The sequence below is a fragment of the Dama dama genome, chromosome 11, assembly GCF_033118175.1.
Source record: "Dama dama isolate Ldn47 chromosome 11, ASM3311817v1, whole genome shotgun sequence".
In the NCBI taxonomy this organism is placed as follows: domain Eukaryota; kingdom Metazoa; phylum Chordata; class Mammalia; order Artiodactyla; family Cervidae; genus Dama; species Dama dama.
The window spans coordinates 88,978,083-89,122,261 of NC_083691.1; the positions used below are offsets into that span (position 1 = coordinate 88,978,083).

The 144,179-nt window shown below is 44.6% G+C and overlaps 1 protein-coding gene across 3 annotated transcripts; it reads right to left on the reverse strand.

The window, feature by feature from the left end:
* Positions 1-6,308: 6,308 nt before the first annotated feature.
* Positions 6,309-116,086, reverse strand: TGFA (transforming growth factor alpha). 3 transcript variants are annotated; one of them, XM_061155660.1, is made up of 6 exons: positions 115,965-116,086; positions 80,936-80,989; positions 26,346-26,466; positions 13,870-14,019; positions 12,607-12,716; positions 6,309-10,769 (listed from the first exon to the last, which is right to left on the reverse strand). In XM_061155660.1, the coding sequence occupies exons 1-6, from the start codon at positions 116,002-116,004 to the stop codon at positions 10,762-10,764; spliced, it is 483 nt and encodes a 160-aa protein (XP_061011643.1). In that variant the 5' UTR covers positions 116,005-116,086; the 3' UTR covers positions 6,309-10,761. The 3 variants fall into 3 exon arrangements, with proteins under 3 accessions (XP_061011643.1, XP_061011642.1, XP_061011641.1); XM_061155659.1 differs by lacking the exon at positions 6,309-10,769 and having other exon boundaries at positions 11,027-12,716; positions 26,346-26,463; XM_061155658.1 differs by lacking the exon at positions 6,309-10,769 and having other exon boundaries at positions 11,027-12,716.
* Positions 116,087-144,179: the final 28,093 nt, after the last annotated feature.

A 144,179-nucleotide genomic window follows, 5' to 3' on the forward strand; every position in this document is an offset into this window, starting at 1 on the left:
TCAGATTCAAAAATGGGCAGGAGATTTGAATAGATATTTTTTCCAAAGAAGACATGCAAACAGCCAATAGGTACACAAAAAAAATGCTCAACATCACTAATCATCAGGGAAATGCAAATAAAAAAATTTTTTTTTTCTAAAAAAATTAAGAGCAGAACACCCACATATTTTAGCAATCCCATTTCTTGGTATATAACTAAAGAAAATGAAATTTGGTTCTCTTTCTTGTGCATTGCAGCATTATTCACAATAGCCAAGCTATGGAGACAACCCAAGTGTCCACCAATGAATGAATGAATAAAGATGTACCCTGTACACACAAGGGAATATTGTTCAGCCGTGAGAAAGAAGGGAATCCTGCCATTTGTGACAACATGGATGAGCCTTGAGAGCATTATGCTAAGTGAAATAAGTCAGAGAAAGACAAATACTGTATGCCCTCACTTATATGTGGAATCTAAAAAAGCTAAATTCAGAGAAACAGAGCAGAGTAGGGCTGCCCAGGGCTTGGGGTGGAGTTGGGGAGAAGGGGGAGAAGTTTGTCAAAGAATACAAACTCACAGTTGCAAGATGAATGAGTTCTGGGGATACAATGTACAGCATTGTGACTAGAGTTAAAAATACTGTGTTACATACGTGAAACTTGCTAAGAGATTAGATATTGAAGGTCTTCAGTGCACACACAAAAACGGTATCCATGTGAGGGAGAGGAAGTGTTAATTTCTCTACTGTGGTAATCATTTTGCAATAGATATGTGTATCAAATCATTGCATTGTGCACCTTAAACTTAAACAATGTCATATGTCATTTCTATCTCTATAAACCTGGGGGGAAAATACTCCTGTCAGATTCACCTGGATTGTGACAAAGTTCATGGTAAGATACTGGTCAGAAAATGTATTTTTGCCTAGAATCAAAGCTCTTACGGTAGATAGGAAGCCAGAGACCCAAGACCTATCTGACCTGTGAGATGTCTAACGGTAGCACAGCGTCCATCACCAGGTCTGGATAACCTAGCCCCACAGGACCCAGTGAGCCCACATGACATTGGTCTCCTGCCTCCAGAGACAGACATTGGCCCAACTAAAGCCCTGTATATCTGAGGATCTTTCTTAACAAAAAGTTATTGCATCACCTTGCTTGAGCCATCAGGCTAAATGCTCAGGCTACAAAGATGTATAGGAAAGAGACTGTTGACCTTGAGAAGCTCATGACCTGGGACACAAGATGATCCTGGGCACAGGACAACTTGTGGAGAATTTGATAACAAACAGTGGTAGTGAAATGAGATGACTGTCTTAACATGTATTAACATGTACAAAGTATTCTGGGTGCATAGGGAAGGCGCTGCATGGGGGCTTCAAGAAGGCTCCAGAGAGAAAGTGAGGTGTGAGCTTGTTCTTGAAGGACCACAAGTTTGATCAGGCCAAGAAGCAGAAAAAGCCATTCCTAGCTAAGAGAACCGCGAATGAAGAGAGGTGCGAAGGGGCCTGGCAGACAAGCGAACAGCTTGAGAGTGAAGGCTGCAAATGGATGGTGACCTGCAGACAGATTTCGTTGGGGCCCCAGGGTGGTTTATGAATTTGAGCAATATTTCGAAATGGAAATATTTCATGAAAAAGTCCAGATTTTCTGCTTCTTTTGAAAAAAAAAAAAAAAATAGAAAAGCAGACCACCTTGCTGGATACTCATCATGGGCGGGAACTGCGACGATCGCCCCCTTCAGAAGAGGCCTGTGCACCCCCAGTTTATCCCAATGTCCACCTCCCACGCCAGGTTCAATCTACTCATGGACATTTATGCTCCCACCCAGCAGTTGCCCTAGTTCAGATTAACAGCGTCAATCCTGGTGGCATTTGAATTTTTAGCCTCTGGTTAAGCACTCCTAGAAATGACAGAGCAAGAGGTGGAGGTTGAGGGGACCAAGATTGGCAGAATTAAAACTAGAAACTGTGAGGAATCATTACCACTCAAAGCTGAAGGGACAAGGGGAGGAAGCTGTGTAAATGAAGCGTGATGAGAGCTGGGAGGAGGAAGGGCCTTGGGAGCCCCAGGGCTTGGGGTGCAATTATGGGAAGCACAGCGCTGGAACTGGAAGGGTGGTGGTTTAGACACTCGTGTCCGACTCTGTGACCCCACGGGCTGTAGCCCACCAGGCTCCTCTGTCCATAGGATTTCCCAGGCAAGAATACCGGAGTGAGCTGCCATTTCCTTCACCAGGGGATCTTCCCAACCCAGGGATTAAAACCAGGTCTCCTGGATTGCAGACAGATTCTTTACCAACTGAGCCTCTAGGGAAGCCCTGGAAGGAAGCGGGGGATAAAATACCTCAGTCTCAGATAAGCAATAAGAATATATTATACAACACAAGGAAATGTGGCCATTATTTTGTAGGAATTATTTTATGTTTTTTTTTTTTTTTTTTTTTGATGCGGACCTTTTAAAGGCTTTATTGAATTTGTTACAATATTGTTTCTGTTTTGTATTTCGGTTTTTGGGTTGGTTTTTTTTGTTGTTGTGAGGCCTGTGGGATCTTAGCTCCCTGAGCAGGGATTGAACCCACACCCCTCCGTGTTGGAAGGCAAACTCTCAACCACCGGACCACTGGGGAATTCCCTGATAGTCAGTTCAGTCGCTCAGTCATGTCCGACTCTTTGTGACCCTATGGACTGCAGCATGCCAGATTTCCCTGACCATCGCCAAGTCCTGGAGCTTGCTCAAACTCATGTCCATCGAGCTGGTGACGCCATCCAACCGTCTCATCCTCTGGTGAACCCTTCTCATCCCGCCTTCAATCTTTTCCAGCATCAGGGTCTTTTCCAAGAGTCAGTTGTTCACATCAGGTGGCAAAAGTATTGGAGTTTCAGCTTCAACATCAGTCCTTCCAGTGAACACCCAGGACTGATCTCCTTTAGGATGGACTGGTTGGATCTCCTTGCAGTCCAAGGGACTCTCAAGAGCCTTCTCCAACACCACAGTTCAAAAGCATCAATTTTTCAGCGCTCAGCTTTTTTTACAGTCCAACTCTCACAATTCGTACATGACTACTGGAAAAACCATGGCTTTGACTAGACGGACCTTTGTTGGCAAAGTAATGTCTCTGCTTTTTAATATGCTATCTAGGTTAAATGGAATATGATCTATAAAAAATATTAACTCACTATGCTATACACCTGAAACGAGTGTAATATTGTAAATCAACTATAGGCAAATTTAATAAAACAGATAAGAATTGCACCGTAAAAACAAATAACCTTGATCTCTCCTTCAGAGCCTCCCACAAGCTGAACTAGAAGCCAGAGGGCAAGAGAACCCAACAGAGGCTGTCCACAGCTGGGCACAGAGCCATGAGGGGTGGAGAGTGGCTCTGGGAAGGCGCCAGTATATCTAGGCACATCTAGGGATGGAGAAGTCAGGAAAGGCCCTCTCCTGTGATCCCTGCATAGGGACCCTCCTAAATATGGTTAAGCCACAGACTCTGAAGCCAGCAGGCAGAAGGGAAGGGGGCTGGACAGAGCCTGAGCTGCCCCTCCATCACCAAGAAGCTCCAGGAGGCTACAAGACCCACAGCAAAACAGGGGGAAGACAGAGGCTTAGGTCTGGGTTCCCAAATCCTATTCTAGAAGGGTGCCATGGTAGGTGAAGGTTTGGAGTGCTGGGATAACACAGGGACTCTTGGGCTGGAGATGGTGGTCAGGATGCTGGAGGGAGATGGCCCCCAGAGGTCTTCTGGCTCACGTGGTACCTCACCAGGGCACCCCCTATGTCCCTGCTGGCCACCCAGTCTCTGCTTGATCACTTAGGTGTTAGGGAGCACAGTAGTCCAGGGGATGGCTCTGACCATGAGAAAGACCCGCTGCTGAGCTGAAGTCAACCTCTTTGCCTCTGGCCCGGCAACTTGAGGGCACATTGAACACCTTCCTACATCCAAGAACAGTCTTCCTCACTCCTTTGGGTCCTTAACCACCTCTCAAGGTGGTGACCTGCGACCACGACCCTCTGAATGTGGCCCCTTTCGCCATCGGCTCTCTGGAAATATTTTTCATACACCACCCCCCCCCCCACCGCCCCCATGCTTGCTTTTACCTTGAATTGAATGTCTCTAGAGAATGGAGGAGGTGGCCTCCCTTGAGCTGGACAGTTTATCAATGGCATTAGTTTTATTTCAAGAATCAGGCTGAACAAGTGGGTGTTTATAAGTTTTGTCTCAACAGCTCCCCGAGCAAAACAGGCAGGGACAGGAGGCTCAGAAAGACTCAACACCACCCCAGGTGACACAGCCCAGAAGCGGGGCTGCAACCACGCCCAGGTCTGCGCCTCCAGGCCTCCTTCCGCCACAGGGCCCCAGGGCCCCTGGGCTCTCTCTGAGGGGCTTCTTGTACAGAGGCAGGGGGAAGCCACGCTGCAGGGCTGGGGCCGCACTGTTTGCTGTCTTCTGCCGGGACAAGGTTTAAATGATGCCAGCTTGTCACAGCACAGTCCTTCTGGAATGGCACATTTCCAGACCTGGGGAGAGTGCTTCCCTGGAATACGCAGGGCAGTTAGGCTCAGGAGTGGAGCGCTTCTCCTGCCCAGTTCTCAGCCCCACTCCCCTGACCCTGAGAGGGGCTCCAGTGGTGGGCTTGGACTTGCCCTAGAGGACGTCACGGCAGCGGGGGCTCCTCCTGTCCTGTGGCACTTTGTACAACTGCATCTCAGGGCCTGAAGCTTCCGTGAGGTAAACGTGCCTTGGGGAGAGGTTTTGCTTTTTTTTCCTTTCTTCGCCCCAATCTCCTTTTTATTTTCTGGATAAATGTCACCGTATTTTAATCTCATGTCTGAAATCTGGCTCTTGAAAAGCCATCGTCCAGGCTCGCATAACCTCAAGCACCCCGCAGTACTCCTCAGGGGCCCCAGTTCCCACAGGTGTTCTCTCCCTTCCTTGCTTTAGATTGTCTCACTTGAAAGGAGGGCCCAGCCTCCATGTTTCCCCAGGGCTAACATCTGCTGGATATTAAGGGATTCTTAAGCATGGACTAGGGTGGCAAGCCCTGGGAGGATGTCTCAGCTCTGGGCATCAACCCTCTCTTACACCATATGCTCCCTGGGGCATGGTGTATTCCAGAGGTCAGTAGGGATAGGATTAGAATCATGGGGAGAGATTTTAAAAGATGGTCAAGCTCCACCCCCACAGATTCTAGGATTCAACTGATCTGGGGAGAGAGATGCTAGCCTAGTAGAACAGGCACTGCTAGACCCAAGGTTGTGTGACCATGGGCATGTCATTTCCTGTTTCTGAGGATAAAAGGCAGAGGCATAAGGCTCAAGACCTGGGAAGTGATTCCTGGGGAGAGTAAATTAGAAGTTGGAGTTTCAGGAGACGAGGAAAGAGAGTTGGGGTTAGAATTCCAGGCCGCTGCTGGACAGGGAGCTCCAAGCTAGAGTGCAGGCAAGGCTAGGCCACACTTCAGCACCCAAAACTGGCCAGGCAGGAGTCAGGGCACAGAGCAACCAGGCAAAGCAGAGGTCTGAAGTATGGGCCAACGGCACCCACACATCACTTGGACAAATGACGGAAGGTCTGGTTGATTCCAAGTTCAAGAGGGCTTTCTCCTGGGATAGGTCCTTCCCCACCACCCTAGATAGTCCAGTGGACCAGACACCAGAAATGGAAGAGGGAACCTTGGCAGGAAGGCTTGGAAGTTAAGGAGAAGAAAGGGGTCAACTAGAAAATCCAGTGGTTTAGAAATCGGGCCTGGAGATGTCCCTGAAGACTGATTAGGCTCATGAGGGGGACACCGAGTTCAGATAGAGGTCTGTCCCTCCCTCTCCTCAGAGGTGGGTAGAGGCTCTGCTGAGGGACAGATACCACACAGGACACTCAGAACAAGGAGTTGCCTGGGTGGCTGTCTTCCTGTGAGACCAATGCCAAGACCTTCGAGGCCTGGACAACGGGCTCCACACGCACCTCCTTCACTACAAAGAGCTGGATTTGCCTTGCAACCTAGCTCTCGCTTCTCACAGCAACGGTTTCACTCTCCCTTGCTTCTCCACCTTGCACACCAGTGGTCCATGCATGGGTTAGAAGGGCAGAGGCTTGTATGGGAATTTAAGTGCACTGAAGCTTATAAGAACTGGGTTGACAGTTTTAGAACAAGTCCTTACAGTTAGAAAGTGAGCAGAGGGGAGTGGGGGTGGGTGTGAGCAGTGGTGTGGAAGGAGATGGGGAGGCCTGTTTTTTTCTTCAACTAGGCTGAGAAGAGCCAAATAAATGTGAGCCTTACCTCAAGGCTGTACTACCTGATGGCCATTAACCTTGAATGCTAAGGGGTAAATTGTGTTGTTTCACTTCCCCTGAATATCCTCTAGAAAACCTTTCCTAAAAACTCTGGGCCCACATGAATTTGCCCTTCCTGGAATCCTATAGCACCGTGGTTCTCAAAACTCGAGTACATATCAGAATCATCTGGAAGGTAGAGAGGGCATGACATCTTGAGAGTTTAATAGGTCAGGGGTGGGCCCTGAAAATTTGCCTTACTTAGAAGCTCCCAGGTGATGCAATGGTGCTGGTCTGGGGATCACATGTGCAGAATTACAGCTATTAACACACAAACTCCTCTACATTACAATTTCAGGCTTTATTTGTATTTTGTCTGGAATGAGTCTGGAATTATTTTCTGAACGTCAATTGATCTCGGGCAGATTCTGATTCCTTGGGGCAGGGATTGTCTGTTTCATCTTCCACACTAGTTAGCGTATTGTTGGACATACTGTAAATGAAGTATATATTGAGAACAACTTCAGAGAATTTGGTTTTTACAAGCATATAGGGATCAACTAAAGTTAATTTTAGGATTCCCACATTTTGCAAAAGAGCATCCATTTTTTTTCGCACCATTCACATTTGCAGAGAAAAATCTTAATGTACTTCAGCCATCTCCCAACCTCATGAAAGAAAAGCTTCAGTCTTAATTTAGGAAAAAAAAAGTTCATTCCTTCATCCTTCCAAACAAGGTACAGTACAACTGACAACAATACACATTACTGAAAAACACAACTGCATTTTATATTGCTCACTACTCTTTAAATAAGTATAATTCAGATATTAAAGAAAAGAACTGCTAATCACATTAATGCATTACAGAAATCAAAATTAACTTACCACACAAAATAAATTAAAACATTAAATATTAACCTTTTCAGTGCAACATATACAGAAGTCAGAGTAACAAGTTCTAAAAAAAAAAAAAGCATCAGGTTTGTTATAATAAGATAATGAAAAGTTGAACATTTCAGTATTATTACACTAGGAAGAGGCGTTGTATTCAGTACCGTGTGTGTTTACCATGAGACCTTTTAGAAAGCCTGATAAAATCAGGGGCTAGAGAACAGGTCTTCTATTAGAACATTAAGAACAAACATATGTCTTCCTCTTGTTTTTGTGATGTCCTCCTTGGTCCTGGGCTTTTGAATCACCTCCCTGCCCCCTCCTCAGCTGAGCAGGTTGGGAGAAATCAAAGCCCAGATCCCACTATGGGATCAGGGTCTCCTGAGCAGTGTTGGAGCATTTTTGAACTGTTCCTGTCAAGATGGCCTGGAAGAGCAGCCAGCGGTCCACATGCAAGGAAGCAGCCTGGACCCGGTGGAAGAGCAGCCAGTGGTATATGTGCTCTGAAGCAGCCTGGACCCGGGAAACCTGAAGATGCGGACACTTGCTCCACCTGCATAGACCAGGCTCCCAAAAATCTCTGGAGGTACACCTCCTCCCTCACCAATGTGGGTGGGGGTGATGTCAATTCTACCATCTTCTTTCATGGGAAAATAGACTCTGGGGACATTCTGCCCCTCTCCTCTGCTGGCACACAATGGCAAGCTCAAGTCTTGCTTGTTTACCACATGTGTTCAAATGTGTCTTCCAGATCAGGATTGGCTGCCGTATATCCTTCCATCTAGAAGAAGACATTTCCTGCCAGCATGCTTAAAGAAGTCACAGCCTGTCCAGCAGTGGGAGAATCCAGGCTCCACTGAAGATTTGGAAGCAGTCTCTCCCTTCCCCCGCCCCTTTTAAATTGGGGTTTTGCATTTCTCCTGAGACAGATATTGGAAACAGCTGTGTTCCCCATCCCCCGGTGTGCAGCTGCTCACCAGGTCAGATCTTGGGAACAAGTCCCTAATCATAATGAACTTGGCTTTGTAAAAAGCAAAAAACACAGGGAACCTACAGAGTTGGAATAGAAGATGATTTTTAACCTGAAAAGGGGGCACTTTTATATCTAACCAAAGAAGTACCAATGCCACAAATGGCATAGGAATCCAATGCTTAGTGGCCATTCTGATTTCTAAGAGAAAACTCACTGAAGAAGCAAGGTTCTCACATCCTGGACATGGACAAAGGTCCACCCGGGCATGCCTTGATCCCAGCCTCCGCCTGCAACTCTCCCAGGATGGCACATATTTGAGCCTGAGCGCTGCAAGGCTGTACCAGCACTGGAAGGGGTGAGGGGCACCAGCAGCTGTGACTGGAGCATTCACAGACCCTAAGTGTCAAGTCCCCACAGGAAATCACGAAGGTTCTTGGTTCTCACCTCCTCACCCTTCTGCAAAGGCTCTCAGGTGCCTACAGACTGGACGCTGATCCTTCCATCCAGTAGGCGGAGAAAACCCCACAAGACAGTCTCAATATCAGTTCTTGCTCTTTAAAGGCAACCAGACCTCAAACAGTCTCTAAAAGACTGAGGAAAGGTTGTTCTAAAGTAAAAATGTGATTTCAAGTTAAAAACCAGTGATGCCACTCCACTTTCATTAGTCTCTCTACACCGGAATCAGACTCTCAGGAGAGCCTGATGAAAAAAGGGAGGGCAAACTGGGGTCCACAAACCAGTGTCAATTGCATCGTTTCTCCAGGGGTGAAGCCCCAGCGCTCAGATCCACTGCTGTAGGACCTGTGTAAGGAATGCAAACTTAAGCATAGATTCTCTCATGACTAGACCCCAAGAGCTATGTCAGTTACACTGCTGGCGAACAGATCCCATTTCTAATCTCGGTGCTTTGGGTACAGCGTCATTCAATACAAGTGCCAGAATTGCGACAGAGGTCATATAATTTCCTCAACAGAGAAAATGCATTGAAATAGATGTACTGGGCAGAAGAATTCCAGGAGGACAAAATGACCTGGGAGGAACTTCAAGCTCACTTGACATATTTTAAAAGTCCCTTTCATGAAGTGAGGAGCTAGAGGCACTGAAGGGTTAATAGGTAGTGATCTCCCGTTTTTCAAATATTAGTGAATAAGAGTTCCCTCGCATAAGGAGTTTACAAATTATTTCATTGTTTCCCTGTTTCCAAATTTTCATAACAATTCCTAGGGATGAGCTCCACCATGAAGTTGGAGTGAACCGGGGTTTCCCACAAGCAGGCCCATTGGGTTGGAAAGTACCCAGGAGAACAATTTCTCCTTCTCTGAGGGAAAAGCAAGACTCACATGATGGAGGCAGCTTCTTAAGAGTTTTTGTTTTAAAACAAAAAACAAAAACCTAGCATCCTGAATGGAAAAGAAAAATAAAATCACTGGAATATTTCTCCTAATGCTTAAAAATAAACAGGAAAGTTCAATTTGTCCTATTCAAAATAAAGTAACAAATCAACCAAGTAACAACATGGAAAATAAGTGACCGGTCCCCTTTCATGGGTGCAACCCCAGATGCCTGTTGCTCTCTGCTAAAGCTCTATGTCTAAACAGATTCTCGGACGGCCCACCAGAAGGTTAATAGGTTTAATAAGAGCGGTGTAGTCACTGTTGTGTTTCCTCCTTGTAGATACACACACAGACTCTCTTCCTCTTCCTCAATAAGGTGCCAGGTCTCCACTGTAAGATCTGCTAATTTTTCAGCAGGAATGTATCCTGGGGCATTTACCAGTTTTGTGTATTAAATGGCATGACCTCTGAACCCCAAGCTTTGCTCCCATCAGTAACTCCTCCTTGCTTCCATCTCCACCCATCCTGGTGCTCTCCCCCTGCCCACCAAGTTTTAGCTGTCCCAAAGAGACCAGACATTTCTAATCAGTCTAGTTTTTTGGCCAGCAATACATGGATCATTGAAGTAGATGTCTGAAAGGCTTTTATGCTTTTTACACCGACTTAAGAGATTAAAATAAAATCATCATCCATCTAATAAATAAATTATCTCTGAGGATGGTGACAGCTCAGGAAGGTCTTCAGCATCATATGTCCATGGAAGACACTGGGCTGGTTGAGGGTTTCATGACAGAGGACTGGTATGGCTCCTCCTCCACTGGTGTCTTCATGTAGCAAAAAGCAGTGACGCTTTTTTTCACCATTTTCCCCAATAAGCAGATAAGAAAAAAACTGTAACAATTATAGGAACTCCAGTGTCGGGCACGATGGAGACTTATGGGGAGACAGGTCTGGTATCCGTAACTGGCAGAACACACCTACACACACCTGGATGCAGATGACGAAGCACATAGGTCATTAGGTAAATAGGAGGTCCACCCCATGCCATTCATTTCTGACCAGTCTTTAAACTGTGGTCCACCGATTTCTTCTCCAGGTCACATCGGATAACCCCAAGCAGACAGAGTTCTGGACAGAATTTTGAAGGAAGGCCCACATAAGACAAAAAGCCTGCACAGGCGATGGCAGGCGGAGAAGGAACGGCCTGCTGACCCACGCCTGGCAGCCCTGGCTGTGCCGAACTCAAAAAGTCCTTTTTCCCTCTGGCTGCTGCAGGCCACCTGGCAGAACTCCTCCTCTGGGCTCTTCAGACCACTGGAAGGAAGGAAAAACAGGTTAAGCTCTGCAGGCCACACTCCAGCCAAGCTGGGAAAACTGGCATGGGGCAGAAACTTGGGGATGCACCAGCCCAAGTCACTAGATTCTCTTGGGCAGTCAAGTCCACATTCTGCTGGTTCGACCACAGGGGCAGTAGCTCCTGAATCTGTGCTTTCAGCACCAAAGGAAAGAAGCAAACAGGGACACACACCGTGTGAAGGCCTTCATTCAACTGGAGGTGATTCAGCCCCGTCTGCAGCCAGCTCCCTCAGCAGCAGCGGCTTAGTGGGCAGCTCATGAGCTAGTCAAGGGCTCTGGCAGCAGAATGGCTTCCTCTAAGGCCGTTGTTTCTCAGTGGTTGGGCCCTGAGGGTATCCTCTGTGCCTGTCACGGGGAAGCAGGGTGCACCCAGTCCCCAGCAGCTCCAGAATCCAGTCCAGCCTGGACATCTTCCTGCACTGGTCTCTCCCGGGTCCCCTGGAGGTGGAGCATACCCATTATCTTAAGAAGAGGGGGCTTTAGCCTTGGTGGCCATCTCTGCAAGGTCAGACCCATTGCTGGGTTCAAAGCCAACATTCTCTCAAAATGTAGGTAAAGAAGTGACATTAACAAGAAATTTACTCCACCCTAAATGACTCTGCCAAGGTGCAGACTGAGGGTACAAAAATACTATCAATTTTCTTAAAAAGTCATACACAGTTTTTTTCTGTTGGTGTTAAAAGACAAAACAAAAATGTTTATCTTCATCAGCTCAATGCATGGTCCCCTGAGGGAGCGGAGGAAATGGGAGTGGGGACTTCAGAGGCCCTGGGTCTCATCCTAGCTCCCCCAGGGACTCAGACCTTCCACACAGGTCTTTGGCAGACTCAGTTTACCCACACCCTCCTCAAGACTACTGAGAGGATCAATGAATTCGCACCTTCCTAAATCAAAACAACCGCTCACATACAATTACTTTGGCTCTTGAAATGAAGATCAAGTAAATGGTGGTCCCTTGCCTTCAGTTCCCTCCAGGTCAGATCACCAGGAGGCCGAAGGAACACAGCAGGTACTTTTCTCCCTGACCACTCCACCTTGAGCTGACTGTTTAGTAGAGAAGCGACCCTCAGGTGGATGAGGCTGGGGTGATCGTCTCTTGACGAACCACTTCCTAAAAAGGAACGCTAAGTTTATGACAGTCTTTTTGGTCAAACAAGCATTGCAGAAACTCATTCATGTGTGACTTTTCAGAGCCTGTCTGGATTAATTTGCTATTTGACTCCAGGAGCCCGGAGCTAGGGATGCTTGGAGAAGGCTCTGGAGATGTGAGTCTGGCATCCTAGCCAGATGTCCAATCTTTTTCATGGATGTTGGAAAAAGTATTCATGGAACAATGGCAAGCTGAATGAAGATCACAGGATTCTAAGAGTTCAGAGTCCTTCAAGTCCTTCTAAAAGCCGCATCTCTCATTTCATTGATGGGAAAGGGAAGATGATTTCTCAAGAGAAAGAGAAAGAATGTCTGTTGTGTGTCTCCAGTCTGTGATACACCAGGTTCTTTATCTCAGTACTTATTTAATTTGCACGACATCTTTTTAATGAGAAAACCAAGGCTCAGAGACATTAAGTTACTTGTTAAAGGTCACATGGTCACAGGTAAGGATAACAGAGCTACCTTCTGAGGGAAAGACACATTGGAATAAACTGAATCTGACTTGGTAGGATAAATGTCCTCTTCTTTTTCTCCCTTCTTTCTGCTTCACCCTCCAAGAACTTCTGCCCTGACTTGGAGAAGGTAGACCTTTTCTCTACCCAACAGTGTCTCCCGAGTACCTCCCTTGAGGCAGCCTCCTCACCTGTTTCTGAGTGGCAGCAAGCAGTCCGTCCCTTCAGGAGGGCGCTGGGCTTCTCATGCCGGCAGACGAGCGCCCGGCACCACTCGCAGTGTTTCCGGACCTCGCAGCAGCTGCAAAGGTGCAGAGAACACGGGCTGGGTAGGAGCCCGGCAGGAGTGCCCAGCTGGTGCAGCGTCTGCTGGAGGGGCCTGCCGGGCAGCTCCGGGCTCTAACCCATCCTTCCCCTGGAGCTTCCAGAGGGACAATCACAGCACAGGGCTGAGGGCTTTGCAAGGAGGTGGCATTTGGGGCCACTCACGGAAGGATCTGTTGGCCACCCCCAAAGACCGGCTCTGCGTGGCTGCTCCTCTCTGGGTTGGCCAAACGGGCTCCAGTCGACAGAGGGGACCGGTCACTCCCCACCCCCACCTGCACCCCGGCGGCCCAGCTGTTTGCTCCATAAAGCAGCAGTTGGGTCACTTAGAACCACTGTCAGGACTGGGCCAAAACAGCCGCTTCAGGCTGGCAGGGCTGTGAAGGCTCAGGACGGGGGTCATCCATCAGGAGCAGCCAGCAAGCAGTAAAGCAGGGACTGTGGGCAGACGGCATGGACCCACGGAAGGAATGAAAGAACGAGCCAAGCAACTCCATGGCTTCAGATCTTTTTCTGCAGACTAACACTCTCTGGTCGTGGCAAACCCATCCTCTCAGTGCACCTGCTACCCATATTTCCAGGGAATATCGGGCCAGTATTCTGGCCCAATACTGGAAATACAACCCTCGGGTCTCTCCCTTTGCAGAGCAGTCCAATTGGGAGATACAGACAAGCAAATGAGGCTAAGAACACCCAAAAAGGGGTTCAGGAAGGCTTCCTGGAAGATGCCAGGCAGCAACTGAGGTCTGGAGGAAGGGAAGAGGGAGTAACAGCAACGGTGGCTTTAGGATTTGCAGAGAGGAAGTGTGACTGTTAACTGCACACAGGAGGCTCGGAGCCTTTTCCAATTCCCTCTGGAACCCCTGCACACCCCCATCACAACGGTGAAGGCTCCAAGCCTTTGGCTCTGCTTCCAGTCAGAGCTCTGCTCTGACCCATTTGCTGGAGATCTCCTGGGCTATGTGCCCTTCATACCACTCAGCTTTCACCAAAATCCCTCTTCGCTTTGCTAACACCAATCAGACATCACAGCAGTAAACTGCCGAGGTCCTGCTATCTGGGAGCGCTGCAGATGGCCCCGGGGAGGCAGGCAGGTGGGGGACCCGGGCTCAGGGGCAGTGAAGACTTACTGTATCAGCACACACGTGATGATGAGGACAGCCAGGGCCACGATGGAGACCACCACCAAGGCAGTGATGGCCTGCTTCTTCTGGCTGGCAGCCACCACGGCCAGGAGGTCTGCGTGTTCACAGCGTGCACCGACGTACCCAGAGTGGCAGCTGAGGAAGACAGGGACATTAGCGCCCTCTCCGGGCAGAGGTCTCATTCGCCTCACTCCCCAGGAGGACTGGACTGGAGAGACCCAAGCCCTACAAGAAAGCCCAAAGGGGCCCCGCCAGCCTTGGCTACTGGAGGCAAAGGTGTCGGTAAAATCGCTCCGACTCCCCCGCATAGGTTTCTCTTGCTTGGAGAATGAGGTAACTCATCAGCTTATCATCTGCGGAGGCAAGGTGCTACTGAAGCACTTTGTTATCATGGTTACTATGCCAGATCCTGGGGGAGTGAGGAAGGCAGCAAATGTGTCTAGGACGTGAAGCTCATTTTGGCAGTTCATAGAAACCCAGGTTATTTTTAAACTAAATGTGTGTATTCAGAATTCCCAGTGATGAGAGAAAGAAAACACGCTAAACCAGCAGGAGACAAAGACTGTGGCTTGATTTTTATCTTCTTTGTCAGGGTTCATTAGTCCTGCAAGCATTTACCAGGCGATCCAGCGCACAGGGGCACGTACTGGGGTAGAACCAGCAGCACTGTCTGTTAACTGTAGGACCTGAAAAGCCCCAGGGGTCTTACATTTGTGGTTCCCTTAAACCTGGGCTTCCAGAATCCAGATGCCAGGAGTCACAGGATAAATACAGGGTATTTTCCTGGAGCATAGCTTTTGCTCATTGTTAACAAAAGTTTAATCATTTTAATGTTGAAAGAACAGGTACTGTATGGGCTTACGATTAAGGCAAACAGGAGATGTTGTAAAAATGGCTGCTTAGGACCACAGCCTGGGATACTGGAGCACACAGCTTCGGTCTCTAAGGCTGCTTAATGGAAAAGTTTCCCACTGGTGCTCTTTATTCCAAAGCTCAATTGTTATGTACCTCATTTAAAGGCATTTTTAGTTTGAATTCAGGTACTTGCTTTCAGTTAAAGATTAATTTACATTTGACCCATGTTTTCTCATTTAGTCTTTGCACAGAAAAGTCAAGTCATTTGCTTGTGACCACCATGCCAGGGAGGCTCAGGAGGTAACGAATCTGCCTGCAGTGTGGGAGAGCCTGGTTCAATCCCTGGGTCAGAGAGAAGATCTCCTGGAGAAGGGAATGGCCACTCACTCCAGTATTCTTGCCTGGAGAATTCCTTGGACAGAGGACCCTAGTGGGCTACATAGGGTTGCAAAGAGCCAGACTCTGCCAAGGAAGAATGCCAACACATTCCCAGATCTGTGGACCCCAGGGTCTGGGTTCTGGCTCACTCAGCAAGCTGCTGCCCCTGTATACTATCTGGGATTGGGATAAAAACACTGCAGATTAAGCTCTTGATCTTGAAACAGTAAAGGAGATTTGAGGTTTTAGGTCCAACAATGCAGGGTTCTCCACAGACCTGAGAGAGCAGGCTCTGGGGAGGAGAAAGATGTGGGAGTTCTGGCAAGAAGACTTTGCTTGAGAAAGGATATGGACCACAGAAGTGTGAATAAGAGCACAGACTCTCAGAGGCTCAGGCTAGGAGGGAGATGACCAGGGCATTATGAAACAGGGGCAATTTTTTTTTTTTTTTTGGTTGGTTTTAATAACAGGATCACGTGAGGGCCAAAGTCAGGAAACAGCTCACCCTGTAAGCGGGGGAGAAAACAAAGGCACTGGTCCCTTCCCACCAGGAGAAAGTTAAAGTGTGGACTGAACTTGAGACTGAGAGGTGATAAACAGCAGGCACAGGTGATGCACAAGCTGTGAGTGTCTACAGAGAATCTTGCAAAGGATGCCCCCTCCAGCCATTCTGAGTTTTCACTCTGCACCCTGATGGCTCTCACCTGGGTTGTGGGCTTCCTCCTCCTTTCATTTAGCATCCAGCACCCCACATCTGCAGGACCCTAATCTACCCCCTCTACTTTATCTTCTGTCACTTAGATTTCAGCCAACCCATCAGTCCCCCACCCCCCAGTGTCAACTAAACTAGTGCCAGCACACAGACACTCAGGACACACCTGTCTGTGAATGAACGAGTGAGTGAATGAATGATTATCTCCCCTTGTCCATCTCAGCTCCTGCCACCTTCTCTGCCTGCGACATGATTCCTCACTTGATTCCTCAAACTCCATCTCAAAGACCACATTCTCCAAGAAGATATAATTTGAAGACTCACTCATTCATTCATCCATCCATCCATTTTCCAAAGCTCTTTCCATGGATCTTTCTAACCCTAAAGGCCCTTAGGACTATGCCAACCTCTGTGACTGCCCTTCCTGCCAGCTTCACTGGAGGCCAGCCTCTAGGCTCCTGCAGGAAAGACCGAGCTCTACAAAATTTCTGGTGAACCACTGAACAGAAGAGGGTTGGGGAGCCTGGGCTTTGTTAGATGTCTAACCGGGAATTGTGGCCAAGTCAATGAGACTTCTCTGTAGTTGGGTGTTGGTGTTGCTTCCTCCTAGAGAGGCGAGTGTGATGACGATTTGCACAGCCATTCATGAAAGGTCCAGGCTGTAGGAGAGGCAATTTCACCCACCTTAAACTCCTCTAACCCACAGGCCCTGGGAGAGAAGGATTCAAACATCTCCTCAACTGCCTCAACTGCTTGGTTCTGGAAATGCTATGAACCAACAAATCAATGCTGGGGGCTCTAAGAAATCCTATTTAAATAAAAGAGTGGGAGCCTAGTGCTAATTACAACATTAGCTTATTAAAGGCTATGCTAAACTCCTACATGAATCATCTCTGTTAATTCCAGTAATAACAACTGCATGTGAGGTCTGGGCTGCTATTTACCTTGTTTTACAGATGGGGAAAGAGGATGGGGAGTGGATTCTAGAGCTTAAAAACTAAGGATCTCAACTGTGAAGGAGACCTTTCTGGTGTAATGCAAATTGATTTGGAAGATACTCTTGGATATTGATTCTATGGCAAACTCACAAACCACATAGCAAAAGGGAAGATGGGCTGCTGACTGCCCTGTAAAGAGGTCTTCCTGCTGGGGGTATAGCAAATTGCAAAGATGCCCCCAAACAATGCCATCTTAACTCACCAGGAAAGACAACCTCCAGACTGAGTCACACTTTGCTGACTTTCTTGTTCTTCCTAACATGTGAGTGCTGGGCCCTTCACAACCAGCCTTGCCTCAGAACTGCTCCAGTGGAGGTCCGAGCCCATTAGGAATGTCTTCATGCCAAAAAGAATGCCTTTTTGTCCCCTTAGGGTCACAGCTGCAAACACTCAAACCCCAGTCTCATTGAAATAGGGTGCTCAGTGTGTTTCTGAATGAAACCTTCCCTGGTGAGGCACGAGAGTTACATGAGCTGTTGCCAAATACTGGGTTGGCAAAAAAGTTCATTTGAGTTTTTCTGTAAGACCTGTTGGCCAACCCAGTACATGAGACTCTAGGTCACAGCCTAGGTGGGCTCTTAGAGCAGCGAGTCTTAGCACCAAGCAGCCCCACTGCACTGGGAGGCAGAATAGCCTGTGGTCTAGATACTCGAGCTTTTCCCAGGACCTCCCAGATCAAAGCCTCTCTGAAAATGGAGCCTGGGGTCTTAAAGAAACGGCTGAAGGGATTCCGATGAAGCCAAAGTTGAAAGCCACCATGAAGGCTGACCAGTGAAATCAACTCTAGCTGCACATTGGAATGACCTGGGGAGCTTGGAAAAAAAAAAAAATCCTTGATGTCCAGGCCACACCCCAGACCAACTAAGTCAGAGTCCCTGGGAGTAAGGACTGGCATCAGTATTTTTAAAGCTCCCAGACGATTCCAACGGGCAGCCAGGGTTAGACTTTCTAAAGCAATTTAGACTTGCTGATTTGGGGATGGATAGAGGTCCTTTTTTTCCCCCACCACTCATCTGTAATATAGGCAGGCTTCTCAGTTGCTCTTTACTTGTGGGGGGGGGGGGGGGGCGGGGCGTGGGGGCAAGAAAAGGTTTGGTGACAAACATTTTTAAAAAATTTCCCAAGCTTCTACTAATATTAGACTTAATTATGCCAATTATTTTAGCATAAGTCACACAATGAGAGGAAGCATCACCTCACCTGGTCACAAATGACTCACGCTTGACTCAGCTGCTGTCTCAACCTCAGGTAGGCACCAGATACCACCTGGCTGCACATCAGAATCACCTGGGAAGCTTTGGAAAATGCCAAGGCCAAGGCCACACCCTTGGAGATGCCCCTGACCAAGTGGTCTGGGCACCCAAGTGACTCTAATGTGTGGCCAGGCCTGAGAACCACTGAGACAGAACGGTCATTTAAGTTGTAGACTCGAGAGCAACAGTCCAAAGTGTGCCCCTTTCCCCTCTCCCCGCTATTCCTATCTCTCTCTGGGCATTTCCCCAAGGTGGGAGCTGTACAATGGGCCTTCTCATTCAGGTGCAGGAGAAATCTGAGATGTGGCACCTCTGTTTAAGAAAGGAATCTGAATAAAATAGGAATTATTCTGTCACCACGGGGAATGGCAAATGTGTAAGCCTGAACTTTTTTTTTTATACCATTTGACCATTCAATTTCATCTGTTGAGAATGGGTACTGTCAGACACAAGGAATGCTGAGTTTGTCTTCATAATTCTGAAAATGAGCCTCTGGAATCATATGCAAGCTGTTTTCCCCAAATAAGAACCAGAAAGAAAGTAGTGCCCAAAGAAGGGGCAAAGGGCAGCACAGGAGGGGCAAGGCTCCTGTCTGAGCGGAGAAGCCATGATGGTTGAAGATGAGGGGCCATGTGCGCCAACCAGGGGGTCCCTGGGACCTTCTCTTCTGTGTGCTGATCCAGCCTGGAGGTGGCTGTGGTGCTTTCTTAGGAGCAAACGACAAAAATTAAATGATGAACGACATGCCTCTCTTTCTCCTCTGCTCAGGGCTTTCAGACCTTCTAGCCCTGTCCAGTTGCCCAGTTTTTCCCGCTAAATCCCCTCTGCACCTGGCTCACGGTGCCTTTTAAAATTTTAAAGAAATGGTGATAACGCATGTAGAGCTCTGCCCTTATAATTTTTTTCTTCTTAAGGAAAATGTCCTCTAATTAGAAAAATAATGTTTCTAAGTAAATTGTAAAGTACATAAATTATAATAGAGTGGAGAGAAAAAGAAAGTCCACATTACTCCACATCTGACTGACAAGTACTTCTTCTATATAGTTTTCTTAACATAGTTAAAATTTTTTAAAAATATTATTTTGTATCAATTTTTCATTTGACATCTCTTCACCATTTTACTATGTCATTAGAAACATGTAGGAGTTGTTTGGAATGGTTGTAAAGTAGTTTATACAGGGTTTGCTTCACTGAACCCTTACCATTTAGACTGCATCCAATTTTGATTTCATAAATAATGCCAATGGATTATGTTTGTGTACACACTTTGCTTGCATTTGAGATTACTTCCTCAGGATAGGATCCCGTAAGTGGGCACAGCATGGTATAGACTTGGAGCCAAGCTGTCATGGGTTTGAATCCCATTCCCCACTTAATGCCTGTGTGACCTTGAGCAAGTTACTTAACCTCTCTGTGCCACTGATTCTGTGTTAGTAAAACAGAGTAACAAAACTTCCCTCACAGAGTTATGAGCATTAAATGAGTTAATGTCTTGGGAAGTGCCTGACACAAAGGAAGGGCTGCATGAGTGCTAAAAATGTAAATAAAAGAATGAGAGCATTTTAAAGGCTCTTGAGAGACATTGTCTTCATAAACAACGATGTACTCTCTGATTGGAGGCTAGTGTTCTGAATTTTAATCAAGGCTTTTGGCAGTGACCCTAAGATAAAGTCTTTAATATGGGGGCCAAGGACCAAATTGACCAACAGTTAGAGACTAAGGTTTTAGAAAAATATTTATACCAACTTGCCTTAACCGTGGAGAAAATCCACAGGGCTGTGGTGGGAGTGGGGACACTGAGCCTCCGGACACTTGTATTGGGTTTACCCATTCTTGGCCTTGGGGTTTCCCTGGTGGCTCAGCTGGTAAAGGGTCCACCTTCAATGCAGGAGACCCCGGTTTGATTACTGGGTTAGGAAGATCCCCTGGAGAAGGGATAGGCTACCCACTCCAGTATTCATGGGCTTCCCTGGTGTCTCCGACGGTAAAGAATCCACCTGCAATGTGGGAGACCTGGGTTCCATCCCTGGGTTGGGACGATCCCCTGGAGGAGGGCATGGCAACCCACTCCAGTGTTCTTGCCTGGAGAATCCCTATGGACAGAGGAGCCTGGAGGGCTACAGTCCAACGGTCGCAAACAGTTGGACACGACTGAGTGACTAAGCACACATTCTTGGCCTCAAGAACAAGATTTGCCATGACCTATAACCTCTCTGCTTGGGGCACTTGAGGAGGAGCGTTCTGGAGGGGTAGGGGCTTCCTCATGGCACATGGTCTACTTGACTTTCACTGTTCCTTCAGCAGGACCTGAATCCTTCAGCTGTGGTCACGGTTAACAACGTACTGATCACAATGGTGACGGTGGTGATGAAGGCCACTCTTATACTCTGCTGGGAACTGGGCTTGGATGTTCTTCAATGCTCTAATAGCACCTTCTGTAGTAATTCAATAGATGAGTGGATGAAGACGTGGCACATATATACAACAGAATACTACTCAGGCACAACAAAGAAGTAAATAAGTCATTTTTGCAGGAACATGGATGCAACTAGAGATTATCATACTAAGTGAAGTCAGTCAGAAGGAGAAAAGGCAAATACCATATGATATCCCTTATATGTGGAATCTAAAATACAGCACACAAATGAATTTATCTACAAAACAGAAACAGACTCAGAGACAGAACAGACTTGTCCGTTGCCAAGGATCAATGGGTGGGAGAGGGAGGGACTGGGAGTTTGGGGTTAGCAGATGCAAACTATTACACAAAGAAGAGACAAACAACAAGTCCTACTGTATAGCACAGGGAGCTCTATTCAATATCCTGGGATAAACCATAATAGAAAAGAATATAGAAAGAATATATATATGTATAACTGCTACTCTGCCGTATAGCAGAAATTAACACAATACTATAAGCCAACTATACTTCAATAAACAATAAATTTAAAAATAACTTTCTATGACGATGCAAATAGTGTCTGTATGTGTGGCATCTAATATAGTAGCCGCTCGCTGCCCAGAGGTACTAAGTATTTAAAATGTGGCTAGCGAGACTGAAAAATGAAATTTTAATTAAATAAGTTAAACAGCCTCACATGGCTAGTGGCTCCTATCTTGGACAGCAAAAGCTCTATATGCATTAGGGTCACTGGGGCCTCATTACAATCCTGAGAAATACTCATCTCCCCATTTTATACACAAAGAAACTGAGGCTTAATGGTGCTAAGTCACTTGGGTCCGTCTGACCTTGAAATTTATGCCTTTAACTGCTGTGTGTTCCTGCCTGGTGTGTGACCCTCAGTATCTGCCTCCGGTGAGGGCAGAGAGAAGGCGGGCACTTCCTCAAGATCTGGGGTTGGGTGATGTCCTAACTTCTCCCCCTAACCCCACCACCTACTGGTTGTTGAGGTGATAGATCTACATGAAGTGGCTTAAGCACCAGCAGGAAAACCACCCCCAATCCTGGTCTCTGGGGAGGCATGTTCTCGGTTACACGGGCAGTCTGCGGGCTTACTGAAGGCGGTCACCCCTCTCGGGGTGTTTGACTGTTCAGCTCCCAGTAGAAGGCACTGTGCCAGAGCCAGGTGGAATATTTTCCTTGGCCGACAGCAATGCGCTTTCACACTTTGCTGTGGGAAAGTCAGGGAGTTCAGTCACCGAGGGGCATTTTGGACTGTGAGACACTTCAGCGAATCGCCACTGGCTGCCAACACTGGAACCCTGAAAACCTGTCACCTGGGTGGCTTCCTTCAACTGTTTTCCTTTGTTTGAAGGTTCCTGCAAGCGGCAGACCAACGGTTTGCAGAATTTGCCTCAGGGGAAAAAAATGGTGCTTGAGTCCTAACCTTGCATTTCTCTGGTTTTACTAACTGCCTTTGGAAATTCTTTGCCTATTTGTTTTCTAAAGTGGTTGGTGCCTAGCAGGGATTTATTAAAGAGAGACCAAAAAATACAATCTAGGGTTCATGTGAAGCATAAATATTTCAGGATGATATTCACTACCTTTGGCAATTTCTGACTAGTTATTTAACTTTTTTTATTTCATATTTTAGTGTGAGATGTCATTTTAACTCTGGAGACCCAAAGACTATTGCTATTATGGAAAACAAAGCTTAAGAGCCAACAGTATTATAGAAAGAACTCCCTCTTTTCAGACTATAATCTTCGGCCCCTGTGGGTTTGCCTTGTAAGTCCATGACTGACATGCCCTTAACCTCAAGGTTTGCGAGTTTTACTAAGGATGAGTGTGTCAGCTCCCCCAGAGCTAGGGCGGTTCTTAAGAGCAGGAACAGCAGGCTTTGCTTTCTCTGCACAGACTCAGAATTTCTGATCTAGTGGCAATGAGTGAATTAGAACATTCTTCTAAGTAATGAAAGTACAAAAGGGTATAAGGTATGGTCCTGCCCTCACCGAGCTGACAGGCTCATGTGGCGACAGAAATGATCAAAGCTAGCTGTCGTGAGCAGAAAAGAAGGGCGATAGGATGACGGACCAGCGGCAGCTTCAGTGTCAGGGAGCAGTAGGCAGACGTGGAAACTGGGGAACTGGGGAGGGCAGGCTGTGCTCCAGAGAAGCTGGGTGTCTGCTTGGAGTTGTAAACCTGACTTCCAAAATGCAAGCAGTTAATTAAAACCACCAAAGAATAATTCAGATTCACCTACCGCTGCATGAAACATGTCTGTGCGCTGAATACCGCCCCTAGGCCGCCAAGACCCAGTGGGGAAACTGAGGTAAAGAGGAGGCAAAGTCTTGCATGGCCACGCCTCCCCAGAGATGTTCAGCTTCCCCATCCTGCAAAAGTGGATTCTATAGACTCTGCCCTTGACCCACAGGAAGGAATCCTTGAGAGTCTGTGCTCAGGGCAACAAGGTAGGGAATGACCCTGACGTTCCCCTGGAGGAAGGTTTGCCTGCAGAGGGACAGTGCCAATACCTTTTCTGGAAACAAAAACAGCTTTTTGCAGTGAACTCTGTGAGGCTGCGGCAGAAAGAGCGCCCTCTGGGGCAGCAGAACAGAACATGGGTTTGGGGGCTGGAACTGATGGGACTGAATCCCAGCTCCACTGTATACGGGCTCTGGGACTCTGGGCAAGTCGCCTAACTTCTCTGAGCTTAAGTGTTCTGATTTACACAATAAGGGCAAGAATCTCTACTTGAGAGGAAGGACGAGAGAACGGCATGAGTCACTGTGTGTGGAGCTGGGGCTGGCACACAGTTACAGTTTTTACCCAGAGCTTACTATTATCATTTACAGTAATAGTTACAGTGTGAGTGGGGAGAGAGACGGCCAGTTGTCCAGACAACCAACATTAATGGCGTGTAAATGTGATGGACAGTGATCTCCGTGAGCCAAAAGCAGAGCTTGGCACCCAGACTGAGGAGAACGAGAGAGCCACCCACGTCCCACTCTTCCCACCAGCCAAGGGGGCTCAGACACAGGTAGGGTTATTGCTCTGGGTCTCTGCTGACCCCGGCTCAAGGCTGCCAGCTCTCAACATTTAGAACAGCCCCTGATCTGGTGGAAACACTAACCTTCTGACACAATTTTAGTCAGAACTGTCCTCTCTCTCCAAAGAAGGCCCTCTCATCGCATAGCCGGGGGTAGCCTGAGGTCTTGGCATGAGAGGTGACTGGAAGGGAGAAGACCCCCCACCTGCTGCACTGGAGGCTTCCTGAGATCTGGGCTAAAGAGCCACACTTCCTTCAGGGCCAGTGTTTTTCCACAGTGATCAGGCAAGTCACGAAAACAGTCCCATCAGTCCCCAAGGCTCCCGTGTGTGTTTTCATAAGAGTGGTAGTCGTGATGAGAGTGATTCTTGTCATCAGCGTGCTTTGAATGTATGGGGTGGGCGGGAGGGCTCTTGGCTCTACAGATGTGACCTGGGGCCTTACCCAGTTCTCCTGGAGGAAGGTGGCCAGTGTGCCCCCCAGGTGAGGCCCAGAGGCACCCCAAGGGGCCACCGCACAGGCTTACACAGCTGCGCCTCAGGAAAAGGGGAGTCCTGCCCACCACTGCTTACTGCGGCGGGCTCTCCCGGCCCCCTGGGCTACTCCTCTGACACCCTTCAGCACTGTGGGTAAGAAAGCAGCTTTAGGAGCCGGACCAGCCGGGTCTGAATGTGCGCTCCCCTCTGTGATCAGGGCTCAACCTCTCCATGCCCTGGGGTCATCATGAGGATTACACGAGTTAACATGTGGATCGTGCTTAGAACAGTGACTGGCATGAAGCAAAGCTCAATAAACGTTGGCTTTTTATTAACATTTAGTATTATTTACCAGTACCAGTGGCTTCCCAGATGGCGCTGGTGGTAAAGAACCCACCTGCCAAGGCCAGAGACGTGTGTTCGACCCCCCCCCGGTTGGGAAGATCCGCTGATGGAGGGCATGGCAAGCTACTCCAGTATTCTTGCCTGGAGAATCCCCATGGACAGAGGAGCCTGGCAGGCTATGGTCCATACGGTCACAAAGAGTTGGACATGACTGAAGTGACTTAGCACACACACACTGGTACTATTAGGTTGGATCATATGAAATTGCTGACTTCCATTTCCCACCTATAAAAATGGCATCTTCGTAGAGATGGATGGTTCTTAAAGGGGGTGGAGGACAATTCTGCCTCCTCCACATATCTCCCCACCCCAGGGCACATTTGGCAATGGCTGGAGACATTTTTGATTGCCATGACTGTTGGGGGGAAATGGTGCTACTGGCACCTGGGGGGGTAGAGACCAGGGATGCTAACATCCTTCAGCCACACAGGTGTGCCCACACAACAAAGGGTTACCCAGCCCCAAATGCCCACAGTGCCAAGGCTGAGTACAGGGCCAACTTACAGTATTCCACCATGCACAGGTTAACTTTCTTAAAACATCTCTTTCCCAAACTGATGGCTTCCACTGGCTAGAGAATAAAGGCTAACTTCCAACAGGCTCTGGCCTCCAATTCACCTGCAGATTTGTCTCCTCCCTGCTGTGGCCTCACTGACCCATAACAGTATAGTACAGCTAATAAAATAAGCCGGAAGTGCACGCAAAGGGTGGGGGTGCATGAGTGTCCAGGCCTTGAGTAACTTCTCTGCTTTCCCTATTAGCCTAAGTCCAACACCTGCTCTAGAAGGCTTTACTTATGTGCCTTTCTTGCCCAGTCGGGCTGACCATTGCAATCACTGGTGGCTTTTAACCAAGGTGACTCCAGGGTCCCATTCCTAGAGATTCTGATTCAGTGGGTGTGGGCTCAGCTATATTTTAAGAAGCAACCCTCCCTGCACCCCACCCCCCGCCACCTCATGCTGGGCCTGCTATGAACATCTTTATTCCCAAGTTGTTCTGTCCTGTTGCCAATCAGGCACACCAACCCTTTGTGTGCCCTTCTGGCTTATTTTATTAGCTGTGAGGTAAAGATGCCGGAGGGCACAGACCTCACCTCAGAGCTACTGGCCACTCAAAGGGATCCAACCCAGTGTCTTGCTCTCCAAAACTTCTAAGTAGTGAATTAAACTTGAATCCAAGATTAGGAGTTTGGGATTAACAGATGTATAGTACTATATATAAAACGGGTAAATAATAGGGACCTACTGTATAGCACAGGGAACAATATTCAATATCTTATAACAACCTATAATGGAAAAGAATTTCAAGAAGAATACATGCATTATATGTATAAGTGTATAACTGAATTGCTTTGCTACACACCTGATACTAATACAACACTGTAAATCAACTATGCAGATGCGCTCAGTCATATCCAACTCTTTTGCAGCCCCATGGACCGTAGCCCACCAGGCTCCTTTGTCCATGGGATTTTTCAGGCGAGCATGCTAGAGTGGGTTGCCATTTCCTCCTTCAGGGGATCTTCCCCACCCAGAAATGGAACCCTCATCTCTGGTGTCTCCTGCGTTAGCAGGCAGGTTCTTTACTGCAGAACCACCTGGGAAGCCCAAATCAACTATACTTCAATTAAAAAAGGAAAAACCTCACTTGAATCCAGGAAGTTTTAGACTTTATGGAACCCAGGAGCCACCTGAGATGCTTGTTAAAAATGCAGACACCCAGGCTCCACGTCCTAGGATTCCTGCCTCAGTGGCTCTGGGCTGGGATCAGCAGGGTTGAAGCAGGAGTCCCTCAGCCCACTGTTCTGGTTCCCCATTGTGTTTGGCTCCAGGGCGCTCAGGCAGCCCTGGCATGGCTTGTGGAGGTAAATACTGTTTTAAGTGGTGGCTGGGACGCCTGCAGCCCCAGCACCGCAGAACCACAGGGACACTTACACACACGCGGGCTTCTCCTCCTGCACCAGAAACCTGCAGGTTCCATGGAAGCAGAACTGACGGTGGGAATCTGGGCAGTCGTTAAAATGGGACACCACCGCTGCAGCCACGGGCGGGTCTGCTGGGAGAGAGAAGACACTTGGCTCAGATTCAAGGCACAGCAAGACATCCCACAGGTCCCCGCCCCCCAGGAGAAGGGGCCCGGACGGCTGGGCTTTCTGGTCCCTCCCAGCTTCTCCTCCTAATGGCCAGTCCAGAACCTGCTTGTGAGCCTGCCAGGGGGCTTCACTTACTTATTAGCTTTGTAGGAAACAAAACAGTCTCCCCAAAAGCCTCAGTGTAATTCAGAGATATCACAGCAATTTTACTATTTAAAGCCTACTCCCCAAGAACGACCTAATTTTACTTTTACAAAATAACAGAGATCATTTTTTCAAAAGACAGCCTCCATAAAAATCTGTTTTAAAGGCAGGAAACTGAAGAAAGGTACAAAAGAGTACTATTTAACCATTCAGTTGATGCTGAGGAAGAATTATGATGCGAAAAGATGTTCGTGATATATAACTGTAAGAGAAGGAGTGCATTTCCAATGCATTCCAGTGCATTTCCAGTGCATTTCTACAGACAAAGGTCTGTAGAGTATGACTCTATGTAAACAAACAGAAATTTAGACCTGAAGAAGTCTGGGAAGGATGACAGAAACACGGTGGCAGGGTCTCTCTGGGGTGGTGGGATTAGCTGTGATCACGCCACGAAGATGACTTAGTGCATACACGTCCTCCTGGGCGTGGCACAGGCAGGACTGGGAAAGCCAGGGTGGTGGTGGGGAGAGTCCACTCAGAGCTCTGTGGCTCTCAGGAGCTTGGGGCATCATCAGACCTCTCAGGCTACTCAGAAGCACTCTAAGGAACCACGCGTCATCTACTGACCAGCCCAGAGGGATTTATTAGACTCCAATAGCCCTGCTTTGTCCAAATAACCACGCGTCATCTACTGACCAGCCCAGAGGGATTTATTAGACTCCAATAGCCCTGCTTTGTCCAAATAACCCTTCAGACACAGTAGGCAGCTATTTCAAGATGGCATGATAGATGTTTTTGTTGCATCTTTCAAAAGATTCTCTTATATTTGTGTTTGGCCATTTAGGGAGTGGGTCGTTCTCGTATATTTTTTGGAGGGAAAAACACATGTGCCTGGAGCTCTTGCTTTTTTGAGTGAATTAAACTCCAATTTCATATTGTAAGATTTTCAACCATCATGAAATAGTAAACTCATGTTGCTATCTATTTATGATTTGCTTCTAGAAGTATCACAATTTTGGAAAACTCATAATTCCAATGGAAAAAAAACAGAGCCTAAAAAGTACAGCTTTGATGCTTTTGAATTATGGTGCTGAAGGAGACGTTTGAGAATCTCTTGGACTACAAGGAGAATAAACCAGTCAATCCGAAAGAAAATCAACCCTGAATATCCATTGGAAGGACTGATGCTGAAGCTCCAATACTTTGGCCACCTGATGTGAAGAGCTGATTCAATGGAAAAGAGCCTGATGCTGGGAAAGATGGAAGGCAAAAGGAAAAGGGGGAGGCTGACGATGAGATGGTTAGATAGCATCACCAACTCAATGGACATGAGTTTGAGCAAACTCCAGGAGACAGTGAAGGGCAGGTAAGCCTTGTGTGCTGCAGTCCACGAGGTCACGAAGAGTTGGACATGACTTAGCGACTGAACAAGAAAAAATACAGCAGAATCCTTGATGCAGAGAGCCCTTAGAGGCCATGACCTTGGGCTGAGGAGGCAGAAAGACAAGGATGAGGGTTCTGCCTCTGCTGCCTGGATGCCGTTCTGAGCTTCCACCTGGGAGGCGGCAAGTCCTCTGCCTCGTGGTGGCTCTGAGGTTGAGCGAGGCCAAGCCTAGTAAGTACTATGCTCACTGTCAGCTCTTCTGTTATCAGCACCCACAATCCCATGATGCTAATGAGTCCCATATGTGACCAGACCACTCTCCTGTATAATCTCCTCCTCTCCCCCTAAGTTCACTGCAGTGCAACTAAAATCCAGGGGTGCCTTTCAGTCACTGAAGATAGCGACTTTCACGTGTGAAGACCAGCAGAGAAGCCCAAAGCCAGGTGAAGGCGGCAACCCAGGGCAGTTGGCCAGCCCTGTTCCTGCCTGCAGCACGTCCCTGCCCAGCAGTCGCCTCCAGGACACGGGGGCTGACTACAGTTATCTGCGAGTCCTGGGCCCAGGTGGTTCAGGAGTGGCTTGGCCACTTGCTGACAGCAGACACTGGGATGATAAGTTGAGGCTGAAAGGGTCTGCTGTAGGTCACATAACCAGCATTTCTGTGCTCACTAAACTCATCAAGGGGCAAACATGGAGAGACGAAGGGACTGGGGACCAGTGGATCTAATTTGATTAGATGTCGAAAAAGGCTTTTGATAAGCTCTATGAAAGGCCTTTTAGACAACCCCCTCCAAGTGGCTACTGCGAGTCCCTTGTCAGGGTTCACAGCCAGGCTCCTTCACATGTGATCTGTGGGCCGACAGCTTCACATCACTGCAGCCTGTCAGAAAGCCAAGTTCCTGGGCCTCACCCTAGATTAGGATCCTTGGGGTGGGGTCTAGGAATTTGTGTGACAAGCTGCCCAGCCCAAGTGACTTTTTTTTTCAAAAAGTCAGGTTTATTGAGACAGAATTGACATTCAGTACCTTTTGCCCTCCAGGTGATTCTGATGGGCACTCATCACCAGAACCAAGCTAGCATCACAGGAAACAAAGGAGAGAGACAAAGGCCTCTCAGAAAAGTAAAACAGCAGGGTTCCTAAAAGGGACGCTTGGAGCAGATCATCTTCCAGCTCTCCAAGCTCCTTTGTGATACGAAAGCCTACAATCCGCTGACGGTCCTGGTGGTGAAGTGTCAGGTCAATAGAAACATATTAAAAGGAACACTCGGAATCTGTCTTTGGGAACACTACTCCCCAGAGCTGATGGGGCGGGAGGAGACTCAGTGTCGCAATCTTGTATTTATGGATATTTTGCCTCATCTCATAAATGACTTGAGGCTTAATAAAAACAGGTACCATAGAAAGGAGATGCAAGTGGGAAAGATGTGTGTGTGTGTGTGTGTGTGAGAGAGAGAGAGAGATGGAGAGGGAAGGAGGGGAAACTGGGTGGGAAGGGGAGGAAGGAGAGAAGATACACAGAAGGGAGACAGCAAAGGAGAGACAGATGGAGAGAGGGGCAGAGGAGGGAAGTGGGGGAAAGAGGAAGGACAGAGAGACAGAGACAGACAGGCAGTGAGAATGGGAAGGACAGAGCAGACAAAGGAGTACAAGGGCAGGGGTCTAAAAGAACCAAGAAGTCAGGTATCAGATTACACATGAAGACACATCAGAGAGTCCTGAACGCGTGCCTCCATGCCTCCAGGCCATCTAAGCAAGGATGCACACAGTCCATTAGATAGAAATGCACCCATTCTGCATACGCAGGACAGGCTCAGCTTTGCCCAAGTCTATGGTCAGAGAGCAACTTCTGCAGCTGCTTTCGAAGGGGACTTCAAGTGTTATGGTGGACTACATCTTCCAGGAAGACAGCACAGAGACACTTGCCAATGTCACTGTCTGCTGTTCAATAGCTAAGAACCAAAGAGCCCAGGCCATGGGGAAACTCCCTGCCCTCGTCACAGTGATGAAGGCGAACACCTGCTGGTCTGCTCTCTGCAGTCAGAGAGCAGCGTGAGGTGGGGAGTCTGATGCTTAGAAGGTAGCCTCCCGGTCCTCCACAATCCCACTGTTCTGACTCAACCCCCAGTGCTGAGGGGACCGAGGGATGCAAGGTGATGATCATGATCACTAAAATATTGTTTCTTTTAACCCCCCTTTTCCTGATTACAAAAGTGATACATCACTGTAGAAACCTTTTGTAAGTGCCGATGTAAAATAAAAAACATTTGTGAGAATAAAACTCATCTTTAATCCACCACTTCGGGAGAACTGGGCTTGCCTGGTGGTGTAGTTGTTAAAGAATCTGCCTGCAATGCAGGAGACCCTGGTTCGATTCCTGGGTCGGGAAGATCCCCTGAAGAAGGAAATGGCAACCAACTCCATTATTCTTGCCTGGAGAATCCCATTGACAGAGGAGCCTGGTGGGCTACAGTCCCATTGTCTGTGCGCCTGCACACACACACACACACACACACACAGACATAGTCATGAAAAGTTTTTATTTCTATTCTGTCACATGAGCTTGTGTGACATCCCAAACATTTTAAGAGCAAGCATTTAGTTCAAGGTCTGCATTGGGTGCCATCCTGGTGCCTAACCCCGAGCAGCTCAATGTGTACAGTGAGAGTGGTTCCTGTTTCCAATAGCATGTCCAATGGCTCTGGGGCAGGGGGAGGCGGTGACCTGTGCTGGGGAAATGGATGGGGAGGAGGGGACCAGACATGGTCCGAGGCTGGGCCACCTCCTGGCCCTCTGCACTTGCAGCAGCCTCAGGGGGAAGCACTGGCTAAGCCTCCTGGGCTGAGGAACCTAAAAGCCCTGTGAAGCTCCCTACAGGTCAGGGTGGGATTTTATTCTTGTTTTGGGGCTTTTATAGGTATTTGCCTCAGGTACACCACTAGAATCTGCAGTGAAAACCCCAACATTGCAGTATGGTATGCTCACAGACAAGACCTGTCCTACTGATGCTAACACAAGCTCCAGGGATGCTCTGGAGAAAAGGGGCTCTGGGCGCAGCTGGGAGGAGAGAAGATGGCTTCACTTTCTGAGTGTGCCTTACATGCCGGTTGCTGGCCTTATAGCCAGGCAGGGCGGGCGGTCACATCAGGTGGAGGATTTGCTGGTAACTTACATAACTATGAGGGGCATCCCTGATAGCTCAGCTGGTAAAGAATCTGCCTGCAATGCAGGAGACCCTGGTTTGATTCCTGGGTCAGGAAGATCCACTGGAGAAGGGATAGGCTACCCACTCCAGGATTCTTGGGCTTCCCTTGTGGCTCAGCTGGTAAAGAAACTGCCTGCAATGTGGGAGACCTGGGTTAGATCCCTGGGTTGAGAAGATCCCCTGGAGAAGGGAATGGCTACCCACTCCAGTATTCTGGCCTGGAGAGTTCCATGGTCCATGGGGTAGCAGAGTCGGACACGACTGAGCGACTTTCATTTTCATACATAACTATGAGCCATACAAGGAAACACCCCAACTCCCAGCATCTTCCCAGAGAAGGAGTCTTTCAGCCTGCCTCTGTCCCTCTGTTTCCCTCCCCCCTCTTCTCTCTCCTTATTTTTGCTCTACCCTCCTCTACTTTCTCCCTCTTAGTTTTTCTTTCTCTTTCTGAAAACTAAAGGAAATATCAAAGTGAAGGAAGGAAAGGTCTACACACTTAAAATAGAAAAACCCCACCTCACTTGGAAAAGAAAGGTAAGGCCAACAGAAACTCCAAGGAGGCCCTGGGGGTCCAGGCAGGGAGGAGTGAGTAGGCTGCCCCCTCCCTTGGGCTCCAGACCCTGCCCTCTTCTCCTCCAGGCCCTGGGTCTGATGCGTACGTGAGCTGATTAGAAAATCAAATGCTCTGGTTTGCGGAACAGACCTCATACCAAGGCCATCTGCAGTTGGAGTTTCGAAGCCGTTCAGTTCCTGTTGCTCTGAAATTTATGAGAGGCCTCCCCAGCGTGTTAACCAAATGCATATCTCGCAGATACTGCTGTTCTCTCGCGAAGCTATGAAAACTTTGCCTGGAGACCACAGATCCACTAATAGGGCCTGGAACTCCTGCCCTACTCACAGGAGGAAGGTCTGGAATAGCAATCTAGGGGGTGTGGAAACCGCGGATTCAACTCAAGCAGGGGTCTCTGCAGTCAGAAGGGTCGGAGGCAGCCGTCTGAACACCGCCTTCTAACACCCCTGTTCCCCTGGGGGTTGGGGGGAGGGCATCCACACCGCTGAGGACCATCACCCCCTTGAAAACCAGCCCTAATTGGACTTTCTGCAGGGCTGATCCCTGGAAGCCAACTCCTCAACTCTCTTCTCCAGACATCAGCAGTTGCAAACACATTTGCCTGTTGTGAAGCTTACATCATTTATAGCCATTTCATTACTTCCTCAAATATGGCTAACTTTCTGACAGTTTAAGAATGACACCTGTTTTTTTAGTAGGAATTTTCAGACAGGTTTTTCACCTGGGGCTGAGTATGTTCTCTTCAGACACTCAAGTGGGAAAGCCAACTAATGCTTCTGGAATGTCTAGGAGAAAAGGCAATAGATGAATTTTATGAAGATGGGAGCTGGTCAGCAGCCCCTGTGAAGTTAGGGGAGCGGATGGAGCTGAGTGCATCTGAGATCAGCTCGCTGGTGCTCCCAGGGCCAAGGCCAGAGGCACAAACTCCTCTGGTCTCAGTGCTGGGGTGGAGAAGGCTCGCTTTAGGCTGCCAGTGAGCCCATTTTACAGGGATGGAACTCCGGGCTTACATGAGCCAACGCATGAACCTGCAGAATTAGCCGGCGTGTGAGGGGAAGGCTGGTACAGAGGCTTACACCTGGGCGGCAGAAGTGCTAAGCCAGGGCTTAGAGAAAAGGGTGGTGCAGAGCACAGGCACCTCCCCAGATAGAGACTGGTGAGCAGGGACCCTGGTTCCCCTGGGCACTAGGGGGGTGAGAAAAAGAACTATCACGAATTTTAGAAGTGATCCTGACGAGGAAGAGCATTGTCAGTAGTGAGTGTGGTAACGTTTCTGACCTTTACCACAGAGAGAAACATACCATCAAGGAAGGCAATCAGTGAGGTCATTTCCTGGGCCAGTGTGAGGGGCAGATGAGTCAGCAGAGTACAGGGGAGTAATCTCAGTTACATTCACAGGAGTAGGAAAATACATCTCACTCCTAAGGGCTACTAGTCAATCGAGGGGAGCTCAATTCTACTGAATTTGGGCTGTGTGTGGTGGTGGTGTGATATAAGCACCCAACTCATTCACCAACCAAGGACAGCGAATACTTTAAAAAGGACAGATACAAAGCAGTCTGAAAGCAGTCTGGCTTCACAGTCCCATCATTTAAGGGGCAATGATCATTTGTCATGGTTAAGCAAGGAGCGAAAAGTGACTCTAAGAAGGCCGGCCACGCCTCCTGCCATCCCACTGATGTGGTGGGGGGAGGGGAGCACCATTTTTGTCGCTGCCACCCCCACCCCAAGACTCTCAATTTTCTGAGAGCAAATCTTACACATCAAAGATAATATACTTTTCCTATTACATGATCCCCAAATACAGATTTACTCCGTTTTAAGCAGTTTTTTCCAACACTGGCTAGTTTTGACCCTAGTTGATCTTCCCCTTCCCCTGGTCTTACTCTGACTTTTAGACCCTGCCCACCGCTCTGCCCCCACTTAAGAGCATGGAGACCATACTATCTCCTTACACCTTAAATAAACCACCTGTGGGGTAAACATCGCCATTCCCTAATTTTCAGATGAGGAAACGGAACTAAAGCTTAGGTAACCTTGCCAACGCAGCTAGAAAGTACTAGAACTAGACTTTTATCTCGGTTCTCTTTGATTTTAAGAGAGTCAAGAGCTGTAGAAGATTAGAACACGATCCAAGTCCAGGAAGACAGATGCTGGGAAGGCACATAAGCAAACTCAATCAGACTCTGCAAGTCACGTGGCTGTGAGGAAGGGGAACACTTAGCTTCTTAGGCAGTTAGGAAACTAGATGACTTTCTAGTAATCAGAAGGGGGCACTTTTACGAGAAGCAAGAGTAGGTATTACTTTATCTGGGGGAGGAGTGGGGGACAGTACATGTGAAACTTATTATTCCCATGAGGGAGCAGTGACTGCAAAACATAGATGCAAAAGAGATTTCTGTCCACAGATGATGGTTAATTGAGGAGTAGTTGCAAAGAGGGTGGGGGCTGGCCCACAGGATAGTACCAAGGGTCTCACAAAGCCCGCCCTCCCCAGAGCCAACCTCTGGGCTACATGATGCTCATGTCCAAGAAATCGGGAGCTTCTGGCTCAGAGCAGGGCTAAACTGGACTCTGAGTTGCTTCTGCAGCTTTAAACAAGATCTGGGGCAGGGGAGGAACCTAAGGAAGCATCCAAGCTGATTTAATTCCCTCTGAGCATTTCTCTCTTTAGGATAACACTCAAGGGGAATCAGATGTGATGGAACCAAATTCAAACAAATGTATCAGTAAAGAAACAGACAACATATTTCCTACCAAGATATTGGCTTTAAATAACACAACACCTGTGTGTGTGAGAGAGAGAGGCGGGGGGAGTGGAGGGGAGAGACAGACAAAAAAACAGATACATATTCAGAGAGAAATCACTCACTGGGAGTATTTGACACCAATGGGGTTCATTCTGCTTGTGGTTATTTCTAAGGTAAAGGCAGAACTTGCATTACTTTTGGTACCTTTTTCTAATTCAACAGAAGAGAATCAGATAACATGAATATAAAAACAATTTGCTAGGTTCATGTCCCATCTAAGGCAGGGCTCCCCAACCTCCAGCAGCTAACCTCAGCTCATCTAATGAACTGGTATAATAATAATAGAGATAAACTAAACAATAAATGTAATAGCTTGAATCATCCCCAAACCACAGCCCCCCACCTCCTAATCTCAGTCCATGAAAAAGCTGTCTTCCACAAAACCGGTCCCTGGTGCCAAAAAGGTTGGGGACTGATCTAAAGTACCTGGGTTTATGATGTAAAATGATTCCGAAAAAGGGACATGTAGATAAAAAAGATTTTTGACCATTGTCCTTATGTAAAGTATAGAGATGAGGTCCAGTGTATATGAGGTTGGTTGCCTTGGGATAGAAGCCCAGATAATGTATTTATGAGCCAAGAGGAAGGTAGCATATAACTGAATGGGTGCTGGCAAATTGGTAGATAGAGTTGTAAGAGTCTGGAGAAGTTCTTTTCTGATGGCTTAAATTTTCTGAGTGAAATAGGAAGCAAGTTCATCTAATGTTTCCCAGTAAGTTTGGTGTTTGCAGCAATTTTTTTTTTTTTTAACCAATACTCTCCTTAAAATTAAAGCACAGTTCTATTCCTAAAAAACAAAGTACCTGGTCTTAAATTTTTTAACCCAATATGGATTTTCTGAAGTTGGACTGTGGTGATGCTAATAATGATGATTACTGTTATTATTTATAGTAGTTATAGTAGTAGTTGTCCCTCGGACAGCAAAGAAATCAAACCAGTCAATCCTAAAGGAAATCAACCCTGAATATTCACTGGAAGGACTGATGCTGAAGTTGAAGCTCCAACACTTTGGCCACCTGATGTGACGAGCCAACTCATTGGAAAAGACCCTGATGCTGGGAAAGACTAAAGGCAGGAGAAGGAGACAACAGTGGATGAGATGGTTGGATGGCATCACCGACTCAATGGACATGAATGAGCAAACTCCGGGAGACGGTGAGGGACAGGGAAGCCTGGTGTGCTGCAGTCCATGGGGTTGCAGAGTCAGACATGACTGGGTGACTGAACAACAATACCAGTAATACACTGTCTACTAAATGCAAGCACAATACCCAGCATTTTATACAGAGAATTCTGTTTAATCCCCACCAAAGTCCTGTGAGGTGCTCATTACTACCCCAGTCTACAGATGAGGAAAGTAAAGCCAAGGGAGGTTAAGGATGTTCAATGTTGCTAAGTTAGCCAATGGTAGAGCTGAAACCAGAACTCATGGGTTGGCAGAATCTAAAGCCCCTGAGGGTGTGTCACTTCAGAGAGGGTGTGTGTGTGTGAGAGAGAGAGAAAGGGAGAAAAAAGAGGGAGAGACAGAGGGAAAGGGTTGGGGAGAGGGAGAAAGAGCCAAAGAGTGAGGTGAGGGTTAAACCCTCATGGGCACCTTCTGCAGTTAAGACAACTCTTTCATTTGAAGATAAACTAATTAGGAATTACCATGAAATTCTCAGGGCTATTTTAGAATTAAAAGAGCTAAAAGTCCCAAGGCAAAATGGTTTTAATTAGCAAAGAGGCTTTAGGAATCTAAAATAAAATTTCAGTGACATCATGTGACGTGTGGGCTACTCATCTGAAGATGTGCAGCATTATGAATTTCAACTTGGCCTCTAACATGTGTCCAGCATCCACCAGTAATACCACCTCCTCCCCTAAAGTGCATGTGGAAGGGAGAGAGAGGCATGCGTGCGATGCCCCCAAGTAGCCCCCAAACTGCATTTTAAGTCCATGAGTTGGAAAAAGAAGGGAAATGCACAGGGCATGGAAGATCACCCATCCCCAATCAGCTCTTCTTTCTCCTCCAGACCCTGCTCTCCAGCCCCCTGATTGCTTCTTCTCTACCTCGGCTTTCGTGATTTCAAGCAAAAAACCAAACTAAGAAAATTGCCCATCATGATTTTGCTTTGAAGACTGAAAGTCAAACCTCCCATCTCTGTTACAATTTAATAATTTGATTTCAAAGAGACAGATCTTTCTTTCTTCTACATCTTCAAACCAGAAAGCCCCTTGTTCTAATTACATCCTCTTGGGTGTCAACCAGCATTTTGAAAAGATTTCATTTCAAACTTCCGTTTACAAAGTAAACAAGGATATCTACGTTTGGCTCTCACCAGCCAGCTCTGAATCCAGATGTGAACGGCTCTGGGAACCACAGCTGAGCCCCGCTAGACGGGGAATTCTCTTCTGACTTTGTTGAAGGAGCAGCCCCGTTGGAGCCTGGGGCTACCTGGGTTTGCAGGCTCTGTGTGTTTCTGTTCTCCTCTTTATTAATATCAAAATTGTTAGGTGAAGAGGTTGGCAGGAAACCCTCAATCCACCCTTAGGAAAAAAATGCTTCCTCTTGTTGAGTCTTTGAACCATAATCCCTTCAAACCCTCCACACTGAGTATATGTAAGCACTATTGGGATGACTGTTTTTCTAGAACATTCTATGCCCTCAGAACTTTTGACAGATGCCTTTTTCTTTTACAGTCTGCAGAAGCAGTCTGGGTAGATGAAGGACACTCCTCACTGTAAAGTGAGGAAACAGAAGTATCCAGAGACAAATTTAAGGCAAAGCTCAACAGCTTTAAAAACATAGATGTGATTTTTGTGGCTGGGACTTTGTCCCATGACAAATACGTGACTTGTCCTTTTCAACCTGGGTGTTATATTGATTTTTGGTTGCCCTTAGATAAGAGTCCTTTAATCAAGATTATATTCCAGAAGGAAAACCGTGAGATGCTGAGAGAGTGGTGGGATTATGGGCAATCTTTTTTTTTTTTTAATAATTTTTCAAATTTTATAAAGTGAACATTTAGAGTTTGAAAATAAACATTATTTAACATTAAAACTGCACAATATTAAAAAGGTAAAGTTTAAACAATTTTTATATAGATGACCAACCTTAGAAATTTAGATTTGAATCTGCATAGCATAAATCATGTCACTGCCTTGTGTTTTATCATTATAAAGGAAAAGGAGGAGGGAGACAGAAAATAAATGTTTAGAGAAGACAGATGATGCTCAGATGAAAGACGTTTAGTAAAAGCTGACCTCAGGCTTGGTCTCTTAGGCACATAAACCTTACATGCTTCCACTATCTACTCCACTTCCAACTCCTACACTCATGTCTTTTTTTTTTTTTTTTTAATTGAAAGAGTACAGTAGGGAAACCATTCTGTGAAGGAGGCAGGGAATGAGAAGGAAAAAATCTGCGGCAGAAACTCCCATGAGTTCCTCCAAACCTGTGTTACTTTCCTTCCTAGACACACAGACTACACTTCTGACTCCCTTGCAGGTAAGCGTGACCATGTTATGGCCAATGGATGTGAGCAGAAGTTATATGCACCACTTTGGTCCGTAGAAGCCTCTGCAGGGGGATCTCCATTTTTCTTTTTCCGGCTGTTGGCTAAATGTCCTTCCAGGGGCACAGAGCCTGGGTGTTTGGATAACTGCAAGGGAAGAAGTCTGAAGGGCCAGGCACACCTGCACAGACTTTGAAATAAGCAGGAAGTAAACAGCATTTAGGGCTTGTCTGTTGCAGCAGGGAGTGTAACTCAAGTGCTAAGCCTGAAGTATGGACAGTGTCTGGGGGTTAGTTAGTGAATTTCTGATGAGGGAAAAATCCTCTTAATAAATCACTTCCTTTTCTCCTTTTCTCCCATAGTCCTTTCTGGGAACCTCATCCAAATACCAATATATCTTACACTTAGAATCTCAAGTCCACCTGACTCTTATTGGAAGCCTCCAGTTTGAACCCTTTGCTCCTCACCTTAAGGTATGTCCTGTCCCCTCTCCAACTTACAAGGGTCAGATCAATGCTCACACAACTTTGCAGGATTGGTAATAGTCTTTTGGGAGCCAGGAAGGACCTGTCCTTGTAGAATGTTTATGAGACCAGCATTTGTAACTGAGCAAAGGCTATTTCTTCAAGTGGAAGTCTGAGAATATGACAAAATATAAAGCACTGCTGCCACAATTTACAGCAGGCAAGGTCCAGCTGTTCTGACTGAAATGACACAAATGATATGTGTCATTACTAGGTTATCAAATCTCTCTGGACAAAAAATCACCAAGGCAGGATAGCACTGTGTCTACTATACCTTCAGTCCTCCTGATACAGAAGGGGTGGTGCCCTACAATTTCTCCAAATTGCTACATCTTGTATCTCACCAGTCATAAAATCTTAAATCACCAGAAAAAATACATGACCATCTACATTAAAGGATCTCGATAATATCTTTTCAATATTACTGGGGGCTTTCCACATAGCCTTTAGTTTTACTGGTAGTATGTTTTATTTACTGGTAGTATTATAAAACAACTTTTATAACAGTCCCAGAAAGAGCTTTATAATTTGTTATTTAAACATGTTCATTGTAGAAATTTGAGAAAATCTAAAACTGCTAGGAAAATTAATTGCCATTGCTGAGAAATAACCACTACTTTCTAAAATATTTTATAAATGCTTATTTTTCTAGTAGTTTTCTTTTTTCTGTTGTTGCTGTCCTTTTGCATCAAGGACTATGTTTCTTTGACTTTTTAATGATCTAGAATATACATCTTCCCTTTTAATCTATTGATGGTCATCTTTAAATTAAAAATATTTTCCCTAATTATCAAAGTTAAGAATGAAACTAGACATTCTTTTAGATAAGAAATGTAGTGTACTTTTACTTCCCCCTTTCTCTCGTCCCCAGTTACCAGTTACTACAGTCTGATTTCATGTCCCTAATTATTTCTATATGTAACTTTAAGAATTAATTTTGACATCTGTAGTACAGTAACTAAATCAACAACCATTACTTGGACACACATCATCACTGCTTTTTCTACACCACATCGTTCCCATCTGGGGGCTTTTAATCCTGATACACATGCTATCTAGCCATAGAGGATATTTGAACATTTTTCAGGAAGAGCCTGTGAGGGTATGTCTACGTCGTGAAATATTACGTGTCAGAGAATATCTTTATGTTTTCTCACCCATGTTTATGACTTTGTATTTGAATGACACTTGGGTCACAATCTGTAGACCCTGAAAGGCCGCCTACCACTGACTTGTGGCTTGTAGTTGATGAGGGGCCTAAAGCTGGCTTCATTGTAGTATTCTTTCTAAGAAACCTGTTTTTTGTTTTCACCTGGATGCTTATGAGAGTTTTTCCTTTGTAACAAAAACTTGTTAAGTTAAACTGAAAGTTAATGCATTCATTCTTAAGGACATATCTTTTTCCGCTTGAGTGAGTGAAACTCGCTCAGTCATGTCTGACTCTTTGCAACCCCATGGACTACACAGTCCATGCAATTCTCCAGGCCAGAATACTCAAGTGGGTAGCCTTTCCCTTCTCCAGGGAATCTTCCCAACCCAGGGACCGAACCCATGTCTCCCGCATTGCAGGTGGATTCTTTACCAGCTGAGCCACAAGGGAAGCCCTAGAATACTGGAGTGGGTAGCCTATCCCTTCTCCAGTGGATCTTCCCGACCCAGGAATCAAACCAGGGTCTCCTGAATTGCAGGAAGATTCTTTACCAACTGAGCTATCAGGGAAAAAGTTCTCTGTAATTAATTCACCCATGACTGTGCCAACCTTAGTTTGCTCTTTTCTTTCTTCATTTGGAAATATTATTATCTGTATATTAGATCACTTATTTCTGTTTTTCACATTTTTCTCCTCAGTAATTTTATCTTTGTATCCCTGAGCTCCTAGTGCTGTTTCTCAGGTCATTTAAAAAAACCCAGTGATTTGATTTACTGTCATATCAACCTGTTGCTCATTGGTCCATTGTGGATTCAAAATTGGTTGCCATGTTTTTTCATCTCCTTGCAGTTGTGTTTTTTTATTTTTTACTAATAGCTCCCTGCTGTGGTTTCATAGATGCAATGTCAGCTTCAGTCTCAAAGACACAAATTAGAGGTAATTCAACCTCTTCTCCATGATAAACAGTCTCCTGCAGGTTCAATCCCTGGGGTCGGGAAGATCCCCTGGAAAAGGGAATGGCAACCCACTCCAGTATCCTTGCCTGGAAAATCCCATGGACAGAAATACCTGGCACGCTACAGTCCACAGGGTCACAGAGAGTCAGACACGACTGAAGTGACTTAGCGTAGCCCTAGCATAGAGACAGTTACTGAAATTCCTCAAGAATATTCTTCTCATATAATAAATCTTTTCACGTGGCCAGTAAAGTCTTGCGTCATCATCTTTACAGACAAAGACCTACCTTGTAGAGTATGATGGAGAGTTAAGATAGGTTCCATCAGAGAAAGATAGAAAAGATAAAGATAGAAAAGGCAAAGTTTAAATACTGGTATTAAATATCTGAGGAATCTGTTCAGTAGGAGGCAGAGCAAGTACAGCAGAGGGTTTTATCTTTGCGCCAGAAGTTTCTTCTTCTCTTGGTTGCTAGGCACCCATGCCATGCCAAGAGTAAGAGCTGACCAAGCTCATCATTCAGAGAGGCCCTGACTAGTGTCCTTTCTTGAGGTTTAGAGAGGATCCAGACAGACGGACCTCCCCTCAGCCCACTGCCACATGGCCAGCTCTCACCCACATACCCCAGTCTTCCAAGGTGCTGATTCTGCCCCTGAAATCCCCTCACCTCCTGGAGGGGGGCATGCTGCTCTGGGGCAGGATGGATCCCATCTGTACATTCACTGGCAGAAATTCTTCAGAGCTTCTAGTACTGCTGAAAATTTAGAAATAGTTTCATGTTCCATTGATCACTCATTTCAATGAGCGTCCAAGGGCAGATGGGAGGAAGGAGGAATGAAAGTGGTATGCTCAAGTCTCCCTTCCTGTAGGAAATGACATTTCTTACATTATGTGCACACAGGGTAACCAGTGTAACACTGCCTCACCACCCCCATCAACCGCTTAAGTTTTTCCAGGAAGCTATTTTTACCATGAGTGCATTCTCACTTCTCCCTATGGAATCCCCAGTGAAGTGTCAGCGAGTACTTTCCACAGGCTCAGAGTGGATTGGTTTCCCGCTGGTAGATGTCTGAGCCAGCCAGTACCCCCAGAACTGTGTCTTCACCCCTCTCTCCAAGGTCTGCTGGGATTCCCAAAGAGAAAAACTCAGTCCTGCCCCTTCCAAGATCTAAAGCCTCTGTCTCATAAAAAGTTGAGAATTCCTGGTTTAAACCCCACAGTTCAGTTCAGTTGCTCAGTTGTGTCCGACTCTTTGCAACCCCATGGACTGCAGCATGCCAGGCTTCCCTGTCCATCACCAACTCCTGGAGCTTGCTCAAACTCATGTCCATCAAGTCGGTGATGCCATCCAACCATCTCATCTTCTGCCGTCCCTTTCTCCTCCTGCTTTCAATCTTTCCCAGCATCAGGGTCTTTTCCAATGAGTCAGCTCTTCACATCAGGTGGCCAAAGTATTGGAGCTTCAGCTTCAGCATCAGTCCTTCCAATGAATATTCAGGACTCATTTCCTTTAGGATTGATTGGCTTGATATCCTTGCAGTCCAAGGGACTTTCAAGAGTCTTATCAATACCACAGTTCAAAAGCATTAAACCCCACAGACTAAGTGTAAACCAAGCACATCAGAACTCTGTTCTTAAAAGGAGAAATATTAGGGGATTCTAGAAACACCAAGGTCATTTTATCTGTGAATAGTTTTTCCAAGCCACATTGATTCAGAAACAAAGATCTTATATTTTGATGAAAGTTCCTTTCCACCAAAAGCAAAATAATAGAAATAAGGCTGTAAAGGGTCCCATGTCCCCAGATTCTCCCCTAGCCCAGAAATGAAATATTACAGAGATGGAGGTGCTCATATCTAAATTTCTGGCTAGCCCAGAGCCCATCCCTCCATATGGTGTCCCTGAGGAGGGGCATCCAGGTGTGCTTGACTCTTCTTATACACAGGTGCTCACTACCCTCTAAGGCAACTCCTTCTATTTGGGTCAGTTTATTGCAACAAGGTTCTGCCTCAAACCAAGTTGACTTATACCTCCCTGAAAACTCTCTGATTATCAGTTTGACTCTGCCCTTGGAAGCCACACAAAATGTCTCCCTCTTCCAGAAAACAGTCCTTTCATGTATTTGCAGTCAGCTTCCAAATCTGAGACTCTATGGTGATAACTCCCAGCAAAGCTGGCCTTCAAGATGGGTCCCAGTGATTCCCAGCTCCTGGTATCCATGGCCTTGTGAATTTGCCTCTCATACTATGTCAGGGGTGACCAATAGAATATGGATGGTATGTGACTTCAGAGGCTAGGTCACAAAGGCACCGTAACTTCTGCCTTGCTTTCTCTCTGATCATTTACCCTGGGGGAAGCTAGTTGCCAGGTCATCGGGACACTCAATGGAGAGGTCCACGTGGCAAGAAATGGAAGTCTTCACCCAAGAGTTATGTGAAGAAGCCATTATTCAGCCCCCAGTCAAGCTGCCAGATGACAGTTCAGCCCCAGTTGACATCTTGAAAGCAACCTCTATAAGAGACCCTGAACCAAAACCTCTCAGCTAAACTGCTTCATAATTCCTGAGCCCCAGAATCTGTGTGGGATAAATGTTTACTGATTAAGCTGCTAAACTTTGGGGTAATTTGTTACACAGCAATATATAACTAATCACTCCAATTCCTATAAATGCTCTTTAAGTGGGAAAGTCTGTAAACTTTTTACCTCAGGACAGATCCTGACTTTTTTTAGTGCCCTTCTTAAAACAGTCCTGCATGATAACAACAAAAACAACTATTACAAAAACCACTTTACCAAATGCTTTAGGTTTCCATGAATCATCTAAGTTAATTCTTACAAAAGCCCTGGGACATAGGTCTATGACTCTAACCATTTAAACTCAGAGGCCACAGGCCTGAAAAAGGTCAGTTTTCATTCCAATCCCAAAGAAAGGCAATGCCAAAGAATGTTCAAACTACTGTATTATTGCATTCATTTCACATGCTACCAAGGCAATGCTCAAAATCCTTCAAGTTAGGCTTCAACAGTACGTGAAATGAGAACTTCCAAAGTACAAACTGGATTTAGAAAAGATAGAGGAACCAGAGATTAAATTTCCAACAGCCTTTGGATCATACAGAAACCAAGGGAATTCCTGAAAAACTTTCTCACTGACTACACTAAAGCCTCTGACTGTGTGGATCACAACAAACTGCAAAACTTTTCAAGAGGTGAGAATACCCAGACCACCTTACCCTGCCTCCTGTGAAACATGTATGCAGGTCAAGAAGCAACAATTAGAACTGGACATGGAACGACGGACTGGGTTAAAATTGGCAAAGGAGTACGTCAAGGCTGTATATTGTCATTTGCTTGTTTAACTTAGGCAGAGTACATCATGCAAAATGCTGGACTGGAGGAATTATAAGCTGGAATCAAGATTTCCAGAAAAAATATCAATAACCTCAGATTTGCAGATGATACCACCCTAAAGGCAGAAAGCAAAGAGGAACTAAAGAGCCTTTTGATGAAAGTGAAAGAGAAAAGTGAAAAAGCTGGCTTAAAACTTAACATTAAAAAACTAAGATCATGGCATCCAGTCCCACCACTTTATGACAAATAGATGGGGGAAAAATGGAAACAGTGGCAGATTTTATTTTCTTGGGCTCCAAAATCACTGTAAATGGTAACTGCAGCCATGAAATGAAAAGACGCTTGCTCCTTGGAAGAAAAGCTATGATAAACCTAGACAGCGTATTAAAAAGCAGATACATCGCTTTGCCAACAAATGTCTGTATAGTCAAAGCTATGGTTTGACTATAGCCATGTATGGATGTGAGAGTTGGACCATAAAGAAGGCTGAGCACCAAAAAATTGATGCTTTTGAATTGTGGTGCTGAAGAAGACTCTTGAGAGTCCCTTGGACAGCGAGGAGATCAAACCAGTCAATCCTGAAGGAAATCAACCCTGAATATTCACAGGAAGGACTGATGCTAAAGCTCCAATATTTTGGCCCCCTGATGCAAAAAGCAGACTCATTAGAAAAGATTCTGATGCTGGAAAAGATTGAGAGTAAGAGGAGAAGGGGGCAACAGAAAATGAGATGGTTGGATGGCATCGCTGAATCAGTAGACATGAGTCTGAGCAAAATCCGGGAGACAGCAGAGAACAGGGAAGCCTGGCGTGCTGCAGTCCATGGGGTCACAAAGAGTTGGACATGACTTAGTGACTGAACAACAACAGTAACTACTTCTTAAAAATCTACTACTTAAAAATTCCCAACAGGGATGGAATGATTTTTCTACAAGTTCCCTTTGTATACTGAGATGTAATTCATTTGTAACCCTGAACATAAATTCATTTACGGCACTAGGTGGTCTTTTACTAGGATCCTCTCTAGACTATCTATTTCTTATTTGCGATGTTTGTTTTATCTTCTCTAGTTTGAAGAGCTCTCTCCTTGACAGAAAAGAGGAAAACAAAATTATAGTCAGTAGTAGTTTTTTCCTTGGTTCTGCACTAACCTCATTCCATCTGCCCCAAGGAATGGATGTATTCCTTCCTTTTTTACCTGTCTGCTCCCAAATAGAGCTTTAAAACCCCTTTTCTCACGTGGCCAATAGCCATGTGGGCAGGCCTCTATTTCTCATGCCTTTCAGTTTTCCTGACATTCTTGTAATCACCTGCCAGCACCCAGGGTAACACCTGCCACCCAGGAGGCATCAACGTGCTTGTTCATTCAACAAAGTGCCATTTGGTGCTGTTCTTTGTCATATCTCTTGGGACATGTCTTTCTTTTTATCTTCTCTGCACAACTTATTACACAACTTATTACAACTTATTATTATCTCCCTCAGCAGATACACTCAGGTCTTCTTTAAATGTTTATTCCTTGTCTTTCTCATGTACTCTTTGACTATGAACTCAGAATTATTATAAGCCTTCCAATCTCCCCAGGCCACATTCCTTTTTAGAATCCTAGTCATTGGATCACATTTGGTTTTTCTCTGAATTTTTGGAGACTCTGCTTTTCTGAAGCTGAACTATGCCTAGTGTTTCCTTCTTTCCTGTTGGAAACTTTGAATTGACACAGAGACACGTTAGCCTGTAATGCTTTCTGGTCAAGGTTGCATTCAAAGAAGCAGGTGTTTCTGTCTTCTCCAGCTTCTGAGTAATCCAACAGGTATGCAAAGAATTTTTCGGGTGTTCTATTTGTGGCATACTGAGATTTCCAGAAAATGTACCAATCTGACATTTGCTGTCAAACCACATTCTATCCCTATGACTACTTTGTAATCAGGATCCAAGCAGTATTAATTACTTGGATAAACCATGTATCTGTAAAATTGATCCATGATGATATTACTCTTGATATTCTTTAAAAAAAAAAAAAAAAAACAACTTGAATCAAACATCCATGCCTCTGTTAAGTTTATGGTCAACAATTTAGGGCTGACTGACAAATATTTCTCCACTTCCAAGCAGCACCCAGATTTTCTTTTCCATGATGGGTTTATACAGGTTTATGGAAACAGCCAGGCACCTACCCTCCCTTATGGAATTTGCGTCTTGAGAAGACACAGAGATAATGCAGGTAGAGTTCATGTAACACAACTGCAGTGTGTTGAATATAGTTCTGTCCTGCAATGCCTGGCTTCCTGAGGCATCTATTTCCAAGTATGATTCTCTAGCTTTCTTGCTGTTTTGTGGGCTTCCAACAAGGTTGCATTTGTTCATGGTTGCATTAGTTCAGCCAGAACTAATTGCTGCAACCAAAAAAACCTTAGTTGATATAATCCAGGACAAGGCATATTCTCCAATGACTTATTCCAATGACATTCTTTCCACCCAGTCTCTAATGCTCACAGCATCTTGGAATCACCCATTCAATTCACTGGACTCATCCATCTATTTGTGTTTCAGAAACATTTCCCTAATGAGCCCAAATGACATAAACTAGATTAAAATGTGAAGTTCAATTTATTCATTGCCCCCAAAGCAAACTCTAAGACTATAGTTACCCAAGATTTTAGGTATTATTTACATAGTGCTGTGTTCTGCATTATTCCTATCCTTTGTTAAGCTTTCCCTTTCTAAATTGATAAATATAACTTCATGGTCTCCTTTAATGTGTTGAGAAATTTAAAAATAAATACAATATTATAACTGAGAACTGAGAATCAACTCAAAGGGGCTCAGTGCAGCTTAATTTTCAAACTATACCTGCCACCCTCTCCAAAGCATCTGGCTTTATATTTTTATTTGAATCTTCATCTTTCTTACCCCAAAATTTCTGTTTAAGGACATACTGATTAGCTGGGGGCCTCTTTTGCCAAATGCTTGTTTATTTCCCTGTTTATACACGCTACAGTCCATCTCTTGACAAATCTATATAGGCTATGCTCATATAGATATATAAAGTCTATACAGGCAACGATCTCATTTTGGTGGTTGTGTTGGCCCTTCTCTATTGTGTCTCAGATGGATGGTCAAGAAAGACCAGATACCTATCAATTAGCTACACGAGGGTCAATACTGCACTCTGCAACAGGAAGTAACATTTCACATCTGCACTACCTTTCCTGGAATTGAGGACTCTCAGGGTCTTCTACTCTTCCAGGTGTCGAGGTGATAGTTGGTATTCAAAAGACAAACGCTCACATAATATGTCTCCATTAACCAACCTGTCCTGAATATATTTTTTCTCACCTTCCAAGTCAAGAAGTCATTGCTTTCTACTACCCACTGGAGTGCAGGTGTCCTTCATGCAGCTACTTGCAAGACACTTTTTGTGAATGGGGAAGGTCTATGTTTGCCTCTGGGCAACACAGCAGAAATGTCTTCTGTAGACCTAGATGGTGAAACCATGTACATTCTGATCTATTCCACAGTGACCTTTATGGGAAGGAGGGCCTGGGGAACAAGGGCAGGATATTTTACCTCCCCTGATCCTGGTTTGGGCAGCTCTAGGGAATACTCCTCCCAGTGCACTATAAGTCACTTACATGGTCTCTCAAGAAGATAGCTGAGCAAAGCCCACCCAGATTCTTACAAGTGTACCTCCTGCCCTTCTTTTTTCCCTGTTGTGATAACTTTTGAAATTTTCAAAAGCAACATATGTTCAAGGCAGAAAACTTGAGAGAATATAAAAAGTACAAAGAAAGGAAAAAAACTAAGTCACCTGTAAGCCTATCACTCATAAATAACCACCACTAGCCCATCACTCAGGGATAACCCATATCAGGACTTTGGAGGATATCTTTTGTCTTCATTCTGTGCCCCCATTCTGTCCCCAACAGGAATAAAACAATGCGCTCATGAACATTTCTCCAACCCAGTAATATTTTATTTCAAACTTTAAACTTTTTATTTTGTACTGGGGTATAGCCAATTACCAATGTTGTGGTAGTTTCAGGTGAACCACGAAGGGACTCAGCCATACATATATCCATTATCCACTATCCCTGAAACCCTCCTCCCATCCATGCTGGCACATAATATTGAGTAGACTTCCTTGTGCTATTCAATTGGTTCTTGTTGGTTATCCATTTTGAACATAGCAGTCCAACCCAGTAATATTATTGTACAGGGTAATCTTTAATGGCTGAATTCTTTGACTGACACATTTTCTTTAACCAGTCTCCTCTTGTTGGACATTCTGATAGCTTCCTAGTAACTCCCTCTTGTAAGTAATACAGAACTGAATATCCTTCTATACAGATCTTTGTTTGTGCACACTTATGATTATTTTCCTGGGAGCAAAACTAGCATGACAAAGGAGTTCTCATTTCTAAGACTTGAGACATACTGTCAAGCTGCATTCCAGGACATTTGTAACAACTTAGGCTCCTTAAGAAGGAGATGAATATTTCTATTCCTTCCCAACACTGAATATGATTTTCCCTTTCCCTCCTTGTCAATTTCATGGAGGCGTATTGGAATCTCTTATAAAAATTTGCATTTTCTTGATTTCTTAGGATGCAGAATGTTTTTCTCATATGATTAGTAGCATTTGTATTTCAACTTTGGTGAATAAGTTGCTTTTATCTTTCATCCATTTTTGTGCTGATATGTTCTTTCCTGTTTACTTGTAAAAGTTCCTTAAAATAATAGGAATAATAACTCAGTATCCTGTTATATACACATATTGCCAATAATCTGTGTTTTGTGTCTTCATCTTGTTAATGCAGAAATAACCTCAGCATTATGATTAGATGCCTTCCCTTTCTTAAGATTATAAAAATATTTACCTAAATTTCTTTCTACTGTTTCATTGTCTACATTTAATTCTAAACAACCTATCACTTATTTTATAGTATGTACTTTATTATTTTCTAAACAATTTTCCAAATGCCATTTATTGAATAGTTCATAATATCCCTATTGATCTGAAATGTTATCTCTATCATAACTATATTTATTTTTTGGTCTTTCTATTTAGTTCCACTGAGATTCCATTTCTATCAGTACCAAATCACTTTACTTATTGTAACAGTGTAATATGGCTTAATATGTGACAGTACAAATTTACCACTCTCTCTTGCCCCCATCACTCATTTTTAAAAAACAGATATTTTCATCTGTTTATTTATTCCAGTTGAACTTTAGAATCATTGACAAGTTCCCTTCCTAAAATATCCAAACCTTTCAGAGACTGACATTAGAAATCAGAGATAACTGACCCATTTAAATATGAAAATTGCCTAGTCACAAACATGCTGTGATTTTCCATTAATTCAAATCTCCTTCGTGCATCCTGCAATCAAATGCCAAGGAACTCTGCACTCAACAAGCATCGCTGTTGCGTAATGCCCTTGGCTCGGTGTGAACCATCCCTGATACGATGTGCAGAGGCCTCCAGCCTCACCGGCCCGCAGCAGCACTGTGCACAGAGGCTGGAAGGATGCAACACAAAACCCCGAGTCAGCAGCCTGGGTCCCAGTGGTGACTAGGACGCTCACTCGGCTTTGGCCAAGTCCCTCCCTTCCCCGGGTCTCAGTTTGTGTGTGCGTGCTAAGTCACTTCAGTTGTGTCCAACTCTGTGCAGCCCTATGGACTGTAGCCCGTCAGGCTCCTCTGTCCATGGGATTCTCCAGGCAAGAATACTGGAGTGGGCTGCCGTGCCCTCCTCCAGGGGATCTTTCCGACCAAGATCTTTCTGACCAAGAGATGCAACCGCACCTCTTGCATCTCCTGCATTGGCAGGCAAGTTCTTTACCACTTGGGAGGCCCAGGGGTCTCAGTTTACTACTCTGTAAAATTGCTTTCCAAGGTTCCTTTCATATTAAAATTCTGATTCTATCAAAAGTGAGATGGTGGATGAAGGAGCCCTTTGAGGAGGATGGACTCTCATAGAAATGTCTATTATTCATAGTAAGCTTAGGTGCTAAAGGAGTAAGAAATAAAGGATGATTATCTAAACACAGCTAGCTTATTCTGAGGAAGCTTGTTAGAGAAAAGTGAGCTTGAACACGGGATCTCCATAAGGGCACAGCAAATATGTGCAATCAGTCCCCCAGTGTGGAGCCGATGTGCAAACGTGTGGAGGCAAGAGGTCTGGGAAGCCGGCGGGGGAGGCAGAGTTGACCTGATCTGATGTGACCAGAGAGTGGGAACCACAGTGGACTGAGTTTTCATGCGTCTGTCACTTTTAGCTCAGTCCTGAGCAGCTGTTCTACAGAACTCACCCACTCTACAGAGAGGGCCTAGCCCAGAAAGTCCAGTCCAGTCCTAAGATTTCCTTGGTCCAAAGATGGCCAAAACATCCAGGTAAATTAATTTAGGGGTCTTGGCCTGAAATCAGACCTTTCTAGGCACTCAGAGGGCATAGGGAACACAGAACAAGATGGCCTTTCGTAGGAGACAGGATGGGGCCTGGAGACCGTTGGTGGGGCCCCAGCACAGGAGGCCAGGGCAGGAGCTGCCCCTCTAGCCCACACCGGGTCCCAGAGTGAGGCGCAGACAGGCCGCCCCCCAGAGCGCGGCTGGGCCCCGCGCCATGCTGCTTCACACGCCGGCCTCCCTGGGCAGGTGAGCTGCTCCCACCAGCTGCTGGGCAGGTGGGCGTTGGAATGCTGCTCAGAGGCACCCCGGCCTCACTCAACCTGGCATTTCACACACCCATTCCTTAGCCTCATTCTCAGCCCATTTCATTCCTCTTCCCACGCAGTGTTTACCAAGATCTCTCCTCCCCACAGACGAAGCACAAGACCAGGGTTCCCGGGGCTGCAGAGGGAATGTTCCCACAGCCGGGCGAGCCGCCAGAGTGCAGGACACAGGTCGCCACCCTGTCGACAGAGGCCCTCAGCCACCCACTCAGGGGAGATGGACCCCAATCTCCGCCTTGGGGTGACTCATGCTCTCACGGACACATCGTCAAGCAAGGTCTGAGAAAGAAGGGCTTTTCCTTTGGGGATTGCAAATAATAATTAAAAATCCTCAGAGGAAAAGGAAGATGAATTCTGGTAGCTTTGTTGTTTGTTCACATGGCAGGGGACAGCAGTCAGGGGACCAGCGAGAACCTGGGCAGCATGTCATCATGACTGTGTCTGCCATCCGGCATCTAGCTGTAGGTTCTCTTCATAGTCTGGGACCTCACTGCTCAGTGTGGTCCGCAGACCAGCAGCATTGGCACTGCCCAGGAGCTAGTCAGAATGCAGAGTGTCGGTCCCACCTGGAGCCACTGAAACAGAACCTGCATTTTAACCAGACTCCCCACCCCACCACATCCCCCACAGATGGAGGGTTGTATACACACTGCAGTTTGCTAAGTGCTGCTCTAGACCAGCACTTCTCAATCTTGGCCACACGCTGGAATCACCTTGCAAAAGTACCTATGCCTGGGTCTACCCCCAGAGATGACCATTTAATTGTTCTTGGGTGCTGCTGAGACCATGGGATTTTTTTAAGACTCTCCAAGTGGTTCTAATATGCAGTGACGGTTGAGAACCACTGGTCTCATATATATAAATAAATTAAAAGAAAAAAATTAAGAAATTCCTTTTGGAATTCCTGGACTATAAACAGAACCATAGAAATCTTTGCAAACAAGTAAACAAAATTCACTGAAAAGAAATTGGACATATAGCCACTGATGTGATGTGCCTTGCTATGTGGTGCCAATCAGTGATGTCCTTAAGCAGAGAAAAAAACAAAGTTAAATCCTACTTTTTGCCTCTCTCATCTTCTAATAAAATCAAATCTTCTTCATATAACAATTTCCAAATCATGGCAAGTGGGACTATTTTTGTGCTCCAGTCTTATTAAAACAATTTTATTTCTGTGTCACAAATTTTGGGTCTGATAACGCACTCTGCCCTACGGTCCCATAAGCACAGTGGAAGTTCTTGTGTTCACTTGCAGAATACAGAGTTTCCTTTTACTCACATACTCCTTTAATGTAGTTGGACATCAATCTTTCTAGCCTAGAAAGGAGGTTTTATTTCATTGCCAGGGAACAGAACTTCCAAAAAACACAAATGTCTTTCAGCATCATGTTGGGTAAATAATCAAGGGGGGATGAATTGGTCTCTCTCTGACTTCCTGCCTTATTTTGCTTTAAACTCATAGGTGAGCTATGAAAAGACATCTGCCCTTGCATTCCAGCCACCTAGGCAGCACATCAGCCTCAAAGCCAAGTCTCGGCTTACAGGGCTTCCTGCACTTCACACGTTTATCTGGCCCGGGAGCCAACACAACATGGTGCAGACATATCTGTGTACCAGTCAGAGCCTTTCCTTTCAATCCAAGCCATTCATAAAAGTGACTCAGGAAAATAAAAAGAGACTCCTGGCTTGGGTTTCTCCAATCATATCAGGTTTGCCATATGACATGACCATATTCAGTGGGAACCGACAGTGGAAAAAACGGTCAGTATTCAGTATGTCAAGCCCAGGGGCAACACAGAGTTCACCACCTACCCACCCAGCTTGAAGTTAACTCCTAAAGAAGGTACTGTTAGCTCCCACTCCCCATCAGAAACCCAGCATGTTCTCTGAGAGCTGGGCTGAGGACAAGGGCCGGAGCTGCTGGATGGGGCTTCTCCCAGGCTGTTCAGCCCCAGGTGTGCAGTGTCAGCTCTGGTGCTGGAATGGGGACCCCAGGACACACCCGTTTTGAGGCAGGGGACAATGAGGTGTCGGCAAGTTGGTCAGAAGCAGTGGCTTACGGTGTGTGGGGGAGCCAACAACCTTCCAGACCAAATCAAACTTTCCAGCGTGGCATAGTCCAAAAGTCACGCCACCATGCAGAGGAACACTGCTCTACTTAAGAGGGCCCACTTGCACTTCCGTGAGTCTCCCTGGCCTGTGGAATGACCTATAAGACAGCTGGTTTTTAAAGACATTCATTTCCTTCATCGTCTTGAGAATTCATAAGGAACATGTGTATACTGTGAGATGTCTCCCTTTCACCAGGCCCTGGCCAGCCAGACCTCCTTCCTGGAGACAGTGGCCTAACAGCGTTTTATGCACAGGACTGTTCTTTCCCAGAAGGGCTCTACTCTGACAAGTGAAAGGCTTTCTTTGCTCCCCTCTTGTCTCCCGAGTTGGACCATAAAGAAGGCTGAGTGCCGAAGAATTGATGCTTTTTAACTGTGGCACTGGAGAAGACTCTTGAGAGTCCCTTGGACTGCAAGGTCAAACCAGTCAATCCTAAAGGAAATCAGTCCTGAATATTCATTGGAAGAACTGAGGCTGAAACTGAAGCTCTAATGCTTTGGCCACCTGATGCGAAGAACTGACTCACTGGAAAAGACCCTGATGCTGGGAAAGACTGAGGGCAGAGGAGAAGGGGGTGACAGAAGATGAGATGGTTGGATGGCATCACTGACTCAATGAACATGAATCTGAGCAAACTCCATGAGATAGTGGAGGACAGGGAAGCCTGTTGTGCTGCAGTCCATGGGATCACAAAGAGCTGGACATGACTGAGCAACTGAACAACAATGTCCCCTGAGAAAAGGCTCATATTCAGCTTCCTTGCCATGTGGAAGATACCACGACTCTGTCTGTATCCTACCCTTAGGAACTCCTGGGGTGCCAGTCCACATCACCTGGGCTAAGAGCTTACACGGCCCAGGAAATGAGTTGCACAAAGGTAAATCTCCAGTGTCCTGGAGGTGACACCTCCAATTCTACATTTTTTTTTTTTTTAAAAACCAAATATTAACTGAGCTATTTATCCATGCAGAAAACTTACTACAGAAGAGAAAAACCTGGCCTACTTTCAAGGATCTTATGCTCGAGTGAGGTTACCACCCACACTCCCAATTTGTGCTGATATAAAGGAAACAAAAACAAAGGTATCTAGAGGGCTGAGAGGAAAGGAGGCAAGCCTACAGAAAAAACCTGGGCCTCAACTCAGTAAGGGATAGAAGGAAGGCAAGAAGAATGCCAGAGGTTCTCTCATACTGATGGAGCCTTCCACAGCCACCGTGGGCCTTGACAGGTACTCAAATGTGGCACTTCCTTCTCCACACCTGGCCAAGGTAGGGCTAAGGGGAGAGGACTCTAGAGCAGGAATTAATGAGTTCCATCTTGGACTGTGGTCAGTTGAGCATGGCTCTGGCATCTTCTTAGCTGAACTATACATCTGCTGAGGTCAGGCATAAATAAGGTAAGTGGATGCATGTGTAAGCCATCATCCCTATTTCTCACCCCCCACCAGACAAGCAGGTATTTTTCCCCATTTAATAGACAAGGAAACAGACTCAAGAGGTAAGTGACTCGCCCAAGGTTGCTCTGCTGGTTGGCACCAGAGCCATGACTGGTTAATCAAGCCCTGAATTTTTTCTTCCTTTCTCACTATGTGAGGCTGTTTTGTTCACCCTGGTGTTGGTTGATATCCCTTTTGATTATCCAACTGACTCTGTGTAAAGCAGGGGTTTTCCATATCCCCATGTTTAACTTCAAAACGTCAGCTCCATTTCACAATGTTTCCACACGTTGGGATAACAAGTTATAACGACAACCCCCTGGCATGCCTCTCAATCACCAATTGTGCTTCCAATGTGCTCTGAAAAACAAGGGTGTCTTTCATGTCATTCCCTGATAAACACAACTTTACTTTTGGTGTGAATGTGCCCAATGGCGATAAGATTAATTCATTCCCATTTTAAATGTAAAATTTAAATGTAAAATGTAGCACTGATTTCTTATAGGCACAAACTTCAATTTGAAAACACACTTTTATATTTATCTTTAACATAGTCAAACTCAAATGTTAATGGCTATTGATTGTGGTTCTTGTGCTTATATGCAAAGGAAATAATGCATGTGATAAAACCCCAAAATACCCATGTGGTGGTGGTGGTGGTGATAGTTGCTCAGTTGTGTCCAACTCTTTGTGACCCCATGGACTGTGGCCTGTCAAGCTCCTCTGTCCTTGGAATTCTCCAAGCAAGAATAGTGAAGCAGGTAGCCTTTCCCTTCTCCAGGGGATCTTCCTGACCCAGGGATAGAACCCAGGTCTCCTGCATTGCAGGCAGATTCTTTACCATCTGAGCCACCAGGGAAGCCCCAAAGGCCCACGTACCACATTATTAAACATGCATACACTCTGTGGTATCAAGTGACAACTCTCACTGCTAAAGTTTTGAACTGTTTTCTTCAGCAACATTTACTGTGCACCTTCTGGGAGCCAGAACGCAGACCCACTCTCCCTCCTGGGCAGGTCCCATGGGTCTGCTGGACAAGTAACTATGGACACTTGGGCTGCTCTTCAGCAGGGCCTTGATGTGACATTATAATCTCAAAATTCTCATTCTGTATGTGCAAATCTTTGCAGCAATTTGGAATAGGGGGTCTGAGTAGGAGAGATATAGGAAATCCTTCTAGAAAGATCTCAGATCATCATGGGAGAGTCCATCAGGTCTGCATGCCCAATCTTTGGCATTTTGCAATGGCCTCTGACCCACTTGACTCCTCAGCACTCACTGTGATATTCCAAGATCTGCATATGAGGATGCACCACACACCCAGGCACACACCCCAAAAAGGACAATGCTAATAGTGTAGCCAGCTTCCAAAACAAATCAACTGAAATCCACTCACTAGCCTCACCCAACTTATCAGTGTCAACACATTTGTTACCTAATGACGGTAAACAAATGCTGAAGGAGGACCAGAACTTTAGAGCAAGAAGTAAACCTTAAGGATGAAGAACCAGAGACCTAGAGAAGTGACTTCCCAAGTTTATGACCAGAATCTCCATCTCTGAACTCACCTGGGACCAGCTAATGTATAACTACGGCTCAAGTAAAAGTTTCCTCCTTTTCTAAATGTATTTGTTTTCTACTGCTGCTATGCCAAATTACCACAAACCATGTGGCTCTTAAAACAACACAAATTTATCATTTTATTCTTCTGCAGGTCAGAAGTCTGCAATGAGTCTTAACGGAGCTATGATCAGGGTGTCAATACGACTGGTTCCTTCTGAAGACTCTAAGGGGATCCGTTTCCTTACCTTTCCCAGCGTCTAGAGTCAGTCAGAACCAGACTTTGACTGGAGACAGCATCATTTCAATGTCCGCTTCCTTCATCTCCTCTCCTGCTCTAACTTGGGGCTCATACCTTCCTCTTACAGGGGTTCTTTCGATGACACTGGGTTTACCCAGGTAATCCAAGATAATCTCCCCATTTCAAGGCCCTTAATTTAGTTAATCTGCAAAGTCCCTTTTTCCATGCAAGGTCGAATATGCACAAGTTCTGGGGTTCAGGATGTGGACATCCTTGGGGGACCATTATTCAGCCTACCACACCTGACAAAAGAATTCTATCTTTCCAATAATCTATTGTCTGCAGAAAAATATTTGCAAGTTTGATGACCCTTTTAAAATGTAAAAATGGGTAGAGCAGGAGGAAAAGGAAACCTATACTTTTTGTTTTTACAATCACAATCTGAGAGCCAACACAGTTAGACATTCAATCAAATGACTATGTCCACATGTACGGTACTAATGTAAGCAAGTGTTCAACAGTTCAAAACTGTAAGTGAGAAATTTGGACCCTAATTCATAGTAACCTGAAAGATACAAGCCTGTAAAACTTCCATCAAAACAGAAAAATAAAACTCTAAACATAGGCCATCAAATGTATCACTGCCATTACTTGTATGCTTCATTGGCCCCTCAGATGGTGATCTAAGCACTAACTGTTCCGTATGGTCCAGCAATACAGACACAGGCTCTGCTCATCTGTCTCAAACAATCTGAAACCTTCTCCAGCACCTCTTACCACCTCGACATTTGGAGTTCTCCTGATAAATATCTTGCTGCAGTGAACATCATCATAGCTAGGTCACACAAATCAACTCACGTTATTTCCTTAGGATAAACTTTTAGAAGTGGTATTTCTGGATCAATGAGTAAGCAGGCCATTTTAAAGTTTTATGATGAGTATTGCCAAACTATTCTTGTGCAAGTGAGAGAACTTACACAGCCAACAGTACAAGTCTCCAACCTTATCTACTTTGTACACATTACTTATTTTTACCTTAGCTAATTTGATCAATGAAAATGTTATCTTGAGTTAATCTGCATTTCTTTGATTACTACCAAGACTGGATATCTTTTCTATGTTTATTGGCCATAGGTAATTATTATTTTGTGACTTCTCTATTCAAATAATTTGCTTGTGTTCTTATTGGTATATTAAAATTTCTGTTATTGGTTTATAAGAGTATTTTATGTATTAAAGACATGAGTCCTTCTTAGGATTCAAATATTGGTAAATATCCATGACTTTTCTTTATAATGTTCTTCCTATGAGATTCAGAAAATTACAATTTTTATATATCTATTTTACTATATGGTTTCAGTCCTCAATGCTCTGATTAGTTTTCCTTTTATATAAATTATATATTCACCTATATTAATATTTTTTAGATAAACTTTGTTTCCATTTAAAAATATCCCAATCAGCTAGAAGTTACTTTAGAATATCATTAAGTTTTCATATCCAACTTTGTTTCTTTTTCAGTGTTTATCCTAAGACCCCAGAATCATTTGTGACATCATCCTCTCTTTCCTTAGGGCTATGAAATGCCACTTTGCATCACATCAACCTGTTACATGTAATTGGCTCTCTTCTGGAGCTTTCCAGGCTGGCTCATGAATGTATTTATTCTTGTGCCAGGATCATAACATTTTAATTAGTGCAGCTTTATATTAATTGTTAACATTTGATGGTACAAATCCCTCTACCTTTTTAATCAACATTTTCTCATGCTTTATTCTTAAAGCTAAACTTTAGAATCGTTTACTCAAATTCCCTGTTCCCCATTCTGATCCTGTGTAAAGACTAACTAGGGCCTTCCCCTGGTGGCCCAGAGGATAGGAACCTGCCAATTCAGGGGACACAGGTTCGAACCCTGCCCTAGGAAACAGCCACATGCCTTTAGGCAGCTAAGCCCATGTGCCACAACTACTGAGCCCACGCCCTCCAGAGCCCTTGCTCTGCAACAAGAGAAGCCACTGCATGAGAAGCCCCTGCACCATGACCAGAGCAGCTCCTGCTTGCCGCAACCTGTGAGCAGCAATGAAGACCCAGAACAGCCAAAAAAAAAAAAAGCAAAACAAAACAGACTAACTAGGAATGCTTGGGTTTATAAAGTAATAACGAGCAGAGCTGACAGTTCATATCATTGTGCTCTGCTATGGAGACATGGTTCTCTTTAGTCAAATCAATTACCTCAAAATGAAAGCGCTGCGGTATTCTTCAGATTCTGAGCACATCTTTTAGAGTTTATTCCTACACAGTCTATAGTTTATGTTTTGTAGCTATTTTGAAAGTGACCTTCCTCAGTACACTTTTGATTGGATACTAGGAAACCACTGATTATTTCCCTTGCAGAGCTGTGTGCTATGCTCAGTCACTTTGGTCACATCCGATTATTTGCTACCCTATGGACTGTAGCCCTCCAGGCTCCTCTATCCACGGGATTCTCCAGACAAGAATACTGGAGTGGGTTCCCATGACCTCCTAAGGTGGATCCTCTTAATCCAGGAATTGAACCCGAATCTCCTGTGTCTCCTGCATTGCAAGCAGATTCTTGACCACTGAGCCACTGGGAAAACCTGTGATTATTTTCTTATTTCTAAAAACTAGACTTTAAGATGTGCATTACATCTCAAAAAAGACTCACCCATAATCCTCAGGCTCAGGTAAATGTCTATAACTCCCTCCAAAATATGTTTCTGCTGAAACATTTCCTTGTTGCCATCAGGTTCTTTTGCACAAAATGATGGGAAATGATCTATTTCAAAGACCATGGACAAGAAGTTTTGAGCTACAGGAATAAACAAAATACTTCCTATTCATAAACCCATGAAGGTACAGAATAAGGCAAAAGATTGAACCATAACGTCAGCAGGCAGGCAAACTGAGATCAAATCTCAGCTCTTTGTTACTAATTCTGATCTTGGGCATGCCCTAAAAACACTCTGGGGACTCTGGGCCTCAGGTTCCTCATGCATCAATAATGAGTGTTGTAAAGATTCAGTGGTGACGTAAAGGGCAGATTCATTCATTTCTTCATTCGCTCACTCATATAAATATCAAGTGCCTTTTATGTGCCAAGCAGGCTTCTCTGGTGGATCAGTCATAAAGAATCGACCTGCCAATGCAGGAAATGCAAGAGATGCGGGTTCCAACCCTGGGTTGGGAAGATTCCCTGGAGAAAGGTATGGCAACCTACTCCAGTATTCTTAACTGAAAAATCCCATGGACACAGGAGCCTGGCGGGCTACAGTCCATGGGGTCACAAAAGAGTCAGACACAGCTTGGCAACTAAACAAAAACGAATGCGCCAAGCATTGTGCTGGGCACGGGGAACCATTACTGATCTAGTCAGACAAGATCCCTGCCCTCAGGGAACTTAGGGAGACTGGGGGAGGCAGACAAAGGATAAGTAAATAAAAACATGAAATCATTACAGGCAGCAGTGAGTGTTATGAAGAAAAGGAACAGAGGTGTGATGGAGAGCTGCCATTGGAGGTCACCATCCAGGGAAGAGCGCGTGGAGAAGGGGAAGAAGATTTGAGACCCAAAGGACAGAGACAATAGCTATGGGAAAACTGTGGAAAGAGCACTGCAGGCAAAAGGAAGAGCAAGTGCAAAAGCCTAGCGATGAAGAAGGGTCTGACACATCTAAGAAAATGAAAGGAGGCCAGAGACTTGAAGCACAGGGATTAAGGAGGAAAGAGGTACGAGCTGCAGCTGGAGAGGGAGGTGGGGGACTGCTCCCCTGGATTTGGCAGCAGGGCCTCTCAGGGCAGGGGTGATCTGGGTCTCTTGCTGCTGCCATTGTCACTGCTGTTCTTGCAGCTGATGGTGACATGGGAGATGCTGCTTTGGGTTGCAGTTCAAACCGGAGCTCAAATAGTTACTCAACCATCTTCGTTTGCAAGAAAGCCTACCACGGAGATCTGACTGAAGGAGGCTCATTTTCAGATTGCGAGCATTTCTGTTTAATTCAGCGAATATCTGATGTCTATAGGAGACCTAACACCATGCACAAATCAAGGGAAAATACCAATGCACCTACCACATGGGAGACGCTGGAAATAAGGAGAAGCTGCACACACAGTCCCTGCCATCAAGGAGATGAGCCCTGGAGCTCTTTCCCTTTGGGCGTGTCTCACTCCAGCCCGGCTGACCTCAGAAAGAACTAAGGTGAAGAGAACATTCCAGCCGATGAGCAGGATGGAAGTGGGCTCCAACTTTTGGGAAGGTTGGGGTGGCCTACAATCTGATGCCTGGCATAAAATCTCCATTGCCAAGTTCCTCAGCTGTATTTGCTGGACCAGTAAGAATCATTTCAAAGGATCTGCTCACAGCTGTCTAGGCTGATGGATGTTTTCAATCCTTCTATAAAGCCAACAGTTCATATAAAAGCACAGATCTATATTTTCATAGGTGGTACGGCATTTATTTCCTGCAGAATGGATTCCTGAAGAATGGATGCTTTCAAACTGTGGTGCTGGAGAAGACTCTTGAGAGTCCCTTAGACTGCAAGGAGATCAAAATTATAAAGGAAATCAATCTTGAATATTCACTGGAAGGACTGATGCTGAAGCTGAAGCTCCAGTACTTTGGCCACCAGATACAAAGAGTGGACTCACTGGAAAAGAGCCTGATGCTGGGAAAGACTGAGAGCAGAAGGAGAAGAGGGCGAGAGAGGATGAGATGGCTGGATGGCATCACCGATTCAATGGACATGAACATGGGCAAACTCCAGGAGATGGTAAGGGACAAGGAAGGCTGGCGTGCTACAGTCCATGAGGTTGCAAAGAGTCAGACACAACTTGGCGACTGAACAAGAACCAAAGGTACTCTTGGCATTGTTCTGCTTTGGAAATTGTTAGACATGAGAGGAAAAATAATTAAAAACAGCTTATTCCAGCCTAAACTCTCAACTCTGTCAGTGGAAGAAAGCCAGTGTGGTACTTTTGAAACTAAAGAAAACTGACTTTGGAGGCCAATCCCAGGTTACAGAACAGTAGCATTTCAAGAGGTTGTTTGCAAACTCAGGATTTAACGTGAAACAAAATATATTCTAAAGAGTGGGTGAGAGTGCTAGACCCGTTGGCCTAACCAATAGCACATCTCATCTCTCTGAGTGCAGCTGAGTCAACCAGTCCTAATGATACAGCTATGGGACAAAGCCTTGGATTTGAATTTTCTGACAGTATAGATGTCTAATGTTGTTCAACTCATCAGAAAGCAGGGAAGGGGCCTCCCCAGGGCCAGGGTGCTTGCTGCATGCCCTGGCATGGGACTGGGGTGTCAGAGGGAAAGAGCTTTAGGGAGAGGTTGGAGATAGGGTTGTAGGAGATTAGAGGCATAAGGTACAGATTGAAGGGACAGTGAAGGGAGGGGCCTGGGAAAGGCAAAGGCACAATCCGCCTAGGCTAAGGGTTCTGGAACAGAGAGGGAGAAGAAAATAGAAGCGGGGAAGCATTTTTCCCCTCCTTTCTCTTCCTTTTATCATGAAGACAAGCAGAAGGGACCTTGCCGCCCCCAGGTTACTGACTGAAAAGGTGGCAGAGGCAAAGGTGTGGAGGATGCTTTCCTTCCCCTCTTGGCTTTGGGGGTGCAGGGGTCAGGGGACAAGGAGGGATAGAAACCACGTGTGCATGTAAGAATGTGCACGGCTCCAGCTTATAAAATGTCCACACCTGCCAGTGAATAAATATAGCTGATATTTGTTCAATACTGCAGCTGACAAATACTTTCACATTTGTTTGATCCTCACTGCTGCCGACAGGTATGCAAACCAAGGTTCAGTCTGCGCTAGAGTCAGGATCCAAAGGCCCTTGCTCTTTTTCCTGCATCTGTGGTTTTCTACTCTGGCCCCATAGGAGAATTCCCCAGGAAAGACTTAACAAATACTAATGCTTGGACCTCTCCCCCAGCCTCTACAAATTAGGATCCCTGAGGGTAGGGCCAGGGCACTGGTGTTTTTGAAACTCCCCGGGTTACTTTTAATGTGCAGCCAAAGTTGAAAAGTTCTGTCCTACCCAATGGCCCCCTAATGTTAGTGTGAATACAGACCAGTAAGGAGTTAAAACTGTGGATGACCTGGCACACACATTCTAGGCACACAGGCTTGGTCTCCTCACGCCCTTGTATAAGGTACAGCCATATGAATTACTTCAGGCAATGAAATGGTAGCACTGAAAACTGACCCATATCTGGGTGAGAACATTCAACTGGGGGCAACAGACGTTACATCCCACAGGAGGTTTAACCTGAACCACTCCTGGAGAGTCATCCAAGGGCCCACAATGGACTTCAAATTCATGAGAAAATTTTTCTATGAAGGTAACGACATTTTGTTACTGCAGCATGACTTAACTTCTCCTAACTGAACCTGCTAGTTAAGAGTGAAGCCTGGAAATATTAATTTTTATAAGCATCTGTCCGATTCTTATGTTAGCAGCCTGTAGCCTCCACTTTTAGAAGTGAACACAATGCTATGTTAATTTTCTGTGTTTCATGTCTTTATAGAGACGTTGGTGTTATAGAGAGCTAGTGTTCATTACTCATTCAACCTTTACTGTGCTCCCATTGTGCCAGGCATGGAGTAAAGCGTTCCTCTTGCACAGAGATGAACAAGACACAGTCCCTTAACTCTGCTCAATGTTCTGTGGCAGCCTGGATGGGAGGGGAGCTTGGGGGAGAATGGATACATGTATGACTGCGTCCCTTCTCTGTTCGCCTGAAACTATTATAAATTCTTAATTGGCTATACTCTGATATAAAATAAGAAGTTTTTAAAAAATACACAGTCCCTTGTGCTCAAGGAATTACCAGAAGAGAGGAGGCAGCAGGGGGAAAAAAACATTTCCCCCCAAACCCCAAATATTTCAAAACAAGGGAATGGAACAGAGGAAGGACAAATTAATTTTGTTCAAAGATGGTAGGGGAGCTCTAAAGGAAGAGCTGTAAGACCTATAACTTAAAGGACAAGTCACCATTCCCTAAGCAGATCACTGTCACAGGTTCAGGTACATGAGAAAGCATTGGATATGTGGACTGGAGCAAGGTATTGGGATGAGGTTGATGAGAGATGTTCTAAGGGGCTGGCTTTTAGGGGAAGATCCAGGATGGGAAGGAAGTGATGTGAACGGGAACAAATGTGCTGTAAGGCCTTGGGGCTGTGCCATTCAGTAGCAAGTATGGTGAGCCAATTAGGTGATTTGACATTTTCTTAAAAAAAAAAAAAAAAAATCTTCATTGCCACTTCATGGCAAATAGACGGAGAAACAAGGGAAACAGTGGCTGACTTTATTTTGGGGGGGTCCAAAATCAGTGCATATGGTGACTGCAGCCATGAAATTAAAAGACGCTTACTCCTTGGAAGGAAAGTTATGACCAACCTAGATAGCACGTTAAAAAGCAGAGACATTACTTTGCCAACAAAGGTCCGTCTAGTCAAGGCTATGTTTTTTCCAGTAGTCATGTTTAGATGTGAGAGTTGGACTCTAAAGGAAGCTGAGCACTGAATAATTGATGCTTTTGAACTGAGGTGTTGGAGAAGACTCTTGAGAGTCCCTTGCACTGCAAGGAGATCCAACCAGTCCATCCGAAAGGAAATCAGTCCTGAATGTTCATTGAAAGGACTGATGCTGAAACTGAAACTATAATACTTTGACCACCTGATGCAAAGAATTGACTCATTGGAAAAGACCCTGATGCTGGGAAAGACTGAATGCAGGAGGAGAAGGGGACCACAGAGGACGAGATGGTTGGATGGGATCACCGACTCGATGGACATGAGTTTGAGTAAACTCCAGGAGTTGGTGATGGACAGGGAGGCCTGGAATGCTGCAGTCCATGGGGTTGCAAAGAGTCAGACACGACTAAGAGACTGAACTAAAAAAAAAAAAAAAAATCACCTTTTGAAAAAAAAAACAGTGAAATTGATTTGAATATTTTATTTTACCCAATATAATCAAAGTAGCATCTTTTTAATAAATGACAAGTATTAACATGCAATTATAAGATAGTACATAAAAAGAATAAGTCTTCAAAATCTGGTGTTTACTATATATTTTAACACATCTCAACTTGGCTCCATAGCCACTGGCGGCTGTTGCATTGGACAGTGAAGTTCTCAATAACTGCCAGAGGCTTCTAAAGACATCCTCTCTTGAAAGGGGGATACACTGAGCATTGATCACTCATCCACTTAAAGGCAAACCATGAACTGAGCATGCTCCATAAGCCAGAGTTTTGATTACATAAGCCTTTGAAGACCAATACAAATACACTGATATTTAAAAATAATGACATTGTCAAAGCCTCTCCCCAAACAACATCCTGGCTCAGGGGATTATCTTTACTCACAAAGTTATACTACTTAAGCCAATTTTAAGAAAAAAGTCAACTTTCTGCAGTATTAACAGTAAAAACATACCTTTGAAGAATTCCGTTGACTTAATCAGTGTGAGTTTTTATCAGAGTGACAATTTGGATAGCTCTGTAGTACCAACACTCTTTGGGCTTCTCTGATGTCTCAGTGGGTAAAAAAATCTGCCTGCAGTGCAGGAGAAATGGGTTCGATCCCTGGGTTGGGAAGATCCTCTGGAGGAGGCATGGCAACCCATTCCAGTATTTCTGCCTGAAAAATCCCATGGACAGAGGAGCCTAGTGGGCTACAGTCCAGAGGGTGGCGAAGAGCCGGACACAACTAAGCACACAGCACACCAACACTCTTTACCAAGGTCGATCATTTTAATCAGAAATTGACCAGAAGGAAACAAGGCCAGCTCAGCTGACCTCCTGCCTCGTGCCCAGCGATTCCAAGCTGAGACAGCTGTCCATGGAGTAGAACAGATTATTCACAGAATTCACTCCTCTAAGGCACCTTCTTCAGTCCTTTAGGCAGAGGACAGTCTGCACCTGGCCCTTCCTGACACGGGTTTAATTATAATGCCGGTGGGCAGTCATTTAACTCAAAGGAGATTTGAAGCTTTACTCCTCACTTTTCCCAGTTAAAGGGCCCAGAGGGCAGGGACTATCCCTTGCCCATCTCTGATGCTCGGCACAGCTGTCTGTGGTAAACCCTCACAGTCAATCATAAGAATCTTTTTTTAAAAAAGATTAATAACAGGGGGACTTCCCTCGTGGCTCAGTGTTGAAGAATCCACCTGCCACTGCAGGAGACGTGGGTTCGATCCCTGGTGCGGGAAGATCCCACATGCCGTGGCGCAACCAAGCCCGTGGCTACAACTATTGACACTTTGCTCTAACGCCTGCGAGATGCAGCTATTGAAGCCTGAGTGCCTAGAGCCTACCTCTGCAACAAGAGAAGCCACTGCAATGGGAAGCCCACACACCATAATTAGAGAGTGGCCCCCACACACCAGAGCTAGAGAAAACCTCATGCAGCAACAAAGACCCAGCACAGCCAAAAACAATAAATAACGAAATCAATAATGAATCAATAAAAAACAATAAATAATGAAATCAAGAATTTTTAAAAATTAATAAAAGAAATAAAGTCTACTCAAATTGGGCTAAAGATCCTGTCAGTATCATATCTTCTTTCTCAAGGGTACCAAAGAACTTTTTTTAAATTTTGAAATATTATTTTCTTCCATGTTGTTACCTGGATGGTTAATCCTAAAAGTCATTTAATCCCAGTAGCTCTTATTCCTTAATTAGGAACCCTAACCCTAACCCTAACCCTCTCTGTTTAACCATCTAATTATTTCTCTATCTTTATACATTTCTAACCTGCGCTTCCACTCAGATTCTGAAATCATTAGAATCTAAAGAGGAATTGGGAGAAGGCAATGGCAACCCACTCCAGTCCTCTTGCCTGGAAAATCCCATGGACGGAGGAGCCTGGTAGGCTGCAGTCCATGGGGTCACGAAGAGTCAGACACAACTGAGCAACTTCACTTTCACTTTTCACTTTCATGCATTGGAGAAGGAAACGGCAACCCACTGCAGTGTTCTTGCCTGGAGAATCCCAGGGACGGCGGAGCCTGGTGGGCTGCCGTCTATGGGGTCGCAGAGTCGGACACGACTGAAGCGATTTAGCAGCAGCAGCAAAGAGGAATTAGGAGTGAATGCTTCTCTTAAAATCACTACAAATGGCCCCCATGTGGGATCACCAGCCTCTCCCTGAGGCCTTCACAAGAAGCAAGGGCAGCCCATTCTCACTTTATTTTAAACAACAGTGTCAAAGGCTGTCCATGTGAATCCCTCAGGCACGTAACTGAGCGTTTCCACCTCTTTGCTCCTGGGGTCTGTACCAGGCACTCTGAACAGGGAGCTGAGAACTTCACCTCACTTTTCAGCCCTCTTGTGCCTCAACTTCTTGTGGTGGTTCAGTTTCTTGAGCTTCTCTACGTCCCTCCTAAATCCCACAGCTCAGGATAGAGTACAATATACCACGCCTCCCATCACTGCCACTGAAGAGTCAGGTTGTGTTTCCTCTGCGCTGGGTACCACAATTCTAAAAGGAGAACTTCACTGAGGGGCATCCTCTAGTATCAGGTTCTATAGTACCACTTCCCAACAAGCCAAGGGGGGCTTCCTCTGACCTGTCCTCTGAGTTTCAAGGGCAAGCCCCTGGGCATGGAATTATGTCAGTTTCAGAAAAGGCAGAGGAACCAGAGATCAAATTGCCAACATCCGCGGGATCATCGAAAAAGCAAGAGAGTTCCAGAAAAACATCTATTTCTGCTTTATTGACTACGCCAAAGCCTTTGTGTGCATCACAATAAACTGTGGAAAATTCTGAAAGAGATGGGAATACCAGACCACCTCACCTGCCTCTTGAGAAATCTATATGCAGGTCAGAAAGCCAACAGTTAGAACTGGACATGGAACAACAGACTGGTTCCGAATACGAAAAGGAGTACGTCAAGGCTATATATTGTCACCCTGCTTATTTAACTTCTATGCATAGTACATCATGAGAAACGCTGGGCTGGAGGAAGCACAAGCTGGAATCAAGATTGCCAGGAGAAATATCAATAACCTCAGATATGCAGATGACACCACCCTTATGGCAGAAAGTGAAGAGGAACTAAAGAGCCTCTTGATGAAAGTGAAAGAGGAGAGTGAAAAACTTGGCTTAAAGCTCAACATTCAGAAAACTAAGATCATGGCATCCAGTCCCATCATTTCATGGCAAATAGATGGGGAAACAGTGGAAACAGTGGCTGACTTTATTTTTCTGGGCTCCAAAATCACTGTAGATGGTGATTGCAGCCATGAAATTAAAAGACGCTTACTCCTTGGAAGGAAAGTTATGACCAACCTAGACAGCATATTAAAAGGCAGAGACATTACTTTGCCAAGAAAGGTCCGTCTAGTCAAGGCTATGGTTTTTCCAGTGGTCATGTACGGATGTGAGAGTTGGACTATAAAGAAAGCTGAGCACAAAAGAATTGATGCTTTTGAACTGAGGTGTTGGAGAAGACTCTTGAGAGTCCCTTGGACTGCAAGGAGATCCAACCAGTCCATCCTAAAGGAGATCAGTCCTGGGTGTTCATTGGAAGGACCGATGTTGAAGCTGAAACTGCAACACTTTGCCTTCCTGATGCGAAGAGCTGACTCATTGGAAAAGACCCTGATGCTGGGAAAGATTGAGGGCAGGAGGAGAAGGGGACGACAGAGGATAAGATGGTCGGATGGCATCACCGACTCAATGGACATGGGTTTGGGTAGACTCCGGGAGTTGGTGATAGACAGGGAGGCCCGGCGTGCTGCGGTTCATGGGGTCGCAGAGAGTCGGACACGACTGAGTGACTGAACTGAACTGAACTGAACCCCCAGTGTGGTCCTTTACAACTTTAAACTCAGCTCACATCCTTACTACCAACTGGCTAAGGCCATCTCGGTATTTCAGGTATCATTTCTCACATGTGTATCACTGCTTTCTCAATATTTTTGAAAAGATCTATGTGACTAATACACAGGCCTTACTATGCGCTGTTTGAACATGTTACATGCCAACTCTTTAATCCTCACAATGACCTTATGAAGGACACTCTGCTGTTACCTCTGCTTTACAGATAGGGAAACTGAGGCATAGGGCAATTAAGTAACTTGCCTAAGGTCAGAGTTCCCAAGGGGCACAGTTCAGTCTTGAACCCAGGCTGACTCTAGAGACTACTGTAATTACTGTGTTATCAGCCTTATGATCTTTATTTTTAGGTACCTTTTCATCAAGCCATACTTAAACAGGTGAAAAGGCATAATTCTCTCACTTGCAAATGAGAAGCTGAAACCAAGTAAAACTGAAGCTCCAAGAATAACTGAGAATGTCTAGCCTAGAAACCACCCCCACTGCACATACACCCAAGGCAGCAAGCAGACAGGGCCAGCGCACGTGCTAAAACTGAAGGGTGGGAGAGCTGTGTTATTATCCCCACGGACTTTGTGACCTTGGAGCCCTATGGATTTAATCCTTTGTGTTTCAAAAGCCTCCTGACAGCCATCTGAGGGAAATGCATGAAAAGCTTCCTTTAGGAAACACCTCTCTGTGATTAGATCCAGGCAAAACATTTACAGTGCTAATAATCTATACACCTGAGAACAAAGTCCACGTGCGGCTCTGCTCAACTAGCTACCACTTTCTCCCAGCCTCACCTCCACACACCTGCAAGCACGTCCTCACCCCCAAAGTCTGCCTGCCTAACTCCATCTCTTCCTCCAAAACTCAGTTCAAAAATCACTTCCTATGAGAAGCCTTCCCTGATGCCTCCCAAAGAGCATGTTGGGGTTCCCTCTCCCCATCCTTTCCTGGATTCAAAGCTCAGTTCTGCCACTTTCTGTGTGACCTTGGGCAAGTTACTGCTCTCTGCCTCAGTTTTGCCAACTGTAAAATGGGACTAATAAAGGTACGTTTCCCTAGAGTTGTAAGTATTAAATGAGGATATGGAGAACACTTTCCAGCACATGGTGAGAGTTCTGAAAGAGCTAGGTCAGGTCCTGTTACTATGCGAATTCTATTGTGATCAATAAAATACAAATTTAAAGTGTTCCTGAGTTCTCATAGCAACTTTTATATATGAATTTAATATTAAAGGGACAACTACTGTCCGTGGTGAATCACATACTTTTGATGTTCAAATTGAATCTTTATTCTGAAAAAGGTTGTAAAGCACCGACCTAGGGTTAAATCCTTAGGAAATTGCCTATAATGACAATGATGATGTGGTTATCTTCTGGTTAGATGTATATCTAGATTTCCAGAGTCTCTCACTGCACTGGGCTGTGGTTATTTAATGGAATATTAAGTGGACAGCCTGCTACATCAGATTGTTACAGAGGCTCCTGAGGACGGTTATGATTCATGATTATACTTCCATTTGTCATGCCCCAGAGCACCCAAGAGACTCATTAGTGGCAGCTTTCCGAGTAAGATCCAACATTTTTCACTTTTAAGATCCCAGAAGTGCCTTCCTAGATCTACTGTGTAAGGCAGGGAGAGATGTTTATTATATCCCATGCCCCCAGTGCATGCTTAGTCACTCAGTCGTGTCCGACTCTTTGCAACCCCAGGGACTGCAACACATCGGGCTCCTCTGTCCCTGAGGATTCTTCAGGCAAGAATACTGGAGTGAACTGTCTCCTCCAGGGGCTCTTCCCAACCCAGGGATTGAACCCAGGTCTCCCGCATGGCAGGGTGATTCTTTACTGTCTGAACGACCAGGGAAGCCCAAGAATACTGGAGTGGGTAGCCTATCCCTCCTCCAGGGGATCTTCCCAACCCAGAAATAGACCTGGAGTTTCCTGCACTGCAGGCAGATTCTTTACCAGTTGAGCTCCCAGGGAGGCCCCAAGCCCCCAGTAGGTGGGACAAAAAAGGCCTAGAAAGAGAGTTTCCTAGCCAGGCTGCTAAATGACAACTGGGAAGAAAAGCCTCCCCCTCTGAACCCCAGCTCCATGGCATCAGTGTGAGTAAAATTGAGCCCCCCATTCTATTTTGTTTTATCCATTTTCCCCCTTGATTCATACTAGCATGTTTTGGTATTTAAGAAACACTTTCGTCAATGCAGCCTAATAATACAATGGTCAGACATGTGAAATCACCTTCTGTTATACAGACTTCTAGAGAGAAGAAAGATTCAGAATGAACAGTTACTGTGCTGCTAAGGAGGACATCTGAACCTGGCTCCATCAAAACAGCTAAAGGTCCTCCATTAGTAAATAACCAGACACTCAAGGCTGTTCCCCAAACTCAGAAGCAGGTGGTCTTGGGTCAGGCTCTCAGAAAACAAAGCTGCTGCCTTACCCCAAAGCCGCTGTGTTCATCATTTCATCACAGCAAGGATAAAGAGAAAGAGTATGCTTTGAGGTGATGGCTCAAGTTCTGAGGTTTTGGATCATTTTTACCAAGCTTCTGGGTGGATGCTAGAAAGTCAGTCCTGGAACATAAACATTTCACAGACTCCCATAAACCGGCTCTGTCCAGCAAAGCGGAGTAAGAATTCCAGAGATGGGATGAGGTTGTTGCCTTAAGGATAAAGCCCCTCAGCCTACAAAGAAATGTGTCTACCACTCAGCTTCCTTCCCTTGGGCCTTAACCACATTTTGCTGAGAATCAGAAGTGCCAATTTCTGGGCCACGGGCTGATGAGGGCCCTGGAATCTGCATTTTAAAAATCAGCAGGATGACTCTTCTGCTCATTGGAACATGAGAACCACTGCCTTACAACTAGACTCCTGGTGATAAAAGTGCTACGAAGACACAGACATATGTCACGATCCATGCATCACCAATAACACAGCAAGAGGCGTAGCCGCAGAGTGTGTGTACACACCGATGCAAGTGTTTTACATGTTATCACTTCATCCTCACAACAACCATAAGAGCAGGTCCCGTCGTTAGTCCTGTTTCATAGATAACAAAGCTGAGGTCACAGAGATTAGGTGATTTGCTTAAGGTCTCACGGCTAGTAAGTGGAGGGGGAGAGTCTGAACTCTGTCCACTTCCAGAGGGCTCACATTCTAGAGACTGACTCTAGGGCCGGGGGTCCAGAAAAGCCCAACCTCTCCACTGAAACCCAGAGATAAAAGTGAATGGAATTGCGAGAGCAGCACTGACATATATAAACTATCATGTGTAAAACGATAGCTAGTGGGAAGCTGCTGTTAGCACAGGGAGCTCAGCTCGGGGCTCTGTGATGACCTAGAGGGGTGGGGTTGTGGGGGGCACGAGAGGGAGGCTCAAGACAGAGGGGATATATGTGTACTTATAGCTGATTCACACTGCTGTACAGTAAAGACCCACACAACATTGTAAAGCAGTTATACTTCAATTACAGATAAAAAAAATAAAGACAAATAAAATTAACAGCTAAAAAAAAAAAAAGAATGGATCAGCATTGCGGAGCCAAAGGGCCACCAAAGGAGAGTTTGGATGAGTAGCCCCAGAACTTGGAGGTGAACTGGCAAGCATTCTGTTGGGGTCAAGCTCTGCAGACAGCGAGGTCCCTGGAGGTGGGTGCCAGGCATGCCAGCGTGGCAGGGCCCCGTGCTCCACGAACAGCCGCACTGCTGAGCCTCGTGGCAGCCTGCAGTCAGCTCACACTGGCCAACAGACCTGCAGGGCAGGACGTCAGCCTCGGCCTTTTCTGTCTTCTTAAAAAGGGAGCTCCTTTTATTTCTGACTATAGTATTAAAAATGCTCACTGTAGACAGGATAGGAAAAAACAGGAAAGTACAAAGGAAATTACAATCAGCTATATTCCTATTCAGTTCAGTTCAGCTGCTCAGTCGTATTTGACTCTGCGATCCCATGGACTACAGCATATCAGACTTCTCTTTATATCACCAACTCCTGGAGCTTACTCAAACTCATGTCCATCGAATCAATATCATCCTCTGTTGTCCCCTTCCCCTCCTACCCTCAATTTTTCCCAGCATCAGGGTCTTTTCCAATGAGTTGGTTCTTCGCATCAGGTGGCCAAAGTATTGGAGTTTCAGCTTCAGCATCAGTCCTTCCAATGAATATTCAGGACTGATTTCCTTTAAGATTGACTTGTTTGATTTCCTTGCAGTCCAAGGGACTCTCAAGAGTCTTCTCCAACACCACAGTTCAAAAGCATCAATTCTTCGGCGCTCAGCTTTCTTTATAGTCCAACTCTCACATCCATACATGACTACTGGAAAAAACATAGCTTTGACTAGATGGACCTTTGTTGGCAAAGTAATATCTCTGCTTTTTAATATGCTGTCTAGGTTTGTCATAGCTCTTCTTCCAAGGAGCAGGCGTCTTTTAATTTCATGGCTGCAGTCACCATGTGCAGTGATCTTGGAGCCCAAGAAAATAAAGTCTGTCACTGTTTCCATTGCTTCCCCATCTATTTGCCATGAAGTGATCTTCATTTCCTGAATGTTGAGTTTTAAGCCAGCTTTTTCACTCTCCTCTTTCACTTTCATCAAAAGGCTCTTTAGTTCCTCAGAGATAATTAATGCTAATACTATATGATGCTTGCCTTTTATTTTTGCATCTGTGTGTACAGTGTATAAAATTGAGATGTTATATTCAATTTTATATATACCTTTTTCTATTTATTTACATGATATATTATGTTCAATTTTATATAAAACTTTTTCTCCCATATCATTAAATATTCTTCATCAGCATGATTTTAAAGGGCTTTTATTTAAAATCTAATCACCTGTCCCATAACTAGTTCCCTCTTGCTGACATTTAAATTGGCTGTATTTTACTATAGTGGATAATAACTTAACATCCCTGGTTAATTTCTGTAAAATAGATGGCTAAAAGCATAATTGTTGGATCACAAGGCATGGACAATTGTAAGGTTCTTACAAATACTAAGGAATCAAATTCCCCATTAATATTAAACTCTTTCCCAGAAAGTCAACAGGCATACTCATAAACAATATACAAAGCGGCCTCACCTCACACACACCAGCACTCAGTGTTGCCATGCTCACAAATATGCCAATTTGACAGATTAAAATATAATAGTATGTCTATCTTTCCCAGTAGAGCATAATGTTTTTAAGAACAGAGATTTTGTTTTCATCAAGGTCTGGCACATAGTAAGTGCTCAGTAAGTCTTTGCTGATTCAATGAATGATCCAAAGAATCGGTCTGGACCAGGAATGCTGGTCTTTGCCCCCTCCAGGTTGCCTGAGGGTCTCTGCCCTGTCCAAGGCCTACCCTGCTCTTTGGCATCTTGTTATCTGCAGCTTTCCCCTCACCCCCACCCCCGCCACAGCTGCTGGGCGACCACTCGGACCAAAGAGGACACACTGATGCAATTCTCTCTCTTGAGGCTCTGAGTTAAGAGGTGCAGAGATGGGATGAGCTGGCATTAGGATGATCTTTATTGTAGGTACAGAGTAAATGGCCACAGACTGTGGGGCCTGACCACTACTACTACTGTGGTTCTCTGCAGGCTGGCTCTTTTGGCTGATGTGTGGTTAGATTCTGTTCCTGCTACATAAGGTGCCTGCCAGAAGATGCCAGCTTCACAGATGACAACCACAGCCCAGAAGAGTGATCAATCAGATCGAAAACCAGCTCGGCATCACAAGCCAAACTCAGCAAGAAGCAATTTATTAAAGAAAAGAAAAAGTACACAGTTTGGCACTTGGATTAAAAATGGGAAGTCTGAATATAGTAGAGGCGGGTGTTTTCTTCAAAGAAATCCATATGGTGGATAACCTGCTCTGTGTTTATGATTTTCTTTGGGACATAAAAATCATCAACATCACTGGCCTGACTCTATGCCCTCTGATGGCAGGGCTCATATTGACTTCTCATGTGTATCTCCAGGGCCTAGCACAATGCCTGGTAGAAGGTAGTACTTAATAAGTGGGTGCTAAGTAAAAGTCAAGAGCTAAAAAGTAGGAGAATAGTAGGCTTCTACAGGCCTTGATTTTTAGAAATTCAGGAGTTGTGTCACTCACTTTGGTTTTTCAAAGCTGGTAGATGTTCACTTATCTGAGCTCAACTTAAACCATGGCCTTGATTTACCCAATCCATCCTCTCCATTCCTTTGTTAAAACATCTATACCAACGTCCTCAGCACGCAAAAGCTCAATCATTTGGCTACACTAGTTCACCACCCATTTCTGTTTTTAACAGATATTTATTTACCAAGACGACGCATGTGTTTGTTCCCAAACCTGCTCATGTCAATCGCACTCATTACTGTATTTACATAACTACATATTACATATACTAATGAAATATCTATGCATAAGGAAAGAGCTGTTGTTTTTATTACAAGTGCAGTGTTTTAGAAAGACTTGATAAAGGTGAAAAGTATTGCTGTCAATTTAGGGGTGAACAAGATAGCTATGAAAGACCAGGTGTGGAGGGGAATATACAGGTCTGCAAAGTTTTAAGGCACTTACTCTGCAAGTGTCTGAATTCTTACACTGAAGAAACCAAATATGGAAATTATTAAGGATTCAATATGGGTGCAGCTTACACAACTAAACAAATGCAGAATGCCAATATATAAATCCATGAGCAACCAAAAGAGTATCATGAGACATTATCTGACTTTCCTTCATGTAACGCACTCTGAAATTTTCTGGACTGAGTTCTTCAATCTCATTTTTAGAAAATGTTGGTTGTGACCCACTAGAGTGATTTTGTGACTCACGGTTTGAAAAGACACTGCCTTAATCCAACTCCTTAACTTTATCCAGGGGGGAACTGGGGTTACAGATGTCACACAGCTAGTGAGTCAGAATTATGATCCTGGATTCCACATTCTGTGGTGTGTCTACTACTCTGAGCAACCTGCCTTCTGATCCAGCACAGTTTCTTCTGCAAAAAGTAGAAGGTAAAATGAGGAATTGTGTGACAAGCAAAAATCCTAGAAAGGAAAGGAGAAACAAGCCCTCTTTCTCTCCTGAGGCTCCACACTCCTCTAAGCGTCCTCTGCAGCGAGCTAGTCCCCACACCCACGGCTGTCTGTGTTTTTAGCCCCTAACAAAGTTATACCAAGTCTCTTGTGCTACAGACACACATTTGGAACCGTGAACCTTGTACCTGGGCAGAACACGTGAGCTTTCTAATTTTAGAATGACTTCAGCCCCACGTGGGAAAACTCCAGACAATGGAACGGGGAAGCAGTTTGCAGTTCTGAAAAGCTTTTGTTAGGCGAGGTGAGCAATAACTAGATCCCTGGCTTGCTGGCTGACCCATGTTCTACCTGTTTTCCAAAGTACTGTCTTCAAAGACTGCTCCCTATAATCTGATTTGCCCTCCCTCCACACCCCCAGCCCAAACTTGCCCTTCTTAACAGTTAAACCCAAAGTCCCCACCAAATCTGACCACCGTCTCTCCATGGAAGCTGATAAGAGGGACCATCCCTATGAATGACACCACCAAGAATGTTCCATGGTCTTTCATCATCGCCTTTGAAAAGTCTCCCAGGTGCTAAATTAAGTAATGTTTCCAACACTGCCTGGTTCCAGGTGGGTGTCAATAGACACAGGCTAGAGGAAGGAGCAGAAATTCAGAGGTCTAAAGAGCCACCCTGAGCACCCAGGGATTAGGCAAAGAACAGAAGGAGCTTGGCTCCCAGGTGTCTGAGCAAGGCCCTCACCACACCCCTGGATCATTAGAATGAGTCTCATGAAAATATGAGAACCAGATGGGCAGCCTGGGAACGAGGCAACACCGCGCAGGGTTAAGCAAGCAGCCACCCAACAACTTAATCAGGGTGTATTCCGTCCCCAGTCAGGGGCATTAAAAGGTGCCTTTGAAGACAGGCTGTAAGTCTTTCCTCACGAAGGGTGTAAGGTTCTAAGCTGTAGGTGCTGCCATCCTCACCTTGCCTCCAGCTAATGTTTCTCTGCAAGCTTTATGAACTGACAACCAACCAGATACAAATTTTCTGTCCTGGCCTGCAGACTACTGACTTCTTATAGCAATGATTTTCTAAATCACACACTAAGTAGTCAGCTGTGGTTGCCGTCTGCCACTGCAAGGCTCTCATCGTGGGGTCACCTTTGTGGTGGAGACAAGGACAGAGAAGTTGTCCAGCAACTATAATATAGCCTCTGTGTGTGTGTGTGTGTGTGTGTGTGTGTGTGTGTGTGTGTGTGTGCATGCATGCACGCATGCACCCTCAGTTGTTCAGTCACATCTGACTCTTTGCGACCCCAAGGACTGTAGCTCACCAGACCCTTCTGACTGTGGAATTTTCCAGGTGAGAGTACTGGAGTAGGTTGCCATTTCCTACTCCAGAGGATCTTCCCAACCCAGGGACTGAACACAAGTCTCTTGTGTCTCCTGCATTGGCAGGTGGACTTTTTACCGCTGCACCACCTGGAAAGCCCATAATGTTAGAACCTGAATGTAAAAGAGCGTCTGGCTCTGAGACAGTGAGACACATGGCAGGCACACCACCACCAGTGTGTCTGAGGCTCATGGCAAGAGTCACCAACTGACTGCTGCCATACATTCCTAACATCACTTTGCCAACAAAGAGGTCCATCTAGTCAAAGCTGTGGTTTTTCCAGTGGTCATGTATGGATGTGAGAGTTGGACCATAAAGAAAGCTGAGTGCCAAAGAATTGATGCTTTTGAACTGTGGTATTGGAGAAGACTCTTGAGAGTCCCTTGGACTGCAAGATCCCACCAGTCAATCCTAAAGGAAATCCATCCTGAATATTCACTGGAAGGACTGATACTGAAGCTGAAACTCCAATACTTTGGCCACGTGATGTGAACAACTGACTCATTGGAAAAGACCCTGATGCTGGGAAAGACTGAAGGCAGGAGGAGAAGAGGACAACAGAGGATGAGATGGTTGGATGGCATCACAAACTCAATGGATGTGAGTTTGAGTAAGCTCCAGGAGTTGGTGATGGACAGGGAAGCCTTGTGTGCTGCAGTCCATGGGGTCACAAAGAATCGGACATGACTGAGCAACTGAACTGAACTGATACTTTGAAGGCTGCCTTCTAAATCCTCACCAAAGCTTTCTAAGCAGTCTCCATCAATACATCACAGTGGTCATGTGAAAAACTTCACAGGTTATTCCTAAGTCAAGGCCAACATCCAAACAGGAACCAGATGAATAACTTGCCTGAGGACACGGCAGAACTGAGACCAGATGGGTCTAACACGCAGGGCTCCCAACCTCCAGCCTAAGGCATATATCCCTTCAATGTCCCACCCAAAGTAAATGTCTGAGAAGCATTTCTGATGATGATAATGCCAGTTTCCATGCCTCTGGCATCATCTACCCTCCACATTTGGGGGTTTATAAAAAGGAAGATTGAAAGAAACCAATGAAACCTCAAACAAGAAAGCCAAGAGCAACTATGAAGTCATGAGACCATGGAACTTTTTGTGGGGGGGGGGGGGGAAGCACAAGAATGCCACATGGGATCAGACCCTGTTCCTTCAAGCTCATATTCCACTTTGATTGGCATGTGGAGTTTGCAATTTTCTGTTTATGTTGCTCCATCAAAATGTTAGAACTTAATTCTGAGTAAGTCTACAAGTCCTTTGTTCCAGCACCACCAATCAGGAATGTGCCAAAACCTTGTGTGTTCATTACTGTTTCTCATTGCCATTAACCCTCAGAGTGAAGAGATCTGCAAATTTAAACCACGGGTGAAGCTTTTGTACCTTCTGTCCTAAAATTACCCATCTTCACACCTAGATAGTTTCAGTAAATGAGCCCACCAACCTCCAGAGCACAAGGGTTAGGAGGGACTCAGATGTGAAAGTCAGTCACCCAGTATATAAAGGAGCACATTTCATAAAAGCAGCATTGACCTGAAAGGGAATACAAGTAGAAAGCAAAATATGAAAACATCAAAGGCAATGTGAATTAAATAAAATGCCACAAATATTAGTTCAGTGTCATCTACCCTCCACATTTAAGAATCTAATAAAAAAGAATTACTATTGCTTTTGTTGGTGTAACTGAACTATGGTTTCATTTTAAAAGTTTTTATCTGTTAGATTCAAGTAATAGTCACAAGAAAAATGGATTATGTTTTAAACTATACCAACAAAGAGCAAACTCAAAAAGGTGAGAAAATAGATGAAAGAAAAATGGCAAAGAGATGCTAGTTGTTGAAGTTGGGTGATGGATACATGGGGATTGATTTTGCTCTTATTTCTCCTTTCCTATGTATGACGATTTCTATTATAAACATTAACAAATAGTTTTACTTGCTGAATTAGCCAATAGTTAAACACACATATATTCCAATGCTAGTGTAGTGAGTGTGGCTGGTGGGGTCTCCAGTTTGAGCTGTACCCACAACAAGATTTCAGCCATGTCGGAAGAGGACAGAGGTGGGGTGGGGTGGGCAAGGCCTACAAGGGCCTGGGGAGTCTTCCAGGAGACGGGAAGGTCACCCTAAGGGACCTTAGGGTGCTTTCCCTTAGGAAGGTCACCCTAAGGGAAAGAAAGTTGAGCAAACAATCCTAATTTAGTCACAAAGCCCTAGCCCTTGGACAAGTGGCTCTGACATGATCACCATTTGGACTTATCTGCTAACTAACCCAGCCCTCTCTGGATTCACATCTTGGTCCAGCAGGGCAGGGCAGAGAGCAAGCAACATGGAAAGACCTATTCCATTAACCTCTCTGGGGCACAAGTACCGCAGCTGAGTAACCCATCAAACAAGGAGCAGTGCGAGAGGCCAGACTGCGGGCCCCCCTCCCCCTCCAATATATCACCAACCCACACCAAGATCTCAGGGCCCCCGGACACTAGACGGTGTGGCACGACCCCAGCTCCCACCCACCACACTGGGCCACAGAGCAGCACTCAGCCAGTCACAGGGTCATGTGCAAAAGGGCAGGCCACACCTACTGCTTCCTGAACCTAAGTGGTCATGGGGAGAGCGTCCAATGTCAACCTGAGACTGTCTCACAGAAGCAAGCCCAGAAAAGAAACATGGAAGAGAGGTCGATCATGACTGCAGCAAGCATAGTCATTTTCTGGATAAATATCACAGGGTTTCCCACGTCTGCCCAGAAGAGCCTAGGAAACCCCAAAGGGCCTCATGCCAGGCCCTAAGGGTACTGGCTCAGGTACAAAATCCCCTAGGCCTTTCCTGTGTGAATGGATGGAATGGGAGTAGGGGCTAAGATAACCGTCTCCCTGGGGGTAGCATCAGCCTCTGCCATCACCACAAACCATCACCTACAAGCAACTCAGAGGAGAACCCGGCTGTTGGCCTACCAGGTCCTACAGTGAGGACCACGATGGGCTGGGGATGTACCCGGAGGGTAAATGAATCCCAGGATGAGGGCTGGGTCAATTGTGAAAATAGTGTGGGTCACAAAACTATCCCCTCCTCCCTGTATATGCACATCTGAGCCCTGTGTGATGGGGGAAGTAGTTGAAAAGTGAAAGAACTACTTCATGGAAACTCTAGTAGACCCTGGACTCCCAAAGCACTGCTTTGAAATGGATGGGCGCTTCCACCCCCAGTCCCAACGAAGCATAACACACAGGACAAGAGGCAGTTTCTTCTGTGGCATCATGGGTCACCAAGTGGCTCAGACACCTTAACGGTTCAAGTGCATCAAGGATAACAGCTACAGGCGGAGACTGTGGGGTTGCAGAAGCACTGGTATCCAGTGGGAGCAGCAGCAGCATCTACTATGTTTGGACAGGAAGCTTTGGAAGAGAAGAGCTAAGTACCAGGAACACTGTGTGGTGGTTTGAGGATGTATGAATACAAAGCACCACCTCCTGCCCTGGCACCTCCCTGAAATATCTAGGGAGATGCAGCTGGGGCCACTGCAGTAACAGATGGGAACATTCTCTATGTCAACCAGCGAACAGAGAAACTGGCAGACTGGTGCACTGCTGACATAAAAACCAGCTCAATTCATTTGGAAAGCTACTTAGCAATTTGTTACAAGGGTCGTAAATATATACTCTTGCTCCTGGAGTTTTGTCCCAAGGAAACAATCCAAAAGAAGGAAATAGTTTCTAGTCATCAAGAGGGAGCATTATAATTTAAACTGAAGACAACAAAAATATCCCGTGGGAAAAGCCTAATTGTATCACCCTCTAATTGTAAAGTCTAAACTGTATCATCTAAAGCCTAATTGTATCATCACTTGAATGAAACATTATGACATTTTAAAAGGATAAATTTCAAGACATTCTAGCCACATGGAAAAAAGCACAATTCCAACCCTGAATTTAAAAAGCAGGAACCCAAATCACTTCCTCACCACGACTAATTATATAAAAATATTAGTGCATATGGACAAATGCTAAAAGCCGTGCGCAAACATCACAGGGGGCGCTTTTGTGAGCCTCTGCCCATGAGTAGTTTGCCGCCAACGTTTCCCTTTCCAATCTGTTGACCCAGGATCTCACAAATGCAACAAAGGAAATGCAACTACAAATGCCCAAAGAGAAACTGGAAAATATTAATAACTAAACAAAGATTCCCAGGCAGAAGGAGACAAGAGGGTTTAGGAATCTGGGTTCTTCTTCAGATGGATTATGAGGCTCAGCTTGCCAGCACCCTCACCCACAGTGACTGTTCAGAGCTGGGAGACAGTGCACCCTCGGCGAGCAGGGAACAGTCGCTGTGGGTCCGCAGTTAAGACCTCCTGGGAGCACTCCCCAGGCCCTGGGGCAACGTGCAGGGGCCAGACGCATGGGAGCTCAGCAGGCAGGAGCCCCCGGGGAAGCTTGTAGCAGAGGCTCCCATCCGTTCATACACCACCCCACATGGAGGGGACGGGATGGGACTCACCACTCAGGGAGGATGTGCTGTTCTCCAGGGCCTGGCACACAGCCAAGAAAATACCTGTGAAGAGGAAGAAAAGAAGACAGGTGAGAGTCTGGCCAGCAGCCAACTTCTCAGGCTTCAAGGATGGGTCCTTCTCAAGGGAAAGAGTTTGATAGTTTTACAAAGTGGCCAACAGGCAGGCGTAGCAACATAATACAGAGTGGTGATGGTTTAGTCACTAAATTGTGTCCAACTCTTTGTGACCCCGTGGACTGTAGCCCACCGGGCTCCTCTGTCCATGGGGATTCTCCAGGCAAGAACCTACTGAAGTGAGCTCCCATTCCCTTTTCCAGGGGATCCTCCCGACCCAGGGATAAAACCCTGGTCCCCCACATTGCAGGCAGATTCTTCACCATCTTGAGCCGCGGAAGCTCAGTACAAAATGAATAGGTGGGACCCTTTGTGCAAAAAGCAGGGGAAAAGTACCTATTAGCATTACTAAAATCTCAAGCCTTTTCTTTCCTGGTCTCTCTCTCCACTTGTCATGATGTTTCTTGCTTTAAAACACCTTATAGATATGTTTTATTGTGATAAAATATACACAGAAGTTACTTCTTTTTTTTTTTTTTAGAAGTTACTATTTTAATGCTTTTTAAGCGCACAGTTTGGTGGCTTTAAGTATGTACACGTTGTTGAGCATGTCATGATATTTGTTACGTGCTATTTCTGGTCTTGCTCTCTCTGGGGTGTGAGGAGACTTGCAGGGTGAGCCCAGCTCCCCAGAGGCACCCTGGGCCCCAGCGACAGTACCCAAGCGCGCATGTGATCCCGGACAGCTGGGTCCGCCAGCGGGGGGATGGATGTGCGGATGTGAGCGACCCAGATGGGGGCAGGGAAGCCAGTCAAAGGTTTCTTCTTCCCAGAAACCAGTCACCCCAACCCACGGTGAGCAGGTGACCTTGAGGGTGTCGCAACATCTACCCTGGGTACGTGGATTAGGGGAGAGGAGAGGCTCACCCGTGTCTGTCTTCTGCAGAGACGCAGCAGGGCTTCCAGACTCGAAGGGGCAGCTGCCACCATGCCCTGCCCAGGAGAGGCACACACCTCCCTCCAGCCTTTCTGGTGTCCAGGTCCCATGTGGCAGGGGCGAGAACCCACCCAGGGGAGGCAGGGAGGTGGCAGTAGGTGGGATCACAGGAGCCAAGGCCCCAGGGCCCTGCACACACCCCACTGTCCCACTGAACTTCATTTTCTTTCACATTTATAATGTGAAAGGAAAACCATTAAGTATGTCCAGACTGCAACTGCATGGGCATGAGCCCCCAAGCCCATGGCCCACCTGAGCAGGAGGCTCTGGGACCACAGGGGTCGCATACTTCCAAAGCCACCCCGGCCAGCAGATGACCTTCTGCACCCGCACGTTACAGCCCCGGAGGAAACAGAGCAGCATAATTCTGTCGAAGAAGGAACCTCTAGGAGTTATGCAATCAGCATGAACTAAGAATGATTTCCTAAAACTGAACTGCAAAAAGATGCCGTGGTGGTCATGCAATGGGGCTGGGCCACCTACAGGTTAGGCCAGAGGCAGCACAGAAAAGAGGCAAACCTCTGTGCTGCGACCCCCACCCCGAGGCTCAGGAACGTATACCCCTTGCCATGCGGGCTGTGAGAGCTCCTTTCCCCCATCACTCAGGATGTAGACACGCCAGCCCTTGACTCTCAAGGGAGAAACACGCTTGGAACAGATAAGGCAATCTGCTCAGGACTTTCCTTTAAGCCTTTGACATGAGGAACATCTAAAAGCTTCAGGCTGCTCTCACTGCTGGCCTGGCATGAATTTCCCAAACACTCCTACAGAGTGCCGAACCCGACACTGGTGCTGGAGTTGGGTGCGGGGAGAGCAGGAGGCGGTGGCAGAGGGGATGAGGAGAGAAAGTTAGTGACATCACATGTTGGCCTGTGTAATTCCTTCTTGCGGCTCAATAGACACTACCCTTGGAAGCAAGGTCTCAGGGTCCCCCTGGGTATTATCTACAAGGCCGAGTGTGTAATCTACACACCAAGCATTAAAGTGAGGGTTTCCTACCAAAGCAAGAAAAAGTCTCAGAGGTTTCTCCCAGTCAGCTGGGGACCTGTCACAATCTGATTTTGCTGGCACCACCACAAACCACTCTGGGCCCAAGGTGGCCAGTGACCTGTGGAACCAGAAGGAAGGACTCACAGATGCTTTGTACACCTCTTGAGAGGAAGTGTCACTGGCCTGTCACAAACAGTCTATGAACAAATGCATTTCCTTCCCCTCTCCCTACCAGCCCTGTATCCATCCGTCCGTCCATCAGTCAGTACAGTTCCTGGGCTCCACGCTGACCTCTGCTTAAGCAAAACCTGGACTAGACAGCAAACACTGTCCAACCACAGCCAGGAGATAGCATAGGTGCCCCCCAGCATCCCGGGCGTGTGGAGGGGTGCTCCCTCAGCCTTGGGGCGAGTCCCTTTGCCATCCCACCCCCTGGGTTCCTTACCTGGGAGCTCTCAGCTGCTGAACTTGCAAAGATGTTTCAGGAACTAATTAGAGGTTACAAAACCACCATGTTCCACAGAGGAAGGACACTGGGTTTTTAATCATAATTTGAGCAGTACAAGAACAGTTCCTTTCTGTTACCTCCCCACCCCCAACCCCATGGAAAAACTCTTCAGTGCCCTGGGCTCTCTCTGCAATTTCTGTTCAGACACAACTGCAGCAGAGGCCCTGTGATGGGCAATGAGGCCTCTGCTTCTCCTTCACCACGTGGTGGGCTCCCTAAGAGGGTCCCAGACCCAAAAGACAGGGTCTGACCTCTGTCATGTCTCACGGGGGCACAGGTACCACTTCCTGGGCAGGTGCCAGTCCCAGGCCCACCACTTGGCTTTTACACGCGTTATCTTATTTAGTCCTCACCATACCCATGGCACAGGGCTCCTCCCAGCCTCCCTGCCTTCTGGTCCAGTCTATGGAAACACCCCCCTTTTACAGATGAGGAAACTGAGGCTGGGACAGGTTGAGAAATCTGCCCAAGTTCCTGCAGCCCAATTCAGACTCAAGTCTATCCAACTCCTACGCCTGAGACAGTGTTTAATGACCACCCCGCACACCAGTCCTTCTGACCATGGGCTGTCATGACACACAGGTACACATAGGTACCAGCTATGACCCCCAAAAGAGTCCAGACAACAGGTTCAGTGGGCCTAGACACCAGGTTGATCCATCTCTTCCAGAGGCTCCATCTGTTGCCTCTTGTGGTATTTCCACTGCCTCCAATCCCCCCACTATAAGCAAGGTCTACCGAGAAGGAGCAAGGGTGTGAACATCCAGACTCCCCACAACTTAACCTCCTTAAGCCCAGCTGCCCAGACTTCCAGCCCCCTAGGCTTTGCTTGGAGCAGCTGGACTGTGTGAAGGCCAGAAACACGTGGCCTTGGCAGGCTCCGAGACTCATCAGAAGCACAGGAATCCTCCCTGGAGCACCTACGTGGGTTCAGATGTAGGCATGGCCGCCGCCAGTAGCCCTGGGGAGACAATGTACAGTTCAGACGGAGACTCAGAGGCCACAGGTGCCTCTCGCCTGAGGTTCAAAGCCGGGCCTTGCCTGCCCCGAGGCCATCCAGCCAGCCTCCCTCCAGGCAGGAATCCCTTCTGGGCTGCTCCTGCCAGCATCTCATTTTGTTTAAATAGCTCCAACGAGGGGAATCTCAGGATTGTGAACTTAGTAAAGGGGGGGTGGTGGCAAGATGAAAATCTACACGTAATGGAAGAAAGACCTTGTTAAAGACGGACCCCAGCCTTGAGGCAGAGGGAACCCAGGCGGCCCTCCAGGAAGGACAAGGGCCGCAGAGCTTTCGCTTCAACTTTTGGAACGCAGGTGGCTGCTTCCAACAGGAAGAATGGCCAGAGAGAGGACAGCCTACTTACCTGTGAGCTCACAGGTCAGGCCCAAGGGGAAATGTTGCCGATGGATGCTGGACACCCATCTCCCCCGACCACAGAGCAGGATGCCCCGTCTGCATGTGCGGCCCCGCGTGCATGCATGGGGTTGGGACCTGGCTGTGCCTTGAGCACGGGACACCCTCCATCCTCTTCCACCTGTCGGCCTGGTGACCGCTTCACCTCCTCTGCAGACACTCAGCTCTAAGGCCCCGACCTGGAAGAAGTATTGTCAGGCCCCCAGCCACACTGGCAGAGGTGACTATGCCCTGCTCTCACCTCCACTACAGTTGGTATTTGCTTCCAGGCTCCTACTTACTCCACTGTGTAGATCAGCAGCTTGCCCTAGAAAATCAAGGCTCCACAGCTCATCCATTTTCAAATCCCCTAAGCCAGGCTTCCTGAGCAAAGGAGTGAGGGTGAGGTTTTGGCGTCAGGGAGATGTGGGGAGGGTGGAGAGAGGTTGCAGCTGGTCCTTTTGGATGAAAGATGTCTTAGCTTTAGAGAAGGTGATGAGGAAAGGCCTGGAGAGAATGACCTAATGCAGGCTGAGGGGCAGAAACCAGTGGAAAGACAGGCAGAAGCAAGTGTGGCCGTGTGGAGGGCAGCCAGGATCTCACTTCCTCTCCTGCTATGCTTGGGGCTGCAGGGTCATGAGGCTCAGAGCAGAAGCTCAGGAAGTGAGGGTGGTACCTACATCTTGAGGTCTTCAGGTGACACCCATGAACAGCCATGTAGGGGACAAAAATATGCAGAAATGGGTCACAGGGAACCCAGGGTCTGCTGGTACCAAGGTAACTTCTGGCACCAGCTTCAAAGGTATCTTCTCTTATGAATTATATTCCAACACCTGAAATTTATCTGCAAACATGGCAGGATTTTTAACTGCCAAACCTGCAATATTGTGTGACTTAGTATTTTTCAATGCAAGAGGTTTGATAGCCAGGTACAGTTCAGAAGTGATCAGGAAGAAAAAGGGAACACACTGCAGGCAGGGGCAACGAGGGAGGCTGGCAGGACCAGTAAGACCAGGAGACCCGTGCCTGACCCTCCTGCGAGAATAGCCATAAATGTCACATGGAAAGCAGCCGCGCGGCATCCTCATCACCCCAGTGCAGAGTTTCTCTTCAAGGAAGAGGTGACAGTTCACAAGTGCCCCGGCTTACAGAGACACCAGTGACACTGGCTTCAGAGGACGGCAGGCAAAGCAGCAGAGGAATGTGTGGAGTAACTGGCCAGACGGGATCAGGAGAGATCAGGGGAAGGCGAGGAGGGTTCAGAAATATGTGACACAGAATGAATCACTTTGGGCCGAATGGCTCACGGGACAGAGGGCTCTTTCTCTCCCCATCCCAGCATCTGGAACTCTGCCTTCAAAACACAGATTAAACTTTGCTACCCCAGGAGAGTCTTTTCGAGAAATTACTTGAAATGGTTAGTGTTGGGTTTCAGGTGGGAACTCTACAGAGAAGGGGGTAGCTCTTGTGACAAACCCATCCAAGTGAGATTCTGACCCTGCACCCAGACAGCTCCACACAGACACGTGAACCTACAGGAACACACCTGTAGGCCAGCAGTGGGTGGGAAGACCACGGCGCCTGACTAGTCTCCCGAGCTCCCTCCTCGCATCATTCAGCCATAATTATTACTGCGGCTGAGAGCGTTATTAACAGTAATTGCAGCTACATTTCAGCACTTACGACATGCTCTGCATCATCTCATTCAATATTCAAAGCCAGTCCTAGGAAGCAGGTACTGTTCGAGGTCCCAGTTTGGAGATGAGAAAGTCCAGGTATAGGAGATTAAGTCACTTGCCCAAGGTCACCCAGCTTGTAAGTGACAGACATGTCAGCTCATGTTACAGGGCCCAGCCAGCCACCCTCTGCTTCCCCCATCCTGTGGAGCACAGCCAAAGGACACAGACACTCTAGAAAAGTCCTCTTCTCCTGGACCTAAGCCAGCTGTGCTGTGATACGGAGATAACCAGGGAGCCCAGAGCCTAGGGTCATCCGTGAGTGGTGTCACCTTTAGCAAGTCCCTTCACTACTCTCAACCTCAGGTTCTTTACGTTTAAATGACTGAGCTGGGTCAACCCCGTCCCTAACTTCTGGGATGATATGGGGCTGGCATCTTCCTAAACCATCTATCTGGGGAAGAGGAGTATGGACATACTCGGCCTCATTCCGATGCTCTGTGTGCAGGTGCATCCCTTGCCTTGAACCAGGATCAGGCAAAAGGCTGTGCATGCTTGCCTCAGTGAGTGTGAGCAGTTTGTTGTAATTTTGTCTTTTGATTTAGCATGTCCATCGAATATCAGAAGATGGGAGAGATCCAAAACTAGAACCTAAAAGGGCACTTTCCATTTCTACATTTTCAATGCAGTCTTGACAGGGGCTTGAAGATATATTCGAAGCTTACAGTCCAGGATGAATGCTCTTAGGTCAGTGAGCTTGGGACCCTCAGCTGCCCTTCCTAATGACCTGTGGGTGGCCAGAAGCCGCAAAGTCCAGCTTGATGAGTCTAAAGCAATACCTTAGACTCTGATCTCCTAGAAAATAAGCCAGTGTTACGTGAATGCTCATGGGTATTTTCCATGTCTGTGTCTGTATATCTGTGGGTGGGAAAACCCAAAGTGTTCAGGTTGAACCTTCAAGATCAGGGAGGTGGAAGAGACAGGCAGACGCGTGTCTGCACTGCAACCCTGTACCACTTTCTAATCCCAACTCAGGGTCTATTATGGCAGAGAAAAAAGGAGCCCTGCTGTCAGGACTGGGTTCGAACCATAGCTCTGCCGCTCCTTAACTGTGAGACCTTAGCTGTGTTATCTAACCTCGCTGAGCCTCTGTGTCCTCATCCATAAACAAGGACAACACTTCCTCACATGACTATTGCAAGGATTAAATAATGCAAAGTCAGAGGAAAATGGACTCTCCCTCACTATATGGAAAGCAGATGAATGTGGGCTGCTGAAGCCCGCACACAATCCCACATTCCCATCCCACATTCCCATCGACACGTTCCCACTTCCAGGCCCCAAGCATTGTTTGCAACCCTGACCCTCTCCAAAGGCTTGGACCTCAGACCTCGTGTCTCCTGCCCTTCTCCACTCCTCCTCCCTGGTTCTAGGTGGGGCTGAAGACCAGATACCCTCCCTCTCCTTTATCCCATCACCAAGCCACATAACCTCCCACAAGTCTTGCCTCCACCTTACCCATCTTATCCATCCCTCTGCATCCCTACTGCCACTGCCAAAACTCAGGCCTCATCATCTCTCCTTGGTCTTCACAATAATTGCCTGACTGGTTTTCCTGACCAAAGCATTTTCACCTCTGTTCCTGCTGCCACTGAGCTTCTAGAGCACTTGGACCACCAGACCCCTTCCCTCTAGACTCTGCTCACAGAGGCCCGTCTGAAGTCCTGCCCAGAGACTTCAGGTGCATAGCCTGGTCCTAAACCCCATTTCTACTTGGCTTCTCCCACCCATTCCTGGCGGGCACCAGCCACCTTCCCTGCACAGAACCTGTCCTCACTCAGCTCAATGTCTCAGACTCACGCCACTAGGGTCCTAACTTGGGTCCTTGCAGTTATGCAACCTTGGCCTGTTGCCAGCATCTCGGTCTCCTTCACTATGAAAAAGAGATAAAAGATATACATCTCCCACATGGGGTTATTGTAAAGATTGACTGCAGGGACTCAGGATAAACAGGTAGTACATGGGGTGGCTCTTGATGAGGGTGAAAGAGGAGAGTGATAAAGCTGGCTTAAGACTCAACATTCAAAAAACTAAGATCATGGCATCCAGTCCCATCACTTCATGGCAAATAGATGGGGAAACAATGGAAACAGTGACAGACTTTATTTTCTTGGGCTCCAAAATCACAGTAGAACAGTCACTGCAGTCATGAAATTAAAAGACGCTTTTAATCCTTGGAAGAAAAGCTATGACAAACCTAGACAGTGTAATAAAAAGCAGAGACATCACTTTGCTGACAAAGGTCCGTCTAGTCAAAGCTATGGTTTTTCCAGTAATTGTCTATGGATGTGAGAGTTGGACCATAAAGAAGGCTGAGCACCGAAGAATTGATGCTTTCGAACTGTGGTCCTGGAGAAGACTCTTGAGAGTCCCCTGGATTGCAAGGAGATCAAACCATCCAATCCTAAAGGAAATCAACCCTGAATATTCATTAGAAGGACTGAAGCTGAAGCTCCAATACTTTGGCCACATGATGCAAAGAACTGACTCATTAGAAAAGACCCTGCTGCTGGGAAAGATTGAAGGCAGGAGGAGAAGGGGATGACACAGGATGAGATGGTTGGACGGCATCACCAACTCGATGGACATGAGTCTGAGCAAGCTCCAGGAGATGGTGATGGACAGGGAAGCCTGGTGTGCTGCAGTCCATGGGGTAACAAAGAGTCGGACACCACTGAGTGACTGAACTGAACTGAGATGGGTGGGATGGGCTAGGAGGTGGGAGGGAGGCGCCATATGTATACCTATGACTGATTCATGTTGATGTAGAGTAGAAACCAACACAATATTATAATTATCCTTCAATTAAAGATAAATAAATTTTTTAAAAAAGGAATGACTAAACAAGAAAGCTGTAGAGACCGTGGCAGGAGCAGGTGGGTGCTGAGCTGTTGAGAAACCTTTGTTTCTTAAGGCCCGGTAAGTGTGATACAATGCCTCACACTGCTACACACACATCTTCCTCTCTGCTCTCCCCAACCCTCACTTAGGTCAAAACTTTACAGCACAGTGCTGCCCGCTGATAATGGTGGCCTGAGAGGACCCCCACCCCCACGCCCCACAAAGGAGCAAAATATCTCTGTAAAACAGTTAACCAGGATGCACCGAGCATCTCCTCTGGATGAGGCGGGCCCTGTGCCCACTCCCATCCATCCCCTGCCCTTTCTTGTTAGGAGGAAGCAGAGTTGAAGGTTCATCAATGATCCTGGACCAGGGCTGGGGGCTGAGGCAAACTTCCTCTTGCACGGGCCCTGCTCCTGTCCTGGCGGGCCGAGGGCCCCAACGGGGACTACAGAGCAGCCGGGCGAGTATGACTGAGCCCTCCTGGGGTTTCCTGGCTGCTGAATCACCACCACACTCTCCCAGCACCAAGCATCGAGGCTGCAGGAAGCTGTGACAAGTTGAGGTGTTCACACCCTGTTCCAGTCGACTGACCCTCACGTGAGGCATCAAGGTGTCAGTCAGAGGGCCACGCTCGACTTTCCCAGAGTCCCCGAGGAAAGGTGGGAGAGTGGACCAGATACAGGGCTGGGAGACGCAGTGACACGCCCTGCGGGGCCAGGGTCCCACAACTGCCAGCAAATTCAGGAATCAAACACCGAGCCCCGCCCCCGCCACAGAGGCCCACGGGCCCTGGTCCAGCCTCCCCTGGCCTCGTGGTGGCGCCCACATGGCCATCCTCGGGGCCCAGGGTCAGCAGAGGCTCTGCCTGTGCAGACCTCAGCCCAGCAGGGTTAGCCTGTTGGCAGCCCCAACACAGGCGGGCCCATCCCTCAGCTCTGTCAAGGCAGTGTGCGCACACCACTCACCACCAGTGGCTTAGAAGGAGGCGACGAGTGGGGAGGAGGTGAAAACATAAGCAATCCTTGAACTCTGCCCTATTTCCTCCACGTGATGATGACAAACTCATCCTTCCCACCACTCGGCTTGGACACCCCCAGAACCAGCCTGCAAGGAGGCACGGCGAGGCTGGGGTTTGAGCCAAGATAAACACCAGTGGGACTTGGCCGCGTTTCAGATCAACGCAGCCTTGGCCTTAGGGGCTGGGGGAGGGCTGGACTAGGGGACGGCACTGTACCGACGCTCACTGCCACGTCAGGCCTCCATCGTGCTCCGGGTTCTCGGGGCTGACTCCAGGACACCCCTTAGGAGAACTCACCTGACTGCATAAAGACTGCTGATTGAGAAGCAGAGTTCAAATGAGGAAACAAATCCCCAGAAGATGGATTTTCAAGAATTAAAGGGGAAACACCCTGAAGTTCTTGGAACCCCGCATCACAAAGCAGGCTGGGAAGAGGTCTAAGTTCTCCTCCCCTGAAAGTGAGGGGGAGGAGGAGGAAGAGAAGCGAGGAGATGAAGAAGGGCATGCAGGAAAAGAGCAGGTACCAGCTTCTCAGAAGGGCCGGATGAGAAGTGGGTGAGAGGCACTGAGAAGCCTCTTTCACTAGGAGACCCTGACCAGACCACCCCTAGCCCAGCGCTTCTGCGCACTGGCGGCGCCTCCCGGGGGCAGCTGGTAACTGGTGGGGTAAGTCTGACTGTCACAATGACATGGGGGCTCTCCTGGTATTTAGTGGGTAACAACAGGGATGCTAAATTGCTGCGATGCACAGGAATTTGTCCTCCTTAAGAGGCTAACAGTGTACCCTGTTGAGAAATTATGGACCCAGGCATGGAAAGTCTCAACCATAGGCATTCAACCTCCAACTGCACGTGGGCAGAAGCACCCAAAACTCAAGGGAGACAAAATAAGCTGGCGGTACATGAACGGACAGGGCAGCTCAGGAAAGCCTTACCAGTGGCCTGGGGGAGCTCGCAGCGGACTGCAGGATCAGCCTGGCTTCAGGTAACTGGGCTGCTTCCTTCCCTGACATTCAGTAATTTTCTCCATTCTATGTTCATCTGTATGCTTCTCTATAATAACCCAGAGCATCTGGGTTGCACAATAGGAAGCCAGCCTATAAAGTAACACGACCAACGAGCTGCCATCAAACCTGCACCCAATGATTTATAGTCTCAGGGCTCCAGACAGATTCCTGGGGGCCTGGAGAGGGACGGAGGGGAGGCATGGTGAGGAGGGCAACTGTCTCTCGGTGCACCGCCTGACTTCAGAGGCCCTGAAGTATTTTTCTCTGGCCAATGGATATTCTTTTGGCCACACAATACAAAGCTGCTCGGTGAATGCCCCCAATGCATTTAGTCATATAGGAAGAGTGTCTTTCACTGATTGGAGACACATCAGTGAGGAATGAGGCACATCTGACCCCACAGTTTTGGGGTGAAGAGCATCAGGTGCCTCTTAGTGGTGTCAACTTAAGTCATTTTAAAGAAAGAAAAAAACACCCCGGGGAAGCATGGTAGCTTTCCCCTACCAAGCCTGCTCCTGCCCTTCCCCACTTACCTTGTTAACTCTGGGGTGGGGGGATGGTAGAGATGTGACACAAGAGAAAAGAGGGAGGGAAGAGGAAGTTTTCTGCTAAGATGGTTTAGCTCTAGCAAGAAGAGGAAAATGACAGGAAGAAGAACGTGGACAGCATCCCTGGAATATTCAGTGTGTTTCCGAAGCACTGCCCAGAAAAATCAGACTCATCCAAGTGAAAGTGAGGCAGGAGCCAGAACCAGCTGATAGAATGGTATAGCTACTCTGGAGGACAATTTGGTGGTTTCTTGCAAAACTAGACACAGTCTTACCATATAATTTGGCAATCAAGCTCCTTGGTATTTACCCAAATGATTGAAAATTTATGTGTACACACACATACACACACACACAGAAAGCTGCACACACAAATATTTATAGCAGCTTTATTCACAATTACTCAATCTTGGAAGTAACCAAAATATCCTTCAGCAGGCAAATGGATAAACTATGGTATACTCAGACAATGGAATATTATGCAACAATAAAAAAGGAACTCTCAAACTGGAAAAAGACATGAAGTAACCTTAAATGCATGTTCCTAAGTGAAATGAACCAGTCGGAAAGGACTATGTACTGTGACTGTGTGATTCCAACTACATGACACTCCAGAAAAGATCTAACTATGGAGACAGTAGAAAAAGATCACTCATTGCCAGGGGTTTGGGATGAGAGAGAGAGAGAGAGAGAGAGAGAGAGAGAGAGAGAGAGGAAGGGATGAATGGGGGAGCACAGAGGATCTGAGGGCAGTGAAACTGTTGTGTGTGATACAATGGTGGATACATGTCATCACACATTTATCAACATTCATAGAATGCATAACACAAAGAATAAACCCTATTGTAAATGAGGGACTTTAGTTTATACTCTAGTTAAAAAAACATTAACTTTCATTAAAAATAATGTTCCAATATCAGCTCACTGATTATAACCAATTTGCCACACTCAAACAAGATGTTAGTAACAGGAGAAATATACGAGAACTCTTTGTACTTTATGCTCAACTTTTCTACAAGTCTGAAACTGCTCTAAAAACTACAGTCTAGGGACTTCCCTGGTGGTCCAATGGCTAAGACTCCACGCTCCCAAAGAGGGGGTCTGGGTTCGATCCCTGGTTAGGAAACTATATCCCACGTGCCACAATGAAGGTCAAAGACACTGCATGCTGCAACGTAACTAAGGCCTGGCACAGCCAAATATACACAGTCTGTTAGACAACTGTGTATTGACAGTGGCTGCCAGGGAGAAGCTTTGATCAGAGGCTGATCTGACTAGGCTGAGCCACCTGGACCCCGAGTCTCACTCGCAGACTGGGGGCATGTCAGGATGGGAGGAAGCAGGGGAAAACCCTCTGGAAATAGGCCATGGATAAGGCAGATAGGAACCTGGAGGGGAGGAAAGGGAGGAACAATGGGTGAAGAGTCTTTCAGAGAAGTCTTTCAATAGAGAGGCTGATAGGCACTGCCAGGAATCTGAGCAGCTTTTGAAACAACCAAGGAAATCCAGTGCCCTGGCTTCAAGCAAACCGACCTTGCTTCTGTGGTTTCTGACGTAAACCAGATGCATTCTAGATGTCCCCTCAGATGAGGACAAGTGATGAATACAGTTTTCAATCTGTTGCCAGCCAGCAGTCAGCTCCAAGATGGAGGGGGCAGAATTCAAGAGTTGTTGAAGGATGGTTTAATTCTGCTTCTGGACCCTCCGGCTACATCCAAGAGGGGTGTTCCCGTGGCGTACCAAGCGCAGCCTCTGTCATAACAAAAGGCAGCTACCGTCGCAGAGAACTGGTCCGTCCTCCCCCTCCTCACACCTTTTCTCACACTGCAGGCAGGAAAGGAATGAGAGAGAAAAGGAGGCCCTTCCACCGCCTGAAAGCAGCCTTCTGTGATGACGACCTGCAAGGTAGGAAAGCTCACCACCCGTCCCCGCCACTGTCACAACCTGACATTCTACTGTAGGCTTGTTTGCTTATTTTCTGTCTTCTTGGCACCAAGTGGGGGTGGAGGAGAGATGATTTTTTTTTTGGTTCACTGTATTTCCAGTGCCTAGAACAATGCCTGACATGTAGACAGCTCTGGACCTCCTGAATGAATTCAGTTCTTTTTTAAGCCAAACCTGGGAGACAGTGCAATAGAGATGTCTGGCAATTGTGAACTAAAGGAGGTGAGACATGAACTCCTACTTGAGCAGAAGCACTTTTAGAAGGACTTTGTGGAATCTAGGTTCTTTCATTCCGGAATAAGAAGACATCATTAGAACTTTGCTGTGATGACAGTTCTCCAAGAAATGATGCAGACACTGGGGCATTGTCTTTCTCACGGGTATGTGCAGAGAAGGATAAAGTCATCACAGATGTCCCTTCTGAACAGGTGATGTCTAACAAAGACCTGAATAAAACGAGGGAAGCAGTCCTGCAAGTATGTGGAAGAAGAGCAGTCAAAGTGAAGGAAGGCAAGTGCATGGGTCCTGAGGTGGGACTGAACCCCGCATGTTCAAGAAACAGCAAGAAGGCTGGTGCGGCTAGAAGGAGACAGTGGTGGGAAACGTGGCTGGAGGGATGCTGATAGCTGTCTCTCGGGGGAGAGCAGGAATCTGAACTTTACTCCAAGCTGGGCAGCCACTGCAAGGTTTTGAGAAGAGCAGCCACAGCGTCTGATTAGAGACATCACGTGGGGTGCTGGGAACAGAAGAACTTAGAGAGGCAAGGATGGAAGCCGGTGGCATGGGAACAAGGCTACCGCAGAGTCCAGGTGGAAGGTGAGAGGGTGTGAGGAGTGGTCAGGTGGAGAACAGAAACAGCCAGCAGGGCTTGGGAGCTCAGGAAGGCTGAGTGTGGGACCTCCTCTCCCCACCCCATCTCTGCCTCCACTATGTCCCTTCCTTCTTTACCTTCAAGGCCAGCTCAAACATCAGTGTCTTCACAAACCTTTCCTGACCACCTCAGATGGAGTATCCCATCTCCAACCCCACCCCCATCCCCCCGCCCAAAATTAAAATACCAAGTCAGTGAGTCAACAAGGACAGAGGGCTGAAGAAACCCATTAGCAAGCTCAGTGCTCACAGGCACCAAAGCCACACAAGTCAGTCTCATTTTGGTCATGACGTTCTCGCATTTCTCTAAAGTGTTCATTAACAGTTCCTGTCTGGGGTCTGCCCACTACCCCAAAGATCCTCCAGGATGCTACAGGCTGGCATGAAGGTTCTGGCTCTGCTCATCCCCAGACAGGGCCTAGGAATCCTAGCCCATGGCTTTCCTGTGAGATTCACATTCAACACCCAGGATAAGTTAGCATCCAGACAACAACAGTGTGCCCTAGGGAGGCTTTCTAGAGGCTCACACAGCTTCTAACGCTGCTCACCACACGCCCCTCTGATGCCACTGTGGGCTGGCCTATAGCATCCCAGACTCAGGAGTGAAGGACACACAAGGAGCAAAGTGAACAGGCTCAAGCTGACCTGCGACCAGGGCATGCCCAGCTGCAAAGTTACAGACCCAGAGACTGTTGTCTGCTCCGGGCTTCTCTGCCTGCACACCCTGCCTCTGCCACAACCTCTATGCCCAGTGTGAACACAGCCCTTCTCTCTACTTTCTTATCTGTGGGGGACAACTGAACAGGGATGGTTGTCCCCACTGATGTGGGTCTAAGGATACTGATGGCTGCTGGGCGGGAATGCCACAGCATGCTGCACACACACACACACACACACACACACACACACATATATATCTTCTAGGGAAAGGAGTCCTTCGTTTCAAGAAAGCGAGATGGCAGTGTTCCCTTCTTACTAGCAGGCAGCCAGAACATTCCTGCTAATAACCCAACAAGTGCCCAAGATGGGCAGATGTGAACATCAACACAGAGTTTTGCTGTCCAGCGATACCTATGGTTTTCTGCTTCTTATTCGGAAGGAAGGCAAATAACCCCATGTTCTGGAGGACAGCAGGATGTACCAGCCCACATGCCCATAGGCTCCCTGCCTTGCTGGATGCTAATTCTGCCTAACAGGACTCAGTAGTACTTTTGCATGGTAATGATATTAGGTTTATGGAACACCTTTTAAAACTTGGAGTACTGTATTTTTTAAAAGGCAGAAAAGGGACTTCCCTAGTGGTCTAATGGTTAAGAATCTGCCTGCCAATGCAGGAGTCATGGGTTCGATCCCTGGTCCAGGAAGATCCCACGTACTGTGGGGCAACTTAGCCTGTGTACCACAACTACTGCGCCTGCGTCCTAGAGCCCACAGGTTGCAACTGCTTCATCCCAACACCTAGAGCCCATGCTCTGAAATGAGAGAAGCCACTTCAATGAGAAGCCCATGCACCACAAAGAAGCATAGCCTCTGCTCACTGTGACTAGAGAAAGATAGCCCGCTCACAGCAACAAAGACCACAATGCAGCCAAAAATAAACAAGTAATTACTTAAAAGGCAGGAAATATAAGCAACAGAAGTGAGAACATCTTCAAGTAATTCCTTAGAGATGTGTGCCTTTTATCATTCTTAAGAAAAAATGACCCACCATCTCAAGCAGGAATGGAAATACACTGCATATGTCAGACCACCTCCAGCCTGGACCCACAGCAGACATTATTAATTGATCACAGCACTATTTCCAACTGAACTCGGAGGCAACCTCCAAATCCTTAGAAACAAACACTTTCAAATGATCATGATTAGCCAGAAGATGGAACCACTTCCCACTTCAGCTCAAAAAATACCTGCTGCTCTGTCAATGATGCTTTGAAAGTGACAGGTGGAGAGGGGAAGGGAGGAAAAGAGAAATGAAGAGAGACTCGGCATAAATTATTTGTCATCAATAAACACGTAAGGATCAACCATTAAATGTGAGGACTGTGTGAGGCACTGCAGAGGTTGAGGATAGGGGCAAGAGGAAAGCTGGAAAAAAAGCTCAAGAAGTAGGAAATGAAACCTCTAGATGAAACACATGCATACATGCTCACACCCCTGCACACAATTATTGTCAATGGAGCAAGCTTCCATTTGTTGGTATGATGACAGGTGAAAGTGGATTCATCCTTTCTCTCCCAGGATAAGGGGACAGCACCTGAGAACATCAGTAACTATTCATACCAATTTATCCACCTTCTCAAAGCAAAACGTTTTTATATAAATCAAAGCCCTTTGTTGTTGTTCAGTCACTCAGTTGTGTCCAATTCTTTGCAACCCCATGGACTGCAGCATGCCAGGCTTCCCTGTCCTTCACTATCTCCTGGAGGTTGCTCAAACTCATATTCATTGAGTTGATGATGTATCCAACCAGCTCATCCTCTGTTGTCCCCTTCTCTTCATGCTCTCAGTCTTTCCCAGCATCAGGGTCTTTTCCAAAGAGTCAGCTCTTCGCATCAGGTGACCAAAGTACTGGAATGTCAGCTTCCACATCAGTCCTCCAATAAATATTCAGGTTTGATTTCCTTTAGGATTGACTGGTTTGATCTCCTTGCTGTCCAAGGGATACTCAAGAGTCTTAACCACCACCACAGTAAGAAAGTATCAATTAGCGCTCAGCCTTCTTTATGGTCCAACTCTCACATTCATACATGGCTACTGGAAAAACCACTGCTTTGACTATACAGACCTTTGTAGATTTTTGGAAAATTTCTGCCTGTGAAGCCTCTGAAAATAGCTCAGGTGATAAACATCCCAGGTGAAAACAATGAATGAACCATTCATAAAAGAGGTTAAGGAGGAGACAACCAAGAAAAGCACAGAGCTAGGTAGTTAGAACAATGCAGATTTCTTTAACACTTCCTAATTCACTTCCTGGGGACCAAAACATGCTTATTCATAAAAGTTGACAACTCTTGAAAGCCAAACAGTGAGGCCATTTGCCTATTTTTGCTCTGCTTGTAGTAGAGTCAGATGACATCACAGCCCCCAGGGAAGACTCTTGGTTGAACCAAGACTAGACTCTGGGGTCACAACATGTTCAAGAATGAGACCTGGTTGAGGGGTGGGGGGGTCTCTCCTTAAGCCTGACTCTCTCCCCTATTCAGGAGGGCAGCCAGTACTTGCCTCGTTTAAGGAAGTATGTGTTTTGCAAGGACAGCTGCATATCATAGCCTCTTTTCTGGGATAAAAAACATGCCCCCCCCCCCCCCCCCCCCGCCACAGCCCAGTGGTTCACTTCTCAAGACTGGAAGCTCAGATACACTCTCCATCCACAGGGTTGGCTTCCGGGAGCTCCCAGCAGTGGGGACTGCCTCTCCATCCTTGGCCCATGAGTAGTCACCCACTGGAGCAGAACCCTCTCCCTTCAGGCCACAAAGTGATTAGTCAGTGAAGCACATATGTGAATGGTGAAGCAGGTTTATTTTCTTCCTGCTAGAAAACAGTTAGGCTAATTTCACCAAAGTCTTTGCCATGTTATCACACACCAGCACTGTGCAATTTTGGTTCCTTGGATTCTGAACTGCAAGCTGAAAAGATGAAGGCATTTTGTGCCTAAAGGATTGCTCTGTTCCAAAAATGTTAAATCTTTCTTTTTTCTTTCCTATTGAATGTACAACTAAAGAGCATCAACTGCAGGAAGAAATGTTAGATGACGGGTCACTAAGAGATTAGATGACACAAACAAAGATCAAGAAAGTCTGTAGCTAGTGTGGAGGCCTATGGAAAATGTAAGCAGGCCCTCTGCTCTGAGAACAGCAGGAGTTTTATAAGGAGTGACTATCCATGCAGGTAACTCCTAGGAGAGAGTTTAGTTCCCTGACTCAGTTAAAAAATCAGCTTTTTCTCCCCCGTGACCAGCTTGGATGGGCTTTTACACAATTCCCAAGTAGTTAACATTGTTTTGAGGGTTGTCACCACAGCAGAAGCAACTTACTTTGAACACTTTGGATTTACAAACCAATTAAGAAGAGATAGTTCTAGAAAAGGATTATCAAATAAGGTCCTTCAAACAAGATACAGATATATATATATTTTTTTTACCCAGAAGCTCACTCATTGCAAAAGAGGTGTGTCTCACTGGCTGCTTTGTGTCTTAGTAATACACTGATTGCCAATGCATCTGACCCCATTACTTTTACCTAATGGGGAAAAAAAAAAAATCACCTTGAATCAACCTTTGTAGACTGTCCACAACTGAGCACCTGATACTCAACCACCTATGCAGAGGTACAAAGGCCATCGAAAACGCTGCCAGCTGAATGAAGGAAGTTCCTATACACAACTGAAACAGTAAATGCTCTTTGCGTTCTGATCTGAGATTCTATCAGGCCCATGGAGATGCCTGTGTTGTCTGTGGGTACATGTCATCACTGCAGTTGGGGTGAGGAGTCTGAAAGTGGAGCCAGCTATTAGCAAACATGCTAACACAGATTCTATCTTTGGTTGGACTGAGAGGAACTAAAAATGTAAAGTAAAAGTGTTAAAGACTCTTCCACCTTCTGCTCTTCTTTGGGGGAAATGTCAACTGGGGAGGCGTGAAAGGAGGGTGAGGAGGGTGAAGCCAGCCCCCAGCAGAGGGCCTTCAAGGCCGCAGTGCACAGGCGCTGTGACTTCCATCACATCACCCATTGGAGACAGGCTGCCTGCATAAACAACAGAGATCGCCCTTTAAAACAAACACCTTTTAAAAAATGTATGCTAGAAACGCAAACAGGCCTCCATTAGCGAATTTATTATTAGAGGCTCCGTGGTCGCAACAAAATGTGTCACACATACCTCCTGTGATTATCTGTCTTCTGAACAACTGAACTTCTGATTAAAGAAGGGGAGAACAACTACCACACTTGTTTCTTTCTATTTCATGCTTTGGGAAGTAGAATATTTCTTTTTAGCCTTCATGGCAATTACTGTCAATATGGTAAATATTTAGAGGAGCAGCTGTCTGAAAGCCTGATTACATCTAATGTCTGCTACAGAATGGCGCCCTCACAGAAGTGAAGCCAGGCCCCTCAGGAGCCACAGCCTTCCATGGATGACATGGAGAAGCAGAACAGGGAGATGGCCGGGATAACAGGCAAGGGTCCTGGGTTCAAATCCTTGTTCTGCCATTTGCTGGCTATAGGAGCCTCAGCAATTCACTTAACATTTCTGTGTGTCAGTTTTCTCATCTATAAAATGGAGATAATCACAATATCTCATAGGACTGCTAGATGGGTTAAAGGAATTTGTATAATAATAGGCACTTAAAGAAATTACCCATCCCTGTTCTAAATGATGGCCATTAGCTTCTTGAAGACTGCCATGCCCTGTCATACAAAGAACTTTCCTTTGGTGGGGGGGCATGAGGGTGGGTGGGGATTGCACCGTACAGCTTGTGGGATCTTAGTTCCCTGACCAGGGATTGAATCCAGGCCCTCAGCAGTGAGAATGCAGAGTCCTAACCACTGGTCAGCCAGGGAATTCCCTTAAGACCCCTCTTCTTGAGCCCAAGGTGTTCACTGCGTATCTCATGTCATATTGTGAAAACCTGTGTCTGCTTCTGCTGCAATCTACAAAGAATTCAGGGGCTGGGGGCGAGGGCTAGTCATGGCCTTCTTTTGAATTAACACCACCAAACTCAGCACAAGGTCTGATACACAGTTAAATGTTTGCTGAAGTGAACAATCCAAGTATAATATAACCTAACCAAACACACAGCATCCCTCACTTTTAGCTGTCAGATCTTATTTTTGTTACTCATCCTTTGGCTCTGTAAGTAAATAAAGTAGCTTCCTTGGGTGAATTAAGAATAAATGTTATGTCAGGCCCAGTTCACAAAAATCACAACTCTTTGATCACTTGGATGTATTACATGAGATGACAGATGAGATACTCCAACTGCTTCTGTTATCACTGTTAAAAGAAAAGTGTTCTGCCTTTTATCTGAAATCCAAAAAACTCCAATTGAGCCAGAAGAGCTTTTATTTTCCCCTTTATTCCACAGTAAGGGAAAGGGGCATTTCACAAGAGCATAAGCTCATATTACATAGTGAATTGATGCTACTTTCCTAAGTGTAAATTTCTAACTCTCAAAAGATGTCTCAAAGGGACATAAGCAATTCACTGAAACCTTCTACATCCTACATTCAAAATAAGAACTGATTTGAAAGGATGCCCTCAATCAAAGAAGGTCCCACTATCTTGATCAGGAACTTGGAGTAATGCCTTTTATATTTTTTTCTCCCCACAAGGAAAGTTAAAATTGAGATCTGCTTATCTAAGTCAGGAAGAAAACTTTCCTCATTTCACAGGCAGTAATGGAAGTTTTGCACTATAGGCACCACATGGGAAGAAAGAGTTTATTAGTGAAGACCTTTAGGGGCTGGGAGATCCCCTAAATCATTAAAAAAGCATTAATGAATGATGAAGTTATATAACAATATAGAACCTGTATGCACCTATCAATAAAATACCAAAATACATGAGGCAAAAATGAATAGAACTGCAAGGAGAAACAGATGAATTCACTATTATAGCTGGAGGTTTCAACACCCTTCTTTCAGAAATGGACAAATCCAGCAGGCAGAAAATAAGGAAGGACATAATTGAACTCAACACCACCATCAACCAGTTGGATATAATGACATCTATGAGCTACTTCATTCAACAACAGCAGAATACACATTCTTCTCAAGTTCACATGAATATTCACCAAGACAGACTACATTCTGGGCTATAAAATATACTTGGACACATTGAAGGGCTTCCTAGATGGCTCAGTGGTAAAGAATCCACCTGCTAATGCAGGAGAGGGAGGAGACACAGGTTCAGTCCCTGGATCGGGACGATCCCCTGGAGGAGGTAATGGTAATCCACTCCAGTATTCTTTCCTGGAGAATCTAATGGAGAGAGGAGCCTGGAGGGCTACAGTTCATGGGGTCATAAAGAGTCAGACACGACTGAGCACACATTGAAAAGAATAGAAATCATACCATGTCTGCTCTCAGACAATAAAGAAGGTAAACTAGGTAACAGAAATATAGCCAGAAAATCCCCACACACTGGAGATTAAACATTTCTAAGTAAAACATAGGTCAAAGAAGAAATCTCAAGAGAAGTCAAAAGTATTTTGAAGTAAAAAAAAAAAGAAACACAACCAACTCATCAGAATTTGTGGGATGAGGTGAAAGCAGAGTCAACAGGGAAATTTTTAGCATTGAATGAATATGTTGGGAAAGAAGAAAGATCTAAAATCAATAATTAAGTTTTTACCTTAGAAAAACTTAGAAAAAGAAAGGGAAATTATATCCAACAGAAGCAGAAGAATGGTGAAGTCATTCATTTTAGTTACTATTCTGCCCTATTCTAAGTATCTGAAAATTATTCATCCACTAGGGACAGTACTTCTCAAATTTCTTCATTAAAACCCCCAAAATGGCAAAGAAAAGGAACTCATACCTATTCCTCTAGAGTATGGGGGCACAGCTTGAAACAATCAAAATTTAAAAATCACAATTTATTTGAAGACTTATACCTGGAGAACTAATTTTGACACTTCAATCTTGCATTCTATTCACTAATATATTTGAGTTCGTTTTAATATAGAAAACAATGTTATGTCTGTCTAGTGAAGCTCTTTTCTGATTCTTTAATTATTCTTTTTACTATATCCTAGGAGATGTACCAGGTTTGTCTGTGGCTCTATGTATGCCATGGCAGACTCCCCGGTACTCTTGTTTGAGAAGTGGACCTGAAAATATATGGTTTTTATTAACCTGAATGTCACAGGGAGGACTGAATGTCACATGGAGGACCACAGGCCTGCCTCGTGACCCCAAATTCCTGCAAAGCACAAAGTTCCAGAAAGAATAGGAGGGCAGAGGCAAGTTCACCATGCCTTTCAGGGTAGTGAGACCCAAGGACCACCCAATACCTGCCTACTTCTCACGATTTTTCCACCCCAGCTTCCTAGGACAATGACACATTCCCAGCCCCAATGAATGGTTCATTACAGGACAAGTCTCAGATTAATGGAACTGAACAGAAACTCTAAAAACAGATTCAAGTACTTCTAAGAAAGTCTCAAGTGGCAAAAATTCGAAATCAGTGAGTAGAGAATAAATTATTCAACAAATGGTGTTTGAGGAACCAGATCATTTTGACAAAAAGGCAAGTTAGATTCCTATCTCACATCTGAAACCAAAACGCATTCCCAAAGAAGTGAAATTTAAATACCCCAAGCAACAACATGAACGTATACAGGAAATGAAAGATCAAAGAGTTATAGAAAATCTCTTCCTACTCCAAGACAAAAGTAGAAGTCACAAAGAAATAATGAAATGATTTTAAGTCCTTAAAAATTAAAAACAAAAAAACAGAACCATACTTCTGTAAACCTAAATATACACACCTGTAAATTTAAATAGCAAAACGACAAAACAAGGAAAATAATTCATATATCTTTTTTAAAAAACTGCTTATGAATCAATGAGAAAATAACTCACCTGCCCAAAACATGACCTAAGGACAGAAATGGGTAAGTCTCAAGAAAATAAATTCAAATACTTAACATGAAAAGCATGCAACTGTAGCAAACTTTGGTTTTAGCCAAAGAAATACAAATTAAAATGAGACATCACTTAATCAACATGATTAGCAAAGTCTTAAAAATCATAATGTTCATCATAGGCAAGTTTGCTGATAAATAGGCACTCATACACAGGATAGAAGTATGAATTTGTCAGCCTCAAAGGCAGATTTCTCAAAAGGCAGAATTTCTCAAAGGCAGATTGTCAAAACATATTAAGAGGTGGAAAAGTGTGTACATTTTGACCTAGTAATCCATTTCTGGGGATTTGATCATAGTAAATAATTCAAAGATGCTGGTAATAATTTAGCTGTAAACATTTTAATTTCAGGTTTCAGTATTTAAAAGGGTGAAACACCCTACATCTCTATCAAAACGGGTAAATAAATAACAATGCCAGAGCTGTTTAATGGAATGTGTTACTCATTAAAAATAGATGGACAGACATATTTGTATCTTTGCCACAAAAACACTTTCCCTATATACTGTAAGTGAAAGGCAGATTTTAAAATACCAAATGCCATTTTTGAAGGAAAAAGAGTGAATATACAAATAAATCTGTAACCACACACAGAAAGAGATATGGTAAGAGCTCTGACAATTCAGCCTCGAAAAAGAATGTCTCTGGTGAATTGAATGTGAGAGTGTTTTCCAGACTCTAGTTTGTAGATTCTGATTTTCTATTTCACTGTGGAAAAAGAATGAGTAGGATTTAGCAAGGCTGACAGAGAAGGAGGGTGTCCTGAGTGCCCCACATGGGGAGGTGGCAATCAGAGGGTGTATGTGTTCTGGTAACAATAAGTGGTCTGCTCGGGGTCAGCACAAAAGGTGTGTTTGTTTGGAGGGTTTTCTTTGTGGGGGGGACAAAGGAGTGGTTGATGAGGTTTAGGGAGTGTCCAGATCCAGAAGGATTCCCTACCTCTATGATCTGTGAGTTTACCTCATCTCCCTAAAAGAAATGCTCAGGACCCGGACTTGCTTTCATTCTAGTTCAGAAACCTGTGATTCATCATCCAAAACCTTAATGATAACACCCAAGGTCTGCTATGTGCAAAAATCCACCTGTCATTGTTCAAACGTGCTGGCAGGGAGTGTGTAAAGCACGCAAACCAGCCTGTTGAGGTGCTCCTTCAACGCAGCAGTGGTAACCCAGAAACCCGCCCAAGGTGACAGGTTCCTGAGACCAGAGCTCCAGGCTGCGCTCAGTGACAAAGAGACCAGGTTCCTCCGCAGCTCCCAAGCCAATTCCTCAGGGCCACGGCCTCGGGGAAAGTTACAGGGCTTATGTGGTTTCTTTCAACCAAGAAAAGTATCCGAAGTCTTCTTTTCCCTGTTGCCAAGGCCTGGCAGAGGGAAGCAGAGTGTGTAATTGCAAACCTCTCGTTTATCAGCTTCAGCCGCTTTTCTGTCACCACATTATGTGTACCATTTAGCCAGTTAATCTCCCAGACCGCTTGGAAATATAATAATTACAAAGAAAGGGCCTTAGCCCTGGAGAGAGATGACGAAAGAGCAGTCAAGGTATACCTAGTCTCCAAGTACCCAGGAGAATTGTTTACTAACCTAGTTCAAACTCAGATTAAAGACCTAAAATCCAAGATGAAGACATGGTCTCTTTGTAAGAACACAACGTTTTTCAACTAGAAGTACTGATCTTAAAAACAAACCAATAAATAAGTAAATAAACAAAAAGCAAATAAGCAAACAACAGAAATCTATCTTGCTCCAAACACTACAGTAGCATCTAATGAACACAACAGTGTTTTTGGAGGTTTTAAAACTTTTTAAAACATAGTCAAAGCTATGGTTTTTCCAGTAGACATGTATGGATGTGAGAGTTGGACCACAAAGAAGACTGAACGCCAAAGAATTGATGCTTTTGAACTGTGGTGTTGGGGAAGACTCTTGAGAGTCCCTTGGACTGCAAGGAGATCAAACCAGTCCATCCTAAAGGAAATCAATCCTGAATATTCATTGGAAGGACTGATGTTAAAGCTGAAGCTCCAATACTTTGGCCACCTGATGCGAAGAGTTGACTCATTAGAAAAGACCCTGATGCTGGGAAAGACTGAAGGCAGGAGAAAAAGGGGATGACAGAGGATGAGAAGGTTGGATGGCATCACTGACTCAATGGACATGAGTTTGAGCAAGCTCCAGGAGAATGTGAAGGACAAGGAAGCCTGGCGTGCTGCAGTCCATGTGGTCGCAAAGAGTCAGACATAACTGAGCGACTGAACAACAACAACAACAAAACTTTTAAAGCTTAAGAAACCATCAGGAAGCTAGTTAGCAGCCTCTGCTAGAAATTACAGTGCCATGCATCATCTAAATAAAAAATAGCATCATTATAACAACACTGGACATGCCTTTATGCAAATAAACTATCAAATATGAAACTTTGGCTTGAACTTGGTTAATGACTAAAATGAAGTCTTTATAATTATCAAGAAAAACAAATTAACAATGTATGTTGGGGGCCAAAGTGCTTATTTTTGTTTCATATTTGGTAAAGCCACATTAACTGAGGTTGCAGGTGCAAAAGAAAAAATTTTAATTAAAAGGAGATCATTTATTAATCTATGCTAAAGCTTTATAAATCTGAATTGAATATTGTGAGGAAAATAAATAATTACCAAAAATGATTCAAGAAGTAGAAAACTTGAACTGACCGTTAAAAACAGACCAGACTCAGAAGTTTCATAAGCAATTTCTTCCAAGCCTTCACAGCAACATTTGATTTCCATGATAATTCATGGAACAGATGGAACAATTTAATATTTATTTTATAAAGCTGACATAACACTGATATCAAAGCCTAAAAAAAGAAAAAAAGGGTCCAAATAGATCAAATCTAGCAGTAGATGCAGAGAATAATACACATGGCCAAGAAGGGTTCATTCCAAGAATTTAAAATAATGGCTTTAATTTAATTGAGTCAAATATCCTCAAAACATTTCAGGAAAAAAACAAAACTCCAACATATTATCTCCCCTGCTTTAAAAAACAAATCAAAATACTAAATCTTTTAGTAACTTATGAAGAGAAGCATATTTTATTAACATCAAAATGTACGTGTATGTATACACATAGAAAAATATACATAAGCATATTATATATAAATAACTGAAAAATCAGTCTATTATTTAATTGCTAAAAGCTACAAACATTATGGTATGTCAGGAAAAATACAAAGATAGCGACTGCTTAAAAAAAAAAAGTGTTGTTCTTAAAAGTTTTAGCCAGCATGATAAGAAAAAGTAATGAGATGAAAGGGCTTCTCAGGTGGCTCAGTGGTAAAGAAAGCGCCTGCCAATGCAGGAGTCATGGGTTCAATCTCTGAGTTGAGAAGATCCCCTGGAGGAGCAAATGGCAATGCACTCCAGTATCCTTGCCAGGATAATCCCGTGGACAGAGGAGCCTGGCGGGCTACAGTACATGGGGTTTCAAAGAGTCGGATGGACCGAGCACTCACATGTGCAATGAGATGAAAATATAAAAAGAAAGAGACAAAGTTATCACCATTGAAGATTACACGATGCAAGAAACCTCAGAGAATCAGCTGAAGGACTATTAAAGTTAACAAAACCTATTACAAAATACATTTGATCATTGAACAACACAGCTTTGAACTGTGTGGGTCCATTTACATGTGTGAATTTTTTTTTATAGTAAATACCACAGAACTTGGAGCTTCCCTCGTGGCTCAGATGGTAAAAGCATCTGCTTGCAATGCGGGAGACCCAGGTTCAATCCCTGGGTGGGGAAGATCCTCTGGAGAAGGAAATGGCAACCCATTCCAATACTACTGCCTGGAAAATTCCAGGGAAGGAGGAGCCTGGTGGGCTACAGTCCATGGGGTCGCAAAGAGTCGGACACAACTGAGCAACTTCACTTCACTTCACCACAGAACTACATGATCAGCATTGATTGAGTCTGCCAGTGGGGAACCCTGGATATAGAGAAACCTGTGATGTGAGGGCCAACCATAAATTAAAGGTGGATTTTTAGAGTGTTGGCCCCCTAACCTTTGTGTTGTTCAGGGATCGACTGTAAATACAATTTACAGATATCTAAAAAGCTTTTAGATATCATCAATAACCAAAGCAAGGGAAAAAGTCTCACCCACTAGATCCATGAAAACAGGAATCATTCTTGGCCGATTCCCTAGTACCTAGAAGTTACAGTGCAGAACAGGTACTCAATGAAAATTTGCAGACTACATGAATGAGCAAATTCAGAATAAGGACAAAAGTACAAAATAAAAGAACCAAACTGAAATTCCACAAACAGATTCAAGTACTTAGAAGGATTTAGTATATGATTAAAAATGGAATTTCAAATCATCTATTCCTTCCTTCTAGTCGGAAGGAATAGATTATTCCACAAATGACAATTGAGAATATTAATTGGTTGACTGTTTTAAAAAAGTAAAACATGAGTTGTACCTCACACTACACATTAGAACAAATTGTAGGTAGAACAGTGCAACATAATGAGACCACAAAAGAATTAGAAGATAAGGAAGGTTTTCCTAATTATACAAGCAAAGGTAGAAAGCTTAAGGGGAAAGATTTATAGTTTCTGCTACATAAAAACCAAAAAAATAGGCATGTCAAAAATACCGTAAACAAAACAGTAAAAGACAATAAATGGGAACTACTTGCCAACTATCAGTAACCTTTTTATATAAAGTGTGTTATAAAGCTCTAAGAAAAGGATGATCCATCAATAGGAAAAATTCTAAAAAGGTTAAGATGCAAGTAACAAGATGACAAACGACCTACAAACTTATTTACTCTAACAAATATTAAAGATGAAACTAGGTTGAGATTTTTTTCCCCAGTCAAGTTGGCAAATGTTAGAACTAATGTCTGTTTATAGAAGGGCCCGAAAAGTGTGCATTCACACACTGCTAGTGGGAAAGAAGGGTAATTTCTAGAAACTTACCCTAAATAATCAAAGATGAGCCAAACATTTATGTACAAGAATTTCTGTTGTATCATTTATGTTCCTTGACTTTAGCCTTACAAATTTAATATATAATTTTTATAAAAAATTAATCAATCCAAACTGTAGCCCTATATTATATATCTAGTTCTAGAACCTGCCTTATTGAATTTAAAATTTTGAAGAAACCTTTATTTTTTGAAAATGGGTACATAGGCAGAAAGTGAAGAACAAAAGAGCCTCTTGATGAAAGTGAAAGAGGAGAGTGAAGAAGTTGCCTAAAAGATCAACATTCAGAAAGCTAAGATCATGGCATCCGGTCCCATCACTTCATGGCAGATAGATGGGGAAACAGTGGAAACAGTGGCTGACTTTATTTTTGGGAGCTCAAAAATCACTGTGGATGGTGATTGCAGCCATGAAATTAAAAGATGCTTACTCCTTGGAAGGAAAGTTATGACCAACCTAGACAGCATATTAAAAAGCAGAGATATTGCTTTGCCAACAAAGGTCCATCTAGTCAAGGCTATGGTTTTTCCAGTGGTCATGTATGGATGTGAGAGTTGGACTATAAAAGCTGAGCGCAGAAGAATTAATGCCTTTGAACTGAGGTGTTGGAGAAGACTCTTGAGAGTCCCTTGGACTGCAAGGAGATCCAACCAGTCCATCCTAAAGGAGATCAGTTCTGGGTGTTCATTGGAAGGACTGATGTTGAAGCTGAAACTCCAATACTTTAGCCACCTGATGTGAAGAGCTGACTCATTTGAAAAGACCCTGATGCTGGGAAAGATTGAGAGTAGGAGGAGAAGGGGACGACAGAGGATAAGATGGTTGGATGGCATCACCGACTCAACGGACATGAGTTTGGGTAAACTCTGGGAGTTGGTGATGGACAGGGAGGCCTGGTGTGCTGCGGTTCATGGGGTCGCAAAGAGTCAGACACGACTGAGCGACTGAACTGAACTGAATAAAGGAAATCATTGTATTCATATATAATAATACCTATGTAAGGAATCTCCTTAAAAAAAGTATAACTGTGAGACTGCCAACTTGTCACTGTTATAAACAAGTCAACAACCACCATCATTTACATTTTTCTCTGCACTTTCAGGTAAGTATTTATATAAGTATAATATAAATATATATGTCAAAAAGTGAAATGAATGACCCATATTATGCCCACTTAAAATTGATAGCGATTGCCACACTGACTTCCAAGAAAAGTTGTATCAATTTATATTCCCAATAACAATGTGTGGATTACTCATAATAGTGAGAAATAAGAAGAATCTATATGGTCAAAGGATTTCAAAATTATAGTAAACACAATCAAGGGATTATTTTTCCCAGCTACAATGAATGATGTTATAGAAGAATGTTTAATGACATAAAAGCTTTATTATGAAAGATTTTTAAGTTAAAAAGCAAATAAGTTAAACAGTGTGAGTCCCTCAGAATTCATACAAGCTTTTACAGAATATTTATTGATCTATACATTCATCTGAATGCTTCTCAGGTGACCCAGTGGTAAAAATCTGCCCGGCAATGCAAGGAGACACAGGAGACGCCAGTTCGATCCCTAGGTGGGGAAGATCTCCTGGAGGAGGTCTTCAGTATTCTTGCCTGGAAAATCCCATGGTCAGAGGAGCCTGGTGGGCTACAGTCCATGGGGTAGTAGAGTCAGACATAACCAAGCATGCATGCACACATGCATACTTTCATCTATCAGACTGTGCAACAGAATGTTAATCACAGTTATCTTTGGGTGGTGGAATTACAGGCCATTAAAATACATTTTCTCTTACGCTTTCCTAAATTTTCTATGTTTCAGAGAAAAAAATATGCTTTTGCAGTCTAAAACAAATCATCATCTACTAAACAATAAAACACTATCTGAAAACAAGTTACATACAAGCATTTATATGCAACCAAACTTGATGATCATAATAAACAGTTTTTCAGGATAAATGTTACCTGCCCAGCTAAATGTTTGCCAACTGAATCTACACTTGGAGTATTCAGCACAGGGCATCCCAAGGACTCATCAAGTGCTTACTGGTCTCCCCGGAAGTCAGCCTGTGCTCCGGGTGCCAAGGGCAAAGATGAAGACCAAGGGGTTCTGCCCTCCAGAAGCCCTCAAACCAGCAGGGAAGAGGGGGCAAGCACCAACCCACATGAGTTCAAGACAGGACGTGGAGGTGTATCAAGGTTCCCTGCCAGAAAAGTCAACACGGTCAAAAATTAAAACCAAAAGAGGAGAGGCAATAGCAGGCTTGAGTTCCACAAAGTTATACAAGCTTGTTAAACAAGTTATGTGTCAAATCCCTCCTTGAGGAAGCCCTAACCAGCTACAAGTACTTCAGAAATGTAAGTGGGTAAAACTGAAAGATTTTCAAGGTAAGAGGACAGCAAACTATTAAAGGCAAAAGTACTGGGCATATAATACACTAGGCTAGTGTGTGTTAGTTGCTCAGTCATGTCTGACTCTTTGCGACCCCAGGGACTGTAGCCTGCCAGGCTCCTCCATCCATGAGATTTCCCAGGCAAGAATATTGGAATGGATTGCCATTTCCATCTCCAGGGGATCTTCCTGACCCAGGGACTGAACCCAGGTCTCCCATGTTGCAGGCAGACTCTTTACTGTCTGAGCCATCAGGGAATCCAGTGAAGAAAGTTTGTTTCCTCTGACTTAAGAGAAAGAAATAAAAGTACTAGCAAATGCATAAAATTCGATTTCAACGAACTTCCAATTTTTTCTAAGTCCAGACAACAACTATTTAAGTCATATTTAACCCAACTAATTCATAATGCTTCAAAAGAATTTACCCACATTTTTAGAACTGGTCTGAAGGGAAACATACACTTATGCTTGAAATGAAGAGTTCCTAAGAAATGGTTCTAGTAGCCTAGATTTCTGGCTCCTTTCCTGATTCTACAAAAGGATTTTTATATTTAACATTTCACAGATGAAAAGAAAAAAAGCAAAACAAAAGTCACCATAAAAGTGCCCCAATCCTCTATCTAGAGGCAATCTGAAACATACTAGCTTTAGCATAGAATTAAGTTTATACCTTAAGTGAAATGATGAAAAACATTTGAAATGGCAGGAAAACAATGGTCAATTTTGGGTGATCAACCAAAAAAAAAAGCATGACATGATTAGCGTTGGTCTGCTGGAGTTTAATGTTGAGTTGATCATTATATCCATAGGTAAAGTACAAGAACATGTAGGATAGCTAAGAGTTCTCAGCATGACTTCTAACCTGCTGGTCAACAGGACAGGCAGAAGTGCCTTTACTAATGCTCATAAATGCACAGCAGCATTTACAACACGAAACGTACTTCAGACAAAACGCAACTAGTGAAGTGAGAAGTTTCCCTAACCACACTGACTACAGCTATGGGTCTCAAAGGGTCCTTTTCCTCTCTTCCCCACCAGCAGCAGTCACAAGCCACACGGGGGAACTCTCATTAGACAGGCACACTCGCCCACCTTCTTCCTACCCAGCCAACAGGGTACCAAGTCCTCCAAGTGGTTGTGATTTGAGGGCACTGCTGTGGAAGAGACTAGACAGGTTTTGAGGGAGAAGCAGGCACAAGACGCCCAATTCGTTAGGCCAGTTCCATTCTGGTTGACCCAATCTCCACTTCCCACTGCCTGTCCTTTTTAGCCGGCAGCCCAAAGAGCAGGACCCTGTTCAAAGTATACTTTCAAAAGGTCTTTAGAGATAGGTCTAATGGAAAAACCATCTATTTTTCACATGTTACCATGGAACATGAAGCATCATTTACTCCTATAAGAAAGGTCCTCTTTGCAGGGGACACTGAGTATTTGCAGAAAGATTTTCACTTTATCCTAGGAAACCAAATTTTGGAAAAGTAAATACAGGAAACTCAGCCTCTAAGTCTTCCATATACACCTTTACAGCCCTTGTTCAAAGTGAACTTTCCCTAATTATGACTGTCCAATAAGGAAAACATGTGTCCTGGGCAAAGCTCCACTGTTCACTCTGAAAGACATCATTTCTATGTAATGGAGAAGAGAACCAGCTTACTTCATGCCCCCTGCTGGTCCCTCTGCCCCAAATCCACTGGGAAGCTGACTCGCTTCCTCTCTCCCCATCCTTCATGGTATTTTGTGTCCGGGAACATGCTTCTTTAGTCTACGACGCTAAGAGTTGAACGCAACTGAGCAACTTCACTTTCACTTTTTACTTTCACTCATTGGAGAAGGAAATGGCAACCCACTCCAGTGTTCTTGCCTGGAGAATCCCAGGGACGGGGGAGCCTGGTGGGCTGCCGTCTATGGGGTTGCAGAGTCAGACACGACTGAAGCGACTCAGCAGCAGCAGCAGCAGTCTTACTTCTGGGAGCTGCCATAAAAGTAATAATGTTTATTTCTGGATTATAAGATATATTACAAAATCAATGTCATTTTGTGTGTAGCCCTTTATTTTTAAAGTTTATAAGTAGCTTCCATATTTACCATCTCATTTGAGTCTCATAACAACCCACTGTGTAGAGGTGTGTAGAGTTTCCACTTTACAGATAAGGAAACTAAAACTTAGTGTGGACTTCAATAAACAACTGACCACTGAAAAGTAAGGAGGAAATACCAATGCTCTGCATCAAAAACTAAAGAATTCACTAGGTTCAAGAGAACTCCCAAACTTTCTTGAATCTGTCATCTGCCAAATGAGATTTCCTAAAATCTCTAAGGTTTTTACTTCAGGTAGTATTTTCTGTCTTAGGAAGGGTGAGGAACTGGGAGATAAGTAAGACAAACTCTCAGTTACAGAATGGACATAACCTGTGATGATATCTGGAATTCTATTAAGTTCAAAGTGACAATGATGATGATTGATTAAATGCTTACTATGTGTCAAGCACCATTTGAGGTTCATTAATTATATTCAATGATCCTGTTAATATTACTATTCTCTAGATGAGGAAAACAAGGTACAAGCTAGGTAACTTGCCCAAAAGTACACATCTTGCTCCCTTGAGGACACCAGGAGGACCTGGGATTGAAGGAGACAAGACCCTATGCCGCTACTGAGGGGAACCTGACATCAGAGGGCAGCCACCACAGGAACCCAGATTAAGTTCCCAATGTTACACTTAATCAAGTCTCCACACTCTCTCCACCAAAACACCAATCAAGTAATCAGAAGAATCAACAGGGAATCCCAACAGTTCCTTCTTAGATTGTCCTCACGGATGTGGGGGAAGAAGAGGAAAGACCTCATTTTTCCAAATCTTGATTACTGACAGAACACTGGCTGATTCACCTAGAACTGCCTTCAACTAATTTAAGAAAAATTAGTGAGGAATGCAACTCTGGAGGAAATGTGCAGAATAAAGATGCATGTGGCATTGATGGGTATTCAGCAATCTAGTGGAAAGTGAGGTGGGAGACAGAAATTGTAGTCAATGCACAGAACTAATGACTAAAAAAAAATATATATATATATATACATATATATATATGAAGGAATCCTCACTGGTGTAAATTACTCTTGCCTTCTTTTTCCTCTACTTTTTTCAACTGCTCATTGCTTGGAACTGCATAAGCCAGCTTTTACAAATTGATCAATCTTTGTTAAGTTTATACACTCTTTTGTTAAGGAAAGAAACAAAGATTAAGTTGAACTCAGGCAAAAGAGAAAAATTCCATGATAAACGAATGCAGTCTTCATGGGCAAGTATCCCATGTTGGGGGGCAGGAGCAGCTTTACAAAGCTTCCTCGACTTTTCCTACTTTTATTGTTTCTTGTTTCATTGTTCACTGAATAACCTGAAACTGCCCTGAGATCCTGTGAATCCAAAAGAAAACCCTGTTTAAAGCAAGTTCCAGGGTATTCATTCACCTCTACTGGAGAAAAAGTCCCAATCCAGGAGAATGGGACTACAGTAACCACAGTAAGTTGACTTTTAGTATCAACATTCCTGCTATAATCATAATTCTGACTCAGCTGCCTACTAACTGAGGGCCTATGTGCTTCACTTCACCCTTCCATAAACTGGGGATGGTAATACCTTCTTCATCATCAGGTTGGTGTGAAAATGTAATGAGCCGATACATACACAGTACTCTGAACAGTGCCTGGCACAGAGTAGGTGCTCAAATAGTGTTAGGTTATTATTAATACTTTCAGCATTTGCAAACAACATTATAATAGGGACCCGAATACAGGAGACTTCTACTGTATTGGTAATGTTTAACTGCTTTTTAAAAAAAATCTAAAATTAGAACTATTAATACAAAAATATAAAAAGGCTTGGGAAAAGGGAAAAAAAAAAAAAAAAAGCCACTCGGAGTCATGCCACCTGTTGGTGAGTTTCAGGTGAGGGTACACCCCGGAGCTGCTGTGGAATCCGGTTCCACGGCTGCCCCGTATTTCCCTTAGATGATGCCTCCACTTCTTAATCAGCGTTTCATGGGCAGGATTACGGGCGGGTCCGTGAACCCCCTGAAACTGTACACGGAACTGGGTGGGGCTGAGGCTCTGGGCATTTGGGGAGAGGGGGGAAGGGGAAGGGGAAGGGTTCCAGAGCTTTTCTCAAGCTCTAATAAATCATCCTGTAGCAAACAACTTGCCTTCCAGAGGAGACAGTGACCCAACAATTCACTTCACGGAAGCTAGGCAATGACCAGGACACCTGGGCTGTTAATCTGTTATCTCCACACCAGAGAGACCCGGCGCCGCAAGAGGCAAGAGCCGGCCGGGCAGTGACCTTCACCTTTGAAAAACTCACCGGCTCCCGAGACCCGGCCCAGGTTTGCCGGGCTCAACTTCACCTCCCTTCCCCCATCCCTCGTTCTCTTCCAAGAACAAACTCAAAGGAAACTGGCAGCACTCCGTCTAGGGTTTCACTCCTGCACTCGGCTCCCAGAGAAGTTAATCAAAGAACAATTAATCCGCACAAAATTCCAAAACCCACCCCAAAGCTCCAGAACTCGCAAAGTTATCCAGGCGCCGCTGCTGATGGTGAACATCTGCGGGTCGCTGGGCTCAGGGGTAGGCGGAGAGTACGAAAAGGAAGCAGCCAGGGTCTGGCCGGAGGGTCGGACCCCGACCACCCTCTCCGAATCTACGCGCTTCAGACGCCGGTGAAGACTGGTTTGGAAGCAGCCAGGTAAGCAGGTAGGTGCTGGCAAGTGTACGAGCCGCGGCGGATTAAAGTTCAAGCGCGTTCACACACCGCTCCCCCTTCCCCGGCGGGCGTTCTCACGCACGGCCCGCCGGCCACTTCCCGGGGACCGGCTGAGCGCTCGACCGTCCCCCTCTTTGGAACAGGCTCCCCAAATCCCTAGTAGGCACAAGTGATTCCCCTTGCCTCCCAGCTTGCAAGCCTCGAAAAGCATTCGCCTCCCTCTTCTCTCCTACGCGAGCGCAGAACACCCCCCGAGACGGAGAAATGGAGGGGACGAGGGGAAAGCAGGGTGTCCCGGAGGGCAGGTGGCGCCGGGCGCGCCGCGGGCAGCGTACGTACCCAGCGCGAAGAGGGCGAGCTGTCCAGCCGAGGTGACCATTTTACGGGCGGCGGGCGGCAGGCGCTCCAGCCTCCTGCCCTACCTGCGGTGCCCGAGTGGCGAAGCGGCGCCGCGGTGCGGGGGAAAAAGGCGCCGGCGAGGCAGGGCCAGCCCCCGGCGCGGGCGGGCGGGCGGAGGGAGGACCGCGCGCCTCAGCTGGCACTCGCCCCGCCGCGCCGCCGGCCGGGCGGAAATGGGAAGGCGGTTACCGTCACCTCCGCCACTCGGCGACCGGGCGCGGCGGACCACCCTCCCGCCACGGTGGGGGTGCCCCCCTGAGGGCACGGGTGGGGTGGGGCTGGGGCGGGGACGCGGCGCGCACCGTGCGGGGCGCGGGCGGCGGGGCGGGGCGGCGCGGGAATCTCGGAGCCCGCGGAGCCAGCCGGGCATCCAGGCCGAGGGAAAGGCAGGAAGCGCCCGATTTCAGACACCACCCTCAGACTAGCCGCTCAGATCCCAGCCCGAGCGGCCGGGCGCGGTGGCCGCTTCCAGGATCTCGGCGCAGGAGAGGAGCCACCCCGGCGTCTGTCATTTGCGCCGACGGCCGCTGCCGAGGGATCTCCCGGGCCAAGAACTGGGACGCGGCCCGGAAGGGGACCTGCGAGCTTCGCCTGCCCTTGCCAACACGTGGCTCAGGGAAAGTGCTCCCCACAATCGAACAAATTCAACCAGATTCCCCACCTGCGCCCCCATCCGAGAGAACACTGGATTCTCCGGATTCCTCCCGCCTGGAGCGCGGCCACCCGAAGTTCTCAGGCCGACACTTTGTGAAGATCAGTAGACCTTCGTACACCTGGTCTGGTGCTGATGATGAAGATGGGAATTCCATCACCACCAGTACCCCAGACCACCCCACCCCATCTTGCCACAGTCAGCTGAGACCAAGAACAAGGTAGCATGCAGCCACGTGTCTGAGAGAGGGGTGAATGGGCTGGAGCTACCTGGATGGTTTTTTTCAAGGATTTGTGGCCTTTAGCTGGCCCCTGGTGCTGGAATTTGGAGAAGTTAGCGGGGCAGAGGGAAGACTTTCTGGGTAGAGAAAGGAAGAATCATAGCTTACCCCGGGGGCCGTGCATAGGCGACAGTGTGCTCCAGAGAGGCAGTGAGCAGTGCCCCCAGATGCCCCCAGCTCAGGGATTAGTTCAGTTCAGTCACTCAGTCGTACCTGATTCTGCGACCCCATGGACTGCAGCACGCCACGCCTCCCTGTGCATCACCAACTCCCGGAGTTTACTCATGTCCATTGAGTCGGTGATGCCATTCAACCACCTCATCCTCTGTGGTCCCCTTCTCCTCCCACCCTCAATCTTTCCCAGCATTAGGGTCTTTTCACATGAGTCAGTTCTTCCCATCAGGTGACTAAAGTATTGGAGTTTCAGCTTCAACATCAGTCCTTCCAATAAACACCCAGGACTGATCTCCTTTAGGATGGACTGGTTGGATCTCCTTGCAGTCCAAAGGACTCTCAAGAGTCTTCTCCAACACCATAGTTCAAAAGCATCAATTCTTTGGTGCTCCACTTTCTTTATAGTCCAACTCTCACATCCATACATGACTACTGGAAAAACCATAGCCTTGACTACACAGACCTTTGTTGGCAAAGTAATGTCTCTACTTTTTAATATGCTGTCTAGGTTGGTCATAACTTTCCTTCCAAGGAGTAAGCGTCTTTTAATTTCATGGCTGCAATCACCATCTGCAGTGATTTTGGAGCCCAAAAATATAAAGTCTGACACTGTTTCCACTGTTTTCCCATCTATTTGCCATGAAGTGATGGGACTGGATGCCATGATCTTAGTTTTCTGAATGTTAAGCTTTAAGCCAACTTTTTCACTCTCCTCTTTCACTTTCATCAAGAGGGTCTTTAGTTCTTCTTCACTTTCTGCCATAAAGGTGGTGTCATCTGCATATCCAATCCCATTATCCTACCTCCTCAGGGTAGACCCACTCTCCTTGAAGGGGAAGAGGGCAAAATCGCTTGCCGTTTCCTTGGCCCAAGGCTCAGACTCTCAGAGTTGATGTTTAAGTTTATTTCATAGGAGATAAGGGGCCTAGTTTCAAATAGGAAGCAGCAGGTCACTGGCCTCGACGTTTGAGCAGGAAATACCAGTGTAGAAAAGGATTTTTGGAAACAGTGTAAATTTACTTTGAGAAACCATTCCTTGTAATACATTTCTCAAAGGGTACTTTGCTGCTTTTTCAACTCAGTGACCAGTGGTGAGGGTTTAAGTCCTGGGGTACATGTTTTCCTAAGTGCACATCTATGCATGCACAGGGCACACACACTGTCTTTAATGAGTGGTCCCTGACTCCCTTCAGCATCTGTGTCTTCATCCTTCATACTGTTCTTACCTGTGCCTGTGGCTCTTCTGTCTCCTTCCTAGACTAGCCTGCCTTGGCTACAGGAGGAAAGAAATCAAGTGTTTTCCACATCCTTCTCCTGTTCTTCAGGACCCTCAACTCAGGCTGGAGAATTGACCTGTCACCTTGTTTCCTGCTGGGACACACACTTCAAGTTCAGTGTGACTGAGGGCCAGCTGTCCAAACTGACAAGAGTCAGGTTCAGCAGTTTTCCCTCCTCTGCCCCCTGCCTGCACATAAAGTCATGGGTTGAGGGAAGTAGCAGCAGAATCAAGACAATGAGCTTGTTCCCTTCATGACTGTAAAAATTTTAAATCAAGAGATAATTTGATACCTTGCAGCCTAAAGAGTACCCAAATCAAAGGACATTTTAATGCTTGGAAATCATTGATTCTTCCCCAATATTTTCAATAGCCAGTTCATATCTGTAGTTTTATCAACCTTCCAACTCATACAAGTTAAACAGATAATCAAGTGTTGAAGTTTTTTTCTAAATATCCACACCATTTTTTGTAAACTGAAAAATTATTTTTGAACATTTATAGGGCTAGGAGGAAACCCAATATACTAAAATATTAACACTGATTTGGGCATCTTATATATCTCATTTAATCTTTACAACAACCCTATGAGGTAAGAGTTCATCCTCTTTTTATATGAAAACAATTGAGCTGGTTCCAGGGCCTCTGTATTGATTTCTGTGCTATGCAGCCTCAGTTCCTATGTTTTTAACAAGGATAATACTGAACTCATTGGGTTGATACAAGAACTAAATGGAAGAATTTATTTGCATGCTTAGCACATTATTTAACATCAATGAATATCACTGTTGTTTAAAGAAAAACTCTTAGTGAACATAACTTTCCCCTCTCTCAATGTTCTACCATTACCTTTTCTAAGAAAAAAAAAAAAAAATTCCATATCAGTTCCTTTGCTGGTGCATATGTACACCTTCCTATAGGGGATAGTTTCAAAGTAAGTCAGAAGCTATGACTTTGTTTCTCAACCTGTGGTGTGAGAGGAATGAGAAAAAAAATTACTGAATATGATTTAGAGGAAGGATGTCATTTTTCCTAGAGGATGCTGTGATGTTTTTGTATTTTAGCAGTATGGAATATATGGCACTCCAAGCTGATTGGAATTCCAGCAGTAGCCCCTGGAATCTTCGTAGATAGGCCGCTGTGGTCCTTTACCTATAGGTGCTATAGCTATCTCCCATGGCCACTGAAGGTCCCATTTCTCTGTGTGTGGAGCCTGAGCAGCGTGTGGCCTTCCTGCTAGGATGATGTCTGGGCTGCCTCTGCACACTTGACTCGGCTGGCCTTGGGCTCAAGGATAATCCCTTCTGTAATGAGCCAGTCACAGCCTCTCCTCCCCATGCACACAGGAGAGCCACAGTACGTTCTACTCAGAGGCCAGTACCGTCCACTGTCAGTTTTCTCTTTCCTTTCTTCTACCTGCTTATTACAGAGAGTATGTTTAAAGAGTCTCCTTCTTCACTGTAATCAGCCTCCCCCTCCTTCCGGATTCGTTTGTGGAAGTGATTGTGGGGCCACAAGCACCAGAGTCTTCCCTGAATGATTCAGGCCAGCAGAGCCCGCTGTTCAGATTGGCAATTACCCAGATATTAGTGAGTAAACAGCCCAGACATTCTCAGGGAGGAAGCACAGTCATGGGCCACTGCCTTGAAGGAATTACAGTTCCTGCAGATGAGCCTCAGAGAGCAGTGAGCAGAGACGGCTTCGGGTGGCTGCAGGACCTGCCTTGGTGCCAGCAGTGGACAGGGGGACCCAAAGGGGAAAAGAAAAGGGTGCCTGACTCAGTAAGATGTCAAAGATCTGATGTCATCTGTGTATGAGAGAGAGAGGTTCTGTAAAGGACCCTGGAGTGCTGTGTTTGGGCAGAATGAGATTTTAATGTGTTAAGGGATTTAGGAAAAGAAATCTAATCCAAAGTAAGGTATTGTTCCAGTATCAGCCCCCTGTGAAACCTCAGCTATTAGTGTATCCCTTATCTCCAGCCAAAAGAAAAAGCTAGAAACCTTATGCGGAGTCCATTTTTACAGTTTTCATCACCAGTGTAATGGGGGAGGTAAGAATCCATCAGAGACGTTTGCTTTGTTCTCAACTACCTGAGTGGTTTTCATGCTGGTGTTGTCCAAAGATTGGTCTGACCTTCTGCTTAACATCTTCCACTCCCCTGCTCTCAGATCTACCTTGGGAATTCACATTCAAGTTGCATATTCAGCTTGAATCCTTCCTTCCCAAAGGATATCACAGGATGGCTCTAAAACCCAATATTGAAGTCTGGAGGTTGATGCTTCCATGGGTGGTCCAAGCAGCTCCAAGATGTCAAGGTACTAGTTAGAGTATCTAAGACTCAGAGTTACCAGATGGCTGCAGCAACTAAAATAATCTCCTCATACAGTTCACAAGCTGCCTAGCTGACCAGCATTCAGGAGAGGTACCCAGAGTATCAACACAGCTGATGTCAAGCCATTCCATTAATCACACTTGAAGGCAGAAGAGCTACACATTTATATCAGAGCACGCTAAAGACTGGGAAGATTGGCCCCCAAATCCTCAGGAGTGCCCGGGGGAAAGTTCTAAATCAAATGACCAGAAATCCTTAGGCAGGTGAAACTAATGATGATGGGAAAGGATAGTGATGACCAAGAGATGCAAAACAGAGACAGGAAAAAGAAATATACAGAATTAAAGAAAAGTCAAAGAGAACTGCAGAGGGGGCTTAATATTTTTAGTGATGTGTCAGTCTGCCTGATAAACTCAAGAAATTCTCCCCACACTCAGAGGAAAAGGAAAAAAATATGAGAGATAAGGTATGAGACGGAGAAAGACAAAGCCAGGAAATCCAAAATATTTTTAATAGAGAGCTAAAAAGGGAGCATATTGCTGATAGAGGAGAAACTGTTCTTGTGCCCTAAGACAGGAGGGATCAGTGATAAGAGGAGAGGGTATACATCCCATAGATCTAGAAGGAGGGGGCACAAATTTTGAGATAAGAAGTGCAAGGGCAGTGTTTTATTCTGTGACATACATTTGAACCATTGAACTTCTCAGCCTGCCTATCTTCCAAACCCCCACTGAAACGGGCAAAGGCAAATAATGATGGGGGAGATCTGTCATTGTTCAAAACTGAAAAAGGATTCCACCCACATACCAGACATTTCAAGGAATTTCTCTAAAACAGCGCAGATGAGACCAGTTTGAGTGAAGGCTTTGACAACCTTCAATTCACCTCACAGAAAAGAAAGGCATCTCTAGGGAGGCACCCCCACTAGAACCCAGCAATGCTTCCAAGGTTGGTCGTGACAGAGGCTGTAGGAAAGAAAAAGGATCACAGGAAAGTCAGGATGGGCGCATCTCCACCCTCTTCAAGCATCCAGGAAGTGCCCAGGTACTGGGGTGCACACAGGGCAGGGATCCCATGGGGGGCTCACATTTGATGCCTGGCACAGAGAGAACGCTGCCAAGTGGGGGCATTGGTGAAGGCAGCCACACAGGCTCCCAGCTAGCGTTACGTGGTTATACATACTGTTCAACATGCCGGTGAAACGCGGGAGCTCTTTCAGGAGTCCACAGACAACCTGTTTCTTTCACCCATTCATTCCACACATGTCCATGACAAGCCTGTTATGGTCCAGGCTCTGGGTTAGGCACTAAGGATTCAACAATGGACAAGTTAAGTGCTCTCTTCATTGTGAAGCCACACAGGCAGAAGAATCAGGTAAGCTCTGAAGGAAACATGTCATCATCATGTTTGCTACATAAATGCCAAAATTAACAAAGCAGTTGGCCTGGAAAATACACTGGGGGCAGGGAATGATTGTAACACAAAATTCTTTTTCTTATCCAGCTATTTCAGACAAGAAGCTATTAAAAAAAAAAAAGTAAACCATTCATGTACCACCCTAATGGAAAAAATAAATAGACTGTACAGAAAATATTCAGTCAAGCAAATAAAATGTTATGTATAAGAAATAATGTCAAAGAATGATAAAGCAGTGACTGGTAAAGCTGTATCAGAACTTATTGTTGAGACTTACTCCTGTTTTAATATATTGTGGACTCACTGTTAGATCCCAATAGAATGAACGTTTTTCTTTTCTTCCTACTAACAGAATCCCAGTTTTGTGTGATTGACAGCAGGCTATGACCCAGAGGATGAAGCGAGACAATTCCTTGTCTGTTGATGGTTGCCTTAGGGCTGGGCATGTAACAGTTTTGGCCAATAAAATGTTAGGGAGAGTCTCCTATTAGGCTTCTTGGGAAGAAATTTGCTGCTGTTTCTTTTTCTTTTTAATTGAAGTATAGTTGATTTATAATATTATATTAGTTTCAGGTGTATAGCCTAGTGATTCAGTAAATTTGCAGATTATACTCCATTACAGGTTATTAGAAGATTCAGTTCAGTTCAGTTCAGTTGCTCAGTCATGTCTGACTCTTTGCGACCCCATGAATCGCAGCACGCCAGGCCTCCCTGTCCATCACCAACTCCCGGAGTGGTTTATAATTCCCTGTGCTATGGCTTCCCAGGTGGCTCTAGTGGTAAAGAACCCACCTACCAATGCAGGAGACATAAGAGATGGGGGGTTCATTCCTGGGTCAGGAAGATCCCCTGGAGAGGGCATGGCAACCCACTTTAGTATTCTTGCCTGGAGAATCCCACAGACAGAGGAGTCTGGCAGGCTAAGGTCCATAGAGTCACAAAGAGTCGGACACGACTGAAGTGAATTAACATACAAGGATGTAGCATATTCTTGTTGCTTATCTATTTTATACATAGGAGTTTGTATCTGTTAATCCCATACCCCTAATTTGTCCCTCCCCTCTTCCCTTTCCTCTTTGGTAACCACAAGTTTATTTTCTGTATCTATGAATTTGTTTCTATTTTGCATATACATTCATTTGTATTTTTTTTTTAAGATTCTACATATAAGTGATATCACAGTATTTTCTTTCTCTGTCTGATTTATTTCACTAAGCATAATATTCTCTAGGTCCATCCTCATTGCTACAAGTGGCAAATTTTCATTCTTTTTATAGATGAGTAATATTCCATTGTATGTGATTATATATATACATATGTACACAAATACATACATATATACAAGATATGGTATGTATGTGTATATGTATGCATATATATATATACACACACTATATACACAAACACACGCGCACGCGCGCACACCACTGCCTAATCCAATCTGAACACTGAGGAGCAGGTATCTTTTCAAACTAGTGTTTTAGGTTTTTTTACAGATAAACACTCAGGAGTGGAATTGCTGGATCATATGGTAGTTCTATTTTTAGTTTTCTGAGAAACCTCCATGCTGTTTTCCATAGTGGCTGCACCAATTTACATTTCTGCCAATAGTGTAGGAGGGACCCCATTTTTCCACATCTTCTCCAACATTTGTTATTTGTAGACATTTTAATGATGACCATTCGAACAGGTGTGAGGGGATATATTATTGTTGTTTTGAGTTGCACTTCTCTCAAATTAGTGATGTTGTGCATCTTTTCATGTGTCTATTGACCATCTGTATGTCTTCTTTGGAAAAACATCTATTCAGATCTTCTGCCTATTTTTTTGGATTGTGTTATTTGTTTTTTGGCATTGAATTGTATGAGCTCCTGTCTATTTTGGATATTAACCCTTTGTCAGACACATAATTTGCAAATATTTTCTCCCATTCCATGGATTTTATTTTCATTTTGTTTTTGGTTCCCTTTGCTGTGCAAAAACTTTTTAAGTTTGATTAGGTCCCAGTTGTTTATTTTATTTCTTTTACCTTAGGAGGCCAATTCAACAAAATATTGCTATGGTTTATGTCAAAGAGTATTCTGCCTGTATTCTCTTCTAGGAGTTTTATGGTTTCCATTTTAGGTCTTTGAACCATTTTGAGTTTATTTTTGTATATGGTGTTAGGAAATGTTTTATGTGTGGTTGTCCAATTTTCCCAACACCACCTATTGAAGAGACTTTCTTTTCTCCATTTTGTATTCTTGCCTTCTTTATTGTAGATTAACTGACCACAGATGTGTGGGTTTATTTCTGGGCTTTCTAGCCTGTTCCATTGATCTATATGTCTGTTTTTGTGCCAGTACGATGCTTTTTTCATTACTGTAGCTTTTTATTATAGTCTGAAGTCTAGAAGGTATAACCTCCAAACTTTGTTCTTTTATCTCAAGATTGTTTTGGCAATTTGGGGCCTTTTGTGTTTCTGTATGGATTTTAAGATTATTTATTCTAGTTCTGTGAAAAATGTCATGGGTATTTTGATGGTTCAGTTCAGTTGCTCAGTCATGTCTGATTCTTTGTGACCCCATGGACTGCAGCACACCAGTTTTTTATTTTATAATAAAATAAATCCAGGGGATCTTCCCTGTCCCTCATCAACTCCTGGAGCTTAGTCAAACTAATGTCCATTGAGTCAGTGATCCCATCCAACCATCTCATCTTCTGTCGTCCCCTATTCCTCCTGCCTTCAATCTTTCCCAGCGTCAGAGTCTTTTCCAGTGAATCAGTTCTTCAAATCAGGTAACCTGAAGCTTCAGCTTCAGCATCAGTCCTTCCAATGAATATTCAGGACTGATTTCCTTTAGGATTGACTGGTTTGATCTCCTTGCTGCCCAAGGTACTCTCAAGAGTCTTCTCCAACACCACAGTTCAAAACCATCAATTATTCAGCATTCAGCTTTCTTTATGGTTCAACTCACATCCATACTGGAAAAGCCTAGCTTTGACTATACAGACCTTTGTCAGTAAAGTAGTGTCTCTGTTTTTTAATATGTTGTCTAGGTTTGTCATTTTGATAGAGATTATAGTAAATCTATAGATTGCTTTGGGTAGTATGGCCATTTTAACATTGACTCTTCCAGTCCAAGAGGATGGGATATCTCTTTATTTCTTTGTATCATCTTCAATTTCCTTCATCAGTGTTTTGTAGTTTTCAGAGTATAGGTCTTTTGCCTTCTAGGTTAAGTTTATTAGGAATTTGCTTTTTGATAAAGACAGACAATGGCATAGCCTGACCTCCTTCTTGTCTTGAAGATGGTTGTTTAAGGATAAAATATCTGGAGTGTGATATCCATTTTGTGACCCTGAGGAGATGACCAAGAGAATCTGAGAGATACCCACTTAGCACCTTGAGATTTTAGAGCTGCTACACCAACCATAGACCTGCCTCCATTTACTTGCCTTTCTATATGGTGTAATTAAATATCCTTAATGTCTGAGCCACTGTCAGATAAAGCTGATGGTATGGTTGGAAATTTAATAAAACTACTGAAGATAATTCTTGAAAGAAAACATATATATATACATGGATTAGGAAGAGGGATTAAATTACAATAATCTAGATCTAAAGGCCCAGATTATTGTTATAGAAATTGGGAGGACAGGATGGCATAGAAGGGAAAGTAAAAATGTGCTTATTTTGTTATTGTTCATTGAAGAGAATTAACAACTACTATAAAATTATTTTCCTAGATATATAAATTCTTTCAAAAATTTAAAGATAACTAGTAATAGAATAAAAATAGAACACTTAACATCCAAATTTCTAGAGGAAAACCAGGAGCAGAGAGAGCGGTACTGAGGTAGAAGGAAAAGAGAACAATCAAATGGCAGAAGTAAGCACAAATCTCTATATTCCAAGTTTAAAAGGAATAGTTTTAATTGCGCTTTTAAAATATAAAATTCAACTAAAGCTGAGAAACTCACCTATCAGTGATATAAAATAAAAAACTGTAAATACAAACCAAAAGAAAACTAGTAACATAGTAATGAGAAAACTAAAATTTGTAGCAAAACAATGAATTCATATATAAACAAGATTATTTTGGTCAAAACTATTAGAAATGTAAGGAGAACTGCAAAGACAAATTGTCATCCTTTTGTGTGGTAGACTGTCACATTGATGGTCACCAACAATGCCAACTTCCCGATACCATGCTCTTGGGTTGTCCCTGCCCACAGTAAGTCTGGGTTTGGCCATGTGTCTTTCTTAGTTCAATGGAACTTTAGTTAACAGGAGGTTACAAGCAGAGACTTGAAAAACTCTTGTACCTTAGAGCTTGCTCTCTTAGAATCATTCCACCATCGAGGGCAGAAGCCCGATCTAGTCTACTGGAGAATGAGAGGCCACATGGAGCAGAAACAACCCTAAGTCCTAATGCACTCCCTATGTGACCCACCTGTTGAATTCAGCTATAAGAGTGAGGCTAGCCAACTCAGAATCCTAAGGAATAGTTACATGTCATGGTTTTGAAACACTAAATTTTGGGATGGTGTGCTATGCAACAGTAGATAAGGAATATCCTTTTGAAATTGGAGCATCTCTGTCTGTGGCACCTCAAAAGTAAAAGAAACTTAGCAGGTTTACAATGAATTTGGATAATTTATCTGATATAAGTAATTTAATTTGCACAAATCAAGATTTTTTACTCTACAAGTCTAAATACATTCCTTTAAAAAATCCTTAGAAGATTTTTAAGAAATTGACATAATGCTGATTTTCAAGTGAAACATTAATAAACTCCATGAAGAAAAACCTTTTTAGGCTACAGTCATTAAGTATAATTCAATCAAATTAGAACTTAAGGACAAAGAACACCTTAAGCATACAATGAAAACATGTTTTTCCTAAATTTCTCTTGGATCTAAGAGAAAGTTAAAATTATACTTCAGAATAGTGATGAGCACAAAGTCAGAATATTTGGAATTCAGCCAAGGCTGAAATTTTTAGACACAAATTCTTTTATTATTAAGAAATAAATGAAGTAACAACTGAAATAGAAATTTTAAAAAAAATAAAAATAAATCTAAGGAAAGCAGAACTGTGGTGTCACAACTGAAGCAGAAACTAATGAATTAGAAAAGGCAAAAATCAGGGAGCTCCCTGGAGGCCCTATGGTTAGGACTTGGAACCTGCACTGCAGTTGCCTGGATTCAATCCCTCCTTGGAGAATTAAGATCTGCTTGGCATGGCCACCACCCTCCTCCTCCCCCAACCCCGGTCCCTTGCCCCCCTACTCCATCCCTCCCACCTTCCACCCCACTTCTTTTTGGCCGCGCCACACAGTTTGTGGGGGATTAGTTCTCCAACCAGGTATTGAACCCAGGCCCTCAGCAGCAAAAACTTGGAGCCCTAACCACTGGACAAAAAATCGGAGGATAAATGAAAGAATATCTTTAAAAAGAATAATAAAAGCAGGGCAAGACTAACCAGGCAAGAATAATGGAGTGGGTTGCCTTGGCCTTCTCCAGGGGATCTCTCCAACCTAGCGATCAAGCCCACGTCTCTTATGTCTCCTCCGTTGGCAGATGGAGTCTTTACCACTAGTGCCACCTGGGAAGCCCTAATCATGAGTGAAGAGAAAATAAAAAATCTATAGTGTTGGAAATGAGATGTGAAATAGAACACATGTAGAAAAGATTTTTTTAACTATAAGAAAACAGTATGTATAACTCAATAAATTTGAAAAATCTCATTAAAATGAATAAATTTTCTGGGAAAAATAATTGATAAATCAACCCAAGAAGAAGTCAAAACTGGAAAAGACTAATAATCAGAAAAAGAAATGGAAAAGTTTTTAAATAATTACTCCACAAAAGATGCTGTTTCCACAAAGTTATAAAGTATTATATTTCTTTTAGACTTCAAAGAATTTTTTATACCTCTGCTGTTTAAGTGTTCCAGAACGTGAAGGAGACTGAGAAGTGTCCCAATTCATTTTTTCAAACTAAAGCAACCCTAATACCCCAAACTAACAAAAGTAGTAAACACAAACAAAAAAGAAAAAAAATCTGTAAAGACCAATCTGACTTAAGAGCAAAGATGAAAAAAAGTAAATAAAATAAATAAATAAATCCAAAATGTAACTAAAAACTATGTATTACCAAATAGGATTTGTTCTGGTAATTCACATAGTATTTTTTTTTCACATAGTATTTTTTAATAAATAATTACATTTAAGGTTGACATATAATTGACATATAACATATTAGTTTCTGGTTTGCAACATAATGATTAGATATTTATGTATATTGTGAATTATCACTACAATGAATTTAGCTCACATCCATCCTATACATAGTTACAAATTCTTTCCTTTATATTTTAAAATCAAAGATAAAACATAACAATTTCTATAGTGGCAGGAAAAATCTTAGATATAGGCAACTCATTAACATAAGGAATATCTATGTCAAATCAACATGAGGAAAATTCTTTGTATGAAAACATTAGAGGCAGGAATCAAACAAGGATGCTAAACTAACTACTATTCTGTAACATTCTCCATACAATTTGATCTGATGAGGAATCTTAAGGTTTTTGATGCTCATTAACTTTATCCATTCTTTCCCTACTGAAATAATATATTTATCATACCACTAATTTGTAATATTCCTGACCCCACCCACCCCTAGCTTTTATATTCTGCGTTAATAATTTCTCTATCTCTGCTCTTCAAGTTGGGCTTCCATGGTGACTCAGAAGATAAAGAATCTGCCTGCAATGTGGCAGAGCTGGGTTTAGACCCTGAGTCTGGAAAATCCCCTGGAGAAGGGAATGGCTACCCACTCCAGTATTCTAGCCTGGAGAATTCCATGGACAGAGGAGACTGGCAGGCTCTTCAATTTATACTCTTTGCATTATTTTAACTTACTATGTTTTAATGGATATTTTAAATCACAGACATACACACACAAACACATATACACAGGATTACCCAAATTGCCCTATGGAAGCATTTAACCAATCCATGTTTCTACCAGCTGTGGTAGATGGTTTCCTACACAAAATTTTTCTCCAAGCTAAGTTAACATGAGTGAGTGGAGTGAAGTCGCTCAGTCGTGTCTGACTCTTTGCGACCTGATGGACTATAGCGACCAGGTTCCTCTGTCACTGGGATTCTCCAGGCAAGAATACTGGAGTGGGTTGCTGTTTCCTTCTCCAGGAAGTTGACATAAATTATTGATTTTTGGAGCCCATATGTCTTGCAGAATCTGATGAAAACTATGAACCATCACCCCTGCTCCCCTTGCATAACTATGTCTTTATCTATGTCCTTATCTAGCCAAGGTCAGTTTTCATTCCAATACCAAAGAAGGGCAATGCCAAAAAAAAGTTGAAATTACCACACGATTGCACTCATTTCACATGCTAGCAAGGTCATGCTCAAAATCCTCCAAGCTAGGCTTCAACAGTACGTGAACCAAGAACTTCCAGATGTACAAGCTAGATTTAGAAAAGGCAGAGGAACCAGAGATCAAATTGCCAACATCTGTTGGGTCATAGAAAAAGCAAGAGAATTTCAGAAAAACATCTATTTTTGCTTCACTGACTACGCTAAAGCCTTTGACTGTGTCAGTCAGTCAGTCAGTTCAGTTCAGACCCCATGAACTGCAGCACGCCAGGCCCCCCTGTCCATCACCAACTCCTGGAGTTTACTCAAACTCATGCCCATCGAGTCGGTGATGCCATCCAGCCATCTCATCCTCAGTCATCTCCTTCTCCACCTGCCCCCAATCCCTCCCAGCATCAGGGTCTTTCCCAATGAGTCAACTCTTCGCATGAGGTGGCCAAAGTACTGGAGTTTCAGCTTCAGCCTCAGTCCTTCCAATGAACACCCAGGACTGATCTCCTTTAGGATGGACTGGTTGGATCTCCTTGCAGTCCAAGGAACTCTCAACAGTCTTCTTCAACACCACAGTTCAAAAGCATCAATTTTTCAGCCCTCAGCTTTCTTCACAGTCTAACTCTCACATCCATACATGACCACTGGAAAAACCATAGCCTTGACCAGATGGACCTTTGTTGGCAAAGTAATGTCTCTGCTTTTTAATATGCTATCTAGGTTGGTCATAACTTTCCTTCCAAGGAGTAAGTGTCTTTTAATTTCATGGCTGCAGTCACCATCTGCAGTGATTTTGGAGCCCCAAAAAATGAAGTCTGACACTGTTTCCACTGTCTCCCCATCTATTTCCCATGAGGTGATGGGACCAGATGCCATGATCTTAGTTTTCTGAATGTTGAGCTTTAAGCCAACTTTTTCACTCTCCTCTTTCACTTTCATCAAGAGGCTTTTTAGTTCCTCTTCACTTTCTGCCATAAGGGTAGTGTCATCTGCATATCTGAGGTTATTGATATTTCTCCCGGCTATCTTGATTCCAGCTTGTGCTTCATCCAGCCCAGCATTTCTCATGATATACTCTGCATATAAGTTAAATAAGCAGGGTGACAATATACAGCCTTGATGTACTCCTTTTCCTATTTGGAACCAGTCTGTTGTTCCATGTCCAGTTCTAACTGTTGCTTCCTGACCTGCATATAGGTTTCTCAAGAGGCAGGTCAGGTGGTCTGGTATTCCCATCTCTTTCAGAATTTTCCACAGTTTATTGTGATCCACACAGTCAAAGGCTTTGGCGTAGTCAATAAAGCAGAAATAGATGTTTTTCTGGAACTCTCTTGCTTTTTCGTTGATCCGGTGGATATTGGCAATTTGATCTCTGGTTCCTCGGCCTTTTCTAAAACCAGCTTGAACATCTGGAAGTTCACGGTCCACGTATTGCTGAAGCCTGGCTTGGAGAATTTTGAGCATTACTTTACTAGCATGTGAGATAAGTGCAATTGTGCGGTAGTTTGAGCATTCTTTGGGATTGCCTTTCTTAGGGATTGGAATGAAAACTGACCTTTTCCAGTCCTGTGGCCACTGCTGAGTTTTCCAAATTTGCTGGCATATTGAGTGCAGCACTTTCACAGCATCATCTCTTAGGATTTGAAATAGCTCAACTGGAATTCCATCACCTCCACTAGCTTTGTTCGTAGTGATATTTTCTAAGGCCCACTTGACTTCACATTTCAGGATGTCTGGCTCTACATCAGTGATCACACCATTGTGATTATCTGGGTCAGGAAGATCTTTTTTGTATAGTTCTTCTGTGTATTCTTGCCACCTCTTCTTAATATCTTCTGCTTCTGTTAGGTCCATACCATTTCGGTCCTTTATCGAACCCATCTTTGCCTGAAGTGTTCCCTTGATATCTCTAATTTTCTTGAAGAGATCTCTAGTCTTTCCCATTCTGTTGTTTTCCTCTATTTCTTTGCATTGATCGCTGAGGAAGGCTTTCTTATCTCTCCTGGCTATTTCTGGAACTCTGCATTCAAATGGGAATATCTTTCTTTTTCTCCTTTGCTCTTCACTTCTCTTCTTTTCACAGCTATTTGTAAGGCCTCCTCAGACAACCATTTTGCCTTTTTGCATTTCTTTTCCTTGGGGATGGTCTTGATCCCTGTCTCCTGTACAATGTCATGAACTTCCGTCCATAGTTCATCAGGCTCTCTGTCTATCAGATCTAGTCCCTTAAATCTATTTCTCACTCCCACTGTATAGTCATAAGGGATTTGATTTAGGTCATACCTGAATGATCTAGTGGTTTTCCCTACTTTCTTCAGTTTAAGTCTGAATTTGGCAATAAGGAGTTCATGATCTGAGCCACAGTCAGCTCCTGGTCTTGTTTTTGCTGACTGTATAGAGCTTCTCCATCTTTGGCTGCAAAGAATATAATCAATCTGATTTCGGTGTTGACCATCTGGTGATGTCCATGCAGGGGTGGTGGCTGAGAGGAACAACCCCACCTCCAAGAAGCGGCTGCTGCGGGGCGCAGGAGGGCTGAGAGGAGCTACTCCACGTTTAAGGTCAGGAGAGGCGGCCGTGAGAAGATACCCCTCGTCCAAGGTAAGGAGCAGTGGCTGTGCTTTGTTGGAGCAGCCGTGAGGAGATACCCCATGTCCGAGGTAAGAGAAACCCAGGTAAGATGGTAGGTGTTGCGAGAGGGCATCAGAGGGCAGAAACACTAAAACCATAATCACAGAAAACTACCCAATCTGATCACATGGACCACAATCCTGTCTAACTCAATGAAACTAAGCCATGCTGTGTGGGGCCACCCAAGATGGTGGGGTCATGGTGGAGAGGTCTGACAGAATGTGGTCCACTGGAGAAGGGAATGGCAAACCACTTCAGTATTCTTGCCTTGAGAACCCCATGAACAGTATGAGAAGGCAAAATGATAGGATACTGAAAGAGGAACTCCCCAGGTTGGTAGGTGCCCAATATGCTACTGGAGATCAGTGGAGAAATAACTCCAGAAAAAATGAAGGGATGGAGCCAAAGCAAAAACAACACCCAGTTGTGGATGGGACTGGTGATAGAAGCAAGGTCTGATGCTGTAAAGAGCACTATTGCATAGGAACCTGGAATGTTAGGTCCATGAATCAAGGCAAATTGGAAGTGGTCAAACAGGAGATGGCAAGAGTGAATGTCGACATTCTAGGCATCAGTGAACTAAAATGGGCTGGAATGGGTGAATTTAACTCAGATGACCGTTATATCTACTGCTGTGGGCAGGAATCCCTTAGAAGAAATGGAGTAGCCATCATGGTCAACAAGAGAGTCCAAAATGCAGTACTTGGATGCAATCTCAAAAACAACAGAATGATCTCTGTTCGTTTCAAAGGGAAACCATTCAATATCACGGTAATCCAAGCCTATGCTCCAACCAGTAACACTGAAGAAGCTGAAGTTGAACGGTTCTATGAAGCCCTACAGGACCTTTTAGAACTAACACCCAAAAAAGATGTCCTTTTCATTATAGGGGACTGGAATGCAAAAGTAGGAAGTCAGGAAACACCTGGAGTAACAGGCAAATTTGGCCTTGGAGTACGGAATGAAGCAGGGCAAAGACTAATAGAGTTTTGACTGTGTAGATCACAACAAACCATGGAAAATTTTTCAAGAGATGGGAATACCAGACCACCTTACCTGCCTCCTTGAGAAATCTGTATGCAGGTCAGGAAGCAACAGTTAGAACTGGACATAGAACAACAGACTGGTTTAAAATTGGGAAAGGAGTACATCAAGGCTATATATTATCACCCTGCTTATTTAACTTCTATGCAAAGTACATCATGTGAAATGCCAGACTGGATGAAGCAGAAGCTGGAATCAAGATTGCAGGGAGAAATATCAGTAGCCTCAGATATACAGATGATACCACCCTTATGGCAGAAAGCAAATAGGAACTAAAAAGCCTTTTGATGAAGGTGAAAGAAGAGAGTGAAAAAACTGGCTTAAAACTCAATGTTCAAAAAATGAAGATCATCGCATCCAGTCCCACCACTTCATGGCAAATAGATGGGGAAACAATGGAAATAATGGAAGACTATTTTCTTGGACTCCAAAATCACTGCAGTTGGTGACTGCAGCCATGAAATTAAAAGACACTTGCTCCTTGAAAGAAAAGCTATGACCAGCCTAGAAAACATATTAAAATGCAGAGACATTACTTTGCCAACAAAGGTCCATCTAGTCAAAGCTATGTTTTTTCCAGTGGTCATGTATGGATGTGAGAGTTGGAGCATAAAGAAAGCTGAGCACCAAAGAATTGATGCTTTTGAACTGTGGTGTTGGAGAAGACTCTTGAGAGTCCCTTGGACTGCAAGATCCAACCAGTGAATCCTAAAGGAAATCAGTCCTGAATATTCATTGGTAAGACTGATACTGATGCTAAAGTTCCAATACTTTGGCTACCTGTTGCGAAGAGCTGACTCATTGGAAAAGACCCTGATTCTGGGCAGGAGGAGAAGGGGACAACAGAGGATGAGACAGTTAGGTGGCATCACAGACTCAATGGATATGAGTTTGAGCAAGCTCTGGGAGATGGTGAAGGACAGGAAAGCCTGACGAGCTGCAGGCCGTGGGGTCTCAGAGAGTTGAACATGACTGAGCGACTGAACAACATGTCCTTATCTATATCTCTATTTGTATACCAAATTGTGCATATGATTACATGCATTTATATACTCTCTGAAGCTTATGCATGTAATCCAGGTTAAGAACTGAAAGAAATATTCATCTATATTTACGCTACCACCTTCTACATTTAATTCTTTAATCCAACTGACATTTTTTGGGGTAATAATTTTTTTTTGCTGCTCATTTTTATTTTATTTTTTTTCATTTATTTTTATTAGTTGGAAGCTAATTACTTTACAATATTGTAGTGGTTTTTGTCATACATTGACATGAATCAGCCATGGATTTACATGTATTCCCCATCCTGATCCCCCCTCCCACCTCCCTCTCCACCTGATTCCTCTGGGTCTTCCCAGTGCACCAGGCCCGAACACTTGTCTCATGCATCCAGCCTGGGCTGGTGATCTGTTTCACCCTAGATAATATACATGTTTCAATGCTGTTCTCTTGAAACATCCCACCCTCGCCTTCTCCTGAATGCACCCGATCTCGTCTGGGTAATAATTTATAATACATCCATAAGCAATGTAAGATATGGTCCAAATGTTGCCTGTCCCCTATAAATATGTTACTATACATGCATAGAGAATCACATAATGGCTATAGATATACTAAATGTTTCACACTTATGTTTGGGTGTTTAAATTGAGTGATTTTTTTTGTCTATTCGTCTCTTTTCTTCTCCTGACTTAAACATTCCACAGCGAATTTATTTCACTTTTGTAATAAGAAACAAACTGATTTCTCTCAGGAAGAAAGGCAGTGAGCATAGTTTGACGGGTTTCAGAGTTCCCTAGAGTTTCTCTCTTTTTTGTTGCGGTGGAGATGATTACAGGGATCGGGGAGAGATGAAGTTTGAACATCAACTGTTTGCACTGCTCTGCCGTGTGGTGGAATGGAGGGCCTGTTCCACGGGCCCAGACACAGGGCATTCAGTATGCGCTGGGGCCTGTGATGGGCAGATACTGCCCTCCTGAACAAGGGCCCTGTGTCTGCCACCATCCAACACAAAGGACAGAGGTCCCCTGTTTACTTTGGATTAGAAACGTTCAAATGAGAGACAGCAAAAACATTTGAGTTTTCCCTCTTTTCAGTTTCTTACAAAAAAACAAATTGTAGTGAGTCGGGGATTTTTTGGCATCTTCCCTGAATAAAAATCAATCAGACTAGATTGCTGAGGGAGTCTTAAAGAGCTTCCCTTGTTTATTATTTGTTTTAGATTTATGGCTTAAAGGCTGAGAAGTAGCTGTGACCGACGAGGCCCCTGAATTGTCCATTCATTTCCCAGGAAATGGGGTATTCCCAGTGCCTCAGTCAGCTGGAACAGGTGACCTTTGACCTTTTGCAATAAGCTCATTCTAGGCTGGAAGCACCCACACATTCATGGCCATGCCTCCTCCTCCTTTCCTTCCGCCCAATCCCTTACACAGTGAAATGCTCTTTCCTTTCAGATACTCATTCAAACCCCCACCTATTAGAAGATTAGACCTATAGAGGGATAGAAATTTTATCAGACAAAGGAGTCTTTAAATCATAAAAGTCAGGGTGGCTCTATATTGAAAGACTGTGGCTGGAACTGTATGGCATGGGCTCTCGAAGGCCACAGTGGTGTGGGGGGAATCATATAGACTTTCAAAGTTTCTGAGTTCAAATCCTAGCTCCGGCACTAATGTCCCAAGGACAACTTTCTGAACATTTCCAACTGGCAGGTTGCTTACCTATAATGTGGGGATAATCCTAACACTCAGCACATAGAGTCATTAAGGAAGATTAAATGAGGTGACCTGTGTTAAAGGTGTAATTGGAGCCAGCTGCCCGGAAACGTCGCAGTGCATGGTGGATGTCACCACTATAACTAACTGACAACTGTTATCACCTTGTATGGATAGAAAGGTGCAGTGTCTGCCCGATTTTGGAAGATGAGGTTAAAATGTTACATGTGCAGGACTAGCAAAGTACCATTTGCAGTGACAGTGACTTTCTGTTCGATGCTGGCTTGTTCTCGAGTGACGACCAACGATATCAGTAAAGGAGGTGAATATAGAAAAAATCCCCTTGGGGAGGGGCTTTGACATTCACATCTGATCTTCTCTGAGTGGGACTTGCTTTTCTAGCAGTAAGAACAGTTTGAGAACTGCCTCCCATGATGAGAGATGTCCCCAGCAGGGGAGTGGTAGCAGATAAGTGGTATGGAAAGGGGAAAGCTGAGTCCTGCGCATGTACCATTAGATCCATGTTATCGTCCTCTGACCTGTCAAATCTAACCTATTACAAACATCATCAGGGGTAAATATCTGAATTGACATGTACTTGTCACATTTCAGATCCTAAGGATTCCTTAGTCAGCTCTTCTAGGGATGCTACTCGGAGCTGAATCTCTGAGGATTGGACACAAAACCATGGAATAGCTGTCCAGTAGGGCAGGACATGCCCACTTCTTTCTCTCTGATGAGTTTTTATTGGCCATTAATAGGAACATAGAAAAAAAGTAAGGCAACAGATTCGAAGTTACAACTGTGCTGTGCCGTGCCTCCTCGCTCAGTCCTGTCTGACTCTTTGTGACCCCATGGACTGTGGCCCGCCAGGCACCTCTGTCCATGGGATTCTCCAGGCAAGAATACTGGAGTGGGCTGCCATGCACTCTTCCAGAGGATCTTCCAACAAAGGGATCAAACCGAGGTCTCCCACCTTGCAGGCAGATTCGTTATCATCTGAGCCACCTGGGAAGCCCAAGAATACTGGAGTGGATAGCCTATCCCTTCTCCAGGGGATCTTCCAACCCAGGAATCAAACTGGGCTCTCTTGCATTGCAAGAAGATTCTTTTTTTTTTTTTTTTTTTTTTTGGTAAGAGGATTTTTTACCAGCTGAGCTACCAGGGAAGCCCAAAGCTACAACTACCATCACCCAAAGAAAATACCTAAAAGTTGAACCATTGCTTCTCATATCACAATTTTCAAAAGTTCCAGTGGAAACAAACATGTCTCCCTAATACAGAGAGATGAGCCACTTCTAGATTCTGAAAAATAATCAGAAAACCAAAGTCAGTAATAACTTATTTGGAGGTCCGTGCTTCAAGTAACAAGAGCAGTTTCTGTGGCTTTTTCCTCTCACCCTCCTTGCTGCCCTTGGGTGCCGCTTACCCTGCCTCCCTTTCCAGCCAACTTTTCCTGTTCTTTTCCTTATTCTGCCCATCTCTCACTGTCCATTTCTCCTTTTCTTTACTGGCAGTAAAAGAAACTGAGCATTCAAACTATTTTTTTAAATTTATTTTATTGAAGTATAGTTGATATATAATGTTGTGTTGATTTCTACTGAATAGAAAAGTGATTCAGTTATACATACTACATATAGTCTTTTTCATATTCTTTTCCATTATGGTTTATCACAGGATATTGAATATAGTTCCCTCCACTATATAGCAGAACCCTGTTATTCATCCATTCTATATGTAATAGTTTGTATCTGCTAATTCTAAACCCATTCCATCCCTCTTCCACCTTGCACTTGGCAACCACAAGTCTGCTCTCTGTGTCTGAGTCTGCGTGTGTTTCGTTGATAAGTTCACTTGTGTCATCTATTCAGTTCCACATGTAAGTGATATCATATGGGTATCAAATGATTTTTTATTTAATTTTAATGAAAGAGTATGTTGATCTTTTATCTTTTCTAATTTGAAAAATCTAAGTTTAGTTGGCCTTTATTCAGTGATTCGCATGATTCACTTACTTCTTTTGCCCTTTTAGTCTGAATGTCATTCTAAATTAACAACAGCAACAAAAATCCTTTGCCTTCTATCCTGGTCTGAAAGATACTGTCATTTCATTTCTTACTGTCTGGATCTCTGGATCTTACTTTCTGAAACTTTTTATTATTTTTTTTCCTGTGAGGATTTATATAAACATTCGAGCTCATGTTTGCAAATATAGTAAGAAGTAGTTCATCATAGTCTGGTTCCTGCCCACAGCCCAGCCTTTTCTTGTGCCTGAAATGGCACCCCAGCTCTAAAAGCAGACATGCCTGCCCACGGTGTCTCTTGCCCAGTCCTTTACTTACATATCACTAGAGATCTGGCTTGCCAGCTATCATGGGTCTCCAGACAGGGATCTGCCAAGTGACCTGCTTCTCCAGTTGGGCGAGATCTTGGAATTCCCCCGGACGGGACCTCCAGGTGGAGCAGGTTCTATGATGCTGTGGTTGGATCACACTGAATAAGATAACCAGCCATTCCTTGGTACCACTTACAAGGTGCTTCTGAATCATTGTCTCATTTGATCCTTACATCAGCCTTGTATCTTGAAGCTACCAGTGTATCCCCATTTTACAGATGTATAAACTGAGACCAGAAAAATTAAGTGATTTGTGTAGGGCCAGACACCCAAATTCTTGTCAGAGCAAGAATTTGAACTCTGGCCAGTGAACTTCAAATCCAGGGCCTGGCACAGAGTTGACTCAGGAAACATTCGGCCCTCTCATTATACCCACCACAAGCTAAACAAAGGTCATTGCTTCTCTCTGGCAGGCCCTCTCTCCAGGAAACAGTGCATGTTTGCAAATTTAGCAATAAATAGTTCATCATAATCTGGTTCCTGCCCAGAGCCTAGTCTTTTGCTGTGCCTGAAATGGCTGGTTATCTTATTCAGTGTGATCCGACCACAATATCAATAAAACCTTACCAACACCAGGACCCTTAGCAAAGGGGCATTGAAGACACTGTCCTGCTATAAGAATAACTATTCAGATCTCTGAGCTCTCTTGGCCTCTTTGGAGTCTTCCTTCCAGCTCAGCTGATGACACCACTGTTTTATGCACTAGCTGCATGAAAAAGAAAGAAATTCCCCCATTTCTCTCAGAAAAAAATGGTCAGTAGTTACTGTCATGATATAACAGAAATGTTAACAATCAGATTTACAGAAGGACTAAGAAATCCTGGTGAATCGCCTCTGCCTCTGTCACGCCCACATTCCACTCCATCCTTCTGTAGTTTGCTGGGTGTTGGTGTGGGTAAGCTACATAGCAGTTTCTGTAAATAACCAAGAAGGCTTTTTCTTTTTGAGTAACAGGAGAATTGGCATAATTGGAGATGAGAATAGCACTTGAACCAAATCAAAGAAGATGGGTTGTATGTTGAAAGCTGTTGAAAATATAAGAGCTGGCTGCATTATTTGTGTATATTCAAGCTTGGGAAGGTTAAATTCCATTATTTTTCCATTTGTTCTGCATTTTGATTCTGAAAAGAAATCTGACTTTGCCCCTTTTTTATTTTTTAAAACTTGTGAAGAGAGAAAGAATGATTTTTAAAAATTGTTTGAGAACATTGCAATCAAAAGAAGCTATAAAGGCACTAGATAGAGAGCCCAGTGACTAAGAGGGTGAGGAATGATGAGTATGCCTCCCTTTGGGAGGGGTTCTACCTGTATAGATTTCCACACACAGAAATCTTAGCACTAAGCGTGTTGTCACATGTGTGGTGGTGCTGAGTGATTTGAAAGCAATCATAGTCAGAACAAAGGAGATTCTGGAACATGTTTCATGTGTAGATCATTCTACACAACCTAAAATTTGGGAAACATGTGCAAATTCCCTGGAAAGTAAAAACCCATACCTGTTGCTCTTGGGGTATCCGGGCTAGAGGAGAAGGCTGCTGATTCTGTGAGCCTGACCACATAACACCATCTTCTCTGGAGGGGCAAGACCTCCAGGAGACCATTGCTAAGGTGCTATGGAATCCAGGCACTGAGTCTGCACGCCTGAACCCTTGGTGGAAGCTCTCATTGGTCCAGCTTGGACAGAAAGAATGGATTCTCCAGAAGAATGCATCACTGTTGCAGGGCAATGTCGGTCAAAGCGGGAGCCACTGAGCCTGAGAAATGGGCCCGGTGCTATTTTCCTGCTTCTTATCAGTAGCAGGGGTCATCAGACTGAACTTCATCAACCTGGGCAATCTCTCCAGTAGGTTTTAATTTGATTTAGGAGAAGTAAAAGATCTCTTCCTTCATCTAAACTCATAACAATAAATATTATACCCATACCACAATTACTACACACAAGGACTTCCAAAATTGTTGGTTTTATGTCCATCTTTCCCCAGTAGAAGTTTATGTACCTAGTTCAGTCTCGAACATAGTTAATTATCAATAAATATTCATTTAATGAGTGAGTGAATTAATCTTTGAAAATTTCTTAAATCTTTCAATAATCCCCAAATCCCTTTTTGGAAAATTTTACCAAAATGAAATTGTAAAACTATGACCACACAATTTGTTTTTGAGATATTTATGTTAGCCCTGCAAGTTTGAAATCACAGTTTTTGAAAAACAAGTTTTTTTTAAGATAAGAATAAAAATAAGAATGGGCTTCCCCGATGGCTCAGTGGTAAAGAACCTGCTTGCCAATGCAGGGTTCATAATCCCTGGGATGGGAAGATGCCCTGGAGAAGGAAATGGAAACCCATTCTAGTATTCTTGCCTGGAAAATCCCACGGACAGAGGAGCCTAGTGGGCTACAGTTCATGAGGTCACAAAAGAGTCGGACACAACTTAACAACTAAACAGCAACAACAAAAGTAAGGATAACTTTCACCAGGAGTGGACCTCAAGCTTCTGTGGATGAGGTACAAAACCTTAATTAAGTCATCACCTTCTGCTTCTGGTGGGTCCTAACAGACCACTGTTCTCTTTTGCATTTCTCGAGCCTTAATTGCCTGATCAAATGTTTTGAAAGAATAAACCCAGGAAGAAGACTTGAGAAACAGGCAGCCAAGACTGGAGTTTTCACTTTACAGAGAACTTATTGAGTGGACATTTTAACTGATGGGAAAGACTGTGGCCCAATGGTTAGGAAATGTGACTTGTTGAGAGGGAACCAGGAGAGGAGAGACGGGGAAGAGGGTATCTGTGCTGAAATCAATGCAGTGACATCTAGTGTGTGTGCAGAAAAACAGGTCCTGTGTAAACAGCTCATTACAGGTCACAAGATAGCACTCTCTGAGGCCTGGATTCTATTTCTTTACACCATTTATGCCCAACCCAAGCCAGACAGTCCCATTTCAAGGATTGCTGACCTCTCTCCCCTCTCCCTAGTGACAGATCTAAATACATAGCTAAAAAAATAAGATAACCACAAAGAAATAACTTCTGGCTTTAATGCCATTTGGCTAGAAGTGTATGAGCCAGCCTCTCCCAACTTTCCTTATGTTATTTATGAAAACAAAGAAAAAGACAAGAACTTAAAAGAACACTAGAAACTTCAACCCAGTCAATGGCTTGACCGGATTCTGGGAAGCATTTTCACTAAACATAAAGTGGGACACAGTAAAAAGAAAAGGGTGGTCTGATCGGATTCACCAGAGGCAGTGAGTGAGTCAACTGACGGTGATGGCAGAAAGTAGGACACAGACTTTATGTGTCCTACAGAGACTTTACACACACGTAAGGTATCCAGGTTACAGCTCATATAATTGAGCTCTATGGGAAGTCAGGGGCCCCTACGTTTTGTTTCAGACCCAGAGATCCAAGGTCTGAACCAACTACAACATAAAGATACCCATATGCCATGGAAGTCCTGCTTTTTGAGGATGCTAACACTACTATCTATTTGCTGCTAGCACCTCCTCAGAAATAACTGGGCAGGAAGTGTATGTATATGTGGGGGAGGGCAGGAGGAAGGAGAACCAGCAATTTTGTACTGTATCATGGGAGGTGCAATATTTACAAGGCAAACACTAGAGGCGAGGGTGGAGACAGGAAGCTCTCTAATAGCAGTACACAATATCAATTCGGTGTTGCAGGTGAGCAGTGGGTCAGAGGAACAGAGAAACAGGTGGAGGAATGTGCTATCTCAGTAGAATGAAACCATGGTAAGTGATACCTGCTGGAAACAAAAAATTGCTCTGGACATTCTGCATGTCAAATTGTACTCCAGGTCTGAAAAAAAGATGCTCATCATGCAGTAGATTGGCAGTGTGGTCAAAGGTATCACAGTTACACTCACTGATAACCAACATCTAGTCTGGAAAGACTTCATCTTAGTTGGAGGTGAGGAGAACAAAACCAAATCCTGCTGTTTATACCTCCAAACTAGGCTTGTGTGAAAAATCCTACAGAACAAAGAAAAGGGAATATAATTCAGAAGACTGTTCAAAATAATCTATTATAAGACCAGAAGAAAAACTCAGGAAGGTTACAACTTAATAATAAAATAAGATCATATAAATAATAAAATGAAAGAAGATGTAGTATTTCCTAGGGTGAACATTTAATTTAACTTATTCAGTGTGAAAGGAAGCACTGTTAATAATTATCCCAGTTATGAGCCAATATTTCTCATAAAAATAAAAAATTATAAATAAAATTTTAGCAAATAGAACCCAGAGAATGTATTTTAAAAGATAATACATACTGAACAAATGAGATTTAGTCCATATGTAAGTTTGTTTAACATTGCAAATGTCGACATGTTTCATGTACTGTTAACAGAATAGAGAAAAAATAAATTTCAATAAATGAAGGAAAATAATTTGATAAAATTGAACATAGATTCATGGTAAGTCTCTCAGCAAATTAGAAATAGAAGGGAACTTCATTGATCTAATTAAATTGTATTTCAGAAAACCTATAGCTTATGTTATAATAACTGATGAAATAATGAATGTTTTCCCTCTGACATTGAGAACAAGGTCATGATGGCTGCTCTCACCATTTCTATTCAGCATAGCACTGAAAATCTTGGGAGGAGGGGTGGCATATAAAGCTTGGAGTAAAACTTTCATTATTTGTAGATGACATGATTGTATATATATAAAATTCAATAGAATGTATAAACAACTAGAATTAATAAGTGACTTTAGCAAGGGAAATATAAAAAACAGTTAATTTCTATGTACTGGCAATAAACAATTTTAAATGAAGTAAAAAGTGAATCAAAGTCATCAAATACATAGACAGAAATAAATATAACAGAAGATATTCAAGATATTATATTGAAAACTATAAAATATTGAACAAAAAGATCTGAAGACCAAAATAAATGGAGAAATATACCATATCCGTGGATCAAAACACATTACATATTTTAGATATCAATTCTCTCCAATCCAAATCTCACATGCTCTTCTATAATGCAAATTTGCCACTTCCCTATCAATACATGGAGTCTAATTTTCTTTTGTTTGAAACTAGATTGGCTGTATGACTTCCTAGGCAGGGGTAAATGACAATGCAACTTCAATATTTGCATTGCATTTCAAGTATTTACTGGAATAATGAATCTTTTAGACTTCAGTTGCCACAGGAAGTCATGCTGTGAGGAAGCCCAAACTGGCCTGTGTGGAGATATCACAGAGACAGACCCCAAAACTGTATGAAGATACAACTATACGAATGCCAGGCTAGCCCCAGCTACCTTAATTCCCTGATGTTCCAGCTCCAGCCATCAGCCAATTACAATTGCATGAGACCCCAGAAACATTGGGTTAAGCCCTCTCTGCATTTCTGACCCACAGCAACCAAGGGAGATAATGAAATTATTGTTGTTATTCTAAGTCACTACGTTGTTTTTAATTTTTTATTGAGGTATTATTGACTTATAGAAAGCTATACATAATTTAATGTACACAACTCAAGTTTGAGGATTAGTATAAACCTGTGAAAAACATCTATTTCTGCTTTATTGACTATGGCAAAGCCTTAACTGTGTGGATCACAATAAACTGTGGAAAATTCTGAAAGAGATGGGAATACCAGACCACCTCACCTGCCTGTTAGAAACCTGTATGCAGGTCAGGAAGCAACAGTTAGAACTGGACATGGAACAACAGACTGGTTCCAAATAGGAAAAGGAGTATATCAAAGCTGTATATTGTCACCCTGCTTATTTAACTTATATGCAGAGTACATCATGAGAAATGCTGGGCTGGAAGAAGCACAAGCTGGAATCAAGATTACTGGGAGAAATATCAATAACCT

What these genes read in the sequence shown, in the direction of transcription:
- TGFA (XM_061155658.1), bottom strand. Translation starts at nt 116,004, where the DNA reads ATGGTCACCTCGGCTGGACAGCTCGCCCTCTTCGCGCTGG. An exon ending in CAGCACATCCTCCCTGAGTG is followed by an intron (nt 26,467 to 80,935) that starts GTGAGTCCCATC and finishes TCTCTCTCCCAG; the next exon opens with CAGACCCGCCCGTGGCTGCA. An exon ending in GAGGAGAAGCCCGCGTGTGT is followed by an intron (nt 14,020 to 26,345) that starts GTAAGTGTCCCT and finishes TGTCTTCCTCAG; the next exon opens with CTGCCACTCTGGGTACGTCG.